This window comes from Aythya ferina (genome assembly GCF_964211825.1).
Source record: "Aythya ferina genome assembly, chromosome: 23".
NCBI classification, from domain to species: Eukaryota; Metazoa; Chordata; class Aves; order Anseriformes; family Anatidae; genus Aythya; species Aythya ferina.
The window spans coordinates 6,169,946-6,299,551 of record NC_140321.1 but is presented as its reverse complement, the minus strand read 5'-3'; the positions used below and the strand labels follow the sequence as shown (position 1 = coordinate 6,299,551).

At 48.6% G+C, this 129,606-nt stretch overlaps 5 protein-coding genes and 2 long non-coding RNA genes across 22 annotated transcripts; 3 read left to right on the top strand and 4 right to left on the bottom strand.

Moving 5' to 3' along the window:
* The first annotated feature begins 3,990 nt into the window (after window positions 1–3,990).
* Window positions 3,991–6,146, top strand: NXPH3 (neurexophilin 3). Its single transcript, XM_084496710.1, has 2 exons — window positions 3,991–4,107; window positions 5,381–6,146. The coding sequence occupies exons 1-2, from the start codon at window positions 4,051–4,053 to the stop codon at window positions 6,110–6,112; spliced, it is 789 nt and encodes a 262-aa protein (XP_084352836.1). The 5' UTR covers window positions 3,991–4,050; the 3' UTR covers window positions 6,113–6,146.
* A 15,943-nt stretch (window positions 6,147–22,089) lies between these two features.
* On the bottom strand, window positions 22,090–49,260 carry SPOP (speckle type BTB/POZ protein). 9 transcript variants are annotated; one of them, XM_084496452.1, is made up of 11 exons: window positions 49,157–49,173; window positions 39,422–39,557; window positions 34,925–35,067; window positions 34,439–34,560; window positions 32,738–32,889; window positions 32,505–32,632; window positions 28,831–29,008; window positions 28,145–28,200; window positions 27,589–27,711; window positions 23,836–23,978; window positions 22,090–23,166 (listed from the first exon to the last, which is right to left on the bottom strand). In XM_084496452.1, the coding sequence occupies exons 3-11, from the start codon at window positions 35,000–35,002 to the stop codon at window positions 23,022–23,024; spliced, it is 1,125 nt and encodes a 374-aa protein (XP_084352578.1). In that variant the 5' UTR covers window positions 35,003–35,067; window positions 39,422–39,557; window positions 49,157–49,173; the 3' UTR covers window positions 22,090–23,021. The 9 variants fall into 9 exon arrangements, with proteins under 9 accessions (XP_084352578.1, XP_084352576.1, XP_084352577.1 ...); XM_084496450.1 differs by lacking the exon at window positions 49,157–49,173 and adding an exon at window positions 48,278–48,381; XM_084496451.1 differs by lacking the exon at window positions 49,157–49,173 and adding an exon at window positions 45,868–46,191.
* LOC311422927 lies at window positions 46,342–62,206 on the top strand. Of its 2 annotated transcripts, none has more exons than XR_014685534.1 (3): window positions 46,342–47,737; window positions 54,058–54,302; window positions 54,999–62,206. It is a non-coding gene; the product is annotated as an uncharacterized lncRNA (long non-coding RNA). The 2 variants fall into 2 exon arrangements; XR_014685535.1 differs by lacking the exon at window positions 46,342–47,737 and adding an exon at window positions 49,335–50,131.
* SLC35B1 (solute carrier family 35 member B1) lies at window positions 61,869–66,156 on the bottom strand. The gene is made up of 9 exons (XM_084496458.1): window positions 65,939–66,156; window positions 65,181–65,284; window positions 64,787–64,917; window positions 64,257–64,287; window positions 63,894–64,051; window positions 63,459–63,585; window positions 62,989–63,095; window positions 62,562–62,715; window positions 61,869–62,236 (listed from the first exon to the last, which is right to left on the bottom strand). Exons 1-9 carry the CDS (start codon window positions 66,151–66,153, stop codon window positions 62,184–62,186), a joined length of 1,080 nt encoding a protein of 359 aa, XP_084352584.1. The 5' UTR covers window positions 66,154–66,156; the 3' UTR covers window positions 61,869–62,183.
* A 541-nt stretch (window positions 66,157–66,697) lies between these two features.
* FAM117A (family with sequence similarity 117 member A) lies at window positions 66,698–82,705 on the bottom strand. Of its 6 annotated transcripts, none has more exons than XM_084496443.1 (8): window positions 82,561–82,705; window positions 73,091–73,257; window positions 70,394–70,489; window positions 69,788–69,901; window positions 69,342–69,476; window positions 68,623–68,839; window positions 68,298–68,421; window positions 66,698–67,847 (listed from the first exon to the last, which is right to left on the bottom strand). In XM_084496443.1, exons 1-8 carry the CDS (start codon window positions 82,682–82,684, stop codon window positions 67,526–67,528), a joined length of 1,299 nt encoding a protein of 432 aa, XP_084352569.1. In that variant the 5' UTR covers window positions 82,685–82,705; the 3' UTR covers window positions 66,698–67,525. The 6 variants fall into 6 exon arrangements, with proteins under 6 accessions (XP_084352569.1, XP_084352571.1, XP_084352567.1 ...); XM_084496445.1 differs by lacking the exon at window positions 82,561–82,705 and adding an exon at window positions 75,688–75,739; XM_084496441.1 differs by lacking the exon at window positions 82,561–82,705 and adding an exon at window positions 73,571–73,943.
* Window positions 82,706–83,638: 933 nt separating this feature from the next.
* LOC311422923 lies at window positions 83,639–92,387 on the bottom strand. 2 transcript variants are annotated; one of them, XR_014685532.1, is made up of 6 exons: window positions 92,041–92,387; window positions 91,291–91,398; window positions 89,481–89,621; window positions 85,963–86,053; window positions 84,973–85,141; window positions 83,639–84,855 (listed from the first exon to the last, which is right to left on the bottom strand). It is a non-coding gene; the product is annotated as an uncharacterized lncRNA (long non-coding RNA). The 2 variants fall into 2 exon arrangements; XR_014685533.1 differs by having other exon boundaries at window positions 85,963–86,050.
* Window positions 92,388–92,393: 6 nt separating this feature from the next.
* Window positions 92,394–104,893, top strand: KAT7 (lysine acetyltransferase 7). Its single transcript, XM_084496447.1, has 15 exons — window positions 92,394–92,579; window positions 93,896–94,043; window positions 95,236–95,412; window positions 95,603–95,842; window positions 96,403–96,485; window positions 96,637–96,726; window positions 97,431–97,529; window positions 97,699–97,809; window positions 98,603–98,794; window positions 99,115–99,204; window positions 99,921–100,061; window positions 100,922–101,015; window positions 101,198–101,344; window positions 102,237–102,343; window positions 103,020–104,893. Exons 1-15 carry the CDS (start codon window positions 92,565–92,567, stop codon window positions 103,119–103,121), a joined length of 1,836 nt encoding a protein of 611 aa, XP_084352573.1. The 5' UTR covers window positions 92,394–92,564; the 3' UTR covers window positions 103,122–104,893.
* Window positions 104,894–129,606: the final 24,713 nt, after the last annotated feature.

Here is a 129,606-nt window from a genome sequence, read left to right as displayed (position 1 = left end):
TCTCAGGGCACTGCGCCCTTGCTGCTTAAAAATATCCCCCCCCACCACCACCCCCGGCCTTTTTTTTTTTTTTTTTTTTTTTTTCCCATTTCCTTCTATCTTTGTTCTGCTGAGGTTGATAGCGCCTGGTTAAAAATGCTTCCAGCAAAAAAAAAAAAAAAAAAAAAAAAAAAAAAAAAAAAAAAAGCTCCGTTCATGGAAAGCTGCCTTGGGAAGCAGGAGGTGCTTTTTAGGAGCCTCTCCCCTTCTCCTTTCTGATTTTTTGCTGAGCCCCCCCACCCCACCCCAGCCCCAAGGCCGAGCCCAGCTGCCAGCTCAGGTCCCACTAGAGGGCAACAGAAACCCAGGAAAGGAGCCGCGGAGCCGGGCTGAGCAGCAGCAGAGGGGAGGAAGGGCCTTGCGGCACGGCCAAGGCTTCCTTAATTCAGCTTTCAGCCAAATCACGCCTAAAAATCGCAGCTGCTCCCCCCCAACCCCCCCAAGCCGGGATGCGCAAGGGCATCGCAAGAGGCTGCGTCCTATGGGGCGTCCTCCTTCTCCCCCCAAAATCTGCCCCTGCTCCCTGCCATCGCAGGAGCATCTTTCTCCGAACATCATCTCCCCCCTGCACGCAGAAAAAGAAGTTTCCCCAAGCCCAGTAAACAAGCAGGAGATGCTTGATTTTTGGAAATACGTGCGAGCCGAGGGGATGCTTTTACAGCAGTCTCTGGAGCCCCGGCTGGGGTGGCCAAAGCCTCGTGCTCGGTGCTGCCCGAAGGAAGGAAGCTGGAGGAGCCCCATCACGGCCCCGACAACGAAGAAGGAGCAATTTTGATCGCTTTGGATCTTCTTTTTCCGGCAGACCCCACTCTGGCAGCACCAGCTGGAACTGCAGCTTTGGAGCTGCCCAGCCAAGCCAAAGGCAAAAAATAAAAAATAACTGGCACCAATTAACCTCATCACCAATTAACCCCATCCTCATCAGCCACCTGCAAGAGGCCAGGATGCCCCTTCCAACCCCTCCTGTGACCCTCCTGGGGAAAAAAACAACAGGGAAAGGAGTTTTCTTTACCAGTGCTAAAAGCAGCACCCGGCCTTTCCATTCCCTTTTCCCACTGGGAATATTTTCACCGGGCTTTTCAAGGAAACCCGTCCCCAAATGCTGGCCCAGGGCTCCCCCAGATGGGTTCGTTTCCACTGAGGAGGTCCCATTTCTGCACGGGAGGTGCAGGAGCCCACTTCTACTGCACGAGCCCATCGGATGGGTGGTGTCCCCTGGCTGGTGCAGGGGACATGTCCCCACCACCACCCCGGAGAGGTGGCAGCGCCAGCGCCGTGCTCACCATGCAGGGGCTGTTTAAGCAGCTCCGGAGGGAGCCATCGTGGCACCAGACGAGCTGGAGCAGCTCCTAAATCAGCCCTTCTTTATGCCGCTCCAGTTCCCAGCTCCCTCTGAACACCAGAAAACCCAGAAAGTCGCATTAAATCACTTTTATCCTCGCTTTTATCCCCTGTTCTTCCTCCTCGTCCTGAGCCGCCCTGCCATCAGCCTGGCCTCGCAGCCAAATCAGAGCTGCCCAGATGCTCCCCCAAAAACCCTCATCCCCCCCAAAGCAGTGCCATGAACAGGTGGGACACATCCAGCACCACGGGGGGGACGTGGACCATGCGGTGCTGATGACTCCAGGCAGGCTGGGCATGAGCTGCAGTGCTTGGGGTGATTTAAAAGCAGGTGGTGGCTCGGGCATTTGGAAGTTTTGTGAAGATCTTTTCTCGAAATCACTGTAGTTAGAGCCGTGCAGCCTATTAAAGGTGGCCAGCACGCCGCTGGGGCCAGGACAGTGTTAGTGCTCCCGTATATCCTCCACTGCTGTGTTCCTGCTGGTTTTAGGAGGCCCCAGGGTCCTTCCAGCACCACTCCTGGATGAATATTCTGCAGCTCAACAGCCCTGGGAGCTTTGGGGTGGGATTCGCCACCCGTTTGCTCCCTTTGGCACAGGTTGGATGGGGAACTGGGTTTGCCTGGCTCCTGTCCTTCCGTGAGCATTGAGGCTGGGTCTTGTCTTCCATGCCCCAAAATGCCACCTCTCCACGGGAGCGAGTGCCATCAAAACAAATCCATCTGAGACCGTAATCCCAGCCCGCTTCTGATGCCCAAACGATGCAGGGAGCAGGCAGCAACCACCACGCAGCCTCATCGCCCACCTTCCTCCCTTCCTCCCCGCCCCAAAACTGCGAGAGAAGCCCTCCCTGTCCAGGTCCCAGCATCGGGAGCACAGTCGAAAGCTGGAGCGGTTTGCTGTGCAGATGGGAGTGCTAGCAGGGCACTCGGTGACAGCATCCTGCCAGCCAAAACGTGCTCTTTTCCCCGTAGTTTGTTCATTTTTAGCAGCGCTGCGGGATCTGGCTTCCCAAAGGGGCTCAGGAAAAGGGGGAAATGTGGCAAGGATGCGGGAAGGAAGGTAACGGGGCTGCAAAGGAGAGGAATCATTGCCCGGGGTTTGAGAAAATCCTGGGCGTAATTCAAGTCCTGTCCCTGGCAAGTTACTCCTGTACTGCAACTTCTCCCGCTGAAAGATGGGAAAAGGACAACTGTTCCCTTCCGTGAAACAAACCCAAACGAGCAAGGCTCTGTCGGTCTGGTACAGCAAAGCCAGCCGATGAGTTCTGTTTCCTTTTTAAGCGCCATGCAGCCTGCCATGCCTTTACTGCTGGAATAAAGAAGGAATCAACCCGCCTGGCTTGGTCGGGGGAACAGAATCTGCGTTTTCTTGTTCTTTTTTTTAATTTCCCAAGTCTAAGGAGCGGTGCCCGGCACTGCCACAATTCTTCACCTCCCCGGTGCTGTGCAGAAAGGAGGCAGGAACGGCACCGTCTAGAGAAACAAAGTCACAACTAAATTGAAAATAAACTTCCTAGCCAGCCCGCGCCTTGCAGAGGTGCGAGACCCTCGGGGGAGGAAGGAAATGTTCCGCAGCCTTTTAGAAGGGGCCAGCTATGGACTCGTCCCCTCTCTCTCCAGATCAAAAGGTCCCAGAATTATTTAATTCTCTCTTTTTCATGGTTTTAAGGACGGGGAGAGAAAGCAGAGTGCGCAGCCACGTGGCGGGGGGAGGAAGCATTGCTGCAGCAGCCCAGTATTTCTGAACCCAAAATGACCCCTCCCCAATAAATCGAGGCCCCACGACTCGGCCATCACCTCCAAAAGGGCACAACACGAGAGAGAGCCTCCCTGTGCCCTGTCCTCCCATGGAGAAGGAGTCTTTTGCTTTTTCCCCGATGGTCAGAGCAGAGGGACCTGATCCTGCGGTGGGCAAAGGCTGGCAGAAGGAGCCTTCTGCTTTTTCCTGATGCCCAGGACAGGGAAGAGCCGAGCCTGGAGGCAGAGCATCCTCCACAATCCCCTCGTCCCCTTGGTGCCAGACCAAGCTCCCCAGGGACTGTCTGGGGCACCCCTGGCCGTTTCCCACCCCGATGCGCTCCCTTCGCTCCGCTTGCCCCCCACCAGCCTGGGATGCTCCTCTGGGGTCCCAAGGGAGACTCCTTCACCCGACGGCTGCCCAACCTCATCCTCGGGCACCCCGCACACCCCATAGAGCCCTTTGGGACCCCCCCCATTCTCTCCTAGGGGGGGCTGCTCTGGGGGTTGGCTGCCTTGCAGGCACCAAAGGGTTACACTCGGAGGTGCCGCTCTGCGCTCCAGGCACCTGGAGGGGAGGGAGGGAGGGATGGATGGAGAGGAGTTTTCGTCGAGGCTCCAAGAAGGCAGCGAGGAGCGAGCAGGAGCGGGCAGGAGCGCGGCGGCAGCAGGTGAAGCCACGGGGGGAGCCGCCACCGCCACCCGGTCCCGTTCGGCTGCCACCATGGGTCGGGGGGGGGCCCTAGGAAGCGGCTTATAAAAAGGGGGACACCCCCCCCCCTTCCCCTTCCCCTGGCTGACGTCCCCCTCGCTCAAAGAGAAGGGAGGGAAAAAGGGAAAGGAAAAAAAAAAAAAAAAAAAAAAAAGCAAAACCCACCCAAAGCCGCTCTAAAATTGAGGGAAGAGCGAAGGCGGGCGGCATCGGCTGGAAAATGCATCTCCCTCGGAGCTGCATCGTCCTCCTCATCCAGGGGAGCATCGCGCTGCTGGTGAGCGGCTGGGGGAAGGGGAGAGGGAAAAGGGGGGGCTGCAGGGGACGGGGAGGGGGTGTCGGGCAGCCGAAGGGACCGGGCAGCCTTAGAGCCGGGATCATTTCCCAAATCGTTTTATCCTCTTCCCCCCCCCACCACCACCATCCCAATTCCCCCACTCCCCCGAAAAAAAAAAAAAAAAGCATCCCAAAACTTCTGCTGTTTTGCAGCGGGTGGGCAGAGGGCAGGGTGGGCTCACGGATGGGGCTGGAGATGGAAGCGTCGTGTCCCCACCCCGATCACCCCAAAAAGCTGTAGCCTCCCCCCCGTCCCCGGGCACCGCAGCCTTGGCACGGCTGCTGGGGGCAGCCCCTGGGCACCCCCGGGCTGGGGGACACCGGCACAGGCTGCCACCCACGAGGCCACCCTCAGCTTCCTCGCCGAGCTTTTTGCACCCCGGGGATGGCAGCGAGCATCTGCCCGGCTGCTCAGCACCCCCAGCTCCTCACCGAGCCCTTGCTGGGATCCCCAAACCCCTGGTGCTTCTCCCCAGCACGAGGGGGCTGCAGCATCTGCCTCCTGCCAGGACAGATGTGGTGCTGGGCGCCCACTGGGTGCCCACTGGGTGCTCACTGGGTGCCCACTGGGTGCCCTCTCTGCCAGCACCCCCAGGATGCCAGCAGGGCAGCCCCTGCCAACGCTTTTTTTTTTGGGGGGGGGGCCATGGCTGGTACTAAACAGAGCCCCCAAGCCAGCAGGGAAGGGAGGAGAGAGGAGTCTGCGGGGAGCCCGTGCGTGGCCGGTCGGGCGCTGGCATCTCCCCGGGACGGGGAACTCACCTCTGCTGCTCCTGGCCGCAGCAAGGTTTGGAGGTCAGGAGAGGGGTCCACGGGAGGTGCTGGCAGCAGCAGAACTGGTGTAAAAGCCACCAGGGCACCTTCTCCACGGGTGTACCTGGGCACCCTCCCCCGTAGCACCCCGTGTCCCCAGCAGCGAGCCCCCGGGTGCCGAGGAAGGTGTCCCCACGGGGCTGTGAAATTCACCTGCCCCAGCGCCTCTCACCCCAAAGGGGGGAAAAAAAAGGAAGGGAAAAAATGCTGCCAGAAGGGCAACGGGGGTTATAGAGAGAAGCAGAATGGGAAGACGGGAGAAAAGGGAAATAAAGAGGGTATGGATAAGGAAAGAGGATGGCTGGGTCACGCCTGGAGACACGGGGTGAGCAGGGAACAAGGCTGGGCCAGGGGCAGGCACCCGCCGCCCGGCTTTCACTCTCCACCCTTGCTGCCTTCAGGTGAGCTGCGGCCAAGAAGAGCCAGGGGAAGGTGCAGAGCAGCACGAGCCCGAGCCCCAGGAGAGAGCCCGAGCGCAGAAGGCGAGGGGGCTGCTCTCCCCAGAGACCCTCCTGGCTCCAGCCGTGCTGCAGAACGTGACCCTGGTGGAGCTGGTGAGCAGCTCGCGGGAGCTGTGGGATATCCTGGATAACCTCTCGGAGCGGGACCATGCTCCTCATCCCAGAGACCGGAGGGATTTGGGGCCAGCCTCGGGCAAACTGAAAAAAATTTTCGGCTGGGGAGATTTCTATTCCAACATCAAGACGGTGAAGCTGAACCTGTTGATCACGGGGAAGGTGGTGGATCACGGCAACGGCACGGTCAACGTCTTCTTCCGCCACAACTCGACGGGGCAGGGGAACATCTCTGTCAGCCTCGTCCCCCCCACCAAGGCGGTGGAGTTTGACCTGGAGCAACAGATCTTCATCGAGGCCAAAGAATCCAAAATCTTCAACTGCCGCGTGGAGTACGAGAAGGTGGACCGCGCCAAGAAGACCACGCTCTGCACCTACGACCCCTCCAAGACCTGCTCCCACGAGCACACCCAAAGCCACGTCTCCTGGGTCTGCTCCAAGCCCTTCAAAGTCATCTGCATCTACATCACCTTCTACAGCATAGACTACCGGCTGGTGCAGAAGGTGTGCCCCGACTACAACTACCACAGCGACGTGCCCTACTACCCCTCGGGATGAGGAGCTCTGCCCAGCTCAGGATCCCCCGGTGACGAGGGGGCGCTGGGGGGGGCGGGGGGAGGGCTGGGGGATGGTTTTTAAGCGGGGTGGGAGCGCAGCGGTCCCTAAAAAAAAAAAAAAAAAGCAGAAGCGAGGAAGGAAGAGGAAGGGATTTCTGTTTTACCCCAAAAGCTCCAACGTCAAGAGGAGGAGCCGTAGGCGATGGGGTAACGGCGTTGCTAAAGCTGGAGTGGATCCGTGGTCATTGGAGACGGGGTCTGAAACTGGGATAAAACAAAACAAAACAAAACAAAAGGACGTAAACCACAATCAGGACTTGCGTTTTCTCAGTGCAATAATGGATTTGCCTGGATCTAGGCCGCGTGGTCCTGAAAGGTTGGCGGCCAGGGAAAGGTCGCCTCCGGGAACGGGCTCGTAGGGCCTGGAGCCGGGAGAAGACCCCAGCAGGGACAAGGGCACCCAACCCACTCCGGGGGCTGGAAGCCAACTGTGGGCAGCCCCCTCGTTTGGGTGCCAGGAGGAACCAGAGCTGGGTTTTCCCCACACGTGGGACAGCCCTCGGGGTGCAAAGGGCCGCGGGGACGACAGCGGGGCAGGGGGTCCCTTCCCGGGTGCCACCCCACCGCAGCTCCCGGCTTTCGGGGACCGGGCCCCGCTGGCTCCAGCGGCTCGAGAAATCCTGGTCGGATCTGTCAAATCTGCTGACACAATATATGATTCATGTGTTTCCCCTGACACCGTGTGATTCATGCGTTTCCCCTTCATCTCATCCGTGCTTCCCAGCGCGCCGCCCGGCTCCCCCAGCGCCCGCTCCCCCCCTCGCCCGCGGGGTCTGCAGCGCCCGGGTGGCCAGGAGCACACGGGCACTCGAGCCCTGGCTGTAGCATTTCATCTATTTTGAAGGAGAAAAAAAAAATAATAATAATGATAGCATTGTCCTTGGGAAAAGAATAAAGTTTTTACGGTGGCACTAAGGCAGGTCAAGTGTTTTTTCCTGCGAGCTAGCTCAGCCTCGCTGCGGGGTAGGAGGAGGAAAACAAGAGGGGACAGGAGGGAACGAGGCACAGGGCAGGGCTGTGACCCGGCTTGGCTTCTCCCTGTGCCTGCACTCAGCTCTGCTCAGATTTATCTGGACTCCTTCTCCCCAAAAATGAGCGGTGGGGGGCTGCCGGGACACAGCCCCCTGCCTGTGCCACTTCCAGCAGCAAGCTCGATTGCTGTTGCTGGGGCTAGGACCAGGTCTGTGCCCCCACTGGGTGTTCCCAACCTTCCCTGGGCATCCAAACACCCGGCTCCTGCTTTGCCTGGGGGCACATTGGCTCCTACAAAGGGAGGAGGAAAAAAAAAAAAGCAGCTTCCCCCTCCCTACTGTGCCTTTTGCCCCCAGATTCTCCCTATCCAGCGCACCAGGCCAGCTTAAGGCAACAAATCCCCTTAATCCAACAAAACCCCAGCCCGTTTATTAGCTGGCTATTACCTCCAGGGCAGGTTTTATGCCTCAGCCTTGACAAGTCCAATTCCTTCCTTCGCTACAGACCGCGGCCAGGTTTGCTGGGTGCTGGTGCGCAGCCGCCAAGTTTCCTTGCGTGCACTTTTAGAGCCAGGCAGAAGCCAGGTCCAAAATACATCGAGCAAAGAAAGCCTTTTAGTGCAATAATCAATGAGATGACTTTTACTGGGAGAAAAAAAAAAAGTTTCAAACGCTCGGAGAGCACATTTTCAGGGAATAACAGGACCGGTATGTGGTGGTGGTGGGAGGGAGCCATCGCTCAACCCCACGTCCCCGAGCGAGGTTTCGTGCTCGCTGCAAGGAAGGGACACAAAAAGCAAGGAAGGGACACAAAAAGCCTGGTTCAAGCCCTTTCTGCCCGCACAGACAAAACAAACAAAACCACCCCACACAAAAGTTGCTCATTTGGAGAAATTTCAGACAATTGCCATTTGAAGAAACAGAGCAGGCAGCCGGGAAGAGAAGAAAACCAGGCTACAAAGGATGCACCATTGTCAAAAGTGATGTGGCAGCCGCAGTTACTAGGAGACCAGGACGGGCCATTATTCGGGCTTGGGAGAAGAGGATTCCTGCTAGCAAAGTCACAACCTCGAGAAAAGGATTTCGCTGAGCTGGAGGGCAAACAATAGAAGGGAAAAATCCCCACACCCCAAATCCCCACGGCCCCAGTGCCCCCACGCTCAGGGTGCCCGGCGGAGCCTCTGCGCCAGCTCCTTTGGGGAAATTTCCCTCGTTAGAGGCCGGCTCGGGGTTTGGTGGGGTGCATTCGGTCACAGCTCCCCATCCCCAGCTTTGTGGGGCCCTGCTCCCCCTGCCAGCTTGGCCACGGAGCCGCTTCTGCTTCTCGAACGGAGGAGTTAAAGCCCTGCCGCTGCCTCTGCTGCAACGTTATGCAAGGAGCCGAGGCTTAATTTCTTTCCCCATTAGCAGATGAAGATGAAACAGGTTTGGGGGAAGAGCGGAGATTTGTCCAAATGAAGTTCCGCGAGCTACAAACTTCACTACAAACGAGGCAGCGTGTAATGACGGTGGGAAGCAGACTTCAAAAATCCTCTGTGACACCAGAGTTCAGCAAAGTGCCGCCGAAGTATTCACAGGCAGCTTGGCAATTAGAGCCTATCTCCATTTATAAAATGCAGCTCCTTATCGCCTCTGATAACTCGGCAGACGGCTGATCTCTTTGTCTCCAAAGCAGGAAAAGCCCTGATGGGGACTACTCGCCGCTGTCATCTCCAGCGACGCGGTGACCGCTCTCCATCTCCAGTAATTAGCTCGCTTTACTTCGTTAATTCGGTTTTCCTCTTCCCCACCAAATCCTCCTCATTTAAATTTCATCGCTCTCCCAGCCCAGCTAACCCGGGCTGCTGCACATTTCCAAACGGGCTGCCCAAAAGAGCCCGCTCCTCCCTCCCACCAAAGGCAATCAGCGGCCCCCGGCTGTTAATTGCACTCATTAGGGCTTCCTGGTGGGGATCGTTGTGGCCAGGCTGCTCAGCACCAGGATGAGACGGGGCAGAGCGAAACCAGGGGCTGCTGTGATGCTGCAGGGACATGAGCACCCAAGCATCCCAGTCCTGGGCACCCTCTGAGCACCCAAGGGTGCTCCCAGGGGGGTGGCCCCCATCGCTTCGGCCTCCCCCAGCTTTCAGGGCTGAAGATGAGGCTGCCACCATCTTCCTCAACTGCTTCCCATTTGGGTAATTCTCCTGCGAGGGCTGTTTGCCACAATTGTGCTTGCAGTCCAAGCGCTCCTTTGTTAATTTTGCCCTGTATCTTGAAAAATAATTAGCAGTAATCAACCTCAAATCCATCTCTTCACGGGTTTTGAGTCCTCTTCGCCTTTTGTAATCTGCCAGTCAATCAGACTTTGTCTCTCTGCCGTTTCCTATTTACCATATCCAAAAACCAGCGGTGGCCTCTGATTCAAATTAGACTCTCGTTGCCAGCTATCACCTTCAAAATGTGCTAATGCATTACTCCAGGATTTCAGAAAAGGACAAATCTCGCAGGAAGGCACAATTTAATGCAAGGATGGCCCAACCAGATCCCTCTCACCGCTACGACGGCTTCAAGGCATCAATTTTCTCAACTCAGGGTCAGCCAGGTTTTTTTCCAATAATAAACCTTTTTAAGCACAACCCAGCCAGATGCCGAGATCTCAACCAAGAAAGAAGTTTGTTAATTTGTACGGGGGCTTTTCATGGACAAGCCACAAAAGGTTATTGCCGGAAGAATCTTCCTTAACGTGAGAACTCCCTTCCAGGCACGACAATCACAGAGTTGCCAGCCCTTTGGGATTTTCACCAAGATTTGGAGGAGATCCCTCAGCAGGGGCTGAGCCACTCGGATACTTTGAGAACTTCAGCTTCCAGAGGGAAAGAAATGGCTTATAACAAAAACTTAGGAAAAAAAAAAAAAAAAAAGGATTTCTATAGGCTTAGATGTCAATTCACAAATATTTGTGTCAATTTGTGTCAGATTTTATGGTTTCTACAACAAGCTCCTATCACAGTCTGTCCCAGTTTTCTTTTAGGAAGGGTTTGGGCTGTTGATACCAAGGCTGCTGCAGCTCGGCGAGCACGTAACGCTTTGCTTGGTGGGCATGGGGTGGCCATTGCAAAATATAATCCCTTACTTCCAGCTTTTGCTAGCAAAATGTAAAAGATTTCCAGGAAGAAGCTGTTGCTTTTGGTTTTGGTGCCTCCCGACCTCTCCTGTGCGGCATCATCGGCGGCACCGCGGCTCCCGTAATGCTGAGGGCTTCCTGGCCCTTTTGTTCCTAAATAAAACTGCTGAGGTTCTGCCTGGCAGAGGGAACCCTGAGTGCTTTTACTACGCAAATAAACAAATTTTACAGTTTCAGGCCCAACTATCAAGTGGCTATTAGCATCTTCACCGAGCCTCAGCTCCTACGAGCCAGGGCTGCATATGTCCAATGCTGCATCTTTATGGGGATGATTAGACTTTAATGAGGTCTAGTGAGTCAGCCAAGCCTTTATGCTCGTAATCCCCCATTTCAATAGCCACAGCAGCTCCTGGATACATTAATACCGCTGGTTCTCCTGCCACACTCCTCTCCGTGCATAAAAGCACCGCTCTTGCTATTGTCATTGCCACCAGTGCCAGGCCAGCGTCACACCAGGCGCGGGGACAGAGCCAGCAAGATGTCCCCGGGATCAGATGTGGGAGAAGCAGCGGGGTCAGGGCAGCGCAGGGGTCCTGGTCCCACTCCAGCCGATGTTCCCTGCGCCTTTGGAGCCCTCTTGAATTCTCTTCGCCGTGGCTCGGGGTCATTTTGCAGTGCCAGAGCTAAGGAGCAGCATCTCATTCCCCGGGCGGCGCGGCCAAGTGGCTCGAGAAGCTTAATTCCTGGGCATAAATCCTGGTCGCGCTATTGGCTTTTCTGATAAACTTAACCAAGTTATTCCAGGCCTTTGTCTAGTCTGCCTTATCTCTCTCTCTATAAAGATAATATTCATTTGCCTTCTGGGGATGGAGAAAGACTGCACGATCATCAAGCACTTTGGAAATCCTCCCCTGAAAGGGGAGGCGAGCAGAAATGATTATTCATGAAATCCCCAGTGTTATGACTCGTTATTACACGCGGAAGACTAAAAATGCAAGTGGGCTGAATGCAGCGTCTATTTGATCTAAGAATTATTACAGTTTTGCCAATTAGACCCAGAACCCAAATACAACCGCTTCCCTCCTCCTCCTCCTCCCGCTCCCCTGCCAGAGCTTAGCACCAGCTGCCGGCTCATAAACACCGCCGCTTCCCCATCTTCCTGCGCTTTCAACAAACTCCAAAAGCAGCGGGTCTCTGATTGTTTTCCCTCCAATTAATGGCAGGGCGCGCAGCTCTCCGAGAAAGGAGCCGCAACGTGCCACGTCACGTCGCCAAAACCACCGCTCACCCCTCGGTGGCTTTTTTCCTGCCCCAAGAGCTGAGCAAAGCACCCCGTCACCCCCCTTAAAAAACAACAACAACAAAAAAAATCCTACAGCAGCTCTCAGCCTACCTGAGAGCAGCAGACACAGCATCGGCTTAGAGGGATGGGGCTGGAGGGTTAAGCAGCCGGGCTGCTCTGCTGCTCAGAGCACTGGTGGCACGAGGGCACGCAGCCAAGCGCCGGAGGAATCGGGCAATCTGCTCCCTTGGGGGAGCTCGGCGCGTACATGCTGTTCTGCAGAACAAGGCCCGAACCTCCTGGTGGGAAGGCAGGATTTACTTTTGCCTGAGAGGTTTCCAGACCTACCAGAGCACCCATCTGCTCCCCAAATGTCTTCTTTCCTAAGGGCTTGTGCCCAAAGAGGAGGAGGAGGGAGATGCGGTGCAGTAAGCCCTTCTCCCCCGGTCCCGTAAGGTCGCTGCTCGTGGGGCTGCTCGCAGCAGGACCAGAGCGAGGGCTTCCTCTCGGGTCTTGTTATATTGCAAACAGAGTCAAAAAGGGCTGAGGAGAAGCAGTGATTTTTTTTTTGGTGTTGTTTTTTTTTTTTTTTAAATAGCAATATTCCAGTTTCAGCACCATATGGATAAATCCAGCCTTACCGGGGTTGTACAAAATTATCCCCAAGTGTTGGGGTGCGAGGGCCGCTGCAGTCACAGCTTCTGCGTGCACAGGAGGCAGCGTCGAATCTGCCTTTGCTGCCCAAACATCCCAGCGGGACCAGCTGGGGTCTCAGCTCCCGAAGCAAACCCTGCGAGCAGAGCGGGGCTGAGCCAGCACCAAAGGCTGCAGGAGAGGTCTGGGAGAGATGGAGCTGAGCAGATCACAGAGTACAGGGTCTGATGCACGCTCACACGGCCCCCAAATGGATGAACAAAGCATGGGTAGGGGGGGAAAAAAAGGATTTTAGGGGGATATGTTAAATATCTGAGATTATCTCGAGTCACCTCCACGTTGTGGAAAGGCTCTGAGTGCTCAGGGCTTGGCAAACCTCAGGTTGCTTGGACCAAACCCCACCCTCTGAAAAATAACAAATATGAAAAAAAAAAAAAAAATGAAGAAAATGCATCAAATAAAAAATGCACCAAATAAAAAATAATTAAAAAAAAAAACACACACACACAAACAAACCAAAACCAAAACAACAAATAGCATCCAATAACGACCAAAAAAAAAAAAAAAAAAAAAAAAGAAGCCAAAAAAATTGACTTAGCACCACCACCTCCAAGCCTTCTCCTGCTGAGCCTCGGCGGCTGTTTCCAGCTGAGCAAGCAGCCGGCTGCCTGCGAGGGGCTGAGCGGGGCTGTCAGTGCCTGCAGGGCTCCCCGGGGACGCGGGGCCACGGCGCTGGTGCCGCTGTCACCGCTGGCGAGGCCGGCGCAGCCGCCACCATGGCGCTTCAGCAGGTGAAGCGTTGAAATACAGAGAGAGGAGGGGAATCAAACACGGGAAAGCGAGAATTCAGACACGCACAGGAAAACAAAAAAAAATGCTGTCAAGAGGCGGCGAGAAGAGGACAGGAATGGAAAACTTGTCCGGCTCGCTCAAATCCCTCCAGACCCTAACTCCTCTGCAGAGAATTCCCAGCTCAGACCATTTCAAACCCCCACACCTGCTTGCACTAAAAAAAAATGCTAAATAATTCAGTTGCTACTTGTGTGCTCTACGAACTGCAGAATCCTCCCGGCTCCCGGAGATTTGTGCGGTTTTAGGGGGGGAAATAGCACCCGGCTGGGAGCGAGGGAGGGCAGGTTCGCCTGTCCCCTGCCCCACACGGGACAGGAGGGCAGCTCCGGAGCCCATGTCGGCAGCACATGGGGAAGGGAGATGTGCCAGGGACAGGATAAAGGCAGGGAAGGAAGGGGGGCTGGCGCGTTTTCCACCTGCCAGGCTTTTCTGATCTGTGGCAGATGTCTCTCCGCTTTCAAACCGCATCAAGAAGTGTCCGCTTTCATCTAGCCTCCTCGTTGGGAAATTTTCCCAGAAGGGGAAAAAATAAAAATGAATTTCTGCAGTCGACTCCGAGCGTCGCACCGGCAAGGACACATGCCTGGGATCTTCGCCGCATCCCTGCGGGGCTTTATCCTGGATCGCTGCTGCCCTGCTCCCCCCGTTTCTGCCAATCCTTCTGAAAACCAAGGGGCTGTTGCCCACCCCAGTCCCCCCACCCCATTCACTGGAAGGGCCGTGGGGTGACCCTGCTGGTGCACGTGCCTCCTGAAAGCCCCACACGTGCTCAGCAGGGACACGATCCTACTTCCCACGTTATTTCCCAATCCCTCCGTGAAGGAAAATTCCTCCACGAGCAGCTAATCAACTTTTCCTGCTGGAAAACAGCCTGGAGGAAAGGACAGAGCCCAAGGGGCTCTGCCAGAGATCCCCACGGGTGGGCTGCAGGTGGCTTGGCCACCCCAGTCCCCAAAACTGTCGTGCTCCAGAAGCGCCCACCTCCCTCTGGCTCCATCCGAACCACATCCATCCATCCGGGCACATTCTCCTGTGAGCTACTTACTAAATGGAGTTTTCCTCTAAAATGTTAGCCTAGCACAGGATATTTCACTAGGGTGAAGGTAGTGGAGGAAACTGAGGAAGGCAACTATAAATCGAAGAAGAATTGAGGCAGGTGCCTTGGCTGAAACCATCTCCTGGGAAGGTTCTGCTCAGAGACCCATGCTACGAGCACAGCGGCCCTAACAAGAAGGAAATCCTTCGTTTCAGGCGCAGAGGCTCTTAAATTTTATGTCTTGTTCAGGAAACTACAATCCCAACAAGAGAAACAACGAACAGACGGCGTCTAAAAGGAGATCCTCAACGGGCTCCGCGCGCGGGACTGGCAGTTAATAAAGAAGCGAAGACGGCGCACGGCGGAGCAGCCCAGGAGCCGTCTGCATCTACACGGCGGCTTGAGGATACACCGGTGCTTTATAAACTTCTTTAAAATGAGTGTCTTAAGGCTGCAATTTCAACTGCTGTGTTCTCTTCTTGTCTCCGATATTAGACATCGCCCCACCGAGACGGCGGTCGGATGCCGAGATACCCGATCCACAGCCTCTTGTACGCTGCTCTCTTCCTCTGAGTGCTTAAAAATGTTTGCACCCAGCTCAAATTGGCACTTTTTTTTTTTCCCCCAGCTATAAGGAGAAGCCTAACTATCACTGCATTTATTGTTATCCCCCGAGCAAGCGTTGCTTACCTTGCAGATTTTATTTTGATCTCCTCAGCCCACTGGTTGCTCTGGCATTTTGTCACGGGGAGCCAGATATTTGCTTATACCATCGGTGGCCAGCTCTGTGTTTGCAGCCTCTGTTACAGCAAACATGATATCTTAATTAAGGGACTTGTTGGCTTGCTGAACTCAGACAGATGGAATCTTAATTCAATTAGTATCCTTTAATTACCTATTATAATAGGACCTTAAAAAAAAGATGGACACAAGCGAAAGGTTTTCTGAGCAGCAATCAATTGTATCACACAGTCATAAACAGCACGTGCTCAACGCTGTTCTGCAGTCCCTTTCTACCCCTCCTCTTCCTCAGCCCTAAAAAAAGGATGAGTTTCAGCTAGTTTTGGAAACGCTGCCTCTTCTCTCCTTATGAATTGAAAAGAAGCCAAAGTGGCAACACACACATAAATCATCTGGAAAACGGGATGCCTGGGTGTTAACCCCTGTTCTCCTGCCATCTCGACCTACAGCAAGCAACCTAAAAAAAAAACAAAAATGTATTTTTGCTTTACAAACTGTAACCTGCTTTCCACATGCGGATGAGCGAATGCCAGTAAAGAAGCCTGAACTTGATTTAAAAAGAATTAATCTTGTCTTAGGACACAAGGATGTGCCAGATTTATTCTAGTCCCTATCAAAATTTGTCTCCAACAAAAGTCCTCCATAAATAAACCACAGAAGACTAAAACAATAGTTGGGGGCGATTATCAGGAGGCTACCTCTGTGGTCGATCTGGGACAGCAGGGATAAATTCCTGATTAATAGGTGCTGAGGAAGGAACTCTCCCCAGAGCTGCTGTTTTGAGAGAAGTGCTCCTTTTGAGGTCCGTTTCGATCACACAGGGTTGTTTGTGCCCAGGGATGGAACTAGATTTTGGAAAAACATCCCTCCTCATCTGGCTGGAAAAGGGCTATTTCACCCCCAAAGCGCCGCAAGAGCAAAAGCAGCCCTCGGGAGACAATTCCCCATTTAAATTTTTATGAGTAAAAGGGCGGGTTTGGCGTTCTTGTGATTTTTTTAATATAATTTCTATTTTGGGACCAAAGCTTGGAAAAACAGGTGGAAGCTGAGCTTCCAATGGCTTAAAACTCTTTGACCACAAGATGTGACATTACGGCACGCTTGCAACATCCAATAAACCTCTGTAAACAAGGTACTGGCCCAATTTTTTCTTGGCAGCTCTCGAGCTACGTGTCCACTGCCAAGAACAGGATGAGCAGAGGGAGTGGCAACGCAAGCGTCCCCAAGCCTCCCATGCTGACAAACGGGGAATACGCACGAAGACCCAACTCTGGGCATGGCTTCTGCTGAGACTGCCAACGATGAGACCCTTGAGTGGCAAAGCTGTGCTCTGAGACTTGCCTATTGGGGGAAAAAAAAAGCATTTCTGGTAAGATGGTGAGAGCTACAATATAGCAAAGGTTTGAGTTTCGGGGCTGGTTCGTTGTCTTAAGTAGCTGGAGTTAAAAAAATAAAGCATTATTGGATGTTACTGATACTTCAACGCAGCCTACCTATTTTCCAAGGTATCATGCTCTCCTCCCACTATTTCTAAAAGCTTATTCTCTCCTCCTTACCTTGCTGCTTTAGAGAAACATCCACCCCCGTGCTCTTTGAATAACACCAACCTACAGCCAAAGGTTTCAAGCATTAGGGGCAGGTTAACAAGCCACGTTTTAAACAACCGGTGACTGTGCAGCAGGAAACGTCTTCCGAGAGCAAAAAAGCTGAGAAGCTCCTTGCCACGTGCTGCAGGCTGCTGGTGGGGAAGCACAGAGCTACCCAGCAAAACAGCTGCAGCTTTTAAACCCACAGCATTTCGCCTGCCCATCAGCCAGAGCTTAACTGACACAGCAAACATCTACCCGTACCTTTCATTCGGCATCATCACAGCCGGCAGAGGAGCTCCGAAGAGCACCAGTGCTTGTTCACAGGCAGCAGGTAAAAGGAGCTGTTGTGCTCAGCAGTGTAACAAAACCACCGCTTATGTCCCACAGCCCAGCTCCACGCCATGCTGAAGCGCCCACAAGGAGGATGAGCTCACAGAATTACACGGTTTAGAAGTCCCAGCAGCCCTGGAATGGGATGGAATGATTGCTGAAGTGCTGAAACGTAGGAAAAGGCTTATTTAAACATTTACCGTATGCGAACCAGCTCTCTTTTCCCTTGTCTTTTGAGGCTTCAGCACCTAGAAATAAATCTCGCTCATTAAGGAACGCTTCGTGGTTCAGCTTTGTTTACAGGCCCCAGATAAGTAATGCCTGCTACCCAATTCAGGTTCTGCCATCTGCCACATCACATGAGAAATCAAATCCGCAAGGTGCTTTATTTGTGTTTTTTTTTTTTTTTTTTAAATGCAGGAGAATCCAAGTTAGGCAGCGCCATCACGCTGGGCAGAGCGGAATAAGGGGACAGCGGTTTAATTTCGCATCCCCTAGAGACAGAGGTTGGTGCAATCTGTAAGAGGATCCCCAGCTCGCTCCTCTCTGAACGTTCTCCAGTTGCAAGCAACGACCACGAGCGGTTCAGTCGCTGCCTGCCTCTGCGCAGAACCACTGCACGGGGCAAGTTCAGCACGTGAGCAGGTTTCCTGGCAGCCCACACGCGTTTGTGGTGGATGAGAAGCATGCATGCAATGAAACCCTAACTCAGCTGCACGGAGATAGCACGTACGAGCTCAGAGGTGGCTGCCGGGTGAAGGCACCATTACAGAACACCATTGTTTCAATTCGGCACACCGAGCCAGTGAGTCACGCTAAGATCTCGTCCGGGTTTGCTGTCTCCTTGCTGTACGAGGTGCAGGAGAGATTCCAGTCTCCCCAGTCTACAAACACAGGCTACAGAGAGGAAAAAATTGCGGGTCTGCTCACGCCCTGACCACCAGCCACGCAGAGCACAGGCCGGTTGTCCTTGCGAAGGGCTGAGAGACCCGGCAAGTGTCTGACAGATGATGGAGCTGGCTGTGAGCTGCAAGGCAGCCACAGCGCTCCCACAGACTAAAAACTCCACATCCTGTTTAGCTATTTTTGTCGAGTGTTTTGTTGTTTGGCAAAAATTCAATAATAAGCAATAATTTTGCCAGCACCACCTGCCTAGAGGAGTGAGAAAACTTCGTAGGAAAGAAAGGCAGCGAGGGCACAAACTGCAATGCAGCAGCAACCAGAATCAACAGTGGGGATCTCTTCTCGGAACACAAAACAAAAAAAGCAACCAAAACCTTGTAGCCCTGCCGTAAATTTAAAATACGGAGGAGAAAAGACATGGGAGAAAAGGCTCCATCCCAGCCATGACACACAACCAAAACAGTTCTCATTTATACTGCTTCATGTTACCATGCTAAGGGTGGTGCTCCAGATAAAAGTTCTCCCTCCAGGCATCACGTTAGAGGTGGCAGCAAGATCTGCAGATGTCCCTGGAAGGGCTTCGCTCTCCAGCAGGACCTGCTATGAAACAGTGAGGACCAGCACACCCACCTCTCCCCATAACACGATCCCTCAGCCTGATGGAAAGCTTCTCTGCTAACATTTAAATGACTCAAAACGCTCGGGGTTAACCCCACATCTGCTACGAGACTTCCAGAACTGGAACCACAGCTTGAAAACGGCTTCATTTGTTCCTTCTCATCCCATCGCTTCTCGACGCGCAACCTCTGGCTATTTCAAGGCTCAGGAAGCTTCATCAGAAGCTTGGTACAGTCATCCGAAGAGTTCTCGTCCTCAACACTGCTCCCCAGTGGCACGAGCCAACAATTTCCAATCCTTGCTCTGTTTCCTGATGGCAGAGCTCAAAGTTAACGTTCCTGCATTAGAATTAGAGAAACCATCCCAGTGTAACACAGGACATCATTTCGCTCCTGAAGGGCTGGGGCAATGTTCCCGTTCCCATCCAGTTCACCATCCACCACATCTATTAACTTTTTTTTTTTTTTGGCCATTGATGCTTTTCAATTATTCAAAGAGGAGGCCTACATTTTATACCGCTCCTGTCTGTGATTTTTCATAATTTGATGGAATAATTGCTATCTTCTCTCTATCCCTTCCCAATTTACCCCATCAATTAACACAGTTCCTCAAGCGATTTTAATAATTTAGTCCGGGAGACAAAGTCTAATGCACTAAGTAGGAGCAAGATGCAAAATCCAAACCTAAACTTGACCCAAAGCTCAGATGATCTTCCTTGACTGCACCTTGCCTAAAAAACATCAACCAGGTTAAAAGGCCAACTCTGATGCTGAACCATCCCTGCTTTATTATACATATTTTCTAAAAGCCTTGCAGGTGACTCTTAATTCATTTCCCCAACAATTTTGTGGGCTGTCATGGCTTTTTTTCCCTGCTGCCTCACTGTTTCATTTGCCCATTGCCTGCCTGCACAATCCGTGCTGGCACTCGCATGCTGCAACCCCTCTTGTTGTGCACACATCAGCAATGCCAACAGCAGCCTTCAGGTTAACCTCACCCACAGAAACGTAACACGCACACAGCACCGGGATTGCCAAGGCTCTATTTGCTGCAGCATGTGTCTGAAATTGCAGCCAAATATCCGGGCGGCCAGCAGGTCAGGAAAAAATACACCTTGTATAATTAAATGGCTTCGTATTAGATTAACAAGAAGAAGTCATTAGAAATAAATGAGTTAAGTAATTCCACAACACAAGTTAAATTGCAGTCATGAGAGAGAAAAACTGCATGGCCCAAGCTGACTGAACAAGATAATTATTTCAGCAAAACCTTTTGCAAAATAAATTGCACGGAAGTTGAAGAACCTTCTGAAATGAAGTTTAAAAAAAATTTTTTTTTTGGCTCCTTAAAGGAAGTGGGAGAAACGAAAAAAAAAAAAAAAAGAGATGGTATTGTGTCCTTAACAGCAGTTTGAGAACCAGAACAAAGCCAGAGAGAGTTTCAAAGCACAGCAGCTCTCCCCACTCCGCTGTTTGTTCTGCTCATAAGCAGACAAGCTGTTTCCTTTCATCTGGAAAAACTCACACAATAAGAAAAATACCTCAATAGAATCTGACTCTGTAATAACAAAGCCCAAGGGGCAGCCAGAAAGAAATCTTTTGGCAAGTAAAAAATATTTGGTGTTTGGATCCTCAGAGAGCACCGACTGCTTCTGGGTGTAGGGCATCCGTACATCCTACCGCTGCTGGAAGAGGTCAGTGGATTCATTGAGGTATTTCTTCTTCTTGTCTCTCCTCCCCACACCCAGATGAAGGCTGCAGCCCTTGTAGGTCAGCACAAAAGCAAGTGGAGGAAGCAGGAGCAAGGAGATAATAGGGAGAAGGAAGCACATGAAAGACTGCACACGGGGATGAAACGTCTCTCTGTAACACCCTGGAGAAGGGGGAAGAGGAGGAATTAAAAGCCCAAGTGGAGGGCTCAACCTGAATTCTGAATCTGAACCCACGGTACCTCTACTGCGGTTCAGAAGACATGGCAAAACACTCTCTCTGAAATACTGTTTTGATAAATATGCCATCTCCTTGTGGAATTCAAATCTCCAACTGTTCAACTGGCATGGACATCTCTGCAGTAACAACACATGCCACAGATTGTGAGTTAACTTGAATTACATTTCAGATCTGGGGAGGGGAGGATGTCAGTGGGAGGTTTATGAACAGTATGCCCTAGCTCTGATGTTGTTATAACCAGATGGCTTCAGCTGTATCATTTACAATAAAAAAATAAAAAATAAACAAAAAGAAGTGAAGTGACAAATAAATCATTAATTCACCTGCAACTGGAACAATCTGAACAAGGCGCATCCTTCACATATCTTATTTCAGACCTTCCATGTCAGCGTATTCTGAAAATGCACCTGGCTCTGCAGGAAGCGCTGGGACAGACAAGCCACAGAACAGATTATTTTCCTGCAGGTATCTCTCCATCCTCCAGGGAAGGAGGCTGCCAAAGCTGTATCGCCTTCCCATAAATACCTCCCCAAAAAGGCTGAGGATATGCGATGTCAACACCCGTTTACTTTCTTCCAGGCACGTCTGCTTCCCAGGGAAAGGCAGAGCCAGGGATGCTCCTCGAACAGTTGGTCACTCTAACATGACAAGGATAAAAGGTCTCGTTCAGGTTTGAACATTTCAGTAAACAATGCAGTTACTGCAGCATAATTAGACATCACTGAGCCACACAGACAACTTCTGTAATTACCTGGCAATGAACTTTTCAAGTCTGTATGCAATTATAGGCTAGAAATGCTGGGTCTGAGTTCTGACACCGTAGTGGGGAAAATCTCCTAATGACTAAGTGCTTTGCTTACCTAAAAGGAAATGCATGCTAAATCCAATATAAAAGGAATTAGCAGAGTTGAAGCAATAGATGTAATATGGGAATTTGTGAACCAAGCAGAAGGAAGGCTTTACTATACAGGCGGCTGTGTGTGTTTATGATGAGAGCCTCGGTGGGGGAACACAAAAAAAGGGCAGGGACCCTCTCATGAGTCACCATCTGATAAAAATAGACAGCAGATAGATTAAGCACGTGAACGTATGAATGGAGTTCTCCTTCACACGAGGGACAAAAGGCTGTAAGAGAAGTATGATAACAGAATGAAAAGTCAGAGGCAACAGATACCTAATCTATTTTCTAGACAAAACAGAGTTATTCTCTCTAATCCATTATGTGCCCTACCTGACCATCTTAAGGTCAGATCAATTTGCCACTGCCGTGGCACTGCGTATTTCAATCTAACCTCCCTGGGTATCTGGGGCTAATGATGACATAAATGGATGGTGTCTCTCCTACCGAGACATCCTGCATTGCACCTTAATTTTATAAACCAGATGGCTTATTATACCCTTCTCCCTTCCCACGTTTAAACTTAAGGCCGGGTAAAACACAGGGCTATGGGTCAGCTTCAGAGCTCCTGTTAAAACCAGCGTTGTCTAGTATTTCAGTAATACACACCATGAGAAATAAAACCATTTCGTGCTGCAGTTTTGTGCACAATATTCCTCACTAAATCCCACTTGAGTTCCAGGAACAGCATGACACTATCATGACATGGCAGCAGACTGAAACCAAACCTTTTGGGAGCTGGTCTTAAACTCGAGAGTCTTCACATTTTGGAACAAAAAAAGACAACAGATACCACACAGTACAAAATAGTAATTATTTATATTTTCAAAAAAAAAAAAAAAAGTTACCAGCTATTTTGAAACTTCTTCCCTGTAAGAAGAGTGACTAATAGAAAGGAACAGGACTGGCTCCTATACAGTCAGCAAGTCAGATACAAACAGTTGTTAAGAATCATTTAGCAACTCAGGACAGGGACTTTTGACGCAGCGTTCATGAACAATAAAATTTCTCCTTTTTTTTTTTTCTTAAAAAAGGGGGAGGAGGGAAATAAAGCAGGGAAAAATGCCAAAAACATTTTCCACAATATCTAAAAACAGTAACTGTTGTTCTTATCAGACGGCACGCTCCAGATCAAGGATTTTTCTAGTCCTTTCAAAACCAATACAGACTTGCCAAAGGCTGCCTTCAGTCTATTCACACCCTCCAGAACACACAGCCTCTCACTGTCCCCTTTCACTTCAACCTGTCATTTTATAAAAGGTGTTTTTTTTTTCTTTTTTTTTTCTTTTTTTTTTTTTTTTTTTTTGCAATTAACATACAAGTGCTACTAACAGAGAAACTGATCTTCTTGTTGCTGGATGGCAATAAGGAGTTACACAAACGTCCAGTTTTTAGCTCAGCTGGAAGGACTTAAATTCTCTTTTTTGATATAAATACTACTGGAGCTCCCATCAGGTACTTCCTTTCCAGAACCTCACTGGAAATTCTTTTTAACCCCCCAATGCTCTCTCCAAAACTAAAATGTCCTCTTGCTCCAGGCATCTGACGGTTTGTTCTGTGCTGCCAGACGCAGAGATGTTGTTTTCCCCCAGTACCACTGCTGGGTTTTTCTGACATGGGTCGGTGCCTAAACCGAACCCTGTACTTAATTGACTCAGCCAAGTCGAAGGGAACACACAGACGATGCAGCGACAGGGATTCGTTAGGTTGAACAGCCCCAGAGCCCCAGGCCCACCCTCCCCCCTCTCCCCAAGTTACTTGGTGCTGTTTTAAAAAGTCTGGGTGTCACGAAGCAGTCTCTTCCCCCCAACAACAGAGTATAAGCTCCACAGATTTCGCTGTCTACCTGGTGGTCAAGGTTAGAGCAGCAACAGCTGATGCTGCTTCCAGAAAAACACGGGGTGTTGTGATAGACAGGACTTTAGGATTGCTTCAGTCGCTTACGTGGAGGTCCCAGAAAGGGACACTGTGCAGAGGCCAAAGAGCGATACGCCTCAGCCACCAAATGGGGATGTGATACTACCATAGACTTCCAGCCTGATGTCTCCATGACGTCAGAAGCATGACTAGAAATAAGAGAAAATAAATCTGAAGTTATTGTCTGGGGATAACAAGGATTAACAGGTACCTCCCACATGCTTAAGGAACCTGACATTTTCAGCATACTATTTTAGGATCACTCTAGATGCATGCTTAGCAAAGATCAGAAGCTTTGGCTCTGCTGGTGCAACTGTATGCTGGACAGTCCTTCACCCTAAGGATGAAAAACCTCAAACATCCACAATCCCAAGTGGATGACAGCAGTAGCACAGCACTCATCTACCCCGACCCCCCAAGCATAGGAGCATTTTCTATCAATATAAAAAATAGTGAGAAAAACTGCATTAACTAACAGATAGGACTAAAAAATGTTTCTGGACAAAGTAGTTGGTCATCACTTTGTATCTACGGAAAGGTCTGTTGTACTAGTTGCAAATAGTCCCTCAGTATCTGGGAGTACATGCTAGAAGTTCTCATGATCTTAGAAAGAAATCCAGAACAGCTCTGCTGTACACTGAACACAGTCCCAGCAGGACAAGGGTAACCAGCCCTTACGGCAATGCCACTTCTGGGATGCCAGATAAAGGAAGGACCACAATGGAAGAATGGAAAAAAACAAGCACAACGCAGAGGAGAATCTCCTCTGCATGTGACTGCTCACGAGATGCCGCATCCTAGAACAAGAGTAAACTCACTAATTAATGAAGTCCACTGCTTGAGTTTTCAGTTGATCAGCACTATGTAGGTCAGCCAGAATGAGGATCTCTGCCGCGTTTTCCACAGACAGGTTACTGCACAGTGCATCCTCACACATCACCTTCAGACGCTCCAGAGCATACTGCAAAATACAAACCAAAGTACAGTTACAACAAAGAAAGCCTGAGTTAGCCTGAAGTGAAGTCTTACTTGTGCTCCTTTACTCTTCAGTAACAAAACTACTCTATTGTGCTGAACAGACCTCTTCACTTTGCTACATGGATCTGAACTGTACTGAAAGAAGTGGTGACCAGCGAAAAAGGAGAATCATTGAGTGCCCACCCTGAGGAAAGCAATGGAGAGGAAGCATACCCACCATAACTCTCATCCCAGGCTTCTCGTCTTACTGGTGCTGTGTTCATGCTTTGAAATGAGAATTTCAGCTCACCTTTACCACTACCTCAGTGACTTCAAGGTACTGAATGCTAAAGCCAAATCCTTATTCTCACTTTATTACTGCATGATAGTATTACCCAGGTTCAGTGGGGAGACCTATCTAACAGTGAATGCTCCATAGGTGTTCCAGGGATGTTTAGGCAGCTTTCACTCAATTTCTTTGCCATTAATGACCTGTAATTTACAATTAGCCTTGCTCAAGTACGTGCTACTAGTTTAATACTGAAATGCTAAATAAATGGCCCGTTTCTTGCAGCTATCCAGCTGGAAAGAAAACATCACAGCTTGTCTGTAAAGCCCTAGCAAAAGCCCTACTCTAACTTCACATTCTCAAGCTATTTCCACCATTCTATCATGCATTTACCTCAACATATTTTAGATCCGCAGGGTTTGGCTGTGTCAATGGTTTGAGAAATTCAAAGGACATGCTTAGCAGAGTGCCTTCTAATAGAATTTCACACTCTACTTTCTGCAGCACTTCAGTCGGTATTGAAACATGCAGAGTCAGCCAAGATTTTCAAAAGCAACACAGCAGTCTTGGGCAGGCTTCAGAAAGGTCACTGCTCAGAAAACTGTAAGTCACTTGTTATCAAGAAACAAAACCCATATGCCAAACCTCAGTCTTTTAGAATACCACAGCTGCACACTAAGACTGAGATACTTCTGAAAATCTTGGTATGTGTGAAGTGGTTGTAGGGTTTTGTTGCTCTTTGGATGAAACACACTGAGTATTTCTGAATATTCTAGATCCCGTAATTACAATTCACAGGGATTAGGAGAGTAGCTAATTTGATGCAGTTCTTACATAAGTAGTAACATTAGCTCTACATAAGTTTTCTAAAGATTGAACACTGTAAGTCTCCCTCACGTTATGACTTAAACTGAGTGACATTTCTAGAAAAATAACCTTTAAGATCATTATTTTATTTTTTATCTGAGAGAGAACTGCATTTGAGGGTATCCTTCATGCTGTTTATAATGCTTTTTTAGACAACTTCCAGATGGCATGGTATACAAACACCAGTTCTTCACTGTGTATAGCCACGTTCAGAAAAGATACGGGATGTGTAAGGGCTGCTCTATCAACCTCAACAGAGAGCTGGTAACCAGCTCATCTGCAGGACAGCTGGAGCGCTTACCATATGATAAGCACTATTGCTATAAATTGATTTTATATTCTGATCGAGTTTTGTGTTGCGTTATGATTACATTTAGATGAATAATTTTAAATTATAGAAACATTTTTTCACTTAAGACTCAGCGACAGTAATTACTTCAATTGAGGCATGGCACTCATAACCAGGACAGTTTTCTCCCATCAGAACATCTGAGAAGGCAAATCAAATTTACTTGCTTAATCTGTATCAATAACTAAAACAGTTTCAAATGAGGGGCAAACCATTAGTTTATGTTATTGTCTGTCAGTAACTTAAAATGCAGCAAACGAAGCTTAAAATTATTCCCTTTGTAAATTGAATATTCTCCTCCATGCATGTACAATTTTTATTTCGATTTTCACTACGAATAGCTCAGCTTCTAATTACATAGTTGGGCAAAAGTAGCCATTCTGGTCTCTCAGGTACCAAGATTTCCCCTTCCCCCCTTTCTTAATTACACTTTAAAAAAAAGAAAAGAAAAAAGAAAAAAAGCCCTACCTAATAGCATTCTTACCCAAGAGGCTGAAATAGTATCTCCTGGGCTCAGAAGACGTGTTTTGTTTTGGTTTTGGTCTAATTACATATTTTCCCCAAGAGATGGGAGGAACTCAGAAGAAGCTGTTTCAGTCTCTTGAGTAAATAATAGATGTTTTATGTGCTTTCTTGAAAGATTTTTTATTTCTGCTTTTAAAAGACACACAATGAGTTTAAAAGGAAAAAAACCTGCATTAAAAGCCAAGAAATTCGAAGTTAAAGCCTACTCTGTCCTTAATGTACTGCTTCTTGCTTACACTTGTCTCAGTTAAAGATGCTATGTGTGCTCTCAATCAATACTCTTTAAATATTGAATAAAATATGTGGCAATGATTATAATCAGGCCAAGAATCTGCTTGCATTTATTTCCCATTTTAATTCTAGTTGCAGTGGACTACTAATGGCATATGGAGCATTTCACCTCTAAATCAGCATTTTTGCTTAAGCCCAGGTCTGCAGTGACAGGGGACTCGATGGCTGTGTGGTGGTTTGCGTGGAACAAGGTTACATGCATCCACATCTACAAATCCACCACCCTATCTGGCACCCACAAGAGAATCCAAGGACTGAAGAAGCATGGAGACTGAACTACGCTCTCACCCCTAGAGGTGGTCCCTCCAGGTCAGAGTTGAGGCACATTGGCAGGGCAGTGTGGAGAATCTTGCACTGCTGCTACCCGTGCTGAACCTGTTCGATGGATAAATTCAGGGCTTAGTCTCCAGTGCTGTCAAACTGGCATCTTTCACCAGCACTAAGTTCACTTTTAAGAGAAAAAAAAGAAAAAAGGAAATAAAATTTTGGTTATATATTACGAATTTTCACTGGTTAATACGGCTCACTGGCCAGCAGAGCACGCTCTTCTGTCCTTGGTGCTGCAAAAGGAAGGAGGCAGAGGCTGGCTGGCTGGCAAGGCCACAGCGCTGTGCCTGCTACACGGGGACTACCAGCAGCCTTCCAGTCAGAGCATCCCCGGCACCTCCCTGGCAAGGACCCTGCAAAACCACCGCAGGGTTAGGCAACAGGGCTTCCTCCAGTGCACCCCTTCTCTCCTCAAGCAGCAGGGACTGCCACTGCAAAAAGAAAATAAATAACAGGACCTTCCCACTCTTGGCTATCCATCAGTTTAGAGCATTTCTTGAAGCTGCTGATACCAGCCAGACCAGAAGGAGAAGCAGGCCCTGTTTGCCAAGACAGAACACTACTTTTCAGATTTAGTAGTAACCATACTAAAAAAAAAATAATATAATATATATATATATATATATATATATAGCCAGGTCCATCTTGATTTTTTCTTCTCACCCCAAGCTCTTATGGTAGATTAAGTTGAATAGAAACGTCCTCTGAAATTTTAAAAGTCTTACAAATGAGCAGTAGACAGACATTCCTGATCATTATATGTTAAGACGCGCAGCTCTAAGTATATGTATCTATACTAGATCCAAGTTTACCTACAAGCCACAGCCATTCGATAAAACAATTCAAAGAAACTGCCCAACCACTATCATCACACAAAAAGCTTACTGCAGGAATATCCAAGGAGCTCTGTAAAGCAAGGCACACGTAATTGCTGGTTCTCTAAATAGCCATAAATCCCAACTGTACCTTGTCAGCAGCTGCCAGCAAGTCATCAGCCATTTTGTCAAGATTTGGTGCCTTCCCCGTGTAAATAAAGCACATCATTTCCTTAAAAACTTCGGGCTCCACATCATTGATTTCAACCCGATTCTGTAGCAGAGAAATGAAGCTTATTAAGATCCCGATAAGATGCTAAAGGCTTCCTTCTACCCAAGCTCTTTAAGTATTCACAGATTTGCTACAAACTATTCTGAACGTGTATTGCTTGGAGAGAAAACAAGAAAGGAAAAAATAAGCGGATGGAAAAAGAAAGATTCTGAGTAGTATTGTACAGCCTCTACTTCTCCCTATCCCACCCCAAACTCTTTCCCCTAGAGTTAGAAAGGTAACAATTGCCTCCTTGATCCCTTTCTTCCACCCTTCAGGACAGCTGAAGCAGAGATCTGCATCTAATGCGAGAAAAACAGTTAAAAGGGGACAGTAGTCACAAACACCACCTAAGAAATTAACTGAGCAGTGATATTAAGAGTTGACCAGAGAGTTATTTGCCTAGCTGGAAGAGTTCTGTCTTGCAGGATCTTACCTTTTTACTCTCTTCCATCTCATGCTCAAACATGGCGCTGAAAACCGGGGAACGTGCTACAGCAGAGGGAAAAATAAAACATGGTTAGAGATGCTCCCTTGCTCTTCAGGATGAGCTAAGTATAGCCTGCCAACATCAACCCCATCATGATACTTAATGAAGGAAAAAAAATAATGTATCTCCAGACAGGGCAAGTTGAGTAGAACAGGTGAAGCACACAGGTTGTGATGTAATGTGGCCAATGCAGCTTGAAAGTGGGAGAATGAGTTTGCACAAATTTCTTGAGTCCTTTCAAACAAGGCTGAAGAGCACAGAGGCAGTAAGGTATGTTTCTTGACTTTACAACAAAGTATTCCTCTGGTAACTGTTTCTTACAAATGTTTTAGGAATACATTATAGTAGACTAGAGCCACAAAGGAATCCTCCTACCATCCTCTCTTTGCGGGGGAGGCAGGCAATTAAAAATGGAGTAGATATTTCTTCCTTCCCTGTAACGGTTCACAAAAAGCCTTTTACTACAGCTGTGCAGATAAAAAAGCTGCAGAAGCCTCCTTTAAAAAAGTAACTCAAAAAAATAAAAAATAAAACCCACCAAAACAACCATAAAACAACTGTATCAGAGTATTTCACTTGTCATTGCGCTGTCGTCTCCCATCCCACTAAGGCTCACCCAGCTCAATACTTACCTGCTAGGATGGCTTTGTGAGCCTGGAACTCCTGGCCTGCAACACACAGGCAGCAGTCCGTGAAGCGCGAGTTCTCCCAGAGCCCTCCCAGCTCATCTGCCAAGCGGCACTCTGGAACCTTCACCATGTTCATAGTATTTTGGCCGGAGATATTTACAGAGTCTTGTACCACACTCACCTGGGGGAATGAAAAAAAAAAAAAAAAAACCAAAAAGTCATAAATCCACACTGGAAAACCAATCTCCCTACATGAATTTTTTAAGTTGTGTGCATAAATTAATGACACTTCCATGCGAATTAACAAGTTTTATTATATGGCTTTCCAAGAAGCAGAACTTTAAATGTTCTGCTTTTATAGACATCATTCCTGACCTACTTTTTTCCTTCTATCAACACTCTGAAACCCTCCCAAATCAATAATGCAATACAGACAGAAGTACAAATGAAAATGAAGTATACAGAGCACTTCTACAGGTGAGCACTTCAGCCACACATGCATACAAAAGCAGTGTCAGGGCAGCGCAGGACATTCTGAGCACCTCAAATAGTTTGCTGCTTTTGGTTCAGCACCAGAGTTGCATTTGCGGAGAGTTCAATGTTTCCATTGCATTAAAAAGAAAAAAAAAATATATAAAAGAGTACAAGTGGGTTTAAAAAGGAACTTTATGCCAAATAATTAAGAATTTTTGGAGAAGGTAGATAAGATTCCTGACCACCTACTCCAAACCAGACATGGTTAGGCAGAGACCATATGCAACCATCCTGGCTGATGAATAACCTACACAAAGGGAACAGTTAAGAGTGTCTTCAGTACCAAAGCATTATTGTTAAACACAGTAAATCGTATGCCTTCTGTAGCAGACTCCAATTAGAAGAGATCAGAGTGACTAATGCTACCCTGCTATAACAAAGAATAAAGGAACAAGATGATTGACAAGGAAGCATATGGGAAACTAGTTGCTGGATTTGCTGTCAAATCCAGGTTAAATTTCAGTTCTATTAATAAGCAATGGCCAAAGGAGAACAATGGACAGCAAAGGAAGCTTCCCAGTAAAGTAAAAGTTGTAAATTACGAAGTGAGAGAGATGACAGAAGCACCTTGTTAAGGCAAATCTGCTGACAGCACATACCCCAACTCTTGACAAACCCCCAGTGGGTTTCTGATGGCAGGCACTCTTGGGTATTCCAGTTCATCTTGCATAAACTATGCAACACTCAGAAATGAACAAATACCAGATGTTGCTTGCCAAAAAAGCACTAATAATGATTTGCCACAGCGAATGTGAGGAAGGCAATACTCTTCATCATTAATTTGACTGCTACATCTTTTTGCCCTGTGACTTCCAGACCAGTAACACGGACTCAGACTCATTAAGAAGAAATTCTAAGACGCAGGTCCCCTGCTGGAGTCCAACACTACAAGTATTTTTGACTGGTCTGTGATCAATCTGTGTCTCCAGTTAAATCAACAAGTCAATCCTCTTCATACATGAAAGAAATTCAGTTACTCACATTAAAAAAATATAAAACATGTTTTTTCACGTAATGAGTTCAGACTGGTAGACTCACAGCGGTAACCAGCCTCAGATGTCAAAATAGTTAAAGTTTTGCTTAAGCTATTTTCAACATCTTAGCAAGGGAACTAAACACTACCTAGCTCAGAAGGGAACTACTGCCGTAACTTTGGGAACACTGTTCTTTTTGGAGATTTGCCATAATGCATTTACCTATGATGTTGGAATATAATTTAAACAGCAAAAAATAATCCAGTTGGGATAGGAACAATCAACCCCATCTGCAAAACAGAGGCTGAAGAATCCCCAAACTGACAAGTAAACGAGGTCAGATTTGAAATGCTTGACAAGAATCATCATTCTCTGCCTTAATAGCATTTTCAGGGAGATATTATCCAAGTTCAGCGCTGGCCATGAGCAGAGAGCAAAAGGCTTTTTTTCTTTTAAGTTTAATAAAGCAATGAGAAGGCACAGCAGAGACACTCAGCAACCTTTTGGTCTACAGAAAACCCCAAGGTATCTCCACATAACAAGTGTCTCAACATCAAGTATTGCTAACTCTTTAGGGGGTTTCTACATACAAAACATGCTTGTTGAAAGTACAGATGTGAGCAGTATCACTTGGCACCTGTGACCAGCAGGGAAGTGTTAGGAGAGCATATGGCACACCTGTTTACATGCTAGGAGACTTATAAGCTCAGGGAAGGAAGGGAAAAAAAAAAAAAAAAAAGGCAAGCTGTTGAAAGTTCTCTCCAAACTGTTTCCATACAGCGTAACTTTTTTCCCTTAACAGAACTATAAACTTCAGGTTTCTTATATAATAGACTGTGGAACAAACTGAAAGAGAAAACAGAAGCTAGCAAGGGCAGGTGAAGCCAGCAGCAAGTTTTCATCCAGCAGAAAGAAAAACATTGAACAGATGCTTTTGAAGGGAGTATTTCAGTAAAAAGTGGACTGATTGCCTTGGTACTGGTTGCCAAGCCTACTGGTGGATCTCAGCTTTCCCTACATCACAGATCGCAAATTCCCTTCTCTGACATCATTTTTTTGAGTTTTACTCCACAATTCTTGAGTTCTCTGGCTCATTTATTATGAAGGAAAGAGTAATTGCCAGACATATGGAGGTGTCACCCAAGACATCGCTCTCTTCTTCCCCCACATTGCTAGAAGTGTTAAAGGAAGGGCTCCCTCCATGACAGCAGTGGTTTAAGCAATGATTGAGCACAAATCCTTCAGGAGATGTTGGCTAATTTATGGACGGGAATGTTTATGATGGCCAGACCAAGCTACAAAACCCAAAATCCAACATCACAACCAAACAGCTGTCAAACTTGGACTGAAGCATCCCTTTTAATCCTGGAAGAAAATGCAGCAAAAGAAAAGATAACTCCCACAAAAACATAGTGCGGGAAACCTGAAGAGAGGACAACTTTTTCTACCTGTATTCTAGCAAAAATCACAGCTATGAAGAGTTATTTTGCAGTTAACAAAATGATAGAAATAGACAACAGAGGCTCTGGAGACACTAAATTAGAGTTTATATTTGCCCATTAAGTTTCCTAGACTTAAACATCTAGCTTTAGAAATTACTGTCTGCATCTTCATCTGAAATTATTATTAGTGAAGTAATAATTTTGTAAGCAGTTGCAGAAAAACAACACAACAAACAAAACCTATGGTTACTGCAGAATTCGTTTATCTTACCTTTTTGTTTCTGTTAGATGTACAGAAACACTCAAAAGACAGAAGTAGCCTTTTTTACTCAGTAGGGAAGTAACAGGCATGACAGTTTTCACTACAGAGCTAGCACTGGTTCTCATCCCAAGTGAATTTCAAATTAAGGAGTACAAACAGATGGTTGGTAATATTAAATCAGAACTGAAATGATAATCAAACATGCTTAATTCCTACCACCATCACAGGTAAGAGACAAATATAAAGTAGCAAAAAATAAATGGAAGTGAAATAGAATGAATCACACGCAGAAAGAGCCACCACACACAAAGGCACGCACGCACACAAATAAAATCTAAGTGCTACATAAACAGCCACTATTTCTCCTGACACCTCTGACTCCTTAAAAGCAATGATGAGAAATAAGGTCACATCTACCTGAAGCTAATGGAACTGCTATTCTTTCAGCTGCACAGGAAGACTTACCTCACAGAAGAGAGTGAGTTTGTCATCTGGAAGAAGTCCATTGGCTTCATCCAGAAGAAAGTCTCTTCTAATAAATTTTTTGAATCCCCAGTCCTTGCCTTGTACAAATCGATACGCTCGCTGGCTCTCTGAAAGAAAGACACGGTGCTTCAAACAACAGCTGAATGACTTGCTTGATCAAACAGCAAAAGACAAACAACTGACCCCTACAGATAGAAAGCGTTTTTACACACCCATTGCTTTTGTTTCTTCTCCTTTAGCATTCAGGATGGAGAATTTGAACTTTGCTCGAACTTCACTTTTTGGACAGCTCACCAGCAGCAGATAGAGGGATAGATAATCTTTACTTTCTTCATCCAAGCCTTTAGGGTTCACGCGTAAACACCTGTAGAAGCAGGCATCTGAATGAGATGTCAGGAACAGTTTTTGGAAGGTCATTCAGAGCTTTCAGAGAAAGGGCAGTAGCATTTTCACACTAAAAAGTACAGCAAACAAGTTCTGCTTAACAACCGCTGAACCACATGGAAAAAAACAGATAGCTAAAGAGACTGGAACTGTGCATTACAGTCAGCCTCATGCTACATCTTCAAGAAAGGTAATGACCCATAAGCAGTAATATGGGCAAACCAGTTCAAAAACCATGGTGCAGAGAGGGTATCCAAGGGGGTGTATTTTTGAATATTGAAAAGCACCATGCATGACAACCTTCACTGAAGGGAAGTGAAAGAAGCAGCAGAATAGAGGCAGTGGATTCAAAGAACTGAAAAATATTAGAGAAACGAGAGGTAAAGTTCCACAGGAAACAGCTCAAAGGCAAAACACGGATTTCTGGAAGGCTGAAAGCTTCTCAAAAGCTTAATACTAGTGCAAAAAAGAGAAAACTACTCCTGGGTGAAGGAAAAGTAGCATAAGTGCAAGAAAAAGGTAACTCATAAGCACTTCCATGACCTGAAACTTGACACATCGTGTAACAAGCAGCAAAAACCATGCTGAATGACTAATAGCTCAAACACACAGGGACAAAAATCACGAAGACCAAGGCATGAGAATGAGATCTGACTAGCAAAGGTTATAAAGGTAAGTAATTTAATAACAAGAAGCAGTCCAATGAAAGCACAGGTCTGCCACCCGAAGGAAGGGAACACAAATTATATCGCACATACACATCCCTAAATTAAATAATTTAGTGGCTAACTTGCTGCAATTGAGACTAAGGAGGTTTAAAGAAAAAATACCAAAACACTTCCTCGGGGAAGATGAGAAAGGTTGTGAAGGACCAGAAAAGGGTAAAAAAAAAAATAATAAAAAAAAGTCATCTTTAAAAAGCAGAAACTAAAAACGCAGGGACAGGGATGATGGAAATAACTATGGAAGTCTCTGAATACATAAAAAGCTGCCATGAAGAGAAAGGTAATACAGTAGCAATAGTCTAAAATTGCAGGAAAGAAAATTTAGAGTGCAGGCAAAAATTATCTTTTTAACAACCTGGAGTATTAGGGGTTGAAGCTGGAAGGCAGAAGTGGAGCTTGAATACCCTGGCTGTAAACTCTCACTGGCTTCTAAGAGCTTACTAAGATAAACATCAGTTATTTATGACAGAAAAAAAATTAAGACAGATTAATAATGTTCCATGCCATGCCTCTGTTTCAAGGCAGGATACGGTCTCCCTTCCAGCTCTACCTTCCACTACTATTTCTGCTGTTTTCCATTAGCAGAGAACATTTCTAATGGCCACATCCTCACATTTGTTCTGGGTCCAAACATTATGCTAAAGCAACAGTACTTTCTCCCTGTGTGAATGCTGTGCATCCAAGGAAGCAAGCATTTCTATGCAGCACAGAGAAGGACAGCAAAATATCCTTGTTACAGAGCCCCAAGCTCCTTCACACAGCTGTACAAGCAGGGCGAACCTCTCTTCTGTGCTTCTTACTTACCATTTGAGTTTATCATTGGCTCCAGATGAAAAGGTTGAGCTTTTGATGACCTCACCCATTTCCTCTCGGCAGAAGCTGAAGTTGTTTATGGTCCACATGTAGGAAAACTTCACCACTTTAATCTTAAAACAGAAGATAACAGGCAGTTTAGGGTCATTTGCATTCATGCAAATCATCTTAAAAGACAAAAATTGAAATTCTGCAGGTTTTACTGAGTCACTCGTGTCACGAATAAATCACAGGCACAGGACAACAGAGTTTGGGCATGGCTGGCAGAGGTGGCTGGACCACCGCAGCTCCTCCAACACCGCCACGGTCCAACAAGGGCAGAGAGCAACATTCTGCAGTTGCCTCAGTGAATGCTCATTGCTAGCAAGTCTGACGCCCTCTGAAAATCTGGAACCTAAATTTGTTTGGAATCCATTTCTTGCCACAGGTTCTAATGGGGTGGTTACCTTGGAGCATCCCCGCGCAGCGCGGGCTTACCTGAGTGTAGCACCAGCTCTCTGCTACAGGTCCACTCGACATTTCTGCCGGAGGAGGAGGACTCGGCACCCTTGACATCGCCAGTTTGAAGATTAAACAGAATTTCACAACTCAGTGGAAGAAAGTTATACTAGATCTTCACCCTGGAAGTCCCCATAAAGAGACGAAGAAAAACAAACAAAACCAAAGTTAAGGACAAGAGAGAAAACTTCAGGAGCGCCGTTAAAACCCGTGGCACACAAGTTAAGGCAATTGTGCTTTCTATGCTTTTCCCTCCCCACAACACCTTCAAAATATGTTGTTCCATTTCAGCGGTTTGAAGTGTTACCATATGTTTTCTGAGGAGGGAATATACCACCTCCACTTATTCTTTCAATATGCCAGCTCTTTATGGGAAGAAACCCGGCATATAAACTCCTTCAAGGAGTTCATGACTTAAGCAGCAGACTCCCCGCTTGATTTGGGATTTACTGCTTCACCCTCAGGCCCCCGCTTGAGCTCACTACTGCTCCCCACTTTCATTTGGAGACTCTCACATCATCAGAGACCAGACCTCTCTCAAGCAAGGCTCCCACCCGTCTCCACTTCAGTTTACAGCTGTTTACTTGGGTTTTGAGTCATATTCACCTTCAGAAAGCAGCTGGCAATCCTGGCACACAGGTATTACCTAGTCATAAAACGAGCGTGTTGTTTTTTTTTTTTCCCCTAAAGTTTAATTGCCTTTAAAAAAGCACAAATGAGTCCATGTAATCACTGAAAAAGAGATACTGGCTTTTAGCAGCTGAGAAATACTTAACCCTGCAGAGATGCCTACTTAAGCAATGGAAATTCATCTCCTGGAACGAAGCTCAGGGCCAAACAACCAACTCCTGAAGACCCACGCTGCCGTAAAACCGAGTGCCCACCCGACTGCACGCTTCACAACCTTCCTGCATTTGCAGTCTGTGCTGCGCGTGTGCAATGAGGAACGGGGTTAAACAACTCAGCACTTTAAAAAGAAAGGGACATCAATATTCACTTTAGGTACTTGCTGCAGTTTTTATTACATTAAACTTAAAATTACCACCATTCCTCCAATGAAACTCAATTAAATCGCTCTGTGTCACTCAAATTAAGCCAAAATTAGCAGACATTAGTTCTGAACACGTAGCTAAACTGCCCTTCCATGTGCAACAATCAGTCTTGTCTCCAAGGGCATAATTTCTTCACTGTCCCCAGCCACGTGTATTTGGGGGATGGATAAAAGTTGTCATTCCAGCACAAGTAGCAAAAAAAACCCCAACGAACCCTACGTCATCCTGATCGTGGCTGGGGAAACGATGCCTTTTTGCTGGTTTTAGTCTATTGGCAGGAGAGACCCAAGCTTTTTCTTTCTCTTTAGGGCTCACAGAAGCACTGCTCAAGTCCAGCCGGGCTGTTTTATTGCTCTGTTCGCTGCTATTTTTAATCTACATCATACATTTAATCTCCTGACTGTTACGTAGCACAGGTTTCCCAAAACACCCAGGCACAAAACGTGATCAAAACTTGATCACCAGAGAACAAGCAGCCAGGGAGAGGACGAAGCTTCCTAAGATCACTGACAGCAACTTTGCACACAGAGCAACAAGATGCTAAGCCTAAGAAAAGTGACAAGTAGGAAGGTTTGATGAGAAGAAAGCACAACAAATACAGAGAACTCCAGAGTAAGACGCGATACGTATTTTTTTGTAAAAACATAGTTCCAGGGATGCATCTCCTGATATACCTGGTCAAAAGAGTGCTCAGAATGAAATCCCACAGCTAAAATCCTATTTGGTTCTCCTCTTCCCAGGGATTTTGGGCACAGCTCCTCGCTGCGAGACGCCCCGAAGAACAGTCGGTGAGCCAACTGCAACGCCTGCTCAGCATCCCCCCGGTGACGCTGTGAGGTCACAATGCTGCTCTCCTGGGCTGGCTTCCGAGTAAAGTGACAAGGCCTAGGAGAGGAACCACTCCTCAACTTTGGGATTTACCCTCCCGTGTGCTCCCACACAAGGCATTTATCAACAACAGGCAGTTTTCTGCAGGAAGACTTCAGTTTACCAGAAAGCTGAAGGTAAAATTTTACCCGGCTTTCTGGTAAAATGACACGAAAGGAGATTGCAAAGTTCAAAGATTCCAGTGGCTCCTTCCCCAGGACGCGGTAAATTCAGTGCTAACACCTCCCTTTACAAAAATGAGGGATTAACGAGGAGGGAAAGAGGAGACACCAACATTTTTATGTTTAAACAGCACATTCATTCACCAAGGGCTGTTTTAACACCCTGAGAAGCTGTGAGCTTTCCTGGCTGGAGAGCAGACCCTGAATTCCCAAGGAGACCCTGAATTCCCACAGCTTCCCGGTCCGCAGGGCTCGTAGGACCCCAAAATCCCATGGTCTTCCAGGAGCAAACGCCACAAGACCACGACCACTGATCACATAACTGGGGAAGTCTACAGACTTTGAAACTTTTTAAAGAAAAATCCCAACTTCTACTTTCTGTGTTGCAGCTGGAGTTTCTCTGTCAGACTCATCTAAACATCACCTCCACCTTCCTTATGGAAGGAAGTTTGAGAAAGCTCCTGAGCTCTGAAGGCTAGACAAACGCATGAGCCAGAGATCCATGGGCCTATTTAATTTCCTTTGAGTAACTGTCACTTTCCTATCTTATATCCTTTCCTCCCAGATGGCTTGGATAGGCAGATGGTAATAAAAGTTGTGACAGCATGCTAATAGAATTGCTGCATGCCAGCACGTCATTCGTTACCCTTTTAAAAGGGCCCAAAGGGGACACAGGTTCTAGATTTTAGAGATTTTCTACTATTTGGAAAATACTTTCAGAGTTTAGCACATCAAAGCTTTCTGCAGATGCTTTGTGAGGCAATTAAATACAGTTAAGAAAAAAGATGCTGAACTGTATCATAGTCCTTGCTCAATATGGCAACCAACTGTCCATACCTGTATTCAATGAGAGCAGGAACACTTCTAATTCTACAGAAAATAGTAATAAAAATGTAATATTCGTTAGTTGGTTTTTTTTTTGGTAAATGTTTGTTAAAAAAAATAAATACAAGGGAGGTTTTGCCACTTGCCTTGCTTCCCAAACACACAGAAATCCACTGAAACACATCCTTACAACTGCCATGTGCTGCTCCACCCTCAAGCACCGAGGGGCTCTCCTGGTACGGACCAATATTAAACACATTTTAAGTACCACGGCTGATTTATTGTGCTCCATAGATTAAGTTTCTGAAATCAGCAGGGTCCCCCTGGTGTTTATTTGCTCACGAGCACTTAATATTTTACCAGTTCACACATCTTTAGGAACAGCGCTGGCATCTCTGAACTAGGAGTGAATTCCAAAGCGCTGCAGGCTGATTTTGAAGACATTTTATAAATAGTATAGATATCAAAATTTGTTCTGGCCAGAAAAGGCAGGGACAAGCGTGAAGGTACAAGCATAGATACCAAGGCACAGGAAATGAAAAGACAAAATGTTATCTTACGGATCCCAAAAAGCCCATGTACAAGATCCAAGTCTCCGACTTTCTTGGATATAAGCAACAAAGAGCACTTGTCTCTGGACATATGTAAGATTACAGTTAAAAAATAAGAATAATTCTCACCTCACTCACAGCCACTTCCAGATGAAGAAAATTTCTCTAGGAATCGGAGTCAGATCAGCCTTTTTTGAAGCACAGGAAATGTTCCCTTGCTACCCTGTCCTAACAATTACCTCCTGGCATAGCAGCCCTACCAAGACATCTCAGCTCAAAACTCCACCCACTGTGGGAATCAACCCTCTGAAGTGTTCTGTGAGCAGCAAAGACTTGGTCTGAGAGAGGTGGGGAGCATCAGCTCAAGCAATCGTTCTAGAACAGGCCTCAGAATGACTCAATTGTGCTGAACAGCCCATTGATTTCTATTTCCTCTCATGATAAACGAACTACCTTTTAAGAAACCAGTTGTTTACAATAGAAAATTTCAAGTATATTCATCTTCTGCGACATTATTCACTGAAAGTGAGTTTACTGACATCTGTGAAACGAACGTGTTTCAAAAGCTGGGGTGGTTACTTCTTGGACAAGCGACGGTATCGAAGAGCGTCCAAGCACAGAGCAAAGACTACCCAAGAACAGCACGATATGCAGAGAAAAGGAGAGGGACAAAGATAACAGGAGCAATAAAACAAGGGGGATGAGAAATGGAAGCACAGGAAAAGGCCATTATCTTCCCGCATTCTTCACAGCCTTGAAAGTGACAATGGAAGGCCTGAGTCTGCTGCCATAAAGAAGAAAAAAAAGGCAAGTTAAGTGAACAAGCAAATGGGTATGCAATCCTACCTAACCGTGATGAGTAAGTTTTCAGATTTTAATGTATATGCTAACGAGGACACCACGCCACTTTTCCTGCTTGGAATACCAGAGAAGGAAGCGATGATGGGCTCAGCAAAGCTTTCACCCCGGCTGCCAGGCGATACTGATTGCAACCATTACCTCGCCTGTGGCAGGAAATCTCGCCTCGTTCCAAACGCAGGCTGAAGGCAGGCCCAGCGAGCTCCAGAGGTTGCACAAAATCCCCTAATTATTAACGTGCTGCTGTAGAAGAAACTGCACCGTCGTAGCAAACGACCTGCAGTAATAAAAATAGATTAGATTAGAAATGAACGCTTTCCAAAGATGAAAGTGACCCGTATCAAGAATCTACATTTGAAAGGAAGCTGGTTTACAAAAGCGAGAGGCTTATCCTTCCGGAACAAAGTAAGGTGAGTAATTCTTCAATCGCCGCCTGGAAAAAAGAAGTAAGCTGGAAAGGACAAACGTGAGGAGGAGACGCAGAGGTTTAACCATAACTGAGCTTGAGGGAAGAATAACTCCTGCCCATACGGTGGTTGGTGCATTCCACTGGAAAGCCAGCAGGACGTGCACTGTGTCCTCTATTTTCTGTGCTCTCCAGATTAAAAGATGCTATCGACCCTGGTAAGTGCCATCAAGACTCAAAGCGGCACCCAGAGTTTCGATGGGCACCTTGTGTTATTTAAAACACAGCCCTCACATCTCATTCATCTCACTCCCTTTTACTCCACCTGAAGCTGCCAGGCCCATAAGAGAAGGCCAAAGTCCCCAGGTCACAACAGGGCCCTCTGGAGGCTGCATAAAAGGAAGATTTTAACTGAGGAATTGATGCAGACACACACACCTTAATTCACTTTATTCCAGATAATTCATCGTAAGTCAGAACACCCAGAATTAGCCTCCTCCCAGCTTTTTTTGGGGGTGGTGGGCTGGTGGATACGACATAATGAAAATGTAAAGAGTTATCTAGGAAACAATATTTTCAACACAATTAATAAAATGCTCACAATGCACTGAATATTGGCAGGTCAACCCAGTTCCTAAATTCAGTTCCTAAAATTCCACTTCAAGAAATATTCCAACAATAAGGGATCTTGTCCATTCTTAGAGTGTTTTAATTTTTTCCCCCCTTAAACCAATTCTCCTGTTACAAAACATGGGAGGGAAAGGAAAAAATGCTGTCATCTACAGAAATGACAATGTCTACGAAACTCTTACGGGATAGGGAAGGAAAGAGGAAACAAAACAGGGGAACACTGCCAGTGAAATGTCAACATTGTAAGGAGAATAACAATTTTTACACACATTTCATAAGAAAGGAAAGAAAACCCAGCATTATTTAGCTGAAGACCATCTACCACCCCTTCTCCCCCTTCCAAATACCTCCAGATAAATCACAAAGAGCTAAAAGTAAAGGAAAGACAGAGGAAGCTGGCGGTACAAAGCAGCCAAGGGTTCTCCAAATAACCTTCTCCTTTTATAAACAAATCCTCCGCTGAAAATTTCTGATCTTCAGGCATTAAAGCAAGTTGTATTTTTGATGTTCTTCTAAGACTGCTTCACGCTGTCGTTTGACCAGATGCAGAAATCTTTATCCCCTAAACGCCACCTAACCCTAACCGTAAGTCACCCAACGTATCTTACAATCACATCCATGCTAGCAAATATAAGAAGTAAACACATTCTTAAAAGCAAAATCAAACTTTTGGGAGGGATTTTCGAGCACTATTGTGTTTAAGTCATCGCTCCTGTTTTCAGTAGATGTTCACCCCATCTTTCACTCTTTTTATTTCCATTTTTAATCCTTTTGAGGTACGTCCCAAGATATGTGCAGCTTAAATCTTAAATCACAACTATTTTCCTCTGATGTTAACCTTCCTCACACTTTTTTTTTTAGTTTAGATCATGCCTACATTAAAAAGGAATAAATCTTACTACTTCCTGAAATTCTGCTTTTCACTTCTTCTCTTTTCCCTCCTGCTGATCCATTCTACCTCATTTCTCTCCTCTTGCAAGGAAAAACATTATTTGAACTTAGGACTTGGAGGAACAACTGGCCTGAGCACACTTTTCTTCAATAAGAAATCCGATTGTTTTTAAAAGGACTTGTTATGGCCCATGAACTCTTTATTTTAGATTCTCCCTCATGGGCAAATTGTACAAAGTATTTTACAGCTTTGGCTTCTACTTGTAAATTGTTACCTGTCACTTGTCAAGTAACTCAGTTGCCAATTTAACAGTTGGTTTTTGTTTGTATGGTTGGTTGGTTTCTTAAGAGTACAACATTTGCACTTCCACATCATCCAAATTCATCTTCCACATTAAAAGATAAAGCTGCTCAGGAAAACTACTCTTTCCCAGCACACTCCCTAAGATCCCTGGGAAGCCTCTCATTCTGAAAACAGGCTGGCAGCAGCATGGTTTTTCTCCCCTCTGTAGGTTGTTCTTCTCTTGTACGAGTGACACGCTGTTAGAAATACCTCACACCTCTAAAATCCCAGCAGAATCCTGAGGAGTTGAAAATAACTGAAAGAAAAATGCCTAAGTGGTACGACGCCTAATCAGAGAACAAGCAAAAGCAGAAAATTAAGCGGGACCGAATTTGTCAATCGACTGCTGAGACTGGGGACGCCAAACACTGCTGCAGCACTCAAATGGGATTGCAGATCTGATCCCCTGCAAACCACCAAGACCATAATCCCCTCTGGAGCCTTTTATTTATATCAACTTTTCAGCGCCACAAACATCTGGTAGCTCCCACAGCACATTCTCCACTTGCCATCTTGCATTAATATTTTTAAGAGCTTATCAAACCCAACTTGAGCTGAAATACTGTTTCTGCCGTTATTATTCTGGAAATTAAGCTTTCAAGTAATAAATAGAGAGATTACAACACATGGCAAAAACGAGATGTCAACCTACTGGATGCTTTCACCTACTTGTAACAGCAGCAGGACTCCGGGATGGTTATCAGAATTACTTCAACCTGCTAAATGTAGAGATTATTTGATTGCCAAATAAAAGCACCCTTAGAAATCAGCATGTAAACCCAGCTTGTTAGAGACACGTGAGAAGAAGGCAGCAGCGTACTTTGTTCCAACAGAAGCTTCTCCAAAACATACTACTAACAGGTAATAAATGCAATTTCAAGTTCTCCCGTTTGCCTGTTCTATCAGGGAATGCTCCTCTGACTCTGTTTGTATAGGCGGGAAGAGTCCTTCCTTTTCTTTCTTTACTTCGTTTAAATTTTTCTGTAACCTCATCAGGCATCATCGTGAGAAGGAAGGAGGAGAGGAAGGAGATGGGAATGAAATCCCAACCAATTTCCAGACCCAACCCAGCTTTACTTTCCTCAAGGATCAGCAGCTGTGTTTTCTATCAAACGCATCGCACCTACTTCAATAAGGCACCGTGGTTTTGCTGGCGCAATTTTAATAATCTAACTCGCATTAACATCAAAACAATCCCATCTTCCCGTAAATCACGCTCCGAAAATAACACAATCATGGCACTCGCCTACACCCCTATTTGAATATCCTTACGAGTCCAGACCAAGATTATCTAATTAGTAAGACAAAGAGCAAAGACAAATTCTGGTAGCTCAGAGAATTCTGCATTTAGTATATTTTCAGTAAAGAGGAAAAAAGGCCAGAGGCATTCCTGGATTTCTGTTTATGTTAGTGACACTGCAAACAGGGCAGCAAGGTGCATTCCTTTCACTGCTGCTGGCTTTAATGCTGTAACTCGTGTGATAAGTGAAAACTCCCCAGGGAAGTATCTTGGGCGCAGGGAGCTGATTTGCTGACTTTTTATTTTAGGCATCCATTCTAGGCTGCTGTTGGCATAGGCTATTTACTGAATCTTTAAAAAAACAAAACGGGAATATAAAAGTACACAAAAATAAATTCCCAGAAGATACATAAATTTATTTCCCCTTTTACGCTCCATCAACTGTTTAAAATCCAGCCTCAAAGAAGAAACCACAGTGACTGTTGCTTTTGATTTCTTCCTGCTTCACTTTCCATCCTGGTAACAAACACGGTAAGAAGTCTTCCTACTATTTTTGCTATCAACAGTAAAGCTCAATAAGCTAGTAAGCAACATTACCTGAAGAGAAATATCAGTTCTCTGCTAGCCAAGAACCAGATCTAAAACAGAGAAGTTAAAAATCATCGCTACTAAGAAGCCGCAGGACTTTTCTCTCTTTTCAGGTTTGGCAAGGTTGGCACCCACCTCAAACAAAGAAGTCACAGGAGGTTTCCAGGATACATCTGAATATAACCCTCTGTAAGGCGTGTGCTCGTGCTCCCTGATTGAAATTATGTTATATAAAGTTTAAACTGTGGTCATTTCACCGTACTCCTACTTGCTGAGCAGCAGAAGGCTGGGAGGCAGAATTCAGCACGACGGCAATTTTCCCCACTCCGGACTCAACCACCTATACAAACAATATTTTCCTCTCGAGGAAGATGCATCCATAAAATCACAGGCTAACAGGAAGCCTGAAGAAAACCGTCTGCACCTCAAACACAGCAGCGAAAGATTGTTCCCTGAGTTTCATTTACCGGCCACAAGTGCTTCTAAGAAATTCATCAAACTGATACGTGTGGTTTTTAAGCACAAACGTTGAGGTCGGACACTTCCACAAAAAAGCAACTGAGGAAATGAAGGCACCGGCACAGCTGAGCATTTACATGATTTTGAAATTACAAAGAGAGATTTATAAGGACGGGATACCCCGCCTGCAGTAGCCTGCCTTCTCTGCCTCTGAGGAAGGCATTGTGTGATGTTTTCACCGTATGATAATAGATTCTCCAGGGTTTAAAAATAAATAAATGTGGCAACGTTCTCCAACAGACAAAATAGTTAATCTGTAAGCACGGTTCTAGCCAAGTTAACTGAAAACTTTTTACATCAATGCAGTCAGCGTCTGTTCTAGCCTCTTTATGCAGCAACACTTGGGAGGCAGCCAGGCAGCTTCTCTGCATTGCTATACAGCAGCTCCAGACGACTTAGTGTATCTGTCTCCACCTGCTCTCCTGTCTCATGGCTGTAAGCATGTGTCTAAAACCATGGCTGTCATCCGAGCCCTTCTTTCAGACACAGAAGCAAATCCTCTGCTTTAGACCAAAAATAAAAATTAAAAAGGATTGCTTCTTAAGAGAAGAAGACAGAAGCACAGCCTGGCTAGCTTTAAAGCCTAAGCTGAAGAAATGAAACTTAATCTTGTGAAGTCCCCCACTAAAATAAACCGCTGCTGTGAGGGAGAAATTGCTATACACAATTATGATCTGATTTATGGTTTGTTGAACAAACGTCTGCAGCAATGAGCAAACAACGAGCACAGAACAGTAAACAGAACCAGACTTAAAAACACACATTCTCAAGCTGAATTAATTCTGCACCTGATCAAGTGCTGTAAGCAAACTTCAGCTTCTTGGTTGGCTCTAAGATCAGTAACTTTTTCTAGACCATTTCCTCTTCCCAGGCAGTTCTGCTGAACTCTCAGTTCTTGACACAGCTCTGACAGAGATATTCACACCTTATACACTCAATAAACAGCTATCTCCCAAACCTAAGTATGGGGATTAGCCCTCATGGAAAGGAGGAAAAAAAACTCAACAGCTCTACATCGCTGTTTGAGTCCAATAAATCATATTAAGAACTTCTACAAATACCATTCCTGCATATTCAAAGTTAAAAGAGTGAAATTCTTTAAGTTCTGCCTGACATCTGAAGACAGGTTCCATCAGTCTTTTCTGATTGATGCTGCATAGATGTCACCCGGATGCCTGATATCAAAAAGCATCCCAGCTTTACTAACGGGAAAGGTGACACAATAACTGCAAAGAAAGAGCAGCAATGCGCAGGAACTTCAGCTATCAGCCAGCAATGTAAGCGTGCCAGCATCCAACTACACACCCTAAATAAATTCGCACATCCTGCAACACGAAATGTTTCTCAACATTTAATCACCGTAAGCCTACAGAGTTCGAAACCTTCCAAGCAATATCAAAGTACTTCTGTGATTCTGTAGTATTACAAGTGGTTAAAAACCAGCGTGTTTCCAAGTTCAAATATGTAAGACACTTCAGGATGTAAACAAGGCCGTTCTCCTTTGCTAGGAAATGATTCTTATCAGATGTCGGTTCAATTTTTTAGAGGCATCAAAATTACTTTATACGATCTGCTGCCTAAGCCTTCCACCAGGCACACGTTAAAATTCACAGCACACATGCCACAGTTCCAGCAAAAGCCACTTTAAGTCCACCCCCACACCGTGTAACCTATTGAATAAAACCTCTGAAAGAGGCCCCAAAAAGCTGAACCTGCTATCCTGACACAAAAACGTTAACATTACGTTCTGTAGCGGTGTACCTGAAGTTAGCACCACCCTACTGCCTTGTGCCACTACATCAACAGCCAAAAAGTATCTTCCAGTTACGAATTTAGAGCGTTTAATCCCTCTCATGGTCCTGACTTTAGAAACTCCACCGATGTCTCAAGATCCACGGAGCTGTAAGACCAGCTCCGCCTCACGGAACACAACGCTGCCACTCCTGCCTGTAGCCAAAGAATTTACTCACAGGATAAAAATGAACTCCCAAGTCTTTTCCAGACATTTGCTATACAGTCAGTGGTTCTGCATCTTTTTTGTCCTAAAGACGTAGAGGAAAAACAAAATATAAAAATACACAAATGACATCTGACACGTGCTAGGTATTTTCTTAAAAACTCAGCTACGCAGAGCAGCAAAGAGGAAGAGAATTCCAGAATCGCTCAGCTCCTTCCTTCCAAAACACAGAGTTCAGTGAAGGGACGTTTGACAACAGGAAACCAAGAAAGTAAGTTCTAATCTCTGAATATAGTTTCTTAAAAACAACAGCTTCTTTGCCTCCTCGGGGGAAGTATTTTAAACAACATATGAATATTTTAATCTTGTGTTGGTTTCCTGTACTGTCATGCGCTCCTAGAACTTGGGACACATGCTTTATTTAAGAGGTCTCTCAAGTACACAGTGCAGGAGAGAACATGGTAGCAGCCTATCATCTGAGAATCAAGAAGTAACACCTTAAAAATTCTGTCTATAAAGATTTTTTTTTTTAAACACATTTTTGTTTTATTTCCTCTGCGTGCTGAGTAGGAAACGCCAGCAGTCAGAGATCGGAGCCGTACAGCAAGATCTTACATAATACTCCAATTGTGCAGAGAACTGAGCCAAAACTGGGAGGAGAGCTTGGATTTTACAAAATTACAGCAGATATCTCCAAATGTGAAACTACGAACGTAGCTGATAAAACAGCGACAGCTCGTGATCATACAAGAAATAAATATCTTTGCCTGCTTTATGCTGGATTTTGCAGAAATAACGTCCAGGCAGAAAAGAAGCAGGCAGCTTCAAGTTTACGGGTCCACAGCGTCAGCCTAGGCAGCGGAATAGCGAGTCACACGGGTAAAACACTGACCAGAAGGCTGTGCCAAGAATAACGCTGGTAAGTCCCTCTTATTGTAAAGTGGATTGGTATCTAGAAGAAATCACACAGGGCAACAAACTCACTTCACAGTAAATACCTAGCACTAGGTCTGGCCAGAGCTCAGAAATAAACCCAACACCCACCCCACCGGTCAAGCTGGCTCAGAGGAAACAAACCGGGAGAGGATTGGTGAAAGGAATTATTTTTAACACTTATCAGGTCTAATAAACCTAACATGAGGGACAGCGCTCGTACTTTCTTCGTGTTAAAGCATCAATGAACGGGAATCTCAATTACAAATAAAATTCCCTTTCTGAACCACTGCACTGTGACCTGCGAACGTGGGCTCCTTGAGACCACGTGGCAAACCAAAACTATTGCCATTGTAACACTGCTCATGATCTGCACCTGCATGCAAAGCCAGAAGGTTTTGGGGAGGAAGCACAGTTACAACAGTGGCAAGGATACTCGAGATTTTTTTTAATCAGGATATCAGGCTTGATGGCAGTTTCTATGATCTGATAGCAGGACAGTTTTGTGTTACTGTCCTCTACTGATAAAGTGACAGGATGACAGCTCAGGATGCACTTCTGCTATCACGTTGGCCTGATCTTGATACACATCCACGACAGGGTGCCATTAAGAAAAAAAATGGCTTTTTAATTCAGGTCACAACGAAACAAGTGACGTAATGAAACCGTATCGTTTTGGGCCTCTGTTTAGAGAAAGTCACTGAGGAAGAAGGAAGACAGTTGTACGTTTTACTTAACCAATTTCGGTTTTTGTCATAACCATAGAGTTCTGTTTCCCAAAGCATAAACAACAGTGAAATTCTTCTGACTTTTACAGGGCTACACACCAAGCCACTCCAGGCACAGCCACTCGGAACTGCGAAGGGGCCAAAAACACCACAAAAAAGGGTTCTTTTCCGTACGTCACGACGATGCTCAAAATTACAAAAACGTAAACATGTCTAATAATGGTGAGTTACAGAAAAAAAACGACAAGTAACACCGTATTCCACATTTCCCCCTCCAAATCACTTCTCCACAACCAATTCCACGCGCAGCTTCGCACAGACTAGGGGCATTACCAGGATAAAACATTAATCCACCCGTCTCAGCAGCACAGCGCCCGGTGCGAACACCGGCCCACCGTTTCCGAGTCACGTTAACCACACACGGGAGGGGATGAGGGGGCGGCTTCCCACCCCCTTCCCACCCTGCCTGGTGCCGCACCAATTCCTTTACCCACCCCCAGGGGCCGGGGGGCACACGGGGCCCGACCCCAGCCGCCGGGGGGGGGCTCCCTCCCGGTTCAGCAGCCTGCCTCGAGCGCTCCGAGGCCAAACCCAGCCCTGGCAGCCCCTGCTCAGCCCTGCTGCCACTCCGCCCCCCTCACACGGCCCCTACCCCCCTCAGCACCCCCCTCACTTCGCCCCCCTCAGGCCCTGCCGCCCCCTACCCCCCCCTCAGGCCCTCCCTCACCCCCTCAGGCCCTCCCTCACCCCCCCAGCTCTTACCTCCCGGCCCTCCGAGCACCTTTGAGGCCCCACGAAGGCCGGCTCCGCCGCGGGGGAAGGCCGAGCGGCCGGGGCCCAGGGCAGGTGCGGCTGCTGGGGATGGCGCCCCCCGGACCGTGCCCTCCCCGCCCCCCCCCCTTCCTTAGGAGAAGCCCAGCGGCCGTGGCTCACTATTTGGCAGCATGTCTTCCTCCGCCGCTCCCCCCCCCGCCCGCACGCCGCGGCTCACTATTCCGCAGGTCCCCGCAGCACGCTACTGCGCATGCGCCGCGCACCAGAACGCCCGTTCCCGGCGCCCCCCAGCCCCGGCCGCGCATGCGCACCGCCCGCCTCACGCCGCCTCCCCCGGCTCCTCGCTCGCCGCCGCCGCCGCGCATGCGCGCGGCACCCGGCACGAGACCTCCCCGCCCCCCGGCTTCCTGCTGCGCACGCGCCCTCCGCCAGCACGCCGGGCGACGCGCGTGCGCCCCCCGCTGCCACGCCCTCGCCTCTCCGCTGCGCATGCGCGCGCGCGGCGCTGCCTCCCCCCCTCCCCTCTCCGCCTGCCGGGTGGCTCACTTTCTGGCAGCGCTCCGGAGCATGCGCAGTGGCCCTCGGAGTCCCTTAGGGTTTACGAAGCTCACTATTTGGCAAGGCGCCGCTCCTGTCGCAGTGCCATTTAAACAGCCGGCGGAGGAGCGGAGGGGGGGGGAGGCTGGCTCGTGCCGGTCTCTCAGGCGGCAGGGCCGGGAGGGAGCCGCCTCACACACACACCTCCACAGCGGGTGACGGCGGTCGTGAGGGGACGGCGTCGCCTTCCCCCCGGTCCCTGCGGCCTTGCTTCCAGTCCTCGCCCCGCTTCCTGCCGCTCCTGGCCCCGCACGGTCCCTCCCACCTCACCTGCGAAGGGTCCCGCTGGCCCCGGGCGGCCTCCTCGCACCGCCCAACCCTCACGCGGCCGCGCGCTCCCCCACCACAGCGCCCCGCAGCCGCCGAGCGGCGGCCGCACCGCGCATGCGCCACGCGAGGTTTTTGTGAGGGGGCGGGGGGGGGCGCGGGGTGCGAGGAGGGGGGCGGGGAAAAAGGCGGGAAGGGCGTCGAGCTGAGGCGGCGCGTGCGGCCGCCATTCCCTCAGCCCCCTCTGGGGTCTTTTTTAGTTTATTTTTTTTTAGGGTCTGAGGGCTGTTTAGAGCTCCGTTAGGTTTTATTAGTTTAGTATCCGTTCTTTTTGCAGCTGTGGTGATGCCTGCCTTCATCTGCCCCTCTTCATTTGCCCTGCCTTCCTTGTGCTTCTGAGGGTTGGGCTTGGTGTTGTGAAGTGAAAATGCACAAATAGTTTTTATCCTTCATCTAACATAGGGTCATAAACCACCACAGCACTTGGGGCAGCAGGGCTTTTAAAGAGAGGCTTTCCCCCACTGTGTGCTGTGAGAATTTCTTGCCAAGGTTTGGGGAAGATTGGTTTCTCAAGGCAAAGCCTTTATTTAAACCTTTTTAAAAGCAAAAGGGATTATAAAGCAAGTCTGTCTTATAGCTGCCATTAAGGGGTTTTAATACAAAGCTTAAAGGAGTACCTACAAGGAGGTTATGAAGGAAATTGAGTCAGGCATTTCACAGTGATACATGGAAGGAGGGATGCGAAACAAAAGTCAAAACGAGAGATGGAGGCTTGTTATAAATTGAGCTTTCACCATGGTGAGAATCAAGCATTCAAACAGGCTGCCTAGAGAGGCTTCGTAGTCTCCATCCTTGGCAGTTTTCAAAGCCTGCTTGGATAAAGCCCTGAGCAGCCTTGGCAGATCGCGCCGGTGACCCTGCTCGGACAGGAGGCTGGACCAGATGACCTCCCGAAGTTCCTTCCAGCCCAAATTACTGGTAAACCTTTTCTCTTCTATACACGTGCCTTCCCTTGTTCTCATTTGTAATGGTTTGCAACCAGAGGAGGCACAATTCTCAGTGCTAGCAGTCCTTAATTAAACACCTATACAGGTTTATCCCGAGATAGCCTTTCTTTCGTGTCTGAGTTTCAGTCTCGTGTTGGAGTGAATTAATCCAGCTGCACAAATAAACACCCCTATAACCAAGTTACCCAGCTATTTATAAGACACTATAGAGCTGAGCTGGAATACAGAATGCTACCAACAATGCAGTAGGAGGTAAATTTAAAGGAGGGTAGGAGACATACATACCTATATCTATATATGTTGGTGGATTTAGCAAAGGTAAACCATGTTCTGTGTTACCTGTCCTACATACTGATAGTAGCCTATTACAACTTCTGAGGCATTCAACACCAGATTGTGAAATTGTAGTTTGTAATGAATATATTCCCACTCCGAATATGTTTTCACTCTCCTAAGCTTATCCTGCACCGTAGAATAGCAGTCCTTTGTCAGAGACTCAGTGGCTTTTTATGGGGTAACAACTGATGTGAAAGCTGTGAATGAAATTGGAAAGGCATTGTAGTTAATTTTACAATGCATAATGCATATCATGACTACTTAAACTAAAAACGCACACTCGTTTTATTCCTGACTTCATTCTCAGATGAAAAACGGAGCTTCTCATAGCACAACCGGTCCTATTTACTCGACTTCTACCTTTGTCCACTACTGACTCGGACAATATTGCCCTTCTCATTGCTAACACTTTCTGCAGTGTCCTGGGTTTTCTTGGCAAGCATCTTATCCAAGTCATGACTGATTTTTGGACCCTGCTTCGTTCCTTCATTTCACAAACTGCTGCCCATGGTGAAAAAAACAGCAGGTAATGCTGCATTGTAATGAAGAAATGCTATAAAACTGCCTCGTGGGAAGTAGAGAAATGGTCGTACCACTCCTATTCTGGATACACATTTCTCCTAGAAATTTATTTTTGTACCCTTTCCTTTTTCTCTGGCTTTCAGATTCCCAACATAAACTCTGCATTTTTATTCATGTACTTATTTTTCTATAGTTTATAGCTGAAATGCAGAAGGAAATTTAAAGGACCAGTTTTAGAGAAACAAAAGATCCTCCTCACCCCCTGCTGCATGAGAGTGCTTAGGTTGAGGAGTTTTCATACCGCTTGTTGTTGGTGTTGTTTGTTTTTAGAATAAACAGAAATGTCTCGATTAATTCAAGACTGTCCATGCGTCACATGGCAGGAGGGAGGTCAGCCTCCTTTGCAGCTGATGACATCCTTCTGACCAAAGTTCTCTTGTTCCCAGGAAGTGGAAAATTAAATTGGGTGATATTTAGATAAATAACTTTAGATAAATATCTATGAAAATGAAGGTGTAATCTCACCTCCTCCATGTGAAAAAGTTATCTAGGGTCAGTTCTGTCCTCCTCAGTGGCAGATACCAAGTGAAATACTGTCACTTACTCTTCACAAACCCTATTGTCTATCTTTAATCCAATTCTGTATTAAAATTACCGGACAGTTCCTAGGTGCTTGCACCTTGAAAATTCACATGGGAGTGCGCTGGTGTGTTCCAACACCAACGTGCATGTGAGAGTACCAAATCCTCAAATGCGTTCACTAGGGTTATAATTCCTGGTATCACCTGACTGAAGCAGGACAGGTTGTTTTTTCTGCACAAAAATGAACCAGCAAATACTAATGCACATATAGGTTTGCAAGTGTTACTTTTGTGTAAATGTAAGTTTGATTTTTATGCAAAGCTGATTAAACTGATGTCCGTAAAAGAGTTGTGTGCAAGAATTTTAAATAGCTCCTGCTTTTTAATATTCACTTCCCCTTTGGTTTTAATTATTTTGTTCCTACGTTTTCCCTTTCAATTTACTAAAAAATCTAAAAATGTAATTAGAGAGAGGCTGAACTCAGAGAAAGCTGCCAGCATTTCCACACCATGATTAAATGTATCAGCCATCCCTTTAGTGAGAGACTGAAAAACAGGATTCTCATAATTATCTCCCTGTTATCCAGGAAAGAATCTGCAACACGTACGGCTACAGAGTTATTGAAAACGCAGCACTAATTAAAATCTCATATAGGCTTCTGATGATCAGGAGAGTATGAAAACAGTTATTTAATTATTTCCTGTTTTTGCTGTCTTTGTTGCAAAAACAAACAAAATCATTCTAAACAAAATCCGTCTCCAATCATTGGGGAGACTTAATGAGGCTTTTATATATGCAACAGTCAAACAAATATTGCAAGTTATTTGATTCACCTCTCCTCATGTCAACGAGAAATCCATAAAAAACATTTTCTGTATGCAATGCAAAAGGAATGCTGTGGCGTATTCACAAGCAGTAGTGGAATCATTTCTTGGCTTGAGAATGTGTTGTTTGTTTGTTTAAAATTTAAGACAAAAAATCCCGGTATTGCAGACTTCCTATGGTTTCATTGTGAAATAATATTAGCCATTTGAAAATCAAATAGGTTTTATCCCTCCAGTCTGACTTCTGCTAGGGTATCTCCTCGAGCCTCTTGAAAATGTCATGCTCTCACCTAGCCCCGTACAAAGCCAACATTATTATTTATCTTGTCAAAGGAGTCTAAGCTTTGGCACTAGCAGAACACACTAGAGAACAGTAAGTGCTGATATGGTTTGTGATGAAAGGAAAAGCTTCTGAGACACAGGCTGCTTTGAACCAAGTCAGTCTGTGGATTCTCCAGGGAGAGGAAACTGGTGAGCTTTTTCTTCTGCATCCCTTTTCCTCAAAATTTAATTTGCAACAGAATAGCAAGTACTGAGCTAGATAGAGTCCGATATTCCAACCTTTCCTTTAAGTCAAATATTAATTAAGACATTTTTCAAACTGTTTTACAAATTAACTAACTCCTCAGTATTGCATGGAATAAGAAAATCAAGTTGAATATTACCTGTCCTTTAAAAAATTTTAACAGTGTAGAGAAGTTGAGCGGCTTCTTCATACTAAAATAAAATTATTAAAGTAATAATAAAAAATGACAACATTGGGAACCAGGACGACTTTAGAAACTGGTTGCTTCCAGTTTCAAAGCAGAGATGCAGAAGAGTATAGAAACAAGGTGACTTTTTAGGCACCCAGATTAAAAACTATGACTGAAAACAGTCCTTTTCCAACCAACGTATAATGTTACAGGTACCAAAATTCTTCAGGTACCACCCTTTCTGACCTGAGAGGTCAGAACCCTCCAGTATCTGGTTACGTATTTGTCAGAATTTGCTTTCCTGACGTAAAAATACTGCAAAGTAGCTTAAGTTAAGCATTGTTGCTGTGATTCAGAACGAGTTTTATTTGTGAGAAGACAAACATTGTTTAACAAGTCTTGACCTCCTTTGGAAAAATTCTGACTTGGGAGATTTTAATTGCAGGGAATCTGTTCGTAGTACTATTTTTACACGTATTGGAAAAGTATCAAAGTTAATTTTTTAGAAGAGGAAATTATACTTTAAAATGCACTATTGTGAGAAAGTGACTCCCAAATGTCTTTGAGTTGGTCCTTTGTTTCTCGTTAGAAGCATCTCCTGTCTTCCCTGATGAGCCTGCTCTTGTTTTCAGTGCTGTTTTGCTTTAAGATGCTTTTGATCCTGTATTCATTAAAACCTGATCCTGCTGCTTCCCACCAGCCCTAATGGTCTGTGAAATTATTTTCCTTTCTCTAAGACGCTGTTAACTCTGCTAGCACCTGCAGAGTGGAGGACCTCAGAACACTGTCAAAAGTCCTTCAATTTATTCAAACCAGCTTTTCTCCACAAACAAAAATTAATCTTCAATATTATCACAGCAATCTTCCTTAGCAGAGAGGTGGGAATGCAATGGAACAGAGTTTAAAGTTTTTATCACGGCTGCTTTCCCCTTCTGCAGGTACAGAGAGATAATCGAACAAAAGACTTCAAAATCAAGGATAAGATTCGCTCCATATAACAGAGTATGAGAGTATGAATGAGCATAAAGGGCTCAAATCGCTGGGAAAAAAAAAGAAAAAAAGAGAGAAAGAAAGAGAAATGAATCAGCTAAAAAAAAAAAGTAAGCAACAATGAAGAGAAGTGATGGAGTAAAGGAAAAATCTAAAAGTGCGTTTGCAGTCTGGACCTTGCAGGAAATAACAGGTATGGAAAAGATAGGATTTTTAAGGATTACACAAATTAAGATTTTTTCAATTACTTAGCTAGCTACTTATGAATCCTGAAGCCATCTTGTTTTATTTACTTTTTATGCTAGTAAAAGAGAGGAGAGCTTTCTACATTTTTGTTTTCAACCACAATGATAAAGGTTATTATTAATTGTCACTATACACAAATTCTACCAAGTATTGTGTCTTAAACAATGGTCGTCTAGAACATTCTTACAGAGCCAAACAGCTTGATGAAGAGCTAATCAGTTCTTTACTTACGCCTTCTCATTAGCAAAGTCCTGCAATGACTGTTATGCCATTAAGTTACTGCAACCAAAATGGCAGCAAAGTGGATTCGGATGGTTTAATTTCATTAGAAATTACAATTACTACATAGAATTATTTTTTCTAGAAAAGTTGCTTCAAAACCAAGCATTCAGAAGCCACAAAAAAAAAAAAAAACAAAAGTAACTTTCTCTCTGTTATATCTTGCTTCTCCCATATACATCTGCACAATCTGCACACTTTAGTCTTTAACTGTACGATCACATTATCCTTAACCTGATTTCCTAAGGAGACCACGCTTATCTTGTTTGATGTTCCCATCCTGTTCCTATCCTCCTACACCAGCCCTCAGTAAATTCTTATTCAGCACTGCTCCTTTTTTTTTTTTTTTTTTTTTTTTTTTCAGGACTGTGCTGTCCCTTACCGTGACTGGTTAAGCCTGCAGATGACGAAATGAAATGTTGCATCCTGTATGGCTGCCCAAGTTTTATGTAACTCACATTTGCTAAAATATTTACCAACTGCAAAATCATTATTTATTTTTTTTTTCCTTGTCATTTCAATTATCAGGTAATGGTGTCTTGCTGCTTAGAAATATTTATGAAACCACGTTAAGCAGTACCCCAGTGATTTTAAGTGGAATGTAGACAGAGGGGGGGAAAATCATAGAATTTACCAAATCAGAGAAAATAAAGCTTATGTAGTAACTATGCACTAATTTAAAGTGCTCAACTTGATAAACTTCAGGCCTTGTTACTCGGGGAAGTCGGTCGTTCAGTTGTGGTCAATGTGTTGAGATCAGTTTTAGATCTCTCCAGGTGCAGCTGTGAACACTCCCTTTTTGCAAATCTAGCCCAGCTGTTCATACAAAAATGTAAAACTGCCACTAATCAGTTACACACTTGAGGTCAGGGGATTGCCACACAGCTCCTAAAGCAGGAGCAGAATCTGCTCACCAAGATGGGTATTGTTTCTTAATCCCGAAACCACAGTTTTGTTTTTCCTGCCGCGTTCACCGTAAAACTAATTAACAAATTACAGCCTACCACATTCGCTAAATGAGATCTGCGAAGACCTTGGGAGAAAGTCACACTACAGTTCTGAGAACGACTTAAATCAGAGGATGAACTTGCAAATTTGTCTCAAAAGCAGGGCCAGCTCCTCAAAGCTGATGACGAATAGGAGAGGTGATATTTGCCTGGAAAACAGTTTGCATTGTTCTGAGAAGTGATTTTACGAAGTTTAGTTAATGAATGTCAGGCTATTGGACTGCCAGAGGATATAAACTCAACTGCTTGCTTTTTCCACTACCACAGAAAATGGAGACAATGATTGCTACTGTTGGAGTGTACGTCAGGGTTGAGATTTTATTGCCTTGTAATGTTTAATTTTAGGTGGGAGATAATCCTTTGGAGGACAGATTCTGCTACCAATGGAAAGAGGCTATTACAAATGGGTCTAGCATGCTCTCTGTTCATGTTCCAGAGCCACTGCAAAATTCCTTACTGTTGCCTTGTATAAAAGCCTGCATTTAAAAGGAAAATGAAACATCTGATGAAAAGGTGTGGCACGCCAGTCCCATCTGCAGAAATACAACCTCTACGTCCAACCATTACAGAAAGCTTTGCTTGCTGTCCCCAAAATTATGTAAACCTATTAAAATATTTCACTTCCCTCTCCACTTTCCATGTTTTAATCAAGCAGAAGACTTAAGTCTTCATTCACAGTGATGGAAGGTTTTCATGACCAACCCATCTGGATTTTAATTGTTAGGGATTCTTTCACATCTGGTCTATGCTCTTAGAGAACTGCTCTTAGGACTGACTGATGCTGCACATTTGTGCTGCTCTTGGAGTAACTGAGCACCAAGTAAAGGACCTGACCCTAATGGAAGGGAAAGAAGAAACCCACACATTGCACCTGACCCCCCTGCCCCAACAGCTTTTTATTGTTGTTTTGGTTTTGTTTGTTTTGTTTTTTTCTTCATTTTCCCAGCAAAACTCCTCTGCTAAATGAGTCAGTATTTCAACACGTACCATACGGCATATGAAAAACATGTTGTCTTCAGAACACTTTTATTAAACCAGGTTAATTGTTCATAAAAAGTTTTGGAAATGGACCGTTAGCTTCACTAAGAAACTGAACCTCGCTGATTAAGAATATATAAGAGGTGGCCAGGAGCCTGTGTGCATATGCAAATACAAACAAGAGAATGACAGTGCAAGCACCCTAGGAGAGCATCAAAAGCAGGAGAAAAAAAAATGACTATTTTCACTGCTGATTTAATCCTGCAGCCTTAAACGCGATCCTTGTTTTATTTTTTTCCTTAAAATACTTAAAACTGTTAACACCTCATTGCACAGTGACATCCAGCTGGAGCAGTTTCAGTTTGAGGTAATTACTGTTCTGCCCGTTCTTCAGATGCATCCCACACTCACCGTTGCCGAAATCGTTAGTTATGAACTGTAAATCCGAGTGTGAAATTTGGTTATGAGAATATCCATTTCAAATGCACATCCTTTCCCTGCTGCCCTGACAGGCTTCCCATGTGCTGAACTGGGACTCTAAAGCTTGCATGTATTTTCCCTGACAGCTGCTATTTTGATCCTCATGTACTTTTCAGTCTGAGAAGTCAGAGAGGAATTCCTCTTTCCTTTGCAAGAGCGTATGGAGGCCTGCAGGTTAAGCTCACAATCACCAAATCGTAGCTATGTGGCACAGAACGACTCCCCTCTTCTTGAAGAATTACTGCTAGGGTGATGGTTTCTTTTAATGGCATCTTTAAAATTGGTAACTCATTGCTCTCAAAGCACTACCAATAACTTTGTTATCTCTTAAACTATTGCCAGTTGAGCAGGAGTCTTTACCATCCTGTGACCACCAAATTACCAGCATTAAACAATCATATACCCTTCTACAGAACACATGCACATACACTACCACCTAACTTACTCCGTATACTCTCTAAACATCTTATATTTTTTAAACATCTGTTGATGCAGTTGCAGAGGGAGCTCATAAAGCCAAGGAAGATGAAAGGAAAAGGAAAGCAGCTGCCAAGTTTTCCCCCCTGCGGATGCCATGTCTCAGTTAGCTATGAAATAAAACTTCACCTTTCTTAGCTGATACATCAACGAGTTCCTCCTGGAGGGACAACAGGCACAAACACCGCAGCAATGTAATCTGCTGTTTATTCTCAGTATGTGCATGACTTCTCATCTCTCTGGAACCACCAAGAACTGACAAGGTTCCTGGGAGAATTCTGGCAGAAATGTTTTCGAAAACATCAACTGTGATGCCCATGGCTGCTGCTGTGCAGGAAGCCAGCTATTTGTGCTGCATGAGGACAAGAGGACATGCAGGTGCCCACACGCTTCTTTATGCATCTGCTGCTTGTAATGAAGGGCTGTCCTGCTGAACAGATCATCTTCATGCTCCCCACAGCTTTGCTTCAATCTAGTCTCTGCCGATGGCTTAAAAATTAAGCAGAATAAAAATGGAGGAAGCCCTTGATTTCAACACTATATTTTTACTGTAAGCAAAAGACCAATTCTATTGAATTCTTTGGTCTAGAAGAACAGTTCTATTGCTAATTAGACAAGGACCATTTTTTTTGTTGTTGTTTTTCTCATATTTCTTGAAAATTATTGAAAGAAGAGTTCCCCCTGCTGGTAACTGGCTGAGTCATAAACGCGCTCAGGGCTGGGACACTGGACCCAACAGAAAGAGAGGAAGACGGAATGGTTTCATAACTTCCTTGACCTTTGTAGTTTGCACTTGCATGGCTTTGTCTAAGGCACTTCATAACTCTGTCTCCTACTCAGCTCACTTCCCTTCCTCTTTACTCAGAGAAAGACTGCTCATCTGCTAATGGAGAAGCAAGCCACCAGCACTCCCTTTAGTAACTCCTTGGTAAGTCAGCCCAAAATAAAACCTTACAGAGCTGGTGTTCAAAGCATCTACCATCCTGGCTGCAAAGGGCAAGGGTTTGTACTTAAGATTCTCATTTTGGACAATATTTCACTATCACGATACATTTTTTCTTTGCTTGCAGCTGGGGAAAGAAAAAAAAGTGACAAATCAAGCACACAGGACTAAAAAGAAGTGGGGTTTTGTTCTGACTGGTACTGGATTTGCACCTACTTTCTCTCAGGTAAACTGGAAAATAACTAAAAGAGCTGAGGCACACACAAAGTGAGGTAGCAGAACTGGTGATGCCCAGACTGTTGGCAGAGAACCTGGGTGCTGTGCCTTAATCTTTGAAACCACTGAACTGCTTCTAGATTCACACGCTGCCACAAAACACGTCCTTCTTCCAACAAACAAAATATAACTGGACAGCAACGATTAAGTTTAGGATTCTTTTGCACAGCTGTACCCGAGATGTTATGCAGTATCTAGGAAAAATAAAATAAGCTCTGTCGATGCTTTGTAGATTACTGATCTCTTTGTTCAAGACAGGAAGCCTTTTGTGACACTTCAACAGAAATTCAAGCATTCTGATTCAATCTCTGCCTTCTGCCCTCTGGTTGAAGATACTGACATTATAGAAAAAAAAAAGAAAAAAGAACAAAGCCAAAAAAAAAACAGCCTATTAAAAGATCATTATTCTGCAACAGGTGCCTCCAAGAAGAGTTTACATTTCTAATAGGAGAATGTAGTGCAGGGTGAGAACTTTAACAGAGCCTAACCCAGTTCCTTTGGAGTTTACCCGTCTTTACCTAGAGACAGCTGAACTCAAGCAACCAAAAGCCACCAGCAGGCAGGCTTCTGAGAACGTGGTAACCAGTCTGTCACTGGGGAGAGCTATTACAGCAGTCCTCCTGGCAGCTCAAAGTTGGAGACCTGTTTTGTGGCAGCGTTGTTGAAACCATCCAAGAAAAAAGCCAGTGCTGATTTGAAAATAGCTTCCTGAATTGCTTCTGTAGCCTCCTCTGGGATCTCGCAGTACATGAGTCTGGAGCAGAGACAGCGAGAGAGCTGTCCAAGGAAATCCGAAGGGTTCAGACTCGAGGTAGGTACAAGAGCTGCCTTTGTTTTAGAATTTCTTATTGACTTAAGATTTGGAGGTGCAGCAAGAACCAAGTTGGAGCCATCCCAGGAACAGGCTTTAGAGCTAAACTGGGTCAAGGCAGCTTCAGAAATCAGGAGAGAAAAAAATCTCCTTTATTTTCTTTCTTCTTGGCAGACTGATCTTTAAATCTGTGCTCTGAATACAGACAAGTTGAAGATACTGGTAAAGACAAATCTTGGCTGAGAAAATAGGCCCTAGAAAGCTCGCAGCTTTTTATCTTTCTGCGGTTCCTCCAGGCTGCTGCAGTGTGGGGAAGGGGACGGACCTGTGTGTGTGACCAAAACATCCCTTAAGCCTACGGTAGCTTCTTTTCAATGCTTAAGAGAACAACTAGCATCACAAATATTGTTTTTTGTTTGTTTGTTTTTAAAGACACTGTCTCTCCTAAAGCTACACTTAAGACCTGGGGCAAGAGGGGGAAAACAGTGCAGGGAGAGCAGTCTTCCTCGCCCAGAACTAGCTCGGAAGTTACCTCCTCCTGCCCAGTCCTCAAGAGGCAACTTGGCTTCAGATGCTGCAAAGAAAGATCACTGAGAACAGGCTGACAGAGCAGTGGTGAAAGGCTGCTGCTGTCTCAGTCCCTCGATTTCTGATCGTCCACTTTCTCAAGAGCTTTGGTCACTGAAGAATTACTGCTAACAAGCAAGTCTGCTTCTGTGGAATCAAACCAGAATGAATCCAGTGTATTTGGAGCACGCGCTCTGGAGCAGAGCTGCAGTTTGGAACGGCCATGAGGATGTTAAAGGGTGGTATTTCTGAACAGAGTTTTCATGATGATCACATGGAGGTAGATGGCTGGGGGAGTACGTGATTTACAGTGCATTTTTCAGGTGTTTGCATTTGCACAGTGACAGGAGATCTATTCCTATCTTAGATTACAGGAGGGGAAACAAGTCTATAAAACTAACAGAATATTTTTGCTGATTTTGGTTACTGAGTTTGAGAACTGGTTAAATTTAAGCTACACCCCTCTATCCCACCAAGTCCTACAAACAGAAGAGAAGATGGTTTTAGGATTAAGACACGGGAGAGAATTAATTCCTACCTACGACACAGTGTTTGTGAACAAGGCATTCAATTTCTCTGCTCCCTTTTATAAAATGTAAATAGCATTCATTACCTTAGAAATACTGTGAAGGACAAATCTTCGGGGAAGCTGGAATCTTCATACAGTAGCAGATGCCCGCACATGGTGTTCATCAGGCAGTACTTGTGGAGTTAAGTCACGGAAGCTTTTACTCGAGGATTCTCTACTACTGAGAACGCATTTGTTTGCTACTTATCACTTGACCTTTAAGGCAATGCAAGTTAATTAAGAGGTGAAGGTGACAGAGGAAAGCCCTTTAATATCCTCGGGTTTAATTTTGCAAGAAACGTGCTGTTTGAGTAGAGCTCTAGGACAGCAAGACGGATTAAATGAAAACCAAACTTGATGCCCAGAAAGTTGTAAGAAACACTGGAGGGGCAGGGATAGCAGGGGCTAGAAAAGGAGACTTACACCAGCCGCTCAGGAAAGAGATCAAGATCCCATCTGGAGGGGCAAAAGGCCAAAGCCACCGAACAGATGGAGCCCAAGCGACAGCTGGTAGAAACGTGCTTTCATGTGTAAAGTTCGTTCTTTGGAGGATTTTGCTCTCCAGCTCTGAAGGCATCATTATGATAACAACTCCTCCCCCTACGACACCGGGGACCTAGCCTGCACTCAGGAGCTGGTGTTCGCAAGCTCACCGTGGTGGTGGTTAATTAACAAGGGTCCTTTCAACATTTAGAAGCCGCTGTCGCACAACCTTGGCATGGTTTGAGCAGCAGAGGGTCCTGTTCCTTCAGCAGCGGGGGGGGGACGAAAAGAATTAATTTCAGCCCCAGCGGTTAAACGGGTTTCCTGTAAACTTTTACATATGCCAAGAGTGGCTTCTGTTTTAGGAGGGCTTGGATAAAGAATGTAATGCAACTCAGTGTTTACACGGATTATATTAGTGGCAGAATGTCTGGCTGCTCCAACAACGTGATTATGAAAAAAAAAAAATAATCATACAATCAGAAGAGGGGCTGCTCTTCAACACAGGCATTTCATCCAGGGACCTTTCCAGGCTGCACCAAAGAGCTACCGTAATTCTAAGACCATTCCTGTCCTCGGAGAGAGGCGTGCTCTTCATCCCCAAGGTCAGCCTATGGTACTGAAATTAATTCCAGAAAAGTGGCCATTGTCTCCTTTTCTTTAATAAAGATATGAATTATTTTTTTCCTGTTAAGGCAAGAATTTCATCCTGCTGCTAGGATCTAGTAATGCAGCTTTGATTACAGAAAAAAAAAAAAATATGTTTGATTACAGTTAAAACTGAAGTATTACACTTAAAGACAATTCAAAATTAAAAAACTAAAACAAAAAAAAAAAAACAAAAAAAATCCAAACATTCCCCTTCTAATTACCTATCCTGAGTCCAGTTTCATAACAGATTTTGAGGTACAAGACAATAAATTAAAAGTTCATTCCAACTGCAGAGATCAACCAGCTCCTCAATGTGACGTCTTCTTGACTCCCTTTCCAAATTTGGCATCAAGTCCAAGGCCTGCAAAGAGAAAATAATTCAGGAGCATGGCAAATTTCTTCACATCCTTTACCCAAATGTTGCACGAGGAGCTGTGGAGCTGATTTTTCACATAGCACCAACTTCCTAACGGTCACTCGGTGGCAGGGACTCGTAGGAAAAAATGACTAACCAGATCTGCCAGAAATCATCCCCTTTTTTCCTGCTCTAGCACATTTGCCACTGGCAGACTTCAATACAATTACATTTTTTGACCAGCACCTTTTGTTAGCTCTCTCCTTGCTGTATGTTCCCTCTATTTAAGTTAACGGAGGACAGACTTGGGCTCTTTGCCTTCCAGACTTACCCAAGAACACCAGGACCGTCCCCACCCATTGCATCGTACTGATGGGATTGGCAAAGAGGATGACAGACGCTAAAATGGTGAAGAACTTGCGCGTTGTGGTGATGATGGAACAAGTCAGGGGTCCAAAGTACACCACAGTCATGAAAATAAAACTCTGTAAAAACAAAGAGATGCCTTTTGTCACTCTAACTGGAAAAAATACAACACAGACCACGATTTCAGATGAAAACCCACACTGCCAGAGCCAAGAGAATCTATTTCAACCCCTGCTTACGTGCGCATAACCCTGAACCAATTTGATTCAGGAGGCAGCCTGTTTGGGAAGTAAGCAATAACCACAGCAACAAAAAGCGAGGCAACTTTCCTCTGCCATCTCCCAGCTGTGCAAACAAACCCAGCGAAGACTGCAGAAGGGAAGTGCGTTTACCTGACCCAGTGCACTTGTCAGGCCAAACAGCAGGATATTGTAAATGATGCTGGGGTAGCGCTCGGTAAAACTCAAGAACTCCCAGAGCTCTCCGGTGAACAGTATCCCTGCAAGGAAGATCAAGATGAGAAGAATGATTTATTAGCCCAGAGACAGCCCCAGCAGCCACTGCCTGCAAAGCAGAATTTCGGCTTATATTCATAACCCAGCAGGAGCCAGCTGCAGGGAGGACTTTTCGGGAGTGAAAGTGTCGGGGAGATAAACCGTGTGTGAGGCACTGTCCTCTAGCGGGCGTTACAAGAGCTGCAGTGAACACCCAGGCACTGATTTAACACCCAAACACACACTAAAGGTGTTTTGCAAAATGGGCTTTTAGGCCCTTTCTGGAGCAGGATGCAGTAACCCTTCCCATGGGGTGTCCCAGAGCGCTCTGGGGGTGCGTGGCTGTGCTTCGTGCGGGCGTTCCTCACCAGCTCCCAGGAACAGGGTGGACCACAGGTTGACGTTGAGCATCATGTGGTTGGAACCCGTTTGGTAGTGAGCCCGCATGTGGTCCTGCGACACCCCCGTCAGCCCGTCCAAGGTCAGCGACAGCAGCTGAGGAAAGGAGAGGGGGAGATGAGCAGAGCAAAGCATCCCAATCACTTGTTAAATACCAATTCCACGGCCTCAAAACATGTGCAAAGGTGGCCGTGCAAGGAATCATGCATGGATCTCCTGCCACAGTTCTAGGGCACACCCTCCAAACTCAACAAGGTGTCAACCCCCTCGAATTGCTCTCACACCAGCTTTAGGGTATGTCTGCTGCACACACAGCGGGGCAGGATCCCTGCTGTAGCTGCTCGTCCCTCCTCAGACCTGCCACAGCACGGCCTCGGGGTTATTTGTGCTCTGGCAGCACTCACCAGCAGGAGCTCTCCGTAGCCAAAGATGTGGTCATCGCCTCCAGCCCCCTTTTTGGGTTTATACATAAAGAGGGCCACGCCGGTGACTATCAGGAGGACGCAGAGGTACTTGGCCAGGGGATACTTCTTCCGCAGCAAAGTCACTCCTAACAGCATGACTGTAAAGAAGCAAAATCACAAACAGTTCCCAAAAGCTTCTCACGGGAATTTAACACAACAACAGAGGGATAGAACACCACCTGCCCTTCTTGCAACACAGCAGCCAGAAAAGGACGCTCTGTTCTTACAGCTGAGCTCCTCAGACTAGTTGAGGGCTTGAAAAACGTACATGAATATATGCAGAAAACCGTTAAATTTGCTTACCTGGAATGGGCTTACAGGATTTTCCCAGGACCTAGAAAAAAAAAGAACAGATAAACCACCTGCACGCCCATCTGCTGCCTGCAACAAAAGCAATCGTGGCAACATGAGGTGACCACCCTGGCACAGACACCCGGAGCCTTAAAAAGAACAGCGAAACCCCTGCCCCGAGCAACTGTTAAATTAACGGTGAAAGTTCCGGGAATTGAGGTCTCAAGCCCTCAAACACTAACACTGCCTCCCAGCTAACAAACTCCATGTTTTCTATAAACCATTCTCCCCTCCTGGAACACCCCGAGCTCTCTCAGCGCCACGCAGCACTGCCTGGAACAGAGCGAGGCAGTCCCAGGATGCGAGCTGTGAGAAACAGCCTCAAAAAGCCACCAAAAAGCTCCCTCCGTGCCCTTTCCCCTCCCAGCTGCTTCCTCAGCCTGGGGGCCGGTTCTGGGCCACCCCCAGCACCGGGGGGTGACCGAGGGCCAAGGTTCCCCTTTAACACCTCCTCCTGTCCCCCGGAGCCTGCCCCGCGTCACCTGGGTGGGGTAGTTGACGAACTGCAGAGCCGAGTTGCTGGAAACCATCGCGCCCAGATAGGAGAGCGAGCAAGCGGCGTAAAGCCAGCTCTGCGTGCGGTCCACTTTGACGGAGTCGAAGAAACGGATCACTGCAAGGGACAGCAGGAGGAGGAGGAGGAGGAGGAGGAAGAAGTCAGGAGAGCTGCGAGCAGCCCCCAGCAGCTGGAAGCGTTTTAAAAGTGCCAGAGCCACACGAGGGGCAGCTGACCTTGACCATGGCAGAGCACAGAGAGCCACCATCCTGTCCCATCCCCGTCCCCTCTGCCCCCAAATCCCGCGTTAGCCCAGCCGAGCGGCTCACATCCTGAAGGAGCCCCCCGAGCACCCCCCGGAGCCCCCAGCCCCGACTCACGGAGCTTGGCGAAGGCGGCGTTGATGACGCACTGGATGAACACCAGGCTCAGGGCGTAGGTGAACTTCTCCTGCTGGGCTCCCTCGCCGTACCTGCCCCGGGTGCTGCGGGAGGGGGAGGCGGTGAGGGGCCGGTGGGCACCCCCAGCCTGAAACAGCCCCGTGGGATGTGGCCATGGCCCTCCCCCTCCCTGCCAGGGCCGGGAAACCCCCCCTGGGGCTGGGAAAACTGGGGCTGGAACCCCCCCGGGGCCGGGGCCGGGACCGGGACCCACCCCCTATCCCCCACGCCCAGGACATCCAAGGCCCGGCCCCCTTCCCCTCTTCTAACACCGGGAGCCGTAGGGCCGGGAGCCCGCCCCCAAGGCACGACCCCCACCCAGGACCGAGACCCCTCTCTACCCCGGGACCCCCCCGGGCCGGAATTTGCTCCCCCAGTACCGAGACCCCCCCCGTGTCCCCCGGGACCCCCAGAGCTGAGAACCCCCGGGGCCGGGACACCCCCCCGGGGTCAGACCCGGGACCATCCCCGGCTCCAAGACCCCCCCGGACGCGGGAACCCCCCCCCGGACCCGGACCCAAAACCCTCAGAACCGGGAGTCCCCCCCCCGGGCCCGGGACCCCCTGCCAGGACCAACACCCCCAGAACCGGGACCCCTCGGGCCCAAGACCCCCGGTACCAGGCCCCCCCCCGGGACCTTCCCCACCCCCGACCCCCCCTTCCCGTTCCCCCCCCCCCCTCCCGGTGTTGCCGCGGACATGCTCTCCTGCAGGATGCCGTAGTAGAAGTAGCAGGCGAAGACCCCCAGGAAGCAGACGGGCAACCGGAGGCGCTCTGGCAGCGCGGGGCCGCCCGAGGGCGCTCCCATGACGGGACCGGGGCCGGTGCCGGGGCCGCCGCTCAGCGCCGGGCCCAGCTCCAGCGCCACATCCCGCAGCGCGCCCGGCGGCGGCGGCGGAGCGGGCGGCCTCATAGGCCCGGCCTGCGCCCGCCCGCCGCCGAGGACCCGCCCGGCTCGGTTGCGGCTGTCCGCCTTGCTGCCTGTACCGACGGGAGGAAAACGAAAGGGAATGGGGGAGGGGAGAGAGGGCGAACGGCACCGGGGGGAGATCCTGGAGGTTTCGAGCCCTGCACCGGGGCTAAAATCGCCGAGGATAGGGAGCGGGGAGGGCGGCGGGGAGACCCGCGGGGCAGGCAGTGCAGGGGGCAGCCCCCGCTCGGGGGCCTTCAGCGAGCGCGGTCCCGGCGGTGACGCGACCAGATGTGGAGGGCGGGGATTGGTTGCGAGGATGAGGGGCGTGGCTAGGGGCGGGACCCGCTCGGCGTTGCCGCGGTCGCCTGAGAGACTCGAGCGGGGGCTGCGCATGCGCAGCGCGGCGGGGCTCAGCCCGCTCCCCCCCCCCCCCCCAAAATGGGCCGGAGGGGGGGGGGGGGGGGGGGAAGGCCCCGAGCCCGAAAATTTAAAAAATAAAATAAATAATAAAAAAAAGAGGAGCCGGGGCTGCCCAAACCCGTCATTTATTTATTTATTCATTTATTTATTGGTTTTCTCCTTTGAGAAACGCGAACCCGACCTGCAACCAGCGCGGGGCTCCCCCCAACAACAAAACACAAACGAAAAGAGTCGAAAAGAGTCAAAAAACGGTCAAAACTGCCCAAAAAACGGGGCCGGCTGCGGGAGAAGCCAAGAAAGGGCACGGCAGAGGGCAGCGAGGGGGCGCCTCAGGGCTCCGGGTCCCCTTCCCGCCCCCTTCCCCCCCCCCCAGGCCGCTCTCCCCTCAGGGAGGCAGCGCTGAGGCGCCCCCCCCCCACCCCCCATTTGCAGCATTTTTTTCCTCTCAGCTCCTTTAAAGCTTCTTTTCTTTTCCCCTTCAGGCTTCTGGCACGGGTAAAGGCACCCCGGGGGTGCTCCCCAGCCCTCCCCGTGCCACACCAGGAGCCCATTTACCCTGCAGGTCAGCATCGCCTCCCCCCTCTGAGCCCCTTTTTCCCCCCTTTTCCCCCCATTTAGGGTTTCCCACAGGAGGAGCGGGGATGTTCCACCTCAATCCTTGGCGTTGGGAGTCCCGGGAGCACGGCTCTGCCTCCGCCGGGGGACAAACCTGCAGGTAACGCCGACAATTCACCACAGGAAAGTGCTTCAGAACGGGGGAGATCAAAATGAGCAGCGAGGAAGCTCCCCTCTGGCACCCTCCTCAGAGGACGCCCGCTGTGGTTTCTCAATCCCAATCCCGGAGCCGCCCCCGTGGCTCTCAATCCCACCCTCAAGGCACTTTTGTCTCCAGGGGCCAGCCGAGGTGCACGCATGGAGGAGCTGCCGCCGCCGCCTTGCCTTCCCCTGGGCTTCACACCACCAGGGAGCTGTGGAAGACGACGCTCTCCTCGGGCTGGCCGCGCTTCCAGTGTTCGTAGTTCAACGCGGGCGACTTGGAGACATCGCCGGCAGCGTCCTTCCGCACCCCGAGGAACGGGGCCGGGGGCTGGCAGGATGGAAAGGGGCCGGCGGCGGGGCTGGAAGAGGCCGGGAAGCCCCTGAAGAGGAAGCCCACGTTGGGGAAGAGAGGCTTCACCAGGCTGACGGGGCAGAAGGCAGAGCCGGTGGGGTTGAAGTGCACTTTGTTCTTATCCGGGCAGGAGGGCTGGAAGCTGTGCTCGGGGCTGGGGGAGCTGTGGGAGGAAGGGGATGTGAGCAGGAACAGAGGCTGCCCGGCTGCAGGGAGAGCACCCAGAGCTGGGAGCTCCTCAAATTGCCGCCTAAAAGCTCAATTCCCTGTGCTGTGGGGACTGCTGCTCGGCACAGAGCAGCGAGAAGCCCGTTTGGTTCTGGAAGCACTGTTTGTTTTTGGTGAACCGCCTCAAGAGGCTGTGCTGAGAACAACCCCCTGGGAAGGGCACGGAACACCAAAACCCTCCCAAGTGGCTCAGGGGTGGTGATTCCACTTCCAGCTTCTCCACCAGGACCTGAGCAGCTACTTTTTGAGGGGCAAATGTTGTCTCAGAGACCGTTTCCCACTTCCAGCACAGGGCAGGGGGTGACAATTGCAGCAAGAAAAGCCTCAGCTGCCCCCGCCCCAGCCTGATGTGAGCTCCCCGCCACCCACAGCTCCTCATACTTACGAGGTTTCTTCAAAGGCACGCACTTTCTCGCAGCCCTCGGGAGGTTCCCGTTTAAACATGTAGCTGTGGTTGGGCCGAGGAGAAGAAGCGAAGGCCAGGACTGGTGGAGAGGGGCTGCCCTCCTCTAGCAGGGAAGAAGAAATACTTTTGGAGACGTTTTGCAAAGAATCCAGCAGCACCAGAAGCCAACCCCAGGCGTGCTCCTCTACACCCCGTGCCTGTAGGCTGCAGCCATGCCCTAAAGCTTCAGCATTTTACCCGTGGGGTTCCCAGCTCACATCCTCCACCCCCTGACTTGCCAGCCCCTGGCCTTTCAAGCATTTACCTTTCTCCTTGGGATCTGGCTGCGCCTCATCCGCAGCAGGGAGCTCTCCTGCTGCCAGCCTTCCCGGAGTGTGCGGAGAAAGGCGGAGAGGCACCGAGGGGGAAGGAGAAAGCGAGAGGCTGCTGCAGCTGCTGCTGGGCTCCAGAGTCAGGGCTGCATCTCCAGAGCCTCTCCGGGCAGGCGCTGGTGCCCTGTGGCCATCTGGGACATCCAAAATCTAGGGAAGAAACAAAGCCTGAGCAGAGCAAGGAACCCTTTCAGCAGCGAAATGGTGCGGCAGCTGCTCGGGGTGCTGGATCCCGACACAGGGACGGCTTCCACCTCAGGGGCCGAGGCAGCTGTTGGCAAAGCAGAAGGACAGAAACCCTTCCCTAACATGCTGAAGGGTTCACAAGCTGTCTGGGGTCCCCTCCCACATCTGCACAGCACAAAACAGCCTCTGGATGCCAGTCTGCAACAGCACCTCAACCCTGCCAGCGAGGAGTCATCCAGTCCAGGATTACCCCTGGCTCATCTCTCGTCGCACCAGCCAGTTTTACAGAGGGAAGCCAGCAGCCACTTGGCACAGCTCAGACATTTACACGCCTAGAACAAGACGAAACCAGACACAGAGCCCGTCCCCGTGGCCAACAAACAGATAGAGACAGCGAGTGTCCTTGGAGGAAAGGATTTCAGAGACCACCCAGGAGATTCCGGGCAATCTCATGACCTTCACTCACCCTCCAAAGCTCTTCATCTCCCTGTTCCTTCACAAACACTTCCTCCAGTTCCTGGTTTAGCCCTTCCAGGCTCCTATGCAAGCAAGGGCTGAGCCTCAGAATAGCAGACGAGGAAAGGCAGCCTGAAGGAGAGTCCTGCAACGACCCAGAGGCAGAGAAATTAATTGCACCTGCACCAACCGAGCCCTTTCAGCTCCATCCTGTTCTCCAGGCAGCTGCCCAGAGAGGACTGACAGAAGGCTCGTGTCAACTCACTGACTGCAGATCAAAGCCCAGGGACACGTTGAAGAGGTGGGGGAAGAAGAGGAGGAAATAAATGAATAAATAAATTCTCCTTTCTCAGAAAGCAGGGTAAAAATTCTGAGAAAAGCCTGGAGGCTGCCAGCAGGAGCTCGGCCTCACCAGGAAGGCGCAGCGACAGCGGAACAGGGGAGACGTGAACGTACCCGGAGCGATCCGAGGACAGCGTGGTCCCCCGGCAGCGGGGAGCTCTTCTCCTTTTCTTTGCCACTTCTGCCATTTAGCTTTGTTCGCTGGAGCTGCTGCTTCAGTTTGGCAATCTAGCAAACAAAGGTTCGGCTACAGAACCAGGCGAGCCAACACACCTCCACCACAAAGGGTCCTGCCTCGCCTCGCCTCTCTCCTCCCCCTCTCTTTCAACCCTCGAGCAAGTGCCAAGACGGAGACGGCTTTGACCATGCCACGAGCGGCTCCGGCCACCTCCCAGGGGATGGACCGAGCGCACGAGCAAGGCCTTGTCACAAACACTGTCACAGACACCCCCCTGCAGCCTGCCCGGTGCTGTCCTGCTGCTGGAGCTGGGTTATTTTCCACCTACGGGGCCGGACCCCACGCACACCACGCCACCTCCGTGTTTCCTTCCAACAGCTGCCTGCGATTTCGGCCTCACAGAGCGTTAGCGATGAGGACAGGGGCTGAGGTCTGATCTCCCTGTCCTCCCAATTCCCCCCCACCACGCAAGCAGGAGCCTCCTGGAGGTTAAGGACTAACACAGATCTTGCTGAAGCATCGGGAGCGCGGGTCTGGGTTACCTCTCTGCGGTGATCTGTGCTACCCCAAGAAGCAGAACGCCTGTGAGAACTGGAGCTGGCTTTCCCCACTTCTGCATCATGCCAGGACACCGGAGTCTGAAGCGAGGAGAAACATTGCTGAGAACAATCACGACATTGACTGCGCTGGACGCTTGTGGTAGAGTCCCAAAGAACCAAAGTCATCAGCTCCTGCCCCTTCACAGCCCTGCTCCAGCCTTCCCCCGTTAATAATACCCAAGCATTGGCCAAAACCTCAATGTTTTGACCCAAACGCGTGCCTGGTGGGAGCCTGGACCTCCCAGACCTCCAGGGGAGAGGCCTGCCCAGCAGTTGGAGGCTTCAGCACCACAAATCTCAAAGGAAACCTGTGCCACCTCTGCCATTTCTGGGGGAGAACGATTCCCCTCCAAGCAGCTCAAGGCACCTCCCCAGAGGCCGCTGCGAGAGCAGCAGCTGCTCCAAACAACCCCACTGAGCCACCAGATGACAGGAGCCTCTTCTCTCCAAGTATTTTCAAGCCTCTTCAAACCAAAGGAACGAGGCGAGTTACCTCGAGGCACTGGGCTTCCCTTCTGTAACGGGATGCAGGGCAGAAACCCGACCTCCTCCTGCGTTCCGGGCTGATCTGAGCCCTCCCTCGCACACCTCCTCCAGCACAGCACACCAATTTCTGCACGGCTACGACCCTTTGCTGCCCAGGTCTCCGTTTCAGCAGACATCACGGCACAGACGTCGCTCTGATTTAGCGTTCAGTTGGGTTTGAGAGAAGAAATTCCTCCAACCCAAACCATTACCCCAGCGTCCTGCTGAACTACAGCAGCCCCAGAGGAGCCTCAGCCATCCCTGTGCTACCCCCAGACAGTGCCAAGGAAATCCTACAGCAAGCACCAACCTCGCAGCTCTCGCACGTGGCACCCTGGATCTCATTTCCTCCCTCAAATATCCTCTCCTGAATCAGTAGATTACATCCAGAAGAAAGCCAAGGAGGAAAGCTAAAGGCCTAGAGGAGAAAACCCACACGACTGCGAGAGGCGAGTCTGCAAAAAGCTCAACTCCAGCTGCTGAGAACAGCCCAGGGCACAGGAGAAAATCCTCTCCAGTCACAGGAAGCCTCCCGAGCACCTGCACCCTCCAAGAAGTCCCTCGCTGCAGCCTAATGCTGTGACACCCGAAGCACCGAGCGCTGCAGGGCAAGGAAAGAGGGCCTAAAAAGGAAGAGATGTGTGCGCATCCCACCTCTCGCAGGCAGAAGGAAATTACAGAACCTTCTGTACTAACTGTGGCAAAACCGCTTCCTCAGAAAGGGGAGAGAAAAACGCTTTGCACAGCGAGATAAAGCCGCGAGCTCCAATCGTGCAGGCGGCTGCCATCCTCGCCCCCACAGCCAGCACCTGCGCCCGTATCTCGCTTCAGCACCCTACAACAGCAAATCTCCAGGGCTCTGCCAAACAGCTGATGGGTAGCTGAACAAGGGAGGGGAAGTAAACATGTGCTGGCTAGCAGAGAAAGTCCCAGCGTTGATAAGTGGAAGGAGTGGCAAAGTCCTGGAGGTCGCAGCGGGGAGCGCTTTGTTAATGCACAGGGAGGTCTGGAAGCGGGGACTTTTATTCCCAAACTGCCAGCATCAGGCAAGTGGCTGTGTGGGGATTTCTGCTCATTTCCAAGCACGTCGCAAGGTGAAATTATTTCCTTGCAGATAGCTGAGGGAAGATGCCCCACACCTGGCCTCACTGCAGGAGTGAGCAGCTCCGAGCTCGGCAGCCAGAAGCAAGGCAGTGCTGTCCCCGTTCTGGGAAGGAGATGCCAAACTTCGCCAGCCTTGTCCCCAAAAGGACCCAACTAATTAGCTCGAAAGCACTGGGGTTAAGTGTTCCCACCACTGCCCATCTGCTTTAAGGCAGAAAGGAGGAGTATTCCCAGAAATAACTCTGAAATCAGGTTCAAATTCTTTCCCTTCCTCTCCAGCACGCCCTCTGCCCTCAGCAGTGCTCTTGGGCACCAGAACCCAAACAAAAAGCAGGCGAGAACCCGCTGGAAAAGGACAATGGAAGTTGGAATCCAATTGAGAATTTCCTGCAAACAGCCCCGTTATAAACTGTTGACTTGCAAAGATCAAACAGCAAGTTCACACAGATGGGAGTGCGCTAAATAAACGGCTCGTTAAGCAAACGGATGCTCTTATCCCTCTGAATTCTTTCACCTCCGCAGATAGGCGAGCGCTGTTTGCTGCCACACAGCAATATTTACAGGTTGCTATGAGTTCCTCGAGGTCTGGAGCTTTTCCACCCTCCAGCAGAGCGCTGCGCTCTTCGTGCTAGCGAGCCTTGCTGTGGGAGCACCCTCGCCTTCTCCCAGCGTGTGGCACTCAGCCCGCGAGTGTTATATAAGGACTTGGCCCAGAGCTGCAAGCCAGAAAATAAAATAAAAAACAAAAAAAACCACACCACTAGTGCTGAGCCAGGGCTGGAGCAGAAAGCCAGCGGCCATCTGCCTCCAAACAAGGCCAAGGAAATTCCAACTCTGCACCAAAGGGGAATCAATCGAAGCTGAGAAGCAAGAGGGGAAAAAAAACCTTCCTAGAAAGTCGCAGCTGCACGAGCCGGAGCCTGAACGCTCTGCCTCTTCTCCCCCACATTACACACCTTTCAGTTGGCCCTCTCTTGGCCCAGAGACAGCCTGGGTGCTCTGCATTCGTACCTGGGTGGCTTTGTCATTCATGCACGAAGCAGCAGCTCCTTCGGCGTCCCGCGGCCACTGCCCCAGCAGGTAGGAGCCCACGATGGTGTCCAGCGAGGAGGTGCGCCGCACGCGGGGCTGCCGGGGCCGGCACGGCTTCTCCCCAGCAGCAGCACAGGGGACGCTGGCTAGACAAGGACAAAGGGAACAGATTCAGACTTCCAAAACCAAAACCCAGCGAAAGCCACCCCGATTAACGAGCCCACGTCGAGCACAAACATCACCAGGAGGGAATTGGGACGTACAGCCCGCACAAGTCCTTTTAGTTTTCCTCCTCACTGCTCTCTGCTCCACTGCAGAGCACCGATCTCTTGCTCAGCACCAGCAGATTGCTCCTTTAGAGCAAGAGATTTCATCGCAGCCCTCAGGAGGCTGCTCAGAACCATTGATGAGACGTTCCTGACTAAGTTGGGGCTGTTGCTGCACGTCTGAGCAAAATACCTGACACGGCCACCTCGCTTTTACACGAGCAGGAGGGAAGAGCACAGGCACCTGCCCTGCAGCTCTGCTCTGCCCGACTTCCACGCTGCCCATGCTGACTTTCAGAGCTGGAAACGCTGTGAGCAGAGCTGCTTCCTAAATAAAACGAGGCTGGGCAGCGATGCAAACCCATCGCAAGCCAACAGCACGGAGCACGGAGAGCCAGGAGGCTCCGCGAGCTGAGGCCACGGCACCACGCTTGCTGCTCCTTCCCAGTCCGTTCCATCACATCCCAGTCAGCCCCAAACTGGGTGCCAGCACCACGCCAACCTCTCCCACGGGCCTGTCACCACCCCTGCAGCTGCGAGGAGGCGTGCTGGCCACGGCAAGGGAGAGAGGCGAGCTGAAGCCAGCAGAAAGGTCTGTTTGCGTTTCGGTTTGATTACCCACGCTAATTACCACGCACATTAAGAGCAGCCCCGTGGCCTCCTGGCAAGATATTCAGGCTGTGGGCAGCTCTGCTGCAGGTTTTCTCCTTCCTCCCCAAAATCGGGGCGCTGTGGGCAGGCAGGCAGCGAGTTCCCCACACGAAAAGCAGCCTCAGAGCTGCTGGGCACCGCGTGGGGCTCGCCAAAAAACTCTGTAGGCAAAGGTGTTGCAGCACTCACTGCCTGGCATTCAGGGCCTAAATACATCCTTTTATCAGCTGAGGTACCGTTTGGGAGCGGAATTCCGGTTTTAGGGGAGAAAAAGGTAGGAACAAAGGCACCTGGGAGGGCCAGGAGCATTAGTCCTTGCAGCACAGCCACACCTCAGAAGGTCCACACAGGATTAAAGGCTTATTGTGCTGGCTCCAGCTGCCATTTCAGACGTGCTCCCTGCTTCCAGCAGCCTAAAGCAGCTACCCCTAACTCATTTAGGAACTCGTTAGGACCTGCAGCTTCCTCTCCCGTGCCTCTGTGCCCCCACCGGCTCCATTATTTGCATCTCCAGCTGGTCCTTTCCCCTCACACTGCTCTCCCTGATGATGTTTCTGGCAGAACTGAACGCTGCCACCACCGGGGAGCTGCTCCTCATCCTGCACAGCTCCCCAAAGGGCCCCCAAAACCTCCTCAAAGGGCCCCAGGGGGCTGGGGGCACCTTCCCAACCCAAGATTGCCCAACCCAAACGGGGCACCACCAGCTCCAAGCAGGGATGACACCCCGGTGAGACCCCATGGGATGCTCAAAGCACACCCAGAGCCACCCACATGCTGAGAGCTGGGGCTCCGTGGTGCCACCAGAGGCCGGGCTGGGTCCCCTGCAGCACCCAGGGGTTCAGGAGAGGAGCTGGGGCACGAGGGAGAGGTGACAGCAGGGTGGAGCGTCCTGTTTACAGCCCCGTGCTATTATCAGCCCCCAGCACCCAGCCTGCACAGCTGCCACCCGGCCACGAGCGTGGCCCGGGGCCAAGACAGCCACCCAGCTGAGAAAAGCCAGCTCCAGGGGTGCTTTTAGTCTTCGGGGGTGCTTTTATTCCCCCATGGGCACCGCAGAGCTGCTGCAGATAAGGGAACTGCTGCTCTATCTCCAGGAGCCACTCGGTTGCCTCTGGGTGCTGCAATGGGTGCTGAGAAGCAGCGAGGTCGGATGTTATCCCGAACGAAGCAGCAAGGGCGCAGTTTGCTCGCAGGACTGGTGGTGGGGATTTGCAGGGTCCCTGCTCTTTGCCAGCCACGACAACAGCCGGGAGCTCAGAGCTTCCTACCTAGTCTCCTGGACCAGCCAGTCTCTGTATCCAAAAATATAACCCCAGGTTTCCATCAACTTGTAAAAAAAATGAATTACTTTCAATTCACCACCCCAAAACTTCCAGAGTCTCAGCACTTAAAGCTGGATCCACAAATGCTGGCAAGCAAAAATAACGTTCCCACTACTGCTTGCTCTTTAGAGTTGTACAATTTTCTTCCTTCCTTCCTTCCCCCCCTGCGGATGTCACCCTGGGGAAGCTGACCCTTCCCGATCACAGAACTGCTCAGGAGCTCAGGGACGTGCTGTTCAGGCCCTGGTGGGTTTTTGGAACGTGTCCACGCAAAATCTATCTTAAAGTGATGAAGCATGAAAAACAAAGCTGATTAGATTGAAGCAGGGACTGTTACAGTTTACCACGGAGCGATGGGCTGTCCTCACCACCATGCCAGGGGCTCCTCTCGCAAAAAGAGAAGGTTTTGGGTGCAGTTCTCACTTTATTAGCTCAAACAGGAGTCGCGTGTGAGCTTTCAGGAGTATTTGTCAGGAAGCATTTCGCCGGGATGGAACCCAAGCAACCCCGTCAATAATTAACTCATGCAAATTTCTTCCCCTTGGTGTACCAGAAATTACAGCTCATTACTTGGGTTCCACATCAGCTTGCCTCGTGGGCACCTCGCAGTGCTCAGGTGACACTGGGGTGACACTCCTGACCCAGGGGACAGGAGGACACCACAGACGCCCAAGCTGGATTTCTCAAAATCCAGCCAAATTTGCCAAAAGCACAGCAGCACCCGTGCTGCGGGAACGTCTTCCAACCAAAATTTGCCCCGAAGCAGGCTGCTGGCTGTGGATCCGGGCCCCCCACTGCACCCCTGTCTCAGTTCCTTCATTTCCAACATCCCCCTGGGAGATCTCTGCAAAAAACATTTCTGCATGGAAAAACAAACAAACAAACAAAAAAAACAGCTCTGCTGGGGTGATCACCAGCACGGGAATCCTACAGGAGAAGAGATGAGCTGCCCGGCTGTGCCAGAGCATCACAAACACACCTCACGTTCGTGATGCTGTGAGCCTCGGAGATCTCATTTCAATTTCACCAGGGTGAACCCAGCTACCTGACGGCTTGTGGCCCAACAGGCCTGAATCCCCAGCAGCAAGCAAGCTGCGGAAACACAGCCTCCGAATTCCCTTCTTGTTTTCTTTCCCCTGACCCAGCAGATGAAGGAATTCGTGTCCAGACCAAAATGCCACTGCCAAAGTGCAACGGCCACCTATTTCTGAAGAGTCCTAATCTTTTAACACAGCAAAGGCTAAAAACCTGCACAGGACATAAAAATATATATAAAAAAAAGGCTTTTCCCAGCATTGTTCATTTTCAAAAGAAAGGTGAGAATTTCCAAGCCATGCCTGCTACCACCGTGCTCCGGGCAGGTACCTCCCCACGGCACACCTCAAACTCAATCACACCACCCAAAACCAGCCCAGAATCGTGCAAGAAGTCAAGATTTCTGTCCCGAGAATCCCCCAAAGCCTCCGAGGAGCAGCTTCGGTCATTCTTCGTGCCATTTAAAATCTTGGGGTTGGGACAGAGAGCGCCGAGATCTGCAGATCGAGCTGGAAACCAGCAGCGTTGGGCAGGGGTTGGTGGCAGGGTCACACCCAGCGACCACGGCAGGAAACGAGCTCAAGAAAGCGAGACCCAGAGCTGGAGAAGTGCTGAGAGGGAAGTTCAGAGAAGCTAGAGAGAAAGGGGATATCCCCTGCACCGAGACACCTCCCGGCAGGTCTTCTTCAGGGGAGGGGACCAGGAGCAGATCTCAAGCCAGAAGTGGAGTAAGGGGCCCAGAGAGGATGGTGAGCAACCAAAAGGTGTAAAAAACACAGCTGTAAATCCACACTGAGGGGGCTCCAAAGGGACCCGCCAGGAAAGGAACCAGGTGGGCACACGGAGCTGAGCCCTGGCGCAACGGGCAGGCTGCCTCCAAGCACAGCCAGCGGATTTTTTTGGTAGGAAAAGCCTCACTTCACCCTCAAAGCAGGAGAATTACGGTCAGAAGTTGAGAACCAGGGAGAAGAAGGCAGCAAGAGGATCACTGATGTTGGTGTGTGAGTGTGAGATCTCTGATCCCACCCAGCCTCAGAGGCTTCCCCAAACCTGGAGCCCAGCAAAGAAATTACAGGCTTGGGAGAAATCCCAGGCTTTGCAGTCCCAAGGACGGAGCATCTGCAGGTCTCATCGGAGGAGATTCACGTGGTTCAAGCTGGCGGGGTGGTTTTTTTTTTTGGTGGTTTGGGTTTTTTTGGACACTGTTAAACAGCAACTTCCTCAACCGCTGCTCAAGGCCTGAGGCTGGAGCTGAGCACTCGGTTAGTGGCGGAGAAGCTGAACTTTCCCCCTTTACCTCCATCCTTTCAAAGTTTGTTTTTCAAATGATAAAACCATCGGAAGAATTTCAGCATCCTCAAAGCCTTTGGTTGAAGTGCACGTCTCCTAAATCCAGCCACAGGGGGACCTCCCAGCACACCCATCTCTTCCCCCCGGTACAGGTGGGGAGCGTCTCCGGACCGACCTCCACGCTCTGAACTCCACGGAGGAACCAGAAGAAAACACAGATGAGCTGGCAGCCTCTGACAAACAATAAGGGGGGTTTGGAATCAAGCAAAAACCTGTTTAAACTTTCTGTCCTGTCCTGTTTTTATCTTTAGGACCCGCTCACCCTGATCTGGAAGCGCAGAGATGACCAAGGAGTCACCCCCAGCACCTGTATCAGAGGAGCGAACCCTCAGCTATGAAGACGTGGGTTGGGTTTGGGTTTTTTTCCTCCTTTTTTTTTGTTACACCCACTTAAATCAATTCCTGATAAGCATCTAGGCATCAAGATCATGGCAGAAGGCAGGGCTGTCGCTCAGCTCAAGGTGAGAAACCTTTGCTTCCCAAGCCCTTGGAAGTCTTCCAGCCCCAAGGAAAGCAAACAGAGCGAGACATCCTTGATATTTCAACAGTTACAGACAAGCCAGGAAACAAGGAAAAAGCAGCTTGTCCTTTCCACGCTCACAGCGACATCAATCACGTAGCACCTCACGACAAGCCCCGATCCTCTGCTCCTTCACAGCCACCTTTGTGAAGGATTTCAGCCTGCCTGCAGCGCCCAGTGTGGAATAATTCTGCACCAGGAGAAGTCCCAGCAGCTGATAGCCCTGATATCCTCGTGCCAGCTGCAGGTGAAGGAGCAGAGGAGCACAGTTGGGATCAGCTCGCTGCTAGAAGCTCACCTGAGCACGGCAGCAGCTCACACCCAACACTTGTGCAGAGCAGCCTCAGGCTCCAGCACGCCAGGAACTGTGCAAACGTTGTCTATCTTGCTCCTCAAACACAGCAGATCTTGCTCCTGAACGCTTTCAGACTGAGGAGATGGCAAAAACGGTGAGAAAATGAGGCAGGGGAAGGGAAGCAGAGGAAGGGCTCGTTTCTTCTCCACGCCGTGAACTCAGAACCTATGGAGGGGAAACAACCCGAGAGCTTCCGAGTTGCTCTGCTCCCGTCCCTCCCCCATGCACAAATCCATCTCTCGGTGTCATCCCCGGCGTTTTGAAGCAGGGAGAAACTTGTTTCACCCACTGCCTGTCAACACGAGGCAAGATGAGTTAGAGCCGTGTCCTTTGTTTCCCCTTTCCCACACCCAGAGGCTAACCAAGTGGGAACAGCAGGTTGGGGCTGAAGGGATGATCCCTATCAGCTGAGGGCTGCACGGCCCTGAACAGGCTCCAATTACCACGAGGAACTCGTCCTACACCAACCAAAGCCACCTGCAAAGCTGAGCCCCGCATTGTGCTCAGCTGGGTTTTGTACAAAGAGGGATTTCATCCCCTAGGACAGGAGCAGGATTCCTCGTGGATCATGCAGCAGCAGGACACCTCCGAGGTTTTCCCATCCCTCCACAACCACTTTTTCCCCATGACAGCTCTCCGTTTCTACTTAACCCTTCATTTCCATCATTAGTGTTTGCCCACAGCAAAACCCTAAAGGCAGGAGCAGAATTACTCAGTCGTGGTGAATCCCAAAACCTGAAAAAGCCAAGCCTGGGAAGCAGCTGCTTGCACAGCAGCCGTTTCCCCATGCCGCACTCACTGCAGGGTTTTTGCTTTTTATTTTTTAAAGACTTCATACATAGCGAGCCTCCTCTAAAAACCTTCAATTTTAAGCATATCGATGTTACAAATCTGGGCGTTCCTTCCTCATTTGCTTACGTACCCCCCAAAATCTCCAGGTGTTAGTTAAGAAGCATTGAAAGAAAACCCAAGAGCAGCCACCACAAACACCTGCACCACAATTCGGGCAGCAAAACCTTCACCCTCATCCTGTGGGATGCAGAAACACCATCACACGCTGATTCCTAAAGCAACCAGCAGTGCTGGAGATATTCAAATAATAAGGTTAGGAGGGGGGAAGGAGACCCCACGTCCATCCCGTGACGCCTGCAGCTAAGGAGAGAAGGGCAGGGAGAGCCTGGGAACAGCTCTGCTGTGTCACTACCACGTGGGCAGCACTTTCAAGGGGTAAACTGAGGTTTTTATTCCCAAAGAACCATTTTCATTTTGCTACACACACACTCGGCCGGCATTGCCTAGGAATAGCGTCCCACTCGCCTGCCTCTATAACACACAGCAGGCACGGGCTGCGTGCAGATACCAAATAAAGCTGTTTGGCACTCCGCTCACTCCGTCTCCCCAGCAGGATCCAGGCAGCTAAAACAACTGGACATCCCCAAACGGGCACGTGGAGCAGGCAGGCAACGCCATCCCAAGCAGATGAGTCAGCCCAGCTAGGGGGAACTTCCTGAAAACCTACGAGGCACCACAAAATTCGGGGGTTCGAGGGGTGGAGGTCGAAGCCGGGCGAATTTCTGGGGGATTCGGGTGAAGCGAGGCCGTCCGTAAGGATTTGGTGTCACAGGGGGCGGTGTGAAAGGCACAGTTCTTGTCAAAGCCACTCCTGAAGGATGGGGAATTGCCCCTCTGGATCTTGCTGGTGCTGTTGGCCACTCCACCACCGACCCAGTGGGCTTGGAAGAGGGATGAGAAGCCCGACGTGTGTAGGGCTTGGAAGGGAGAGAGGCAACATCCTGAAATCCCCAAGAAGTTAATCGCAATGCTACACAGAGAAGCAGTTGGTGGCTTCTTGGCCAGCTCTTCATCTTAATTAACTCCCTGCTTTTAAAGGAGCACTGTGAGAAGTTCTCTGAGCTCCTAACACGAGACGTGGCTTTGCTTTTTCACCATTCCCCATTTTGTTCCTCTCCCTGCACGAGCCAAGTCAGCCAGCTCCAATTACTCACTTATGCTCTCAAAACACCACGGGCACACGTTAAAAGGTGAAGGGCAATTTAAATAACGCTATTTCTCTAGTGCCATACTGGGAAAAGAAAAGCACGGAGACTTTTCTGGCAGCCTTACTTGAGAAAATCAAGTTCCAGGCCTGTGGTGCACGAGGAGGAGGACTGGGGTTTGGGGTTGCAGCCCAGCAGCAGACTCACGTGTGACAGCTCGGGGAGGCTGCAAGCGTGGGGATTCTCCAAGCTGCAGGTGCTTTGGTGTGGGCTTCGGAGGAAACGAGCGAGACCACAAACGGCACGAGCAGTGCCATCGAGTGATTTCGACTGCGGGGTCCCCACAAAGCTCACCCCAACTGAGCCCTGCCCGCCCCGGGACACAGGGATGGCTCTGGCTGGACCCGAAGAAACTCTCTCGTTACCTGCTTCACCACCTAAAGCCACATTGCCGTTAAAAAAATGAATTAAAACACCTCGACACCAACGCCAGGCAGTGGCTTCACTACCGGGCATCCCGGTGTCTTCATTTCTAGTCGAGTCCTTTCAAGCTCCTCGCAGCCCCGCTTCCTGGCACCCCCCTGCTCGAGCTCTTCCCTTTCAACAGAAGCCCTTTGAGAGACCCAACAGCTGCTCCTCGATTCAATGGGATCCTCTATTATCAGAGCAGCTGCAGGATCAGCCCTGGATCTCCCAGCATTGAGATCCCCAAAAACCAGGCAGCTCCGGAGCGGTTCAGAAAGCCTCCAGATCCCAACCTGATGGGATAAAGCCCCAGGTTTCCGTGCTGAGCTCCCAAAAGGTGGGAGCAGGAGGGGTGGATTATGAATCACTACAGCACCAGCTCTCGGTTAAACCCTGCCGGTTCGGCTCCCACGCAGACAGGGAGCAAACCGAAGCTTACGAGCGACTGAGGAAAAGAGCAGTGGAAATTCAAACACTTCCAAAGCTGCATACGAAATGATCGAGAGGAAAAAACGAGCTCCTGCAGCCAGAGCAGCGAGGCACGGAGCCAGGAAGAAATGAAGAGCAGCGATTCTGGTTCATGTCAGCGGAGCTCTGCAGCCTCGCTGCCCTCAGGAGCAGGCACAGCACCGAGCTCTCCTTTTTGTGAGCTCCGCTTTCTCTTCTGGAAGATCTGAAACTACAGAGTAATTGCCCAATTAACTGCAACTTCACCTCCGTTTCAGGGTACCGCTGAGAAGGAAGGAGAAACCAGCCCTCGAAATGCATTTCGTTAACTCGTTTCAAGTGTAAATTGAGCTAAAAAAGCTTTTAATAGCTGCTCTGATCAATACCAGCTCTGCCAGGGGCAGGGAGGACTGAGTGGGGAGTAATGAGACGCGCACCACCTCCAGAAGGGCTGTTAACTCGAGGATAACGTTAATATTAAGGCTGTTAATTCAAGGATAATGTTAATATTAAGGTCCTGTTGCATTCAACAAAAGAACTGCACCCGGGCAGCCAGCACCGAGCTGTGCTGGCCCAAACCCTGAGGGGTATTTCGTGCTGTTTAAGAGTTCCAGTTAAGCTTACTTTTAACCCAAAGGGATATTTCACTGCTACTTGGCTGCTCCTTGCTCTAACACAGCCGAGTGAGAGCCCAGCACCCAGGAGCAGCCCCAGGAGCAGCTCACACTCACACACACACAGCAAAGCCCCAGGGCTGTTGGCAGGGCCCCCAAAAGCCAAATTTCAACGAACCCAAACCAAGTGTCCGGCACGGATCCCGTCAGCACACCCCCAACCCTCGCCTCTTCACCGAGCGGAACAAAGGGCTGGCTCGGGGGGCAGCCGGCTTCTTCTACCTCACCCCCCCGTCCCCCTCCGTTGCTTCTTCCCTTCCCCTGCCTCCCCCCGACCCCCCAAGCCCCCAAAACCCGGCCGGTAGCGAAGCCCAGCTGCCGTTACCGGCTCCCCCCCCCCCGCTCCATAGCGGTTCCTGCCCGTTACCTGCCCGGCCGCCGTCCCCGCGGCGCTGCTGGAGCTGGAGCTGGAAGGGGACGGTGGCGCGGAGCGGCTGCAGCCCCCCCCCCGGCCCGCCCCGGCCGCAGGAGGTGCCGGCAGCCCCCGCCATGCCCGTACCGCCCCCCCCCGCCCCGCCGCACTGAGCCCCGCGGCTCGCGGCCGCCGCTTATCAACGCTCGGGGGCGGGGCCGCCGGGAAAAGCGCGGCGCTCATTGCGCGGTTGGAAGAGCCGGAGGCTCCGCCCCTGCCCGGGTAGCCAGTGAGAGCGCGCTGCCGGCCGCTCGGTGCACGCGCTGAGTGCGCAGCCAATCGGAGGCGCCCCTAGCCTTGACGGGCGTCAACCCTCCCGCTAGAGCCAATCAAAGAGGAAAGAGAGCCTCAAGACCCGCCTCCTCCCCGTCCCCTCACGCAACCAATCAGAAGAACAGCCCACCGCCTAAAACCCGCCCTCCTGAGGACGGCCAATCGCACGCCGAGTTGAGCGACCCGCCCCTTCCCCAGCGCGACCAATGGGAGCGAGACGGCGCTGTTTGTGTTCCGCAGCCCGGCGGGGCCGGCGGGTCACGTGGGGGGGGCAGGCGCGGTTTCTCTTTCACCTTCGGAGGCCGCGGGGCACGACGGGAACCGAAGGGGGCCCAAGGGAAGCCTCTGGGTAGACCTGAGGTCCCCAGGGGAGCCTTCACGCAGCCCCACGTGCAACTGCACCCTCCGTGTTCGCTCCTTCTGAGCAACCCTAAATATATCCCTACCCCGAATCGGAGAGGAATTTAAAATAGGGCCGTCTCATCAAGGGGAGCTTGACGTGACTTGAGCATCTCCATTCCATGCTCTGTACTGTTCCTTAGGGGTCGCACACCAGGTTTCCCCAGCATGACAGCATTTAAGGTTGGAAGCCCAGGGAATGCTCAGGTAACACTGCTCTGCCCTACCCTGGAAGCCTCTTCAACGCTGCACATTTTCCTTAAAATGCGACTATTTTATTTCCCTAGTTACCTCAGGCAATTACACCACGTAATCCACCCCGTGACTGTAGGCACTCAAACTTCACAACAGTTGGAACATGTTGGGGATATCATATACATCCTCGGGATGAGGTTTATTGAGTGTATGTACACTGTGTATGGATGCTAACGTTTCATCATCAACCAGAGTTTAACGTACAAACTGCCAGTATAAAACATAATACAGTGAGTGTTAACAGGACAATAACAGGGTGAAGCATCTTGAAGATTCCCGTGGCAGCTGGTGACCATCCAAAGTGTCCCACCAACGGTGTCTCTCGTCTCTCTTTACTCTTTGCACCACTCGATGTATTTCTTCTGCATCATGATGGGCAGTAATCAGAGTCTTTTGTCCATTTTCTCGAACTTGTGTCATCAGCTGCTTCAGGTCCTCATGTACCAGCAATTTCTTCACCAAGGTGAAGAAAGAATTCACGAAGAGAAACAAAGGGGTGTCTACCAACATACAGGTGTTCAAAAGAACATAAAATGCAGTGAAAAAGTCCGATAAATGCCCAAGATAGATTCCTTTTTCACTGTCAGGCCAGTAGCTCGGCTTTTTTCTACCCTAGGATCCCTTCAGAGGGGGTCCTTCCAGCCCAGAAATTCAAATTCACCTTTCGGTTTCTTTGCTACCCTTTTTGTGGCACCGCAGTTTGAACCCAACACCCACAGCTGGAAGAAACCAGGAACATTCACTGCCCTGCACCCATGGGTTTGAGCACACAGGAGGTCACGCAGCTGTGCCTCTGGTTCTTCTGAGCCTCTCTCACACTATAAATAACACAAGGAAAACTGAAAACAAACATTCAAGTGGCTCAGCATGGCTGAGCTAAGCACCGCTCTGCCTCAAGTCCAAGTTTTGCTTTCCCCTAAATGCTTCCCTCCAGGTTTAACCTCCCCATTTTGCTTTGTTGTGTAAGAAGAGGCACAAAATCCCCAGCTGTTCCCTATCAGTTGGGCTGCAGCCACGCTGGCTCAGATGAGCTGCGTGTTATCAGCCAGCCAAGTCTGTCTCAGCTGCACTGAGCCCTTCTGGATCCATCCTCAACCACCGCAGCACTGGAGTTCATAAAATTCAAGTTCCTACCTTCCTGCAGGCTATTCTCATGCCTACACAGCACAGCCATCTCCCCGTAATTAAGGATCCTTAATGATGTGCAGCAGAGAAGCAACACAACCTCTTACAGCTGCTCCAAGGCTGCAGGTCAAGGCTCCAGCTCCTTATCACACCGCCTCTGCTCACTCCCGTTGCTTCTGCCGCCGCAGTTTCTGTAACCTGACAGGAGAGGACAGTTAAGGCTGCCCTACCTTAACTACCCTCAGTATCTGGAGCCCAGAAAGCCAGTCATTTGTTTCACCACCACCACCAAACACCACAAAGCTTCAGAATTACCTCCTGGTGATGGAGCAGCCAATTCAGTGTGCTCCAGAACGCTGCCTTGTAACGTGACATGGTTGCCTGCTCTTGCACGCAGGAGAATATCTCCCCTTTGCCCCTTCACCCCTCCAAGCACACCCTAGGCCACGGCTGCCTGCCATTCTTCAGCCTTCTGTCGGTGTCACTGGAGGAAACAACAAGCAAAGAGGAAATGTGGAAGGCTGAGCAGGTGTCACCGCAGCCCTGCCACTCTGGTGCAGTGCTCAAGTCCTAAATGAGATCACATTTCTGGCTGTTTGCTATGGGTAGGAGGTAGGCAGAGCTCAGATTTAAAGTCCTGATCAGCTGAGCATGAACATGGAAGATCAAAGGGTCATCGAGCCCACAAGCTCGGCTTTCCCTCATTGTCCTTCAACAAAATTCCTCTCACTCCAAACTGTGCAGTAAAATGCCTGCCTGTCTGCCTCCCACTCCCCAAAAAAGGGGGCTGCGTTGCACTGCCTGACAGTTTCTGCACTCAAATGTTTGGAGACAAAATAGCTCTAAGGAGTGAGAGAAATAAAACTGCCACTTATTAAGAGACCAACAGATTATTCAGCAGACCAGCCGAGCTATTTCACAGTCTGGTCATGCTCGCAGTGAAAAACCAGTGGGAGTTTTGGGAGCGTAGCAGAAGCCCTGCTAAGAGTAAGGAGACGTTACGAAATGGATCGTTTTCACTAAGTCATGGAAAGGCTGGAAGCCTCTAAAAGCATGAATCATCGATAAACCAGCAAGGAAGAATACACTTGAAAGGAATCACTGCTGCCAACATCCAAACAGAGCATGGCAGTGAGACCGAGGAGGCGAAGGGGAGCGAGCTGGGCCAGTGCTGACTATTCGATGTGGAAGGGGGAAAGCACGCACAACTCCTGAACAGCACAACCCCTGAGCAGCCCTCGTTTAAACAAACACCATCAGCAGTGCTGTCTCCTGCAGGGAGAGCTGTAACAAAGCATCTCGTACCTTCAGCATCCTCTGCTGCTGCTCGCCTTCCTTCCAGCCACTACAGCGGGCGTCTCGTCATCCTGCTGCTGGGACCCTGAAGCTCGTCCTGCTGGAAAACAGACACAGCAGGGATGACATTTATTATCTGGGTCGGGATCCTTTTATCACACGCTTCCAGCGGCTAAGGGGCAGGATTTCCAGATTGCTTCTACACCACTGGTAGCGTTGAAGGCACTCAGAGCAACCCCAGCTTTGTGCCAAGCCATGCAGGAGCTGGCATTAACACCAGGACTCGTGATCTCTGCTGGCAGATCCCACTTATCCCACCCTAAAAGATAAGATGACCTTTTCTCTCCTCCCGTTCCCAACCACCCAGATTCGGGAATTATCCAACACCAGAGATTTCATCTCCAAGATTAACACGGGCTGCATTGAATGTAAGAAGTTACCCCGGAGGACTGACAGCTTGCTCAGGAGAACGTGTGTAAAAGGCGTGTTAAAGAGCAGCAGGAGAAGCTGTATGTTCTCGGGACAGGCCAGCCCATGGTTCCTTCGCTGGCACAGCAAATTGTCAGCAATTAGAGCCCTACTTCACCCATCAGCTACTGTCCAGCAAAGCACAGCTCGGCCACACAGCATTACCTTTATTTCCTGAGACCCAGTTTGATGAGAAAGTGTTAGAGACGTGATATAGGAAAAAAAAGCATTTCCATAAAGGGCTGCGCTTGGCACAGGAACATTCCTCTCATAGATACCAGGCAGTCCCAAGACAAGCGCCTTAAGAAGCGTTGCTGAACCTCTCCAGAACGTGGCAGGGGTGAATTCTGAAGCCCGGGTACAGAAAACTGCGTGGGCAACAACTGGCACCAGGTAATTAGGAAAAAATTCAGACGCTGAGGAAAATAACCTACTTGGCTCACCTCAGGGCGCAGCACGCCAGAAGTTCATACGGGAAGAAACAACTTTTTGCCATGAATAATTACAAAAGCAGGAGTTTTAAAGGAAGTCAGTAGTTCCAGCTGGCACAGAAACCTTACCCCAAGAACAGCCATTTTGCTGCACTGCACCTCAAACAGGACACGAGCTCCTGAAATCAGCAACCTTGCACATCCCAAGCATTATTATTTGCCTATACTTTTTTTCTAGCTAGAGGAATAAATAATAAAAACCGATAAAAGCTGCCGATCCCAGCCCAGGATACGCTTCCTCCAGCAGTTTATCTTCAGCGTGGCATTTCTTTAGCTCCTTCAGTTTTAAGGCACGGAGCTGGGCTGGTAGGCAGTCCCTTAACAAACTAAGGGAAAGATAAAGCTGAGTGAACAGAGTTCTTGCCAAACTGAGGGCACATTTGGTACCACAGTTAACCAGAGCATCCTGGGAACGGTGTCATTCCACGTACCTACCTGGCAGTAGCTTCTCACTCTCCAAAATCTTTTCTTACTTCTACTCAGCTCCCCCTTCTCCCACTATGATCTTCTCCTGCTCCTCGTTTGCTCAACCTCGAGCACAACCTCCAAGGATACTCCACCCTTTAGCGTGGGGTGATGCTGGGTTCCTGCCACCTGCATCCTATTTGCACCTTGGATCCAAGCACGAGGCACATCCTCAGCACGTAACCTCTGCCTCCACTGCTGCAGGCAACTGCCTGAGACCCAGAAGATGGCAATTTGGGACTACTTTTTAATTAGAGGAGCAAGTAGAGCCAAATTCTGCCCCCACTATACACATATACAAGCTGTTGTTAATATCCTCAAGGTCCTTACTACAACCAAGGCATTTATGTCAGCTAGAAACTGAGCTACAAAGTGCCTGCAGCTGCTTGTCCATGGCACCACTGTCGGTTTTCAGGCAAGAACTGCCTGCAGGACAGTCCCAGAAATGCCAAAAGGGATTAGTTTTACCTTCGCTTCCCACCCAGCGGGATTCTTTGTGACAAACAGGTTTTATTTTTACACCCGTGAAAGTTTGTGTCATTGGACTGAACAACCTGAGCAGAGTTTTCCTTTAAGGAAGCATGCTTGGAAGTGGGCTTCATTGATTAGGAAGAAAGGCATTAACAGCAGTGCCAGGCAGTTGGAGAGCACTGCCTAGACTGGAAGGAATGTTTCAAAAGATCAGATCACAAATCCAAAAGCTGACAAGAGAATCCAAAAAAAAAAAAAACTCTTATTTTGGCAGGAACGGGGCAAGGATGGCATAAAAATATCTGTCCTACCAACAGGCTTTAGTCAGCCCTATTTTGCCAGGGCAAAATGTACTTTTATTGCAATTATTTAATAATTAGATTATGCTACGAGACCCAGGGGAGGGAGGGAGCCAGGAAGTGTGGCTGCACTCAGCTGTAACTAAGTGAAAAACTTCTGTTTTCAGCAAGGCTCAGACTGGATCCTTTTTCCATTACAATTAAAAAAAAAAAATAAAAATGATGTAGGCCAAACTGGCTTGACCTTGCTCCTGCTGCCAGAAAACCCAGACTCCTCTCAGATGTCTGCATGCCAGAGCCCCTGGGGAAAGAGTGAGCACACAGATCCTGTTCAAGTCAACTGAAACACTCCTGTAGAGAACACAGCTAGCTGGAGGTGTAAGACATTTGGCTCAATGCGTGATACATGGCTGCGTTTCTTCCTAAAGGGGTTTCTGGGGTTATTTATACCACCAGTCAGTATCCATTCAAATCTAAACCAGGCTTAAAAAAAACAAAACCACCCACCCCAAACACACACAGCTTACCAGGAACCTGTTCTCTCCTGTTTTATCAAAGATCAGGGCATGAGAGCAGTAGCAAGGGTTAGTCCTCAACTGGTTGCTGAACTGCCTCCAAACTGGGCTCCTCTTCATGTACAACAGCTGGTGCATATTTTTATTCGCACGGGAGTAAGAAACAAATACCCTGCCAATCCCAAAATAAATCCAACAGCCTAGACTAACATCAGCACTACTATTGTCTGCATTAAACACATTTGTTGCTGTTGGGTTTGCTTCTGGCCGTGTACTAGGGCCCAGTGGAGAGCTGGCCTCTCAGCTCTGAACAAGCCAAGGCTCAGAAAATATGTAAGGCTGCACTCGCTGCCAGCCCAGGCCCCCCAGCTGATTTTCTACCCCATTAAATTCTGTCTTTGCACCTCATACCATTTGGATACACCTATAAGCATTGAACTCGTTTGCACATCACCGACTAGATGTTGTTTAATCCAGTCAAGAACCAAATTCCAGCTCCTCGGCTAGCGAGAAAATAATTTAGGCTCCAACCCCTGCTCTAAAGCAGGGCCAACACAGATCAGGCTGCTCAGGGACCTGTCCAAAAATACAACCAGCAGCGAGGCCTCAAGTGCAGTAAAAGGGCCCTTGTGAGAGACAGCAACCCACTTCAATACAGACGTTGAGCCACATCAAATTGGGATCAGAAATTCTTCAAGTTTCTTGGACCCACAGGTTCTCTGCTGCTGCTCTGCTGCCCTGACCTTCCACATCTAAAAGCCACACGCTGAAAGGAATTAAGCTGGAACCCCAACCAGGTGAAAGTCACCTGAACTCACCTTCAGAAGACGTGAAAGTGCAGTGAAGCAGCCGTCCTGGATCTTCCAATCTGTGTAACAACGCTCTGGATCATTGCAGCACTGAAACATTACCCCAGTCTTTCCGAAACTCTAGCCCCCAGGGCTGGACTGAGATGGTGCCTAAAAGCAAGTAAGATTTGATGAAATACAGCACGTTAATGAAAATCTGCTATAAAAACATCTGGTGCTTGTCCTACTTGCCTTAAAACATGCTTAAGCTGGTAAAGTAACCCTGTAGGAATGCAGCATAACAAATAATGCACGAGGCAATTAAAGTGATTGCTTTAACATTTATAAAGCACTTAAGCAGCTGAAACACCTGACGTAATTTACAAGCATTTATTCTGCTTCCTAATTCCTACATAAACAAACTTACTTTCTGTTACCACTACCGTAAGCGATGGCCACATTAAGATCCCTCAGGCAGATCCCTCAATGCCATGTCTCCAGAGCAAGTGGAAACCCAGGGAGTAAAATGGATTTTAAGTCTAATTTCAACCTCTTGATGCCCATATCTGTTTATGGAGACTTGTGTGTGTGTGTGGAAATTCCCTTTTAATCTCCTATGTTTTTTTTAAGATTCAGCAAGAGATCCTTCTGTTTAAACAGAACACTTCACTTTCAATGAGTTTTGGTGAGGATAAAGACCTAGACAGGCTTCAACAGATTTAGCTGGATTTTTTGGTAGCTAACTCTGCTGACAGCAGCAGCAATTTAGAATATGTACACATATATACACACACTTACACATATATATACAAGAACCTAGGATTTAAAAAAACAAAACTCACTTTTTTGTGTCGTTTAACGTGACATTTCAAGACATCAAGCACATGCTAAACTTTAATCTTTAGGTGTCACACCAAGAAATTCCTCATTCCCTACTTGGAAAATGTGGACAGTTACGAGACTGAGTGCAGCTTTACAACCTTACTGAGGGGGTTTACCTCCGGTGGAGATACGTATGAGCAGGGGCTACGCTGATTTTGCACCCTGAAGGTATCATTCCTTCTCTTTACAAACCAATTCCCAATTTCACTCGCTCAGGGTGAAGCGGTTTCATGCACTGACATCTAGTGGCGAAGCCAAACGCAGAAGGCACCTGCAGGCACAGGCAGCCTCTCGTTTCCCATCTCTTCGTGTTCTCCCCCAAAACAGACCTAAAATTTCAGCTCTGACAAATGCTGGTAATGGAACACCTTCGATACTAATCGTTGGCACGTGGTCGAGGTCTCTGCACATCCTCCACACACTAAATCCAGTTTAAAAATGCAGATTTTCATTTCTACCAGAAGCCTCCTAAGTTTGGGCTGGCTCTTAAAGTTTTAACAATTAAGTGCAGCAGCCCTCATACGACACACAGTTTTCAAAAGAGGAACCCTTCAGCTATCGCTGACAGGTAACTGTTTCAGTGGGATATGGTAATGTGGAACTTTTTACGTAGTCATCATATTATTTACTCTTTTTCATCCTGCAGTTGAATTTAGGTACTTGCAAGGTGCAAACACATTACGTTAAAGCCACCTTTTAAGCTAATTGTAATTTTTTCTCACAAAGATAGATTCTACTTAATGCAAGAAGAAAAAAGATGAAGATATAATTTGTAAGACCTTTAAAACCTTTTTCGTTGCTCCTGACTGCCCCACATTTCCACTAGAGCCCTTCATCGGTTTGCAACATACAAACGAGCTGTTCCCCTTCCTGAAGTTTTCACGTGCTTTGTGTGCACCGTTTTTATCTTGCATATACGTTTATTTGCAACAAACACAAACGTTCCCACTTCACCTACCACACACGCTGCTCCCCATTCTCCTCTGCTTGGGCAGAAGCAGGGAGCTTTTATCTCGGTTTCTTCTCCAGGTTTCCCTTCCAACATCTCCTGGGAGATCAGCCACACCTAGGAGCAATGACAGCTTGGTGTGAAAGAAATCACCATCCCTGGAGGTCTTTAAAAGACGTTTCGATGGAGAGCTTAGCGATATGGTTTAGTGGAGGTCTGTTAGTGTTAGGTCAGAGGTTGGACTCGATGATCTTGAGGTCTCTTCCAACCTATAATTCTGTGAAATGCTGTGGGACCGCTTGCACGAATGAGGATGTGTAACCACAAGGATTACAGGATTAGGCCCCGATTATTTCACAATCTGTAGAGCAGAGCTAACCACAGTTGCAAATAAATCAACCGTTTGACTAAACACCCTTATTTTTACCCCAGTTCTTGCACTCGTATCATGGATATATCACCCTCAAGCAACTCCTGCCTCAGCTACAACCCAGGAAAGGGCTCGCAGGCGACCCTTCCCCAAAAGCAGCTCCCCACAGAGCGCTTGGAGGGTACAAAATTCGCCCTGACGGCCACAGCCCCCCCGTGAGGGGAGGGGAGCCGGGGGCAGCCCGCCCCTGAGGGGCCCGCCCAGGGAAGCGGGGCCGGCCGGGTCGACGCTGTGAGGAACCGGGGCCTCGGGGAGGCCGCTCCCGGCAGCGGGGCAGCCCCCAGGGTCCCCTCACCGCCCCCCCAGCCCGAGCAGCCCCCGGGACTCACCGCCGGCCGCCTCCAAACGGCTCCGGGAAGCGAGAAGGCCCCGCCGCTGCCCGGCCCTAAGATGGCCGCCGCGGGAAGGCGCAGTTTGCCCGCAGCTAAGATGGCTGCCTAGGGAAAAGAGCCGCTCCGCTCCCCTCTGGGCAGCCCGCCGGCTTCGTGCCCGCACTCAACATGGCCGCCGCCGAAGCGCCCGGAACCAAAATGGCCACCGGTGGCTTCACCCCCAACGGCGCCGCCGGGACGCCTGCCCGCAGCTAAGATGGCGGCGCCCGCTGGCGTGAGGCTGGCTCAGGGTCACGTGACGGGGGGGTGTGGACCGTGTCCCGGCGGAAGCGTGAGGGACCGAGCAGGGAACAGGGGCTGGCGGCGGGAGCGGGCTGGCGCCGCCGGAGCAGCCGTGCCGGAGGACGGGAGACGCGGCTGTCACCACGGAGCCCGCCGGCGCTAACACGGCGGCGAACGCCGCTTCACGGCCTGGGGGCGCCGGGGACCAAGCAACCTCGCTGCCCCCGCCCCCGCCGAGGATGCCGCGCAGGAAGGTGAGCGCGGCCGGGGGACCGGGGAGGCGACCGGCGGCCAAGCGACCGGCCCGGGCTGCGGCAACCCCCAGCTCCCTGCCCCCCTTCAGCTGCTTCTCACGGGCACAAAACCGGGGGGAAAATAGCGGCCTTCACCCCCCAGCGCCCGCCCCCCTCGCTCCCTGAATGGCTGCCGCAGGGGCCCGCCGGGCGCTGATTGGTCGCTGTAGCCGTCACTCATCGCCCCCAACGGTTACCGATTCCCTCCCCCCCGCCTGTAGCGCGGTCCGCCTCCTGGCTTTTCCCATTGGACAGGCGGTTGGAGAGCTGGCCGCGTATTGGTTGGGCTGTCTTGCCGGGCTAGCCGCTGGTTGGTCTTCACGGCTGCCCATCTACGCCCCCAACGGTCACCTCCCCGCGCGTGCCTTGTTCCTCCCTTCCCCCATCCCACTCCGCCCCCCCGGCTGGATGTGTGTGGCAGCGAGCCTCGAGCCGATTGGCTGCCGGCCCGCGTCAATCATACCCCTCCGCCCCGCCTTTTCCCTCTCTGAATCCCCATTGGCCAGCTCTCCCTTCGGCTCCCTCCCGCGCGCGTTCTGATTGGCCGGGGCCGGCGAGGCTCGGCTGGGCGCAAAACAAAGCGGCGCGGGGGCCGCGCTCGCGCCGCGGCTGGGCTGAGGGGAGGCTGCGGCCCGCCCGGGGCCCTGAGGCGAGGCGGGCGCCGCCGTGTGCCCGGCGCCGCCTTCCCCGTCCCCCGCTGCCTTCCCCGACTCCTCCTGCTGTCCCCGGGGAGCCCAGCGCTGTTTATTCCAGCACCTGCTGCCGCTGGGCTTCGTCCTCGGTTGCTTTGGGCAGCAGCTGCTGTGGGAGCGCTGTTGGCTTGGCAGCGTGAGGCAACAACGCGTCCTGTCCGCCCTTCAAGTTCCATTTACTTTTTGCTTTAAATAAAGTCGTGTGTTGTTTTGGGGGTTTTCACTTCATCCGTTTTCAGCAACCTGTTATTGCGTCAGGCGTTGCCTGTCAGTGTGTGTTACACAAAAATATTGCCTCTGGAGGAAAACCCTTGGCGTATATTAGTTTAAATACCTCATAAAAAAACAAAATCATTAAGGTTGGAAAAGTCGCCCACCATCACCTCGTCCAACCATCCCTTACCACCAATGTCACCCCCTGAACCATGTCCCCAAGCGCCACGTCCAACCTTGAACACCCCCGGGCTCGGTGACTTCACCTACTCAGCATCGAGCTGTGTCTTATTTCTGTGCGTCCTCGTAGCATAAATACAGCGTAGAGATTTCAGTGCCTTTGTGCTAACGGCTGGCTCTGTGGTGTTGTAGAGGAACGCAGGCAGTAGCTCCGACGGGACGGAAGACTCGGATTTCTCCACCGACCCGGAGCACACAGACAGCTCGGAAAGCGATGGCACGTCGCGGCGCTCTGCCCGCGTAACCCGCTCCTCGGCCAGGCTCAGCCAAAGCTCTCAAGGTGAATGATTCGTTGCCTTAAACACAGGAGTGGCAGGAGGCTTGGTGTGTGCCACCTTCCTGAGCTTTGTAGCTTAAACACTTGGATTTTGTACCTGATGTAGCGCTCCCACTGGTGGGAGAAATCAAATCCTATCCTCTTCAAAAAGTCAAGCTATCTGCTTAAAGGAGGTGGGAATCAAACCCCTTCATTCTGCTGCCAGCTCTGCCTAATTTGGCTGAGAACTGTAATTACTTTCCAGCTAATTAGTCAAATTGTTACCATAGAAAAGCTCGATGGATTTGTGCTTAAGGTTAAGTGTTAGTTTTGTTTTGTTTTGTTTTGTGGGGGGGGTTGTCTGTACAGCAAGGGAGATAGATGCATTCTCGTGACTTGCTGATGCTACTTTGCAATAAACTGTAATTAATGTATTGATCATTATTTTTTACGCTTCTACTGTGGCATCCAGAGTGTACGAGGAAGCATTGAATGTGTCCATCTCCTCAATTTTAGTTTTAGTGGAGCCATTTCCTGTCGGTTAATAAATAAGCTGCCATATGGAGGCATAAGGGGAGGAAATGACCTTAGATAAGTTTGTTCCGTTGCTTTGTGTATACACTTTGTCAAATAATCTGGTTTGTGACAGATTTTCTTGCAGGTAAGAAATAGATGTGCGCAGTCATCCGGTGGCTAGGCTTTAAAAACAAGAGGAAAGGTGTTTTAGCATATGGGATGTTTGTGATATTGCTAGGGTATGAAAGCAATATTTTCATTCCAAATATTCAGTTTTACAGGCTGAGCAGTATAGGTTTACAAAACCATAAATGGGGTCCCAAATATAGCTCCGCACCAAAAGCAGCTTTGATGTTCTCAAGGGTTGTTTAAATGCTGATAGTTCTTATCTAAGCTAACTGTTATTAGCTTTGCAAATGGGAGTCATTTTGTAATTACTAGCTAATTAAGTAATTGCATCCAGAGAAAGTGGATCTAATTCCAGATTCCTCAGTGTTTGTACAAGTGTCTGAGTTGTACGCTCAGAAGAACAGAGCCAACAGAGACCTATCTTTTTGCTAACACACAGTAGTAGGATACGAGTCTGTGTTGACACCCAGCTGTCAGATGTTAGTATTACAGACCTCAGAGCACGTGTGAGGCAATTCACTGAATTACAGTGGTTATTGTAGATGTAATTATGGTATTTCCATGAAATTAGATTCCAGCCCGGTTCGTAATCCACCGTCATTTGGAGCAGAAGAGCCTGTCTATTCTACGAGGAGGGTAACTCGCAGCCAGCAGCAGCCCACTCCTGTGACTCCAAAGAAATACCCACTCCGGCAGACTCGTTCATCTGGATCAGAAACTGAGCAAGTGGTTGACTTCTCTGACAGAGGTACGTAGGGTGCAGTGAGGTGTCGAGAGTTTGCAGAATGCTGTTGGAAAGAGTACGTGAATCCGTTCTATGTGGGCACAGTGTAATATCCTGAGGGTAGAGGCTTTGAGACAGCTGTCCAGAGTTGCTTTACGTATTTTTTTGAAAGCTTTCTTTCAGACCAATTTGTAACATCTTGATCCTTATTCAGACACTAAAAATGCAGCGGATCACGATGAGTCTCCACCTCGTACCCCCACCGGGAATGCCCCTTCCTCAGAGTCTGATATTGATATCTCCAGTCCAAATGTATCCCATGATGAGAGCATTGCCAAGGACATGTCCATGAAGGATTCTGGAAGTGACCTGTCTCACCGCCCTAAGCGCCGCCGCTTCCATGAAAGCTACAATTTCAACATGAAATGTCCCACTCCTGGTTGTAACTCTTTAGGTAATTTCAGCTCCAGGATTAATTTGTTGATTTTTGCTTTCCTGCGGTGATATTCAAAGTCCCCCTCAGTTGAGTTATACAATTTTACAATATGCACTTAGTTAGGATCGGCAACATTACTGAGAAGTGGGTATAGAGAAGGGATGTGGAGCATATCAGCAGGTATATTCTTCCTGGAGGAGTTGTCTCGATGGGAATGTTTGGGAGATGATGGGATAAAGAGCAAGTCAGGAGTGTGAGCACAGGTGTGGGAGGAAAGAAAATGCAGAGTTTTACAGGCAGGGTTCTGGTCTCTGACAAAAGCAGGTTTTCATAAACAAATGAATGCAGTTGTTTAATAGATCTGGGTGCTTGCATGAAATGCAGTTAGTGTGAAAAGGATTTTCTTTCTTTGTTCTTAAAGCTTGTCCAATGAACCATGAAATGTTTTCCTCCTACCACACCGGTAATAAACTGAGTATCTCCCCGAGAAGCTTGTATGCATTATCTGGCCATCTGTGATACTTTTTAAACCTCTTTACGATCATGTGGTAAAAGCTTTTATTTCTGATTCTTTGCAGGCCACCTAACTGGAAAACACGAGCGACACTTCTCCATATCAGGATGCCCACTGTATCATAATCTCTCAGCAGATGAGTGCAAGGTAACCAAGTCTTCTGTTTTATCTTCCTTATGCTTTTATGGAACAAAATGTCGAGACTTGGAAATGGAGAAATGGAAACCAGAGAAATAGAAAAGATGGAAGCTTGGATAGTCGTTTGCTGCAGTATTGACAGATGAGTTTTGATTTCCAGGTGCGAGCACAGAGCCGAGATAAACAGATTGAGGAGAGGATGCTGGCCCATCGGCAGGATGACAACAACAGGCATGCCACCAGACACCAGGTAAGGCTGCTTAGATCAAACTGGAAAAACCTCAGCTTGTGGTTTCCAGTGACAAAGACTTTAACTTGATCTCCCTTCTTCACTTGTCGGATAAGCTATTGTGCTGAGTCCTGACACTCCCATTTGCCATCTCCAATTTGTTTCAGCGGGGGAAATTTATTTTATCCCTTCAATGAGAGACTGGAACAGCTAGTGAGAGCCGAGAAATGGCATCGGCCAGTAATATTACAAAGGAGGCTGGAAATGTTCTCAGGATGATCTTTTCTGAGTGCTTTGATGTGTATGACAAGAGAATTTCTGCAGAACTGTAAACTACCATTTTCCTCTGACTAAATCAAAGAGGATATAACCAAAGGGAATTACGTTTCTCAGCTCACGAGACTTGAGCTTGAGTCAAGATGATTTCATGAGTCAGCTTTGAGCTTTCCACATGATTAATCAGTGCATAAGGAATGCACCCTGTCTTGTGGGACTGAGGTGCGTTGGCAAATGCAGGCCACAGAAGGAAATAAAATTTACTGGTTTACATTCTTGTGTTGTACTTGAAGTGCTTTCTCATGTGTGCAGGTTTGGTTCAGAGACAACAAACGCGGTCAAATAGAAGCCAGGGCAGAGGTTCTTTAGGGTGAGAAGGTGCAGGAAAATGTTTGAAGTGGATGAAGCCTAAAGAAGCTTTCAACCTCTTTTGTTTTGTTTTATTTCAGGCACCAACCGAGAGACAGCTTCGGTACAAAGAGAAAGTAGCTGAGCTCAGGAAGAAGAGGAACTCAGGATTAAGCAAGGAGCAAAAAGAAAAATACATGGTAAAAGCAGCAGTTTTATTCTTTGATTCCTTCCTGCCTGGAATGAGACCACTAAGTGAGAGTTTGGCTTTTGCAGTCATCCTGCAACATCCTCAGCTGGAAAAGCTGCAAGATTCAACAGCTGAGTTGCAATACGGTGGCAAAAACTCTTATTGTTTTGTTGTTCCAGGAGCACAGACAAACCTATGGCAATACTAGGGAACCTCTACTTGAAAACCTGACTAGTGAATATGACCTTGAGCTTTTCCGAAGAGCACAAGCACGGGCATCTGAGGACCTGGTGAGAGTCCTAAGTCATAATATGTCTCATAGCAAATGTATTTGTTCAGAAATGTGAATGTTTTCTGGGGTTTGTGGTACTTGTGCAGGTAGGTGCTTTTCTTATAAGAACTTCTGCAGCCCAGCCAAGTCAGCAAAGTCAGGCTAGGGCTAACGCTGAAGTGAAGTCATTCAGAGGGTTTGCTGAAAGAACAGCTGGAGCTGAAAATCTTCAGACAAATGCTACAGTGCCTTGTAAGAGCAATAATTAGTAACAGTCTTATTTAAGAGGTGTTTCTTTTCAGTGAGAGAGCAGATAGCTTCACCTGCTGAAACAATAGCTAAAAAGTGATTAAAAACAAAAGACAAAAGCCCTATTGGAGTTCAACTTACATTGTTTCTGTAGGTGCTTTTCAAAGCTACCTTCCATCTCCAGAAATGAACTAAGACATATTTTAATGCTTACTGGTAACAACTGCATTTGGGATATCTTAAGGCAGGGCATTAGGCTGTATCCCTCTCCCTGCAGATGATGGAGGAAGTATGAAGTGGCATGCAGGTTACGTTGCTTTGGTAATAGAAAGAGTAGGATCCCAGTGTTAGTATGCTGCTAAGTTCTGAGAAAAGGTGTTTTCTGATGAAAGGAAGGTTCAGTAAGTACTGCCCATGGAGAGGGCTCAGACAGAGTTTGCTTAAATTTAGAAGACTTGAAGTGAAGGATCTCCCTGAGGGAAATAAACAGGGCCCCTTCCTCTCAACATCCTTTTAAATCTTTTTTTTTTTTTGTAATAGCCATCCATTTATTTCATTCATAGGAAAAGTTGCGGCTCCAGGGCCAGATCACAGAAGGCAGCAATATGATTAAAACAATTGCTTTTGGCCGTTACGAACTGGACACGTGGTATCATTCTCCCTACCCAGAGGAGTACGCCCGCCTGGGCCGTCTCTACATGTGTGAATTCTGTCTCAAATACATGAAGAGCCAGACAATACTGCGCAGACACATGGTAAGGTTTGGGGTAGATGTGATTCCTGAGCTTTAAATCAGCTGTGAGCATTTTTAAACATCATTACTCATGTTAGTTCAGTTCTTCACTTCAGGAGGTGAGAAGATTCTATGTAATTTTGAAGGAAAGGCTGCTTTTTCTAGATGCAGGCTTGATTTCTGTCCCATTTAGTGGATTACAGAACAGAAAAGGGACCTGGAATTATTTTTTTTTAATCATAGCTAAAAAGTCTGTGTGTTTCCTGGTATATCCAGTAGCTGTTGTAACCTTTTCTGTCCTTAAAATAGTAGTGTCACCCTGATTTTGTTTACTTGTCATAGGCAAAATGTGTTTGGAAACATCCACCGGGTGATGAAATCTACCGCAAAGGCTCCATTTCAGTTTTTGAAGTTGATGGGAAAAAGAACAAGGTAACTAATTGCAATAATAAGCCATTCTTGATTGTGGAGTCCATCTTTCAAATGTGCCGTGCTTTTCCTGTAGAGAAACGGGATGCAAATGGCCCTTTCTCTCTAATGGAAGAAAGGCTGCTACAGTCGGATCTGTCCAGTTTTGCAATTCTGGCAGTCATTTTGTCTGCATGCTCTTTGTGGTTATTCCTCAGAGCTGTTTACTGGGGGTGGCCTCCTTAACCCTCAGTTGAAAGGCAGAACCTGCGCTGAACCAGTGGTTACAGACTCTAGGTAGAAGCCCTGCACTTGTGCCCTGTTTCTAGCTGTGTTCAGTCTTGAAGGCTTCAGAGGGTAAAAAAAAAAAAAAGCTAACTTTTGCATTGCTGGAAGTTGGGAGGAGTCTTTTGTATTTACCGCAGATGACCTTGAAGGCTGGAATAAATACAACACAGTACAAGCAAGCAGAGATGCAACCTTTGCTCCCCTTCACTGAGGATGTGATGTTTTGAACATTCAGAGATTAATATCACAAACAAATTCCCACCCTCCAGAAGCTAGGCTTACCAAGTTTCATCATAAATGGAATTGTTTCCCAGCCCAGCTGCTCTATTAGACTGTTATTTCTCAGATGATTCAGAACTTTCTTCTCATTTCCCTTGTATGTCTGTTTTTCTCCACGCTCGGCATGTTCTGCCATAATAAACAGGTGTATCCTACTCTCCTTTTGCTTCTAGATCTACTGTCAAAACCTGTGTCTGCTGGCAAAACTTTTCTTGGACCATAAAACACTGTATTATGATGTTGAACCCTTCCTGTTCTATGTCATGACAGAAGCTGACAACACTGGCTGTCACCTGATAGGATATTTCTCCAAGGTTAGTTTGGAAAAAATCTTCATATGTACTTATTATCCTAGATCACTAGCATGAGGTTTAGGACACAGGTTATCGGTACTGCATCTCTTCTGCAAGTTTTTGAGGTCTCAGGATTTGTTGCTTCCAGGAGAAGATAAAGTTTCAAACCTGCTCCATGTGAGTTGTTCCTACTGTTCTCTGCAGGGACTGAAGGTGCTTTGCTGTAACATCTTTTGGCATTACTAGTAAAAAAATCAGCTCAGATAAACTATTGTCACCTGTAAGCATAGTGGTGTCTTAAATGTAGGCAAAAGTAATGTTTAAACAAAATCTAAAAAGATGTAGAGGAAAAATACATCTAAAAAAAGTATTAGTCACCGTGTTTGTTTCTTACAAAGTACTTGGAGGAATAAAAATTCTTAGATGGAGAAGCTGAGAAGTTCAAGTACCTTAAACAGATCCCCCAAGAAAGTCACTGGCTAAGCTTAGAGTGTCCAAGGCAATTTTCTGGACTCTATTCTGTGCCCTGTTTGCTCAGTCACATTGCCTGCCTAAAAAAATAGGCAATCTCTTTGTTTAATCCCAAGTGTCAATAACTGAGAGTGTTACTGGCTCCTTCTCAGGTACAGCTCCGTGGCTGCCATCCCAAGCTTAAAATTCTGCACCAAACACCCAATGGCTAATAAAGTAAGATGCTAAGCTAGGCTGGTAGCTGAAGGATAATCACGTTACTTGTTTTTAGGGAGGTTTTCCTCCCATTGATCCTTTCTCCTGTATTGTATCAGTTGCACAGGCTTGTTCCATCTGTTGGGATTCAGATATACCCAATTGTAGGTGCAGATCTAGATCTGTTAACCTATTCTCTGTGTTCTTGGTTCTAGGAGAAGAATTCTTTTCTCAACTACAATGTTTCTTGTATCCTGACAATGCCTCAGTACATGAGGCAAGGTTACGGCAAAATGCTCATTGACTTCAGTAAGTATAAAGAGAAAAATTCTGGGAACATTCTGTCCAGTATGACAGCTTCACCAAAAATCTAACGTGTCTGGCTACTTTTGAGCAGTTGTCATTATACCCCATCTCTGCTTGTGCTGAGGAGGGTAACAGTCAGGATAAAGTAGTTTAGGAAGCACAAACAACTTTTCTTTCCTTTACAGGCTATTTGCTTTCTAAAGTAGAAGAAAAAGTTGGCTCTCCAGAACGTCCTCTGTCTGATCTGGGTCTCATCAGCTACCGTAGTTACTGGAAGGAAGTTCTGCTTCGTTACCTGCATAATTTCCAAGGAAAAGAGATCTCTATAAAAGGTATGTTTTCAACCTGAACAAACTTGTTGTGGGTTGGTTCAGTAGCATACCAGTGCATCCTCATTTTCCTCAAATGTGAGGTAGGTCATGCATTGATAAAGGTGTTTGTGTAGCAGCACAGTGAGTGGAATGTTCCTGTATTTGGGGATGGCTCCTTTCCAGTCCTGACACCATTAACAGTAAGCCAACTTGCAGAGTTTTGAAACTGTGTACTGGCTTCTTCTTTTAAAAAACATTTTTGGAAAAGGATCAGTAAAGAACGTCATACAGCTCCAGATTAGAATATTAATTTTAGAAAGAAAACTGGCTACCCAGTTGGCCACAAACCCAGTGGCTTTCAAACATTTTAGATAAAAGCTAAGATTATTTTAACTTCTTTTAATGGCATTTTTATATTCAAAACGGTCCCTAGGAATATGCTGCATTTCATAGCAATATCAAGGTTGTTCTGAAAAAGCTGCTATGCCTTCTTAGAGAGGGTTGCAGCATACTAACTTGGATCCTGAAAGCAGTATCACTAATTCATTACAACATTCTGTTTCAACTGATTATTCCCCACTGACTGATTATTCCTCAGTTTTGGGGTGAGCTGGGCTGTTTCTCTACAGCTCTGCGTGGCTTGTATCCAAAACTTGTGTTTCCTCAAGCTATTTGTAATCGATCAGTCCTCTGGAGCAAAATGACCACAGACAAGTGGTGAAGCAGATAACCAGGATGGTCAAAGGGTGCAAGTCAGGCAGCAGCAATAACACTGCATGTTAACGCTCCTTAGCAAGGCATTTTGTGTGTATCACCTCAAAAGGCATTGCCTAAGACTCGTAGTTGAAATCTATTATAGGGCATTGCAGTGGAATCTGTTTCTATTCTAACATCCTCTGATACTGGTTTGCAGAAATCAGCCAGGAGACCGCTGTAAACCCCGTCGACATTGTTAGTACACTGCAGGCACTTCAGATGCTGAAGTACTGGAAGGGAAAACACCTGGTCCTAAAAAGACAGGTAAGATTTCTGATGGCTCCTTCTGCGCTCCTTTCTTTACATTTAGCTGTTGCATTCACATGAAGTGGAATCAGCGTTTTGTTTGTTTTGTGATGGGTTTCCCAGCCTTTTGATTCTAGTGGGGGAGCACTGTAATTCTGAAATGTAGTAACTAATAAAATAAAGCATGGGCATGGAGCATTATTCTTTAGTAGTGTAGAAACACGCTGCACCAACTGTACTATTTTTTTCTGTATGGAATAACATTACTCATTGTAAGCAGCTTTTAGGGGAGCAATGGATCAACATTCCCATCGTGCTCCTCATCATGCCAACCCTTTACTGGGCAAATGTATGAGACAGTACTGAGCTGAATTCATGGAATCCTGAATGTGTCACGTTTGCATCCTCATTAGAAATGAGACAAGTGGTTTATACATCCCAGAATATACAACAGTTTCTCTCATTCCCTTCCCCTTCCCTGAGACTTTGCTTTGTAGCTACCAGTAGCTTTATCAGTGTGATTGGAAGTGCTTCTAGAAAGAGTTGGTATTTTTGTCATGCTCAGCAGTTAGTGAATGGGCTACTCCCCCAAATCTTCAGATTTCTGGACTTTGATGTTTGGTGCTGTACCGTGGATAATTCTCCAGCATGGACTGTTTGTTTTTAACCCCCCCTTTCTTGCTCTCTTCCCTAGGATCTGATTGATGAATGGATAGCCAAAGAGGCAAAAAGATCCAACAGCAATAAGATAATGGATCCCAGCTGTTTGAAATGGACCCCTCCTAAGGGAACTTAACTGCCTGTCACTCCTGAAGCCAGTGAACCCCAGCAGTAGGAAATACCCTAGGGATCTCTGTTGTATCTGTTGCTGTTGTGATTGGCTGGTACAGTACCCTCCCGAAAGATCAGTTCCCCTTGGTACTGTTCTGGCCCAGATCTTTTGTGCACACCACAGACGCTAGTTCTGAGGAACTTTATGTTTCGGCCTCAATGAGGTTGCAAGGATTGGATCTGTATAGGACCCAAACAAAGCTCCTAGCAGCACTGGCCCAAGGAGTTCTGATATCTGGTACTGTACCTGTCCAGTCACTGGTCTTACCCTCGCGTTCTTATTCCAATGAGGTTGTGTTGTGTCCTGTAATCTGGTTGTTTCCTCCTTCAGGTTCCTTGCTTTGTACGTAACGGAGATAACTTCTGTGGCTTTTGAACAAGGTCTAATAGTGCTTGTTTGGGGGAAGTCTGGTTTTCTAACAAGCTGCAATTACACTGACTTCAGCATTTTAACTAGCCCTGCCTGAGGGACTGTTCCATTCCTTATATCAGATAGTTTTTGTAAGGTAACACGTCACCTCTTTCAGCAGTGTTTTCCATATGATATAGCAGGTCTTCACATAGTTAATATTGTGCAGTCAGAAGCTTACATATCTTGTAACTGAGTGGTGTGATTGTTAATGTTAACCCCAAAGGAGTCAAGGCTAAGTGTCTGAGAACATCACAGTCACCTGCTTCATGGAGTTGCTCTTGGTAGGGCCTCCTGGAGCTACCACAGTACCACATCTGTTGGAGAGACCTCTTTCATTACACGTTGCTGCTTTCCTGGTTTCTCTTTTAGAGTTGGTGGGTTCCTTTACACAGAAATAGCCCCTTTCAGTATATTTCACTGGAGATATTTTTTTTCCCAGAATGGTCTTCCTTGAGTCATAACTTCTCTTCCTACTGGAGAGGATTTTTTCCTCTAGACTGAAGAAATAAAATCTTAACTATAGATAGATATTTGATAGCCTTGTCCAAACAGCCACAGAAACTCTGAAACACAAATATTGTCAGTTGTTGGATTGCCTACAGTGTACGTTCTGTGCATCAGCGGCAGCTCCAGTAAGCTACGTGGATGGTTTGCTTCTCTGACAGTGCATCCTTGTTTGTCTGTGTAAAACAAAAAAGCTTTGACTTCCTCTGTCCCATCAGCACCACTGGAAGAAACTATTGTACAATGGCTTTCAAGTATAACCACTGTCCTTGTGCCACAAGTTTGCTATATGGCTCCAATGGGATTAAAAGTGGGGGGACACAGATGTGAAGCAGATGATGGCAGCATCACGTAGTGCCAATTTCCTTTGAACTTCCAGTGCTTTCTCACTGAATGGTGACTGAAGTGAAGCACTTGCAGTGTACCAGTAGGTAGGAGCCATTTCCTGTTAACCACTCACCCATCCTTATGTGGAAAAGTTCTCTATTGCCCTTCTGATGGTTGTCTGCCTTTCTCTGCCTCCCTTTAAAAAAAAAGAAAAAAGAAAAAAAAGAAAAAAAGAAGAAAAAGGAAAAGGAGAAAAAAAAAGATCATCAGTACATGATGTATACTTTGTGGGCATTACTGAATTTTGCTGTTTCATGCCCTTTGCTCTTGTATTGTAACTAACTCCAGATACTCATAAAACTATCCAACAAAGTAGATCTCTTGTGGAGTAGGGAAGAAGGCCATTCTCGTGCAGAAGCTAAACCCTGTTCCCATGATGTGGTAGAATGTGCTATTCTTGTATCTACTTCTCAATAAAGCATGTTCTCTGCTCATGTTTGTGCCTTTTCATTTTTATTTTATTGTATATGCTCTCCTGCAGCTTCATTTAAGTGAAGCTGGTACTTTCTGTTGCAAGGGACTAATTTTGAACCTGTCTTTGCGCCTGGTGTGTTAAGGATTGGGACTGTAGCAGCCTCTGAGTTGGATGGTTTCGAGGTCGCCTGTATTGTATGTTCACTTGAGAGCTGATTGTACCCAGGAGGCTACCATGAGGTTGGTGCCAGATGCTGGCAGCTTAAATATGTCATCCAAAACTGGGATAGCACATGGCAACCTGAAGTTCTTGTAAGAAGGAAGGATTTGTCCTGACAGTGATAGCCTTAGATTTTCAGCCTTTTCTTCTCCGCTTCCATGACCATTTCCCCTTGCTTCTTGTGCTATGCCATGACATGGGGCTGCAAAGTCCTTCAAGTTCAATAAACAGCGTCTGAAGTTCAGTGCATTGCTCAACCATTTTGAGTCTTTGATGCAATTTCTGACAGCAGACAGTCTGCTTTTCTGCGTAACTCAATGGAACGAAGAGGAGAAAAAGTTCTTTGGACTCTGGGTAAGCTGCAGAGAGGCTCGGGTGCTGTTAAGAGTGAGTCTGATGTGTTGGTGATCATAGCTTGGGACTCCGCATTCTTAGCTTATAAACAAACAAATCGAGATGTTCTGTTTGAGATGCCTGACGACTAGATAATCAAACCCCCACACACTTCCCTGAGCAGTGGTGTTTGTTAGCTCACCGCAAGGCTCTTCCTATTTCTGTCTTAATTTAAAGACCATTTCCTTCATTTAAGATCATTAAAGAAATGTCGTTTGGGAGCATCGTGTTTTGCACAATGCCAGTTGCCCTTTTGATTTGTGCAAGTACAGAGGGAGACAGCGTCATTTAGTTTGCAGATCTCTGGACAGAGAGACAAGAGGGTAAGTGTTTTATTGGCCACGCTGCTCTGCTGTGTGACAGCCAGCCCCTCCACGCTTGTTTCCCTTATTCTGTTTATGCTGCGAGTTCTCTGGGGCAGTGACTCTCTCCCTGTACGCGTACAATTCTTAACACGATGGGGCCTCATGCTTGACAGAGACCTCTGCATCCTTTGGTAACGCAAACACTCGTTAAGCAGTGAGTCATACAGATAGCCATAAACATCTCCGGGTAACCAGAGGCTGAGACATGCAACTGCTCACAGTTTCACCCACGGTTTATTCATAGCAGTTGCAAACTTGCAGATGTTACGTACTGTAATGGCAGCGTGAAGCCCACCTAAAAACGTTGATGCTACCAAAAAGCAGCCAGCGCTCTCAGATGTTCCAGAAGATGCATTCTTGTTCCATTTTTTTTCGTTTTTAAAAAGTAACGCTTGCATTCAGCCTTGACCTAACCCAGAAATAGCTGATGTATGTAATTTTGGCACACTAATAACCTCACAGAGTGCTTTAATATGATGAACCCAAAGAAACTCGAGCAGAAACGCAAATTCGGTGCAAGACTGAAATAGAAGTCGAGAGCCAAACTATTTCATTTCTGTATCCCAGGAACAAGAACTGCCTGCGAATTGAAAGTCATGTAAATCAAGTACGATTTTGCAAGCCAGTAAAGGTGAACAGTTGAAGCAGGTGTGACTTTATGGGCTTTTTTATTTTTTTTTTTTTGAAAACCTTAGGTTATGTGCCCCAAATTAGAGAGGTTCCCTCCCGAAGAATTAGAGGGACATCTTCCAATGCTGAGTCCTGATGCTTCGTATCAAACTCATCATTTTTTTTCCCGTAGGCCAGCATTCTGGTGTCTTTTTTGGATGTAATCTAATGCACTACTTGGTATCTGAGGGGAATATATATTCTGCAAAAAATTGTAGGTCAGCAGAGCCAAAGTTGAAAAAAAATCTTTATGGTGTACGATTCTCTGCTGTCAGTAAATGAGAAATGGCCCTCTGAAAGCTGCATGGGTGCGGTAGTAGCCAGTCTGTGGACTTATATAACGGGATTGTTTCCTGGTGAGTTTGTTTCCCAGAGAACTTTCCATGACTTCTGCCCCTTTGCATGAACGCCAGCAATCCTGTACTGACGGGCCCTGCAGTCTGCAGCTTTTTCCCTGTTTATTTTGCTGTTCCTGGCTTTCCTGGTATAGTTAACAACTCCACTTTCTATTTTAGTCTCCGTGTTAAAAGTACAGGTGTGATAGCACAAGCTGCAGGCAGGTATCACCCAAGCATATGCTTCCCAGTCGATTTCACCCACGCTGCTCTGCTTTAGATCGTGCACTGCTGTGCCAGGCTTAAAAAGCTTCACTACACACAATTACTGCATGTCAGGCTGGGCCTGGACAAACAGCACTGACATATGAGCTGCTCTTCAGCTGAGCTTGTGATTATTTCAGCTTTAGGAAACGGAGGTGAAGAGGTTTATTGATCTAGTTAATGCACAATTTCTGTATTTCAGTTTCTCCCCAAACTACTCCCAAGTTTCTCCATGGAGTTGCAGATTTCATAGCAAGAGGAATTCTTAGCTCTCGTGCCAACTATTCTTGTAGGAACTGCTAGTCTGGGTCAAATCGAGATCAGACCAACCGAAGCATGTGTCTGACAAAGATCAGAATAAGGTGCTTTCACAGGCTTGCATAGAACTTCCACAGCAGCAATCCTCTGCTCGTTTCTGTTTCCCATTCCTCTCTGCTTTAGGCCGATTTAAGACTTAAAAAGGCTAATCGCTGCCTCAACAGCATATATCATCATTAATGTTTCTATATGCCTTTTTAAAGAAGTATATCCTTATAAATTATGGATCTTTTTCAGGTGATCAATTATGGGCTGCCCGTGCTGAAGCCATCCGGGGCTCTCTGCCTCTCGGCATGTATCAGAGCAGTCTCGGGGCTGCTTTAAAACTGAACATTATTCCAAAACTTCTACCAGCCTTGGGAAACAGAATAGTTAAGACACACAAAGCTTAAGTGTCCCTCCGCCCTCGTCCTTGAATACAGGCTCTGGAAGGACAATGGATATAAAGGCTTTAGAGGTGGTGACCCTAACAAAGAACAAGCCCTGTCCTGGGCTTTCTCAGGAGCAGTCACGTTCACTTTTAACTGCTACTCCAGCCTGGTGTGAGTGAAGGCAGGATTTTTTCAGAAACTGCCACTAGGAAATACGCTTTTCACCGTGGACATAGATAAATTAAGTTTTCTTCTGAAATTCTTCAAAGGATGAGGAAAGTAAAGCTGTTCCAGCCTGGAAGCTGTCCAAGTTGAACTGCCCAGGGCAAGGCAAGTTTTTGCAGTTAAAACACCCAGAATGAGAATTCAGAATGGCTTTAAACTACTGCCTTACATGAGAAACTTAAATTCACTCATTTCACTCTGTGCTTCAGAGCTCCAGTTTTTGTTAATGAGCAGTGTGGCCAGGCTGTATTCCATTCATGCTTCCCCTTAGTCCTTGGGGGCTTGCTGTTGCACGAACTCTCATTTTGCCATGTGGAAAGCAGACAAAAGGATCAGTTGTAGGGATGACTGTCACTGTTCCCTCACCACCAGCTGCTTCGTCCTGACCCTGGACTTCACTGTGCTGCCCTCAGCTGTGCCAGTGCAGTGTTTATGGGGACCATTCCGAACCAGATCGCTAACGTGATCCCAAAACCTCCATCTTTCACTCCAGTCTCTAGTCCATTGCAGCTGGTAGACCACAAAGCCCCTCTTCATCCAGTTTTATTCCCCCAGCCTCCTGTAATGTGGGTGCAATAAGGCTTTTCAATGGGATGAAGCAAAGCAGTGAATTTTACAGGGCTCATTTTTCTTCACCAAGAAGATCTCCAGGAATCGGTACGTTGCTGCCGGTCCTTCTCCCCAGCCCAGCACTGGCAGTTCTGCTGGCTTCTCCTTTTTGATGTAATTGTTTGGGGCAGGATGTGGTCATGTCGTGGCCGCGCTGAGGATCTGCGGGGAATGAATAGGTGGTTGATATTCTTATAAAGAACGCTAAAGGAAAAGAGACAGCAGGAAGGAAAGGAAGCTAAATATGTAAAATTACTTCAGTTGTTTCTATTGTGATGGCTGCGTAACTCTGAGCTTAGTTTAAACCCAAGTCCAACAGTCCATCTGCCAGTAACTCCGCCCTTCTGTTGTTCCAAAAACTATGGAAAGAACTAGAACACCTACCTCTCACACCAGCTCACAGACGAGGGGAAAAGCAACTCTATTTTGGAGAGCATCCTCTGTAATTAGGTCTGCTTTTTCCCCCTCCCCTGGGCTCCTGCCCACACACCGCAGTGAAACACCCGGCCCCAAGTCTGGGATGACAGCAGAGGTATAGCAAAAAGGGAGAAAACAAAAGGAAAGAAAACATCCTCCGGAAGCGAATGGATCTCAAAGGCTCTTGCAAATTTTGTACAGAGAAACATTTTGGATTAGAAGAGAGCTGTTAAACTGGAAAGGGCCAAGGCTTGACTCCGTTCTCCCCAGTCACAATGAACTCGTGCCAAGCAGTGGTAAAATACTGCTTAATTTGTACCTTCTTTCATAAAAACCACACATTTTGTTAGCACTGCACTCAAGCCATTCCTGGCTACAGTTCTGTTTGGGATTCGGCTGTATTCTTGTCCTACTGATTTTTTCACCTGCATGTCCTTGAGTGCTCAGTAACTGCTTTACCAAAGGATCGGGACGTGGAGTGACAGTGGACGTGCTGTTCAGTCGCTCCATGAACCATTCAATTAGAATAAAATAGAACCAAACGGTTCAGTTGGAAGGGACCTTCAAAAATCATCTACCCCAACTCTGACCACGTGCCTTTGTACAAATACCCACAAGATCCACAAACAACAATAATCCTACATCATATATCCATTACTGTGTATATATATATCAGTATATATATATTTCTAGCACGAATTAAAAAAAAATAAATAAAAAAAAATCAGCCTCTGGAGTTAGATACGTGTTCCATAATTTGTAGAAATTAATCAGGAAAACGCTGAACAATCCGGGCCCCACGAGGCAGTGAGCAGCCAGGCTGTGTGTCTTTAAAAGCAAATCTGCCTCGGTTCAGCTCAGTTCAGTGGGGGTGGTTAAAAGGCAGCTGCTGGAACAGAGGGAAATGATGCTGACTTTCATTTTCTTTGTGTTCAGTTCCCCTCGTGCCTGGGTAGGGACAGGGCATCGGGCTCTTCCATGGCTCGTGATTTTAGGTGGAGATTAACGAGGAGTCCGAGCCAGGGTTTACAACTGAGATAAATCTCTGCCGTAATAGCAGCTACGGTAACAAGAGTAGGAAGAGGTCTTGTGGGAGGGCAAGGGATCTGGATGCTATCACCTCCTCTTCCCCCTCAGCTGGTCTGAGGAAGGAATTTCAGTGGTTTTACATCTCAGCCCCGGGCTTCCCTGCAAGGATGGTTGGTGCCTGTGCTGCAGCTCCTGGTTTTCACACCAAGGGCAAAGGACATCGGTGGGTCTCAGCTCTGCTGGGCTGGATTTAACTGAAGTAACAGAAGCTGCAAAATCTGTTAGTGAGAGATTACATGACCTTTTCTATTCATGTGAGAGAAAATCTGAGGATCTCCACTGCTTCTCCTGAGATAAACACCAGCAGAACTGCAGCTCAGGGAAAAGCAGCTGCAGAGGCAGCTTTCGATCCCATTTTTATACGGGAAGGGCACCTGAGGAACGAAACAGCAGCTGTGGAGTTCTAACTTTAGATAGTTATCTACAGGCTACCGGCAAACCGCAGGCACAACTCCCCTTCCCGTGAGCTCATCTCCCTCCTGCAGTAGAAGAAAGGTCTGGTCCTTCGTTTGTATCCATAGCACGGGTGCTGAGCTTGTTCACAAAGCTCTCCTGATTTATCAGTGCTGAGTCCTTGATCCCTTCTTAGTGAGGTCCTCCTCTGAACATCAGGTTAGGGATGACTGCAGCACTGGGTAATGGGTTGTGTGAGGCTGACTTTTAGCAGCTTGTGATGACTCAGAGGAAGAAAGGGAACCTCCCCCCAAATCTCACGTACAAATGGAGAATCAATGCCCTCTGACGTGAGGCACCAGGGGTGCCTCGAGCGTCTCAGTGTGATGGAGCAGCCACAAATCCCACTGTCTTGTAGCAGTTTCTGAAGCAGGGCACCAGCAACATCCATCAGTGCTAGTTCAAGCCTAAACACTGGAGAAACACAAACCCATTTCACTCCAGAACTCCTGGATTCTCCTGGCCCAGCTGTTGAGCACCTAATTCAGGCAACTGCTGAGTCTCCTGCAGAGAAATCAATGCAGCAGGGGCTCATTTGTAGAGGGCTGTATCTCAGCAGAGGCATTTGAAATATAAATGAAGGAATGAAGGCAATCCCAGCCTTGGTTTGACCAGGGACAACTGCACAGCCGTACAACTGCAGCTACGTAGCATGGTGCATGTCACACTAGGGCTAAAGATGTAGAGGTGCCACCGACTCTTGCCAGGGTTCCCCCAGTTAATACATGCCTGGGACATCTTCATCTGTCCGCACATCCTTTCGCCTCCCTGACCTGAGGAGGGTTTCTTGGGCAGAGAAGTGGAAACAGGAAGCCTCCTGCAAGCTTCTCCCACTTCTGGAGATGCAGTTTGACCCCTTGGAGCAGCTGAAGGGAAACAGGATGTCAGTGAACCATGTTTGTTGGCAACTCCAGCGTGTTCCTGATGAGCCTGGATCAGGATCCTTGTTTGCTTTCCATCCCACGAGGGAGTTTTCCGTGCAGACCAGTTTGCACTCCTTCCAGTGTGAAAATCAGTGCTGTTTGAAGCGCTCTGTTTATTGCTTAGTGCTGGTAGTGGAAACTGGCAGAAGTCTGTAAGCAGTCTTTTGTGGCCAGGCTAGTCCTCGTATGAGAAAAACAGAATTCAGATGTGGAACAACAACAAAACTCAGTTTCATTTTGGCCAAGATGCCTCCTCCGACTGCCTTTGTGTCAGGACTGGTGACGGCCTCGAGAGGATCGCCGCTCGGGAGCTGCTGGTTCAAGGACAGCTTTGCTGCACGTCACAGCGCCCTGCTTCCAGCCACGCTCAGAGCGGTGGCTTGCAGCCAACAGGCAGCACTTTTCTCTCTGCTTCACTGCTTTTTGGAGCTAAATTTTCAGTGGTCATTGTGCAGGCTGGTATTTCACCCTTCCTGCAGGGAAAAAGGTCAAACTGAGGCTGTCTTATCTGATCCTGTGTCCACTTCCCAAGGACAAGCCTTAGCTACAGAAGGATGTTTCCTCCGTTGTCCTGGACCACGTCTCGTTGTTGACAGCAGTGCCAGGCAGGGGTAGCAAGCTGCCTGGTCATTGAAATCACTGGAAATCAGAACAGGCATGGGCGTTAGAGAACAAGACGAGATGAAGCTGGGTTTAATCTGAGTACGTTGGTTAACCTCTAATAAGCTCTTTGATCAGGTAATAGCTTTACCTAACACCGAGAAGAGGTTATACACAGGTCCTACACGCCTCTTCCTTCATTTTTCTGCATTTTGGTGATTTGGCTCATTCAACCACATATAGGTAGGAAATCTGTGATTCCAAGGAGCTCTATGGTTGGAAGTAGGGAGGGTTTGCTGTTCTGTGAACGTTTTGCAATTTCACATCACCTGAAGCTCACCACGACAGGTAAACCTTCTCAAGTTTTCCATTAAAAATTCCACTTGCTCCGTGGGGCTCTGGGTAATCTCTTTCCTATAGAAGTTTGTCTGAGATCAGGTTTAAGCATCCTAAAATGTTTCCCACCCTCCAGATGAGGGATGTATTTATTAGCGGATTGCATTTCAAGCCTAGGAGTTCTCCAATCACACACTGCCTTGTGTTCTAGCATCACGAGCAGTTGATTAAAAGGGTTTTAAAAGTGAATGGATTTCCTTCTCGGTTTAATTTGATCATTCATCATCCTTACTAGGAGAAGAGGCATCGCGCACACGGCTGAGTCCAAGCAACCGCAAAAACTGCCTGGAAATCCCCAGCAAAATAACAGCAAAGTGCAGGTTTTAAAGCAAGGACTGGTTTGCTCTGAGACGGCAGCAGAGGGTGCTGCCTGCCCAGGGCAGGGGAAGGCTGCTCAAGGCGCCTCCAAACCACCGAGGAAGCCCATCAGAGCTTCTGGGAGCTCACTTTTACCTTTATTTATCAATCTAGGTGTATTTTCTAGGCAAAAATAGTTGTTTACAAGCAGTGATACCTGGTTTGCAGGAAGGGCATGGAGGGAGTAACTATTTTTTTGCAGTGTCCAGTGCATGTTTGCATTTCTCCCAGCTTCGGAGGACACTAGTATAGGATCGTGCTTGAGGTAAGGACTTGCTGTCAGAGCACTGCTTGGTGTTCGGGAGACAGTTTTGGGTTTTCATCCCAGTTTTGGCACCATCGGATGGCTGAGTGTGACAGATGGCTTTGCTATCACGTGCCTTAATAGCTCTTAGGACAACGCTTTTTTCGTCCTTCACTATGAAGCCCAGGGGTGTGTGGTGTCCCCAGAACCATTGGGGACAGCTTTGGGGGTTCCAGTGGGGGTCCTGTATCATCCCAGCTGCCTCAACTGGAAGCCAGTCTGCCAGCTGGGAGCAGCAGCCCAGCACCTCTGCTGCCAGGGGCTGCGAGCAAACCTCTCTTCCCACCACCACAAGCAACAGCAGGGAGAGCACCCAGGGCAGGATGTGGCCCGTAGATGGCACTGGGCTTCCACCAGCTCTATCCCAGGGCTGAGCATCTGCCCCTGGCTGCCCGGACATGACTAACCCAGCTTAACCCTTGGGCTGCCAACAACACCCACGGCCCCGCACTTCTTATGGCACCGCTCGGCAGTGGGTGGCTGCAGGTTTTATTTATTTGCTTTGATGCTCCGCTCTGCACTTAATGAGGGAGGGCTTTAACAAGGCGCCGACTGCAATGTGTGCAACCAGCAACAGGAGGCTCTCTGCCTCCGACACCGAAAGGGGTGCTGAGGTTGCTCGGTTCAAGTCAAGCTCCTCTGGTTTTGCAGTTTTCCTGAAAATAGCCAGAGCTGCCCCAGAGCTCTGCAACCGAGCAAACACGATGCCCCGACTTCTCTCCTCCTCGGAGAAGCACTCTTGGCCTGAATGTAGGATCTGTTGCAGCTTGACAAGCTGTGGTTTTCTTTTTATTGCCCTTCTGCTAGCATCTCAGTGCCCTAATAGAGATGCAGACTTCATTTTGCCACTAGCTGAGCGAGCAATGGGATGGGAAGGTGCCTGTGCATTGCTGTGGGGAGGTGTGGGGGGGAAGAACTGACTGATTTTCTAAAGGGTCTGCATCTTCTCCTCTCCCTGGAGGAGTAGGTGGCTTTTTTGTTGCGACCACACCGCTGTGCTGGGTGCTGTTGAAAAGCTGGTTCTGGCTGCGGGCAGCAAACCCCGTGGAAAATTTTCGCCTCCCAGCCGGAAGATGACCACTGTCAGAGCTGAGAAGAGAGCAGTAAACTGGTCAGGAGCTTGAGGGACTGGTTTGTGACAAAAGGCTGAATCAGGTGGCGGGGAGGGGCTGATAGGCACGCTTGGAAGATGCCCAAGGAAGGAGGAAGGTGTTTAGGGGACATAAGCAGGTAAAGAACTACAACCAAAGGGATGAAAGAGAAGGGAAATGCAGGATGACTGTCAGAAAAACATGAGCCCGATGAACTTTCATTATGTTCCTACAGCCCTGGGAGATGTCCCAGTGCCGTGGTCATAGCACTAGAAAAAGACCGAAGGTATTTAGTGTTGACCCTAGAGCTGGGCTGGACGGGACTCCGGGAGTCTCGTCCTGCACCTCACCTTGGCCATGTTTTCTCTGTTTCCCTGCATGGTACGAGGTCTCCCACAGGAGTTAGAGGATGTTCGGTATCGTACCGAGGGCTGTGGAAGTTGGTAGCTATCAAAGAGGACTTTTTCCTAGTGCAACATTCTTTTCTTTTCCTTTCTGCCTTTCCTGTTCTGGGAGTTACTTCCTCCCATGCTCCCAGCTCCACTCCCAGCAGGAGCACGATGTTGGAAAGCCCGGCTGGAAAATTCCTGCTCCAAAGCGCTCGTGGGGCAAAGGGGAGGGGATCTTATTCTGAAAGCCATCCGTGGGGCATTTACCTTTACTATGGACACAGGGCCCCCGTAGTGTTCTCTGCATCTAGTGAAGCCGTATCACTGCAAAACAAGTCAGCCAGATGCTACAAGCTTTCACCCGCATCCCACCACTGGATCCAGACCCACAGTCCAGCTCACTGCCCTTTTGGACTTGCCCCAGATGTGCAGATTTACCCGATTCTGAGGGAGAGGGTGGTACTGGAGACAACATCCCTGCCTGATTTTGCAAATCCACCTGTGTGTCCCGTGCTGTGGTCACAACTGCACAAGTGCCCAATTCTCCAGCCTGCCCCTGCTCCTGGGCCGGGTTCTCCACCTCCCGTGGCTGGTAAGGGCGCTGCAGCATCCGCTCGGTGTCGTGTTAAACCCTGAGCTCTTCCCTTACTCCAGCACCTCCTCCCACGCACGGGAGGGATGCTGCCAGAATGCCAGAGGCACGGCAGCGGGGAGCCAGGCTTTGCTCTCCTGAGCTGGGAGACGGGCAGACAGAGACGGTGCTGGGAGCAGTCAATGGAGCGAGGGAGAGCCAAGGCTGCCAGACAGACGCAGACAACGCGCAGCCAACAGGCAGAGCTTCTGTCCTGCCCAGACGGACAGACGGAGACTAGCAGGCTGAGGAGCCGAGATAACCGAGCCTCCTCAGGCAAAGGGAAGGATGTGGCAGGGGGAAGCGCTGCCTGTCCCGTCTTGTTCCCGCTGGGAAAGCAGCGAGGGGTTGCAGAGGGAGCAGGGGTGCACCCCGGCTGCCCAGCGTGGCAGAATTCAGCCGGAGGCTGGGATGTCTGCAGGAGTGAGCGCAGGCCGTGGGGAGGTGGTTGCTCTTCCTCGCTCAGCCTGCAGCTGGCTGTGCAACCTCAGGCAAGTCACTTCTCCTGTCTCCGGGACGTATTTCTGCAGCAGCCAGCACGTAGCTCATTCCCTGAATTCCTCGGGGTCTTTCCACGCTATTCCTGTGCACGTGCTAATCGCAGTCGGGCCCATTTTAAGTTGGGAAACCCCAGCGACCAAGAACTGCATCCATCAGGGATGTTACAGAGCAGAGACACCCAGGGCAGGCCTCGTCCCTTGGCCAACAGCCCTGTGTTTGCTCCCATAAGCAAAGCCGTGTTTGGCTTGGTCAGTCGATTTTCGGCATGGGAGTTCTCCCCATGGAGCCGGCTTGTGCAGGAAGTTTTGCTGATGATTCAGCAGGTGATGCTGCTCTTTCTGAGTCACTCCCCAGGCGGGCTAGGAGGGGGGAGATGATGCTAGCGGGGATGCTCTCAGCCAGACCAGCTTCAAACCTGATGGCTTAGGTCATTAACTGCCCCGTGGTAGCTTACGATACTCGTTATCAAGACCTGATAAGAGGAATTGCTGTGTTGCTCTTGTGCTCCATCCCAAGCTGGATTTGTTTCAGTTGGAAGACTGCGAATTTGCAGTCAGTGCAGGCAAAGGGCTTGAGGACTTTTTTTTGTGGCCATCCACTGAGAAAGACACTTGTGCCCTCCCTAGAGTTCATCACCTGTAAAACTGAGGTGGTCCTGTTTGGGATTAAATGCTGAGAAAGCCATTCATTAAATTTTGGGTCGTGTTTGCGCCACCTCGGAGGACAATTAGATAAGGAGAACATCTAAATTACAATGTGGTAGTAGCAAACAGGACAAATGATGAAATTTTCTTGTTGCCCTGCACCTGCGTGTGATCCTTAGGAGCAAGAGCTCCCGTGCTGCTTTTCCATCTTTGCATCCAAGCTTTCAGGACCAAACGTGGTCCTGGCATAAACACACACTAGATCTATAGGCAACATTCACAGACGGGATCAAACTCCCAGTTCCTCTTCAGGTCGATGGAACCACATTTGTTTGAACTGTGGATCTGGGCACCCACTGGGAAATCCCTTCAGTGTGTCGTTTCGCTGGCAGGCACAGGCTGCTTCTCCCCTCCTTGCTCTGCTCTGCCCCAGAGAGGCTGAACTCCTTGATCCTGCAGGTTTTTAGAGGGACCAGGGGCTCAGCAGACCCTCTCTGCGCATCAAGCAGTCAGTTGGGCACTTAGTTCCTCGTTCCCTAGCTGTGTGAATAGAGATGAACAGAAAAATGTCTTTCATCGCCTTGGATTCTCAGCAGGCTTGGGTAAAGCCAGGCACTGAGCAGAGGACTCCAGCTGCCTCAGAGTCAGCCCATGGCTGGCTTTCATGTTCCCTGAAACTGGCAGAAAGTCTTCATACCCCCCAGGCTGTCATCTGAGGGACTGAGGTACCAGCATCCCAAGAACAGCAGAGAGAAACCTTGCTAAGGCTGTTGTCCCTACTTCAGCTTCATGTGGTCTCGGCCATGCTGAGAGCTGTGTGCTGCAGGACTCACTGAAGGTGTCCCAAAGGGATGAAGGGAGCTCTCTGCTTGCTCAGAAGGACAGGCCAGGGTGTGCTTGGCTCATATGGGCACCCCACAGAGCTCCAGCAGGGGTTGCTGCTATCTCTGCCTTCCATGGGCTCCTCTGCAGGCACGCTTGGGCTTTTGGGGCTCAAGGCAGCTACTGGTATCCAGGACTTTCCTGAGAGGTTAAAATCTGCCCATCTTTATAGGAACAGAAAGCCTGGAGCCTCAGCTGCTGCTTACCAGCAGGACCGAGAGCTCTGAACTCCAAACACCCTTTCCCTCTGTAATTACGTTTTATTTTTAGGTGTCCCTTCCTTTTTCTATTTCAAGCCCGCATCCTCCGCAGAGTAAACCGGAGAAGGTGCACCGAGCCGAACCCGCTGTGTTTGGGAAGCAGTAAAACGAGGCTTCTAAACTGGGCTCGGAGGCGTAGGAGCCACTGGCGAAGGCTGGCAGGGAGCCCTGGCGCAGCGCAGACCGCAGCTCGCCCTGCACGAGGCTGCGAGAGCCGCTTCGGGGCGAGGGAGGCAGGGGGAGTGTGGGGCTGCGGCCGCCTTGGAGGAAGGCAAGGGGCTGTCTGGGCTTCTTGCTGGGCAGGTGGATGCGTGCCCCGTGGGCCTCGTGATTTCCCAGCTGACCCAAATCCTTGGGTGATTTGTGCGGCAGAATTTGGTTTTGTTCCTAGACGTGCAGAGATCCACGGCTTTAGTGAGGGGCCCCGGTCCGTCCTGAGGCTGATGGTTGTCCCAGCTCCACTGAGCTGCACCAAAAAGGGAGCTTCTCTTTCTTTAGAGCAGCTTCGAGGTCTCCCTTTGTCCCTTCGCTTTCCATTTGTATTTATATGAGCTGCTAATGAACTTGCTCGGTGCTCCGTGGATTGAATAACACTGTGACAGGGCAGAACTGTTTCCCAGACAGCAGCAAGAGGTGATCGGAGCTGCCCTGCACTGCAGACTGGTCCCGTTGAAGCCCTCGGAGGGTTTTTACCTAACTGGCCATCCTCAGGTCCTTCCCACATCCCTGCAGTGAGGAGACTCATCCCACAACAGGATCACCACATGCTGCTGGTAGAATGAGACAGGTTTCTCCCAGCTGCTTTTGGCTAAACCAAACTTCGTATTGCGCTAACACCTCGGGGCTAAGAAATGCTGATTAGCCCCAGATTCCTCTGCAGATTTCCTCGAACAGAGTCACTAGGTCGGCCCTGACTTGTAGGGAACCCCTTGCTGCTGAGCTGAGCTGTGGAAGGGTCAATGCTGGAGCCCCTCCACATCCTTTTGCCAAGAGGCTTCAACTCCAGCACCCCGGCATAGATTCCGCCCTGCAACCTGAGGGAACAGCCTCTGCAGAGACAAGGGGAGAAAGGCAAGAAGTGCTGGGCTGCTTTTGCATTCCCCCACCTGATGTTCAGGCTGAACCAGCCCCTCACTCCGAGCATGAATGTGAACAGCCTTGGGAGTGCCCTGCATCACAGCTGGCTCCCACGGGAGCAGCCCAGAGCCTCTGTGGCATCACGGCCCAGGCTGCATCTCTGTCCTGCTCCCCTCGTTGTCCGCCTGCCTTCTTGCAGGCTTTCGGAGCTTCTGGGGTCTGTGAGACAATGGTTGGGCCTGGGAGAGCAGATTTACCATTGCAGATGGTTTCAGTTAGTGCTCAAGACACATTAAAGCCAGCAAGGGTTTATATTTAGCTGGGCTTCTTTAGGAGGAAAGCCTTTTATCCTCCTGGCTGGTCATCCATCAAGCCCTTGGGAGGGCGGGGTCGTGTCTCCAAATAGATCCCACGGACGAGCAGCCACTGTGAAAACCACATTTCCTCCTGGGAGGGCCCTCCAGAGACAGGCGCTCGCTGTGGCGAGGCCTCTGGTCGCCAGCCTTAGAGCGGGCTGGTCACGGGAGCTGGCAGCAGCACAAAGCAGGGGCAGGGACATAACCAACTTGGGTCCTGTCTTGGCATCGTGGCATTTAAAGGGCCTCGTGGCCCCGATCCTACAGCTCTTCCTTCTACTGCTGAGAATGGAAGCTGCAGTTGGACGTTTTCATCTGGTTTTAGCCAAGAAATAACTCGGGGAGCCAATCTAGTCGTGGATCTAGTAGCTACGGGGGGGTGAAGCTACTGATCTGCTGGAGGGACAAGCAGTTGCATCGCTGCGATGGAGTCCTCTGAGATGCCCCCTGCAGCTGGCAGTCTTGCTCTTTCTCAGGGTCATGATGCTTATGCTCTCTCACTGCTCCTAGCATCACTGGCATCAAAGCTCAGGTAGCAGCTTAAAGGGAAGATGCTGATGGCAAGGAGAGTTTTACAATGAAATGCCAGGTGGCTCTGCTGCGAAGGCCTCTGAAGTCCTAGCTGCATGTTTGTCACTTCTTAGCACAGCTTTGTTGTGTTTCTGGCTCTTTGGGTAGCACAGATACATCACTGCAATGTGGATCTTCAAACTAAATGGCCACGGCATCCTCTCCTGCACTGCCAGCGTCCTCCTGGCATTGCTGGCGCCTTGCTGCAAGAAGTTTGCAGTGCTGAGGCTTTAGCCATGGCTGGGAAAAAATTCAGGGAAGGAGAAACCTGCTGTCAAGGACAGGAAAAGTTTCTTGGCTGGGAGCTCCTTTTACTCACGCCAGTATAAATTTTAGTGGATTTACTTCAGGTTTATATTGGCATCAGCGAGAGGGGAGTTGGACCCTGTTCCTGTGTTTCACAGCCCTTGTGAGAGCATGAGTGCATTTGATCATTATAACTCCCTTGGCTTTTTTTGAGGACTGTGCATCACTGATGTTGTTCTAGTTGCCACAGAAGGATTAGGAACCCCAAACTGTCCCAGTTCATCCCAGTGATTGCAATTCCCACCACCACCAGCACGGTGCTCTACCCCAGCAGTAGCAAAGGGTGATTTTTTAGACTGTCCGGACACTGATGCCTGAAGTATACAGGGTAAATTACAGATCTGGGGCAGCAGGACCCATCTTGAATTACACTGCTGATTCTAAAGAGGTTCCCTCCCCTGGGAAACTACCAGGGCACTTGGGAGGGGCTCTGTGTGTGCACAAGCAAAACCAGTTTGGAACTGGAACCAGTCTGAGATTAAGCCATTTCCTTTGCTCTCTTTCCAAGAATGAACTTTATTTTTCCAGTTGATCTGAAACAGGGAATATCGGGACTTGTTGTTTTTTGTGTGTGTGTGTGTTTTGTTTTGTTTTTTACTTGTGTCTGGATGTTTTCCCAGAAAAACACAGAAAATTAAACATTTATTTTTCTTCCCAGTGAGAAAGTTTCTTCTTTTCTGGGAAGAAGTGCAAGGGTCGGACTAGAACTCCTGTCATCCATCCTCGCTTTGTGAGGAGCAGCTACAGCTAGGAGATGCAGAGCCTGGCCACACAGCCCACCGCCTGCTGAAGAAGGCTGAAGGACAAGGTTGTGAACATGCCAGAAAATCCCCTTGTGTGACTAGAAGGTGTAGGAACACGGTGTCAATGGGGTGCTCCAGAGGTGTCACTGCCCCAGGAGCGGTCTTACTGTAACAACCTCCCGGCCCTGCCTTGGGGTGCCTCATCTAGTTTGGCCTCTGGTCCCTTCCAAGGGGGAAAAATAAAAGTTTTGCAGCTGTGTGTCCTCTTCCAGTTCTCTGTCTTCCTGGGATGTTGGAGGCACAGCTCACTGGGGAGGGTAATGTCCTAGAACTTGGGAGACCTTTCATTTTCTCTCCGTTTGCTTTCCAGGTTTCCCATTTCATATCTCAGCTTTGAGGTAGGGGCAGTCTCTTAGCTGAGGGCCTGGACGTGCCACTGCAATGCAAATAACAGCCAAGTTGCTAAGTATTCCAATGTTATCCCACAATTTTGCCCCAAATCAGCCGACAGTGACCCTGCCAGTGAGCAGGTCTGGCTCTGAAGGACCACACAGGGCTGTGGGGGCTGCTTTCCAGGGGAGGCCTGGCACTGAGGCGACGCTGCCTCAGCTCCTTGCTCTCCGAGGGCAGCAGAGGAAGGGGCTGACAGTTCTGGTTTGCTCCCCACCTCCACTCTCCTACTTTGAAGACCTCCCAGTGAGTAACCCAAGCCCAGAGCTGTGGTGACATCCACTGCTGGGGAGGAACTTCCAGTCTCCGAGGCTCTAACCGCCCAAGGAACCAGCCTCTCCATCCCCACAAATTACAGGCTCCTGCCTGCCCTTTAGAGGCGAGCAGAGAAATGGATGACAGAGAGCACGAAACGATCCCCCCCCCTCCACGTAACCCTCATCTCCCGGGCCCAACCCGTTATCTCCGTTGGGAGACGAAGCTCTTGGCAGTGCTGCTGTGGTCTCCTGCGTGTGCCCACGCGGATTAACCACCCCCAGGAAAGGGCTGAGCTGCTGGGTGAGTGCTGGAGCCAGCAGGAGGCTTTTCACCCTCTCCTCCTCCTCTCCTCACTCTTCTCCTCCTCAGAGGGCGAGGAGAGTCAGAAACGCAGCGGGCACGATGCAGAAAAGAGCTCATGTTGGGATGTAGCTGAGCAGATGCTCAGGGGTCTGCTTGTTCCCTCCTGGTCCCCCCGGAGCAGAGCAGATCAATGTGCTTCATTTGGTGTTTTGTTGCCAGCAAGCTGAGCCCTGGGTTGCTGCAGACTCTGGGCATTAGCTCACGCTGTGCAGACGGGCAGCTGCAAAGTCTCTTCTGGTTAAGGTATCGTCCTGAATTCAGGAGGGCTGGGGTCAAAGGCGAGCTGTGCTCTGCACTCTAGGCCATCCCCATGCTTAGTTCCTACCTGGGCACTAGGGTAAAAACAGGGCTTTTTCGTTGCATCTTCAAATGCATTCATGCTCCAAATTCTCATTGCCTCCCGAAGTCAAAATGTGTCTTCCAAGAACCTGGACCCAAGTTCTTCATCTGGGGACTTTCCCCTCTCTGTGTCTTGTGCAATGGCCTCTTCCCCTCACTAAGCAGCTGTAGGCAGAACCCTAACTCCAGTAAATAATAATACAGATACAGCTTGGGTGGTAACTGCTGGTCTCCAGCTTTGGCAATAGAAATTAAATTCAGCTCCGTATTAAAGATGTGGAATTGTATAAAGCTTCAGAATAGGCTGCAAGTGACTGTAATTTAGTGGACGGGGGCAAACCAGTGCCAGGCCTGTGCTCCAGGGCAGTTATCTGTAAGAAACTTCAGTCTGCAGGTCAGACCCAGGAGGCTGGTGAGAAAGCTCGCGAAGCAGTGCCAGGAAAGTGGGTGGCAGGGCCAAAAGCTGGAAAGGATGATGCTGAAACAGTAAAAAACTTGAACGAGGTAGCGAAGGGGAGAAAGGCTGCTGCTAGCAGAGGAGCTATTGATGGGATATCGGTGTCTGAATCAGCAGCTTTGACACCAGCTGGGAGGCCTGGCTGGCTGTGCTTGCTGGTGATGGGTTCCTCCAGAGTCAGGACCCACAACGAGCAAGCTCAGATGCTTTGCTGATTTTTCTCCGAGCTCTGGTTGGAGTCAGCACTGCTCTTCACCAGAGTTCGGCTCAGGTCCCCTGGGAGCTGCCCCATTCACTTGGAAGCTGGGGGGAAGGAAGAATGTTTAATGAGGGCAACATCCAAATTAGGAGGTGAAGGAGGGCTGCAGATGCTCGTAAATACTGCCCTGCTTGTCAGAAATGCTGTTCTCCTGCTTTTATTGCAGTCCTGGATTTATGAGCAGGGCTGAGTGCCAGGCAGTGTGCTGCTGCCAGCCAGGAGATGCGTGGGTGTGTGCGGGTGTGTGCGGGTGTGCTACACCTTCACACAGGCAGGTTCACTAGCCTGGTGCAGGTCCTCTGCCTTCAGATCGCTTCTGTCCTGTCTTTCAGAGGATTTCCAGGCTGTCAGGCTTTATGGACTAGCTGTGCACAAAACTCTTGTTGTGTATTGGGCTCCTGTGAGCTGGTCTGTCTGTCTGCTGAAGCTCTTCATCACTACCCCATCGCTGGTTTGTCCGTGTGTCCTCAAGGAAGCTTCACCTGCATGAGAAGCACAAGGCCAGTGGGTTTGTAAGGCCCACACTGCAGCTGCATCAAATCCTTTGACTTAAACTGTGCCCTTCCAGATAGGAAAACATCCCATCCTATTTTGGCATTCTCAGTCAGCTGATTTTAAGTTGGCTAGTGAGTAACTAATGCAGGGGGTTGTAGTGAATACAGAGGTTGTCCTAAGCCATATCCATTCTCCAAGTCCAGCACCATTGTAAAGTCATGTTGTGGACAAGCAAAATCACTAAAAGAAGATGTTTTCAGAAGCTCTCAGCACTGAAGTCAGTGAGAGGTCCTCATGTACCCTCTTCTTCAGTGGCAGTAGAGGCAAGCTGACACTGCCTATAGGGAAACCTTTTTGGTTTCACACTGGCAGAGATTTACTACCTTGAAAATGGAATGAACTTCAAGATTGGCAGTTGTGGCTTATTGATTGCCACTTGTGGGGAAGAATTCCTGCCTCAAGGATGAGGTAAACATCTACAAAACAACAAGAAATGAGACCTTCATCTTCTTCTTGGCAGAGCAGGGTATCTGCCCCGCTTCCCTGGCAGTAGGGTGAAGAGCTGAAGAGCTAAAACCCTAAAACTGTAAGATTATCAACCAGATTTTACATGGGGCATTCTCATCCTGATTTGTGCTCTCTTCCCTCTGCTGAGTGGCAGCAGATGTTTGCAGATCCACAGCATGCCGTTTGGGAAGTCTGTACTCTTGGCCTTTTGTCCCGGGACCCTTCAGTCTTAGGACAGAGCTGTGTGGAAAAGGCAGCAAAAAATCCTCTACACCTTCATTTCTCAGGAGCTCTGCACACCGACTGTAGCCGGAAAGATTAACAGAGCTGGAGCTTTTACTGTCTGAACAGCTCCTGTCAGGAATTAGCATAGTGAAACAAGAGCCAAGCATCTCCCCAAACCCAAGTCGTGTTTACACGCCCGAGTAGGGCTCACTGAAACAAACCCGTAACGCAGCGTGGGACAGCGCCGTCTGCTGACTCCAGCCATGCGGGAGGCTCCAAGTGATGGCCAATTTGCCACATCCTTTGGTAACATGTGCTAACTTAATTACCTTCTTTGTTAACAATTTGCAGTAGTTATTTATTCATAAAATCCACTTACCATGCCATAAATTTACACAGTCAAGCAGCAACAGCGAGGAGGCTTTTTCCCTTACCACCCCCCTGGGCTTACCCTCGGGCACGCTTCCTACATGGAGACAAGCCCACCAGCGCCTCAGTGGCTGCCGGGCTGAGTTTCACTGAGTCATCACTACCAGCCACGTTCACATTCCCATTTCAGTTTGCCAATTCACGTTTTATTTAGCAACTGGCATGACTCACCCACGGGATGATGACAGTGAAGAGATGGAGCGATACTGGCATTTAATGCTCAGTTTCTTCGGGCCGAACACTTCCTATGGTTCTTGGCTTCCATCACGGGCTGCAGGATTGGGTTTGCCATTTACCATTGCCCCAGAGAGGAAAGTGGGGATGTCTTTGAGAATGATGCAAGGAGGGAACCCCAGCTACGGGTTTGGGGCAGGGGAGAGAAGGAGGCACCCTGCAGAGCACATGTGGCTGAGCATTAGCCAGAACTGTGCAACCTTCGTTACAAAACATGAAACTGGGCTGAACTTCCCTGGTTTCAGGTTTCACATCATGCTCTGGGCTTCAGCCAGGTACCTGGAGCCTGGGCTGGGGAATTTTGGGGGGTGACTTCCAGCAGCTCTGGCAGTGTGAGTGGAGTCTTGCAGGTTTTAATATTTGTCTTGCAACTCCTGTGTCTGGAAATCAGCCTATTGAATCTGCAGCTTCTGTAAAGCAACATCGAGTGAACAAGTTTTTAGCTGTCAGAAAGCTGAAAAGGCTCTCAAAGACAGAATCTAGCTTGCATTCTGTAAGTTGAAGAGGTAGAAAAAAGAAATCTGTTAGTAATTCATTTTAGAAACACCCAGAACTGCTTTGACATTTTGCTGGACTAGACTGGTGACATCTGATTAAGTGTGGATGGGACCATCCACACATGTCTGAGCAACTGAACAGGGAAGAAATTTAATTGCATTGACCTGAAGGGCTCAGGAAGGATGTGCATTTTCATCAGAACAAAAGCATTTCCCCAGTTTCAACTCCGTATTTATTGCAAGATGCTTCATCTTGATTTCATTGTACCTGATCTTATTTTTCTTAGATTTTTTTTATATTAAAATACCATTTAAACTATATATTTTATTTATACCTGTGCTTTATATTTGTATATACTGCATAACAGCCCATTTTATCTCACATTCTCATGTTCTGACATGAGAAACATCCAAGGAAAGTAATTCCAATACCCACAATTGGTATTTTTTTTTTCAAAGATCCAATACGCTTTGCTTTGGGACGTAGTTTGGAGAGGAAGGGTCTGACATCATGCCCTATGCAATGACAACTTGGTCTCCCTCACCAAATGCAAGCTCTGCGTGCATTCCCTTGGTGCAGCAGCTCTTCCTTTCAGAGCACTCTTCCCAGTGCCTTAACCCTAAATTCTCAACCTCAGCCTCTGCCCGGTGCAGGTACCTGCCCCACTTCCCCCGTGCCAGCAGAGCTGCCTTCGAGCTGTTCCCAAGATCAGAGGCAATAGGTTCTGATCTTCGGTGAGCACTTGGGGTGACAGGTGTAAGATGCCTGTAGGTTTGTTCTTCTTGACACCACGGGATGTGCCTGCAGTGGCTCCTGCCCTCCTTCTCCAGCTCCTGCAAGGCTCTTCCCTTTGATGCCTCTCTGCTCTGAGCTACTTCAAACAGCCTGGGAGGGTGCTTCAGCCAGGGTGGTAATTACACCCTTTTGCAGCTCGCTGGTACTGCAGCCCCTTTGAAGTGAATTTACCACCCAGCCTCGTCGCCAGGAGCCACACGCACACACACATACCACGGAGTTCAGGCTCCCTAGCAGCTCTGCCCTAGGGGCCCTATGGAAAGGTGGGAGTGGACGGAGGACAAGGAAACGAGATGAATGAGGGCTTTCAAAAAAAAAAAAAAAAAACCAACAAAAACCACCCAAGCCCATAAACCATCTACCGAATATTTTATTAACCCTTCAGGTGCCCGAGCACATCCCTGGAGGGGTCTGTGTGTGTGCAACCAGCCGTTTCCACTCCTTTGCAACCCCAGACTGTGTCAAGAAGAGGTTCCTCGACTGGAAGGAATCAGGGATCTCTCCCTCATGCTGGCTGGTCCTGACGAGCTCCAGCCTCTGCCTGGAGTGTCCTGGCACCATCTGCCACCTTTGGAGTGCTCCTATTGCTCCCTGATAAACTATTCTGGGAACAGGCAAGGTGTCACTGCTGGTTGTGATGCTCTGAAAGATATCCCGCTTGTGACGCCTCGTTGTTAGCAAGCTACACCCCTACTTCCATCTGTCATTTTGTCAGACAGACTCATTTATGTCCCTTACGTCTTTGTGTGTCCCTTGTGACCAGAATCCGAGGTTAGGTTACGCTGTTGTCCTCTGCCTGCGCTCTGATTTCAGGCTGTAAGTGGCACCCTAAGTGACAAAAAGGACTCCAGCACAGCGAGGATGTGAAACGGGGCCATCGGAACCTGAGATTAACGCACCAGTGCTGGGCTCTTCTCTTTGTAGGCAGCAGAGCTGGAGGCTGCAGCGTAAATACGAAGAGCAAAGGAACCAGAGCCTGGGATGCTGCAGCCCTCTCCTGGCTTCGTGTCTTCGTGTGAGCACCTTTAGATGAGCTGACTGCTGAGCACCATTAGCACCAGCACATCTGGGGAACTGTTAGAAGCTGACAGTGATCCACGGACTCAACGAGACTGGAAGCAACTGCTCGGAAGCACCTGGCACCAGCTGCTCTTGGAGACAGGAGTCTGAGCCAAATGGGCTCTTGTTCGGGCTTGGAAATGTCCATGTGCTATCTGATCAGGCCCCTCCTTCTCTTGCTTTATTTGGTGGAGATCACAAACCTGGACGTTTATCCTCTCCTTTGGCTGCAGCCGAGTGTCTCCCTGATTATAGACACAGACCAACTTCTTTTGGCTCGGGGGTAATTTGATTGTGCCCTGGCAACCCTCCCAGAGCCACATCGTCTTAGACAACTGTACAACCCTCCTCGCCCCTCGCCACCACCTTAATCTCCAAGTCTACCATCAGCAGTGCTCAAACATGCAATTGTCTGGCAGACACACCGCTGGTTTGAGGGCTGCTGAGGGGTAGCTGGAGGGAGCAAAGCCATATGTGTGTGAGCTGCAACCTTCTGGCTTTTCATCTCCAGCACCACCACAAGTACCGCTGTGTAATGCAGAAACGACCTTCGTTAACAGCTGCCATTCCAACAGCTTGGGTTTATCCAAGCTCTTCCATTAAACTGGGACTGCTGAGGCAACTGGTGACAGCTTGGCTTTCAAAGGTCATCATCCTCCAGCCTTCCTGAAACTGGAGGTAAAACGTTTATCACAGAGACCACGCAAGGGAGAATGGTAGTGAACTCAAATATTTCAGTGGACAGGATGTGAAGTAGCAGCATGGTTTGAGCAACAGGGCTACGTAGTCACTGTCATCTTCCAGCCCTCTGTTGCTCCCTTGAGATGGGCTTTGGTAGATCTCTGTTTGACAGCTTGGATGCAGCCGTGCAGAGGACAGGTCCTACCCAAGGCTTCCTTCCTCCCCCATCACGGACAGCGACGCTTGGGAGGTTTTTCCACCAATGTCAAGGCAAGGCTGGGGAATCTCTGTGCTCATTTGAATTGAATTTGAAGGTCTGGGTGACCCTGAAGCTGATTTGAATTGGGTTTTGCAAAACCAAAATATCAATATATTGATTAACCAGAGTTTTGCCATGAGCCTGATCTGTGCTGTCCATGACATCACCAAAGGCACTTCAATATTTGCTGGCTCATTTAATGCTAGTGTATTTGCTGTTAAGGATAGGCGCCAGCCAAAATCCTCATTCCCTTGAACACGGATGTACCCTGATCTGGATTGTATAGCTTGGGGCCATCTCCTGTTAGTTGTATTAAATTTGCTTGTGCAATGAGCTTGTTTCCTTAAAAGAGATGCTGCAGCTATGAAATGCGTCTATTTTATAAATCACTGGTGGTGCATTTGCTCCTTTACAGTCAGAGGATACAAGCAGTACGTGCACGCTGTCCTGACAGGCACAAGTTGGGTAATTGTTGCTGCTGGGACTGGTATGACTGGAGCTGGGAAGCTGGGAGCTGGCCTCCATACGGGATGAGCTGACATAAAGCCTCCTGCTTGGGGAAGGGATTTGAAAGCAAGACAATTTGGAAGTAAAGGTCCACAGCTTGACGTTTGCCTCAAAAAGGAGCTTTGTTGCTCCCAACCCAAGAAATGGAGGGCACCGAATGCAAGCAGCCAGCACGTATTTAAAACAATAAAAATAAGGTGGAAACTTAGAGATTATCCAGGGGAAGGGCTGCTCCACGGAGGCGTACTCCTGTGCTCCTTGGACTGACTGCTGATCCTGCCACAGCGTGGAACCAGCACCCCAGGAGCCCTTGGTCCAGGCTGGTGCAGGCATTGGTACAGCTCATGGTGCTGAAGGTCTTTGGCCCTCAGAGGCTTGCTGCACAACCCTCACCAATGGTTCTCTTTATGGCAATGTGGTTTTTGGTGGTTTGGTTTGTTTTAATCGGTAGCCAGAAAACAGGCAGGAGACGGGCTGGGAAATACTCTGCAAAGGACAGAGAGACACTGCAGGGCAGTTTTAAGTATAACGTTACTCGGTGGAATTTATAGCAATGGAAAAAAAATCCATTTTTGCCTCCTTGCTATCAGTAGGAAAACGCCCAAGTTGAAGAGAAGGCTCAGCAGCCTCTCACAAACTCGGTCTGAGTAAGATTTCCGCTCCTGTTTCTGCTCCTAGGGTGACATGGGTGCACGGAATTGATAAGGGTGTCACCCGAGGTCGTCAGCTCTCGAGGACTCCTTCTGCTTTGCTTACAGGCAGCAGCAGTACCCGTGTTTGGGTCTCCTAGGCACCATTGCGACACGCCGTGGGTTCTAACAGCTGGAACTGAAACAAGAAGGGTGGCTTTGATTGTTCAATAGTTGGGACACGCTGCAAAACAAGGGGCATGTCCACAGCTACGGAAAGCAGCTCTGAGTTCCAGGCATCGGAGGTACTATAAAGTCTTGTCAGCAACATTTGGGCAAGAGAGCAGGCAGGGCCCAGCGATTGCAAGAGGGGTTGGAAGGCAAAACAAGGGCAGGGACATCAGCGGGGTGGAGGCGATCAGAGCCTGGAGGGTGGGGATGAGCTCAGGTGGCAGAACAACTTCCAGCCTTGTTTTCTGCAGTTTGCACCTTGGAGTTTTTGGAAGCCTCGTGGCCGCGGAGGAAGCTGCG

Excerpts from the sequence above, each read along its gene's own strand:
- NXPH3 (XM_084496710.1), top strand. The coding sequence starts at position 4,051 with ATGCATCTCCCTCGGAGCTGCATCGTCCTCCTCATCCAGGGGAGCATC. Across the intron at positions 4,108-5,380 it reads AGGGGAGCATCGCGCTGCTG|GTGAGCTGCGGCCAAGAAGA; the intron begins GTGAGCGGCTGG and ends TGCTGCCTTCAG.
- SPOP (XM_084496449.1), bottom strand. The coding sequence starts at position 35,002 with ATGTCAAGGGTGCCGAGTCCTCCTCCTCCGGCAGAAATGTCGAGTGGA. Across the intron at positions 34,561-34,924 it reads AGAGCTGGTGCTACACTCAG|ATTAAAGTGGTGAAGTTTTC; the intron begins GTAAGCCCGCGC and ends TTCTGTTTTAAG. Across the intron at positions 29,009-32,504 it reads AACTCACTCTCTTCTGTGAG|GTGAGTGTGGTACAAGACTC; the intron begins GTAAGTCTTCCT and ends TCATTCCCCCAG.
- SLC35B1 (XM_084496458.1), bottom strand. The coding sequence starts at position 66,153 with ATGAGGCCGCCCGCTCCGCCGCCGCCGCCGGGCGCGCTGCGGGATGTG. Across the intron at positions 64,052-64,256 it reads ATCCTGTAAGCCCATTCCAG|TCATGCTGTTAGGAGTGACT; the intron begins GTAAGCAAATTT and ends GCTTCTTTACAG. Across the intron at positions 63,586-63,893 it reads GCTACGGAGAGCTCCTGCTG|CTGCTGTCGCTGACCTTGGA; the intron begins GTGAGTGCTGCC and ends TCCTTTCCTCAG.
- FAM117A (XM_084496441.1), bottom strand. The coding sequence starts at position 73,835 with ATGGAACGGACTGGGAAGGAGCAGCAAGCGTGGTGCCGTGGCCTCAGC. Across the intron at positions 70,490-73,090 it reads TGAATGACAAAGCCACCCAG|ACTCCGGTGTCCTGGCATGA; the intron begins GTACGAATGCAG and ends TCCTCGCTTCAG. Across the intron at positions 68,422-68,622 it reads GCCAGATCCCAAGGAGAAAG|AGGAGGGCAGCCCCTCTCCA; the intron begins GTAAATGCTTGA and ends CTTCCCTGCTAG.
- KAT7 (XM_084496447.1), top strand. Across the intron at positions 97,810-98,602 it reads CACGGGCATCTGAGGACCTG|GAAAAGTTGCGGCTCCAGGG; the intron begins GTGAGAGTCCTA and ends TTTCATTCATAG. Across the intron at positions 101,345-102,236 it reads AAAAGAGATCTCTATAAAAG|AAATCAGCCAGGAGACCGCT; the intron begins GTATGTTTTCAA and ends ACTGGTTTGCAG.